Source organism: Carassius gibelio, chromosome B15, assembly GCF_023724105.1.
Source record: "Carassius gibelio isolate Cgi1373 ecotype wild population from Czech Republic chromosome B15, carGib1.2-hapl.c, whole genome shotgun sequence".
Lineage (NCBI taxonomy): Eukaryota > Metazoa > Chordata > Actinopteri > Cypriniformes > Cyprinidae > Carassius > Carassius gibelio.
In genome coordinates, this window is record NC_068410.1 from 17,034,572 (window position 1) to 17,152,074 (window position 117,503).

Here is a 117,503-nt window from a genome sequence, read left to right on the forward strand (position 1 = left end):
TAACGTTTCACAAGAACTAGTTTGAGACTAAATTGGAGGATATGCTGTTCTTTAGTCAGCTGTGGTTTGTTTCTTCTACAAAAGCTTTGTGTCGCTGGTCTTGTGGGCGGTTCCTGCGGGATTGGTAAACATTTGCGACTGCAGGCCATGAAACTTTGAGATGGCCAACAGTCAAAAAACAGAAACTGAGAGAAACAGACACCAGATCTTGTAGATATTGTTTTATTTCAAGTGATATTCGACAAGCAATCATCAAATCAACATATAAAAACATCTGCACCATTTCTTTTCAAGCTTATGCCATGGCGCTTTAAAATAAATACTTCTCAAGAGGAAATAATACAGACATAATATGACAAATCCAAACCAGACGAAAACAAAACGACTGAGCAAATGCCACAGAGGAGAAACATAAAAAGGGTCCATAAAACGTCAACGTACAGCCCAAAAAAAGTGTTGTAGAAAACATCTGAAGAACTTCGTAAAATACAGAATCTTTGCAAAAAAATGTCTTGTTTTTTCTTTTTCCAGGTTTTCTTAAAATCCTTGCAAAATATCAGCTGGTATCGTAGCGAGATTAAATGTGAAGAAGAATGTGCTTTTGCATTTTTTTTTATTAGTATTCACATATAATATATAATAAGTATCGACAAAGTCCTCTTCTGGTCTTTACAGAGCAATGGCAGCCATATTGCACAAGGCTCATCTTCCTCAGGCACATGGAAGAACTCTTTTCTCGTTCACATGCTGCTTTAACAGGCAACCATGGCTACCAGCGCCGCTCGAATACGACGCCCTCGCACTCGACGCGCTTTGGGACGCCCGAGTGCCCGCACCTTTCTATTCATCATCAGCCAGAGTAAGACAAAGAACAGAAAGAATCAACCGAGCATGTGAGTCCAGAGTTCACATTCGAAACCACCCTCCGTTTATGACACAAAATAGTTTGCTCACATTTATTTTTTTCACATATAAAAAAAATTTGGTTCCTTTCGCTCGTCCGTCTGTCAAAACGCAACAAGCCCTCACACGCTGGTTAAGAATTCAGGTTACAGTACAAAAAAAAAAAAAAAAACTGGTCCGCGTCATAGATCCTCACACACTGAATGTAAACAACCTCTCGCATGGCTTTCGATCCGAACCGGAGAGCGTGATCTTTATTTTCCATCGTACATTAACGGAAAAACTTAGCACCTCGGAGTCGGTCCTTATGCTGACTCATCAAATACTACAATGCACCGAACAAGTCTCGAACCGCTAGAGCGAGTTAAGCTACATTTAGTTCACAGCTGTTGTTGTTAGTTTACGTAAAACTAGTTTAACTGGAAAAAGTTCCATTGAGTTTCTTTTCAAGGACCGATGGCGGGCGAATGCGTGTACACAAAAGGGTAAAAAGAGGGTTAATGTGTGTAGTACGCTGAATGCCAGAGAGCTCCGAAGAACATTCTCAAAGTGCAAAGCTTACGAATAGCCTTTCGCAGTCCGCTTCCATCGTTTACTTGACATCTGTGAGAGAAATAACATAAATCGTGCTTTAAAAATAACATTTAAAAATTAATTGTTCTAGGCACTACTGAATGTCCAAAAGGCATTGCTGTAGATTGAGGAAGAGAGTGTTAGAAAGCAAATCCAAAAGTGATGACTTTGCGAAAACACTTCTACTTGGGTCCCAGTCGAATAACCAGACAGACGAGCTCGGCTCTCTCAGCTCTTTGAGTCTTTCGGCAGAGTTTCTGACAGGAAAAAGGGTCCACAAAGACGTACGTCAAGACAAATTGTCACTCGCACAGCCTCAGGCCATGATTTTTTGCGGGATCTCTATGGAAGCTTTGAGGAAGATGGAGTTGTCGCGGATGTAGTTCCTTTTCTTGATCTCCTCGTGTGAGATAAACTTGGGGTAGCCGAAGCCCAGCGTGCTCTCGTCAAGCGAGTTTCGGCTGCTGCACGGTTTCTGGAAGTTCTTCCAGTTGGGATCAGGGTTGAAGGTCTCCGTGATATGCTGAGGTTTTGACAGCGACGGGTCGCTCTGGTCCAAAATGGAGAAGGTGACCTTGTAGGAGAAGGGCCACTCCAGCAGGTTGTCGTACTCGCCGGGCAGCACGCGGATGTAGATGGACAGATGCGAGCCTTCGCCGCTGCCGTTGCCATTTAGGAAGGCGGACACCTGGAGCTTGTAGCCGTAGCGGTGCGTGTAGAAGGGCGGGCTGAAGAACTCGTGGTTGTTGCGCAGTTTGGCCTCCTGCAGCTTGCGCGAGTAGTCGGTCAGTTTCCAGATGAGAACGCCGTCATGACTCACCGACAGCTCCTCCATTTCACGTCTCAGCTCCATGATTTCCTGCCGCTGCCGTCCCACCAGACTACACATCATAGTCAGGTGGGACTTTGTGCTCTCTTCCAGGTGTCTTCCAACTGCCATCTTTGGGCACTAGAAACCAGAGCACAGAAGCACAGTGTGAACTCACTTGCCATTTTTTTTAATCTGTATGACGCTATAAGCATAACTATAAACCTTGATTTGCATTATAGACATCGTACTTTATTTGACACAAATCAATGTATCAATAATTCATTATAAAACGGATGGTTCTGGTCCTTGATTCTGATAGGTTGACCAGCGTTCGAAGCCATTGTTAATTACACTAGAAACATACGTAAAACTTTGTTTATTTCTGTGTGTTGCTTGGTCACCACTTTGTTGTAACAACAACTATTTCTAAGGAACTACATTATTTGATGGAAGAATAATGTTTTTATTTTTATCATTACACTTTATTTGTTCTGTTTTATTCCGTGAAACCTTACTACATATATGGAATAACCGTATATAAAAGCAATAAGCCCTGCTTTGTGTCGTGCCTAACAACTTAGCTGTTATAAATTAACTGTAAACCACGGCTTCTTGGGGCTTATTGCTTTAATGTATCAGTGTGATAATTTGAAAAGTATAAATGTAAATAAATATATATATATATATTTTTTTTAATGACAAATAAACTGACATTTAAAACTATTTTTAAATTCATGTTTAGGTAATTTACTGTTTTTAATGCATTTTTTTAATGCAACATTCTGTTTTTAAATAAACCATGTCTGTTTATTTGCCAGTTTGAAGAGTGAAAAATATATATTTAATTTAAAAAAGCGATTTATTAATTATATTAGTTACATTTAAATCTTTCACTTTATTAGTTAAAAAAGTACAAATGTAAATAAATTATTGGAAAGTTAATTATTTAAGTTTTTAAACACTGTAAATTTAACAACAGTTTTAAATATTGACTTATTTGTTCATTTAAAAGTGACACATTCATAGTTTTATAAATTCATAATTTCTTTAAAAAAACAAAACAAAAAAAACTCTTGTGTCTATATATTGCAAGTAAAAACAGAAGATCGGTAACATGTCATAAAGGTGGCAGTGGTGCCTGCAAAATGCATGAAACTTATTTCCACTCCACTCATCTCAAAAACTAGCAAATGAAATCTCATAGCAGACATCCCATCCTTAAAAAGAGTCTTATACTATAAACTTCAAATACATTTTTACTGACACAGACACAATGTTTCCAGGTGTGGAGGAAGGAAAACTGCATCAGGCAGCACAGGAATTCAGTCAAGTTAGAGCGCAGGACTCACTCTGTGTTTGCAGCCGGCATCCTTGAAGGGGCAAAGGACCAGTGCGCTGCCACAGCTCTCCTTCACGTGGTTGGCCAGATCCTCACGTGCGATGTTCGGGGTGCCGCACTGATTAGGACACTGCACGGGAAAGCGAGGGCAGTGGAACTGGTGGTTCTGAGGGATGAAAGGCAACAGTCAGCATTGACGTGAATCTGTAGGTTGAGCTGTGATTTCTGGAGCAATAACAGCTTGAGCACTGAGGCGTGAGAACTAAAATATGCATGGATTCATAAAATCATCATGAGATCATCTATAAGAGTCGCTGCGCTCGTGTTCGTGTTCCTGTAGCTGCTGGAGTGTGACACTAGCAACACCAAAGTCATGGGTTCAGTTCCCAGGAAACAAGCACTGATAAATATTTCTTTAGGCTTTGGATTAAAGCATATGTCAAATATTAGTCATAAAGTAAAAAAATTACGCATTAAAAAGCATGAATCCTGAATCCTCCTCCATAAGAGGAAATTAAACCAGTTTCTGTTTCAACCTACGGGTGCCTACGTTTACAACATGAAGCATACTCAAAAAGGTGGGCTACTTAATTAAGCCACCTCCTATGATCCCTCATTTCAGCCAAATTGTAAAGCCATTTAATGCATCCACAGAAATGCAATGTGCACATTATTACAAATTAATTAATAATAAACTAATTACAAAGCAAAATACACAGATTGTTGATTTGACACTAAAAAGCCCCAATGAATTTAGTTCAGTGTTGAGGCTGAATGATTTCGGGGAAAATATAGTTTTGGCAGTTGTGAAAATATGATTTAAAAAAAAGCAGATTTGCTGTACTTGTTTGTAAGGCTGCACAATTTTGACTAGAATTCTGTGATTATATATCAATATGACTAAAATAATAATAAAAAGTTAATTAATAAACTATTTTAATATTCCACTGAAAATATATATATATTTTAAGAAAATCTATCCAATTATAAGTTTTTTTTTTGTTTTTTTTTACAGTAAAACTATACTACAAATAACAATACTAATGTTTATGGCTCTCTTAATTTCAAATTGTAGACCATTGCACTTTTAATTGACTAAAAATCAATCAATAATAGTGGTTTATAAGCAATTCTTCTCATTATAAGTTTGCAAAGATGGTTGGCTCATGTTGCATTTCCCAATGCACATTATAAGTGACCCAAACTTACAGCAGATACAAAGAGTGTATGCGCCACAGAATTGACTGTGAACCAAGGTGCTCTGAAACACTGAAAACACCAGATCATGAGCTGCTTGAAACTCACTCAGAAACACGCTCCATGTTTGTATTTATTTAATAAAACTGCAACCTTCAGATCTAATAATGGCACATAGCATCATGGTTTAATTTCAATTAATCTCGCAGCACCTATCCAGTGTAATTTAGCTTATTTAGAAAAATATTAGTGTGCTATGCATTTAATGCTTAGTAGGCCACTGATCTGCTAACATCAGAATCCACTGAAATTAAGTCTAGTCTCTCTTCAGATTGGTCACTAATGAGGTTCCATGACATACGCTCTAAGCTTTGGAACAGGGAGTGTGTGCCTTCTCCAGGCAGCTGAATCTCACAGTGTTCTCAGGATGTATACCTCTATGTGTGTGAATGCAGGTGTTATAAAAAGAAGCAAGGCCAGCCCAAGCTGTGGTTGGCACCAAACCCAGAATCTACTATGAAAGCCAGGGTTTATGTAGTCACAGGCCCACTGCCATCCCACCCTGTGCAGCCTCAAAACCCCTTTAATTTACTACTGAGTGGTTACTGTTCCAAACACACCCGACGCAGGACAGGCGCATTAAAAAAACCAACAAACAAACACTATTTGCATCCATTTTTTTCTTGGCTACAGATGCAGGGCCACGGTTGAAGGCTGTCACAGTCGAAGTCAGAGAGAGCACTGGATGATTTGGGTGTAGAGGTGTGCTGAGCCGTGTCACTCACCTGGATGGTGTCGTAGACAAACTCTTTGCCGCAGTACTTGCAGGGCTGCGTGCGTTTGGGGCATTCCGTCATGGTGTGCTGGGATAACAGTTTCCTCATCATTCTTGCGCCACACTTGTTCTCGCAGTACACGCTCTCCTGCGGACAGATGCCCTGGTGGTTCTGAGGGACACGAAAGGAGATGGAGATGTCAGAAGAACAAAAGAAACTAGATTTGTATTTCCTGAAAATAAAATGACTGCATGCAAAGCAGGAAAAGAACATGTTTTAGGCATAACTGGGTTGGCAGCATCAGATCTGCTTTGATGCCGACACTCATCCAGATCTTTTTCTGTCTACTGAACCATGAGCCATCATCCTGACACAGACTTTACAGTGTAGAGGGGGCTAGAGATGGTAAAATATAGGTTCTTTATTGGCATCTATGCTTCCATGAAAACCTTAAATATTCATGGAGCCACTTCATTGTGCAAAAGGCTATTTATAGTGAAAAAAGTTCTTCACTCTATGAAATATGGTTCTTTTAAGAACCGTTTACTACTTGGCCTACTATGCGATTATCTATTAAATCTGTCAATTCTGACTGGCCAAAATCTGCAGACTGTTTTTGACTTGCCCAGACTGAAACTAGGGCAACAGTCATGTACTTTATTCTAGCTTTTACAAGAATGTTTGTGTAATATCATATCTGCCTTGCAAGCACTTTCATGAGGCAAAACACCACTTGTTAAAAAGCAGTAAATTGCAAATAAAGTGGTTCTCTAATCATAAACGGCAACAATTTAGTGCAATTTTGCAGCCTACCCACAGAATACAACAGGAATATTCCCATAAAACGCAATAAAAAGGCTTAATCGTCTCTTTTATACATTTTGAGGTTTCTATTAGTATTAGTTTGAATTGTAAAAATAGAAGTGCCATCATATTAGCAAACAACTGCAGTTCTTGTGCTACTCCAAGATCAAGCTGCCAGTTTGCTAATAACGACTTCACACATTTCAGAATTACAGCACGCTGATACACACAAGCCTCTTTCTTCATGTATCGATCCTTTTTACAGAGCCCAAACTGACAATAATCAAGTAAGAAGCTAGCACATCTGTGCTAATATGCTAATGCTGCAGAGATTAAGTTAACAGGTCCTCCCCTAAAAAAAAAGCCAGTTACTGTAAGATTTTTTTTTAAAGATTTTTTTTATTAATCTTCCAACAAACTTACAGATGTTAAGTTACATTTAGAATAATTAATAAAGAGTCAAGATGTGACAACCATTCCCATTTAGTCGCTTAGCATGTTAGCAACTGTTGTATTCAGGACACATAATAGCTTAAAATAATCACAAGTGGGGTATTATTACATTTATTTTATAGTGATAAAATATAATAGTATTTTATGTCGTAGAAAAACACGAGCTTGTGTTGAACACACCTCATTTCTTATTTCAATGCTAACTCTTTTCGAGGTATGAGGACTCATTCCTGCAATGCTCTATAATAACGGTCTTGTGCGTGATTTGAGCACAGTACCTCATAGGCCTCTCCTGTGAACTCGCTCCCGCAGAACTCGCACTTGACCTTGCGTTTGGGACAGTCGTGCTGCAGATGCTCGGGCAGGTCTCTGCGGGTCAGCTTGACGGAGCAGCGGTTGGGACAGGGGATCACATTGAAGGCGCAGGTTGAGAAGTGGCCCTGGGAAACAAAAGGTATGTTGTGTAGTTCATATTTACAGTGACATTTTTCCCATTTTAAGGCTAAATATATATAGTTCACCCAAAACAGCTGGTGGTACCCATTGACCTCCACAGTGTTTTTTGTCAAAGTCAATGGCTACAGTCAACTGTTTGGTGCTCAACAGAAGAAAGCGAGTGATTGAGGTTTGGAACGACATGAGGAAGAGTTAATGACAGATGTATCCCTTTAACGCAACTATAACACATTCAAACAAATCCCATGCAAGTTAGCAGAGAACACTGCTACAGCAACAGCTATGTAGGGAGACATCAGAAAAATGATAAAGCATCATTACCTGTAGCTGTTTCATCTGGCCGGTCCAGCGGCAGCCCTCTTCACTGTGAATACAGCGGATGGGCAGCGCCAGTATCTGCTGCTCCAGCTCAGGGTCAGGATAGATCTATAACACACCATTACACCAAGGACACATTAATCAGCGTCGTCTCCTCTCTTCAAACACACTCATATATTAACCACTCAAGGACAGGACAGAGGTCTGGATTTAAGCGTTCACTTATTAACTCAGACACATGTGGCTTCTCCCACACTAAAAGGGGATTGTCTGTTGATATAATTACAGCAAACGTCCCGTCATACATAAGGGTGGGTCCGAGTACTCGAATATTTGCAAATGACAGCAATGATTGACCAAAAAGACATTTTGATTGCGTAACTACTGAGTTTTTCATAACATTTCACACCAAAAATGTTCAAATGTTTACATCAAAATGTTTAATTGCATCATTTTTTTTGTGACATCTTGTGATTCTGACGGACAATTTGAGTCAATTCTGACACTTGACAACAATGTACAAAACGTAAAAATGTTTTTTAGACTTTGGGATAATCACACAGAAATTCTGCACAGAAGCCAAAATGCAGATTACTACTACTACTTCTAATAATGATACGTATATTGTATTGATGTAGATACATTTCCATCTGTACTTTAAACAGATTTTTATTTTGTGCCATTTTTCCTACAAGTATTGTTCAATCTGGATGGAAACTGATTTAGTCGCATATTCTTTTTTTTTTTTTTTTTTTTGCATACATTACAGTCACAACCAGTTTTTGTGATTTTGACGTACAATTTAAGCCAGTACAGACACTTTTTAATAATAAGGTTCAAAATATTAAAAAATAACTTTTTTTTGTGTGTGTTCTGATTTAAGGATATCAAAGGAATTCTGCATAGAAACTAAAATGCTAAATAATAATAATAATATTAATAGTATTTGCTTGAGGTAGATACTTTTTAATATTCAATACTGACACAGTGGGGGAAATTCACAAATAATGAATTATTTCAATTGCTTTAGTGCCTGATGCGGTCATTAAAAAAATGCTAATTATGTAATGACCCAAACACTCCCACAAAAATTTGGTTTCAAGTGCTAGACTGCAATTTTTCTCTAAAAACATGTCAATTCATGATACACAGCTGGTTCTAATGCTCTTTTCCATCAGTTGATCATAAGCCATAATCAATATAAATGTTTAATAAACATCTCTTTCAAATGAAATGTATACCTTAATCATCAATAATCAGAGTTATGTATATAGAAAGATGAGTATCTGATAAACGTCAACTGACCAAAAAGTTTCAAATGCATAAAATCGTAGTCAAATATTTTATATTTTCATTTATTTTATATCATTCCAAGAATAAGAAAACAATATGCTTAGTCATGAAAAAGAAAAAAGAAAGTAAAATGAATTATGAAAGACTGGGAAAAGAAAAATGCTTTGTCAGAAACACAAATACACTGCTGTATGATCAAATTCAATTGCACGGTGATGGATGACCTCAACTAGAGCCGTGTGAAATGAGTGTGTACACGTGCATCTGTGTGTGTACGTTAGATCCAGAGGCTATTGCATCTTCCCTTCATCCATAAAGTCGATGAAGGATGAGATGCTCCTCCATCCAATCAGCCCAAATCCTCTGCCTGCAGGATTTACATACACACACAGATCCACAGCGTTACGACAGCACTGCAGACGCGGCCGTTCGCCCCCCCATGCAGTCCCATATGGAGCTGTTCCCCTCACCCTCCCAACACTCCAATTCATTTTCATTGACAGACTTTCTGGCACACTAAGATCAACTCTCCCAACCGTGCTATCCTGCCGTACACAACGGCTCAGAATTTATGGAAGATATGTAGATAAAAAAATTTAAATAACGAATTATATAAAGAACTAAAAATACAACACCTCGTGTAAGCAGGTGAGCCTTCATTATAAAAATGCATGGTTGCTTGTTGGCGTCACTACTTGACTGAAATATCCAACTTTATCAAGTAGCAGATCAGTGATTCACTTCCACACAATTTGGAATATTGCATATAAATTCTGCATGGAATTATAATTTTTTTTTTTGTTGCATACACTAGTACACTCAAGTGGAAACTAAATATTTGTTTTAATACTGAGCTAATATGTTGAAGCATATTTTAGGTTATATTCATGGTGTCTTAAAATAGCACAGTTGAGTATGTTCTTAGAATGATCTTAAGAAGTACTAAAGAGTAAGTTTTGATATATTAAGTGCAAAATTAGTGCATGAAAATAGAGCACTTTAAAGTACATTATGTAAGTGTGCTTAACAAAAATAGTTATTCTGCAGGAAAGCAACTGCAATATTGTAATAATAAAATGTAACATTTTTATTATTTTCTATTAACTATATTTTGCATTAGTTATCTTAGAAGTTTGTTAGAGATATTATTCTCCTAAGAAGCATAAACTAAATTTTCATCTTAAATCTACTGCCATAAATTTCCTTAGCATTCAAATGTTTTTAAAATACGTCTCTTATACCCATCAAACCTGCATTTCTTTTATTAAAAATACAGTAAAACTGATATATTGTCACGTTATTACAATCTAAAATAACTGTTTTCTATTTTAATATATTTCACTTAAGTATTATATTTTTATATTATATTAGATTTTTGATGTATAAATTATTAATTAATTAATGTATAAATTATAATTATTTATATATTATATATATATTTTTTATATTATCCCTGTGATGGTAAAACTGAATTGTCAGCAGCATTACTCCAATCTTCAGTGTCACGTGATCCTTTAAAAAACATTCTAATATGCTGAATCATAAAAGTTTAATATATTTTTTTATTTAATTTTTATGTTGAAACTATGATGCATTTTTTTTCAGGAATCTTTGATAAATGGAAAGCTCAAAAGTACAGCATTTATATGAAATATAATCTTTTTTAACATTATAAATGTCTTCACTGTCACCTTTGATCAATTTAATGCATCCTTTCTGAATAAAAGTACTAATATATTTCAAAAATTAGAAATCGTACCGGCCCCCGAACGTTTGAACAATATAGTTTTGAAACATGAGACGTGGGGTGAACCCAACCTCAAACAGGCAAAGCCAGGTACTGAACAGCAGTCCTGCGGAGGTGGATGGGTAATCTATGGGCGGCTGTCAGCTCTTTAAAATGACTGTTTGTGCAATCAGGCCTCATGAGCATCAGACGCTCCTGCGGCACTCCAGGCTTTCCAGGATGAGGAGAATTATCCCGCCGACTTCATGCAAATCACAGCTTCAGCGGATTAGTGTGCTAAAGCTCTTTCCAACACAGAACAGGTTTAACTTTGTGCATGTGCTCTTACAGAAGCCTGTCGAACACACTGCAGGAGAAGATGACTCAGATGTTAGAAGAGTTTGAAAAAAGAACGGCTGTAATAGGGCTGAGATTTGGATTAATTGCACAATTATGTATGATTAAGTTGCATTGTATTACATGCAGAGAATTTTACGTCTTTACGAATTTTTCTCGTCTCACCAGTAAAAAATAAATAAAATTTTGAGTAGTTTTAAAATCACTGTTGTTAAACTGAAGGTATGCTCATAATCTGCAAAGCACTCGGAGGTTTCATAATCTCTTTCTCTAAAGCAGTGCAAGAGAAAAATGGCTCTTTAATGAACGCAGACACTTTCCCAGCTCAACCTGATTAATTAACTAAAGAGCAAGATGAAACATTAGCCAATACTTTAATTAAAGATTTGGTGAAATTCCTTCTTTAATGTGGTGTGGTGCAGATTAGCTGATCAACAGAGTATAACTGCCTTTCTTTCTTTTTTACCGTTCATTTCAGTTTCAGAAAACATTTTATGGACTTTATGGACATTTAGTTTTTTTCCTTTATTGACATTTAATTTCCCATTATGCATAATTTGCCATTTAAATTATTAAATTAATGTAAATGTAAATAAAATGTATAATAATGCTAAATGACTGTACATGATCTCTGGTTTAAATTTTGTTACATATATCTATACACACTTTTTCTATATTTTCAGATCTTCATTTTTCTGTTCATTTCATTTTCAGAAAACATTTTACGGATTTATGGAAACGTTAGATTTAACTTTTTGCCCATGCCATGTAAATGACTGCATTTATAGCAGTTTAAATAATATGAATAACAACGATTTCCAGCATAAACTAGGTTCAAATGAATACATTTGTCCAAACATCTCAGGACTGTGATTTATACATTTAGAAATATTCTGTTTAGTGATGCAGAAAGACCACACTGCCGCATTAAAGCAACATCAAAAATATTCGGTCATCTCTGTCTCTTCCTTCCTTCTTTTGGACATTCCCAGGGAAATGAGTGGCCTGTGGTAGTTCATTAGTCGGATTTCTCGGGTGGTTTGAGAAGCGTGGACGAGGGCCGAGCGCCCGGGGCCCGGGGCAGCCAGTGACTCACAAACACAGCCTGCTATTGTTGACATATTAGCATTTCGTTCATTCTCGCAGAGTCACTCAAGAAAAGTTGTACTTGGCCCCTGTAACTCCACTGTACACTAAAGGGATGTGAATGACTGTGGGAGATTGATCTGTAATCTGGTCTACAGCAGAATGGATGAGAGATTAGTGCTGAGTGTATTATTACCTTGGCGTAATCCAGTGGGAGCTGGTCCTCCGGGCATTTGAAGACCCCCTCACTGCAAGAAGAAAAAGGAAAGATGTATTTTCTTGTGTATTAACTTCAATGGGCAGCACACAACAAATCAGATTCAAATAACTGATTCAGTTCAGGGTTGTTATAAACAGCAGATTCAGCGTAAAAGCATCTGAAAATAAATTACAGGAGGAAACAAGATTTTTCCGAAGAAAGCATGAGTGGCGAGTTTCATCATCAAGGTCAAAAGTCTACTTTGAATACATGTGTGCGCATCTAAATCATCATTTTTTGTTTGTTTGTATATTGTATGTATATTTTTATCAAACATGGCATTTCCCATGTGTGACCCAGTCTTATCATAAAAAGTGTCATTGTTAACTAGTAATAAAACGATAAAAATAATTAGTGCTGTCAAACAATTAATCGCGATGAAACACATCCAAAATAAAAGTTTTAGTTTACATAATGTGTGTATACAGGGTATATTTATTATGTATATATAAATACACACACAAAAAAACATTTACATGTATTTACATTTGTGTGTATTTATATACACATTAAATTTACAAAGCGCATACACATATATTATGTAAACAAAAACCTTTATTTTGGATGCGATTAAGCACGATTAATCGTTTGACGGCACTAATAATATGTTTTTATTAATTTAAAGCTAAAAAAATACAATTTTAGATAAAAACTTTAATGGATATGAGAAATGTTGCCTTTCTGAAACTTTAAATAGAATAAAAAAGAAAAATAGTTCGAATAGAAATTAAAATAATAGAAAAATGTGAAAAAAATTAAAGTTTAAATAGAAATTCTAAATTCTAAATAACAATCCAATATTATGCAAAACTTATTCATTTTATTTAGTATTTGTTCTTGTGTGTGTATATATATATATATATATATATATATTAATTGATTTTAATGCGAAAATTAAAAACATGCTCATCCCAGAAGTGGTTTATTAGATATTATATGCATTAATTGCACCTTTTAGGTTATAGTATAATAAATAAAATCAATAGGACAAAAAGGTGCTATTCACGTCCGTGGCACAAATAGTGCAAGATGATTTACTCACTGAAGTCTAAAGCTCAGGATTAGCGGTTGGTTCAGATCAGCAGTAGGACTGACTCATGCCTTAGCCTGCACCACTAAGCACAGACTTTCTGTCTGACTGGAGGAGTGCCCTAATCTGGGCTCTTTGTCCCTTTTTTTACTTGGATGAAGGTTAATTATGCACCCTAGTTGTGAAATGCTTACAACAGCGCTGAAAGGATCCGAGAGAAAGACGCTGTGGTGGGACATAAAGAAGAAAAAAGGAGACATGAGATTTATCTGGCTGTGAGGCGACCAGCTGAGAGGGGCGTCGTGCCTCATTAGCAGGGCCCCTCTGGCAGCATGGGCCGTCCAGAACACTGATGTCACCATCAAATATTCACATGCTAAATAATGGAAGTGACCACAGATCGCACTGACGGCTGTAGGGGGAGGTGTGTGTGTGTCACTGTGTCCTACTGTACAGTGCTGTTATTTACATAAAACGATTTCAAAAGGACCATCTGTGGAAGCGTCCCAAGAGATGTGTTAATATGGCCCCTCTACCGCCTGTTACTGCCTACAGAGGCCATTAAACCGCACTTATGAATGTGACACTGCAGTGTGTGCCACATGCATACCAGTGCTATTTCAGAATTATTTATATACCTTACAAAACATTGTGTGTAGAATCAATTTTCACTCAGAAATTGCTAAATTTCACACAAAAAATAAATAAATAAATATGATCAAGATATGACAGGTAACACATTGGAGGAAGCTGAAAAACTGAAATAGCAAAATGCAAGCCCAAAACAAGACAAAATCTAAAAATCTATGTAATTCAAAGGAAAAACAATACATTTTGATATGTAAAAACCAAACTAGATATCCTGTGTAATTTTGCTTACCAACTACAAATGCATCTTGATTTAAAATGTACATATTTGGACTGGAAAAAAGAACATTATTTATATAAAAAAAAATAAAAATCAGTGTTCTAGTATTTATTAATATTTTGAATGAGCACTTATTTTAATACTGGTGAGGTGAGGTTTAAGCAATTTTATGTCCTTTGTCATTTTGTATTTTTGTGTTTTAATATTTATATTAAGCTTTATTTCATGTATATTTCAGTTTTAGTAATTTTAATAATAAACTAAAATATTAAATAATCATTTATTTCATTCTTTTAACTTTTGTTCTCCTCTAATATACAGATTTATTTTAATTAATGACTTTTGTTTGATACAATTGATTATAATGATTGTTTTTTAAAATGTAACACTGTCACATACAACAAAAACTTTTAATTAAAAGGAAAAGTGCATGGTGAGTTCAGTGTCTTCATATATACTGATAAAAAAAACATTTCACAGTATCACGAGACCTTGTGACAGGCAAAACAAGTCGATAATGAATTCTTCCCTGACTTTTAAACAAACAAGGCCACAATGTCTTCATTGATAATTTCGCTAATGTAAAGGGCATGACACATCACATGACGAGGACTGTCCCGAGCCTATTTGGGGGACAGATGGAAAGTGCTTTATTGCCTGAGGTGACCGCAGCCACATCCATTAAGGTCAGTGTGTCAGTAGGGCCACATTTAATATATCAGACTTCAATCAATTACCCATCAGATACGGGCTTACCAATGCAAATACATGCTGGACTATATTTCTAGACCATCAATGTGGTTCCAATGGGACTGTTCAGCTTTTCAGATGCGCTCTGATTTACAACAGAGAACCGCCTCTTGACTGATGAAACAAATATGAGAAAGAGAGGTGGGAAGGTACACTGGAAACTCCTTTCTTAGCATGCAAATATATGGCTTGTCAGACTAATTCCTTCTAGACAGCAAGAGAAAACGGGCAGCTATACATTCATCTGCTGAACGCCTCAAATTCGGACCGACTCTGAAGCACTGACTCATATGTTCAGAATCATTGCTACCGAATTAGCGTATTGTGTAAGAAGCACAACATCAGCACATGCATTTCATCCTGCTAAGGCAAGTATAAAGCAAACACTTCAAAACCCTTGATGCCTGCCCCCTTCTCTATGCTTTGAATGCCTCGCATTAGGGAACCTCTTACATTTTTTCTCTTAACTTTACAAGAGTGCTGATCTGACAGATTTGAGTTGAAGGGATAGATGAAAAATCTGTCATGTACTCAGCCTAGCATCACTTCAAACCATACATCGCTCAAACACAACATTTTAGTCATGCTTGCACATATTCCAAACACGAAGGGTAAGATTTTTAGTTAAAAAAAAAAAATCATCATTTTACATTTAAATACACTTCTTTTTATAATTATTATTAAAAAAAAGTTGATGGAAAACTAAGCCAAACGCTAACTTTTTGCTAACTCATAATAAGGTCTCTCAAAGTTAATGTGTTAAACTGGGATATTAATACAATATTTTTTTCGATATTTACCAATTTAATAATATTACCGGTTCATCCTGCTTTTTTAAAATAGCCTTAGATTTAAACACTAAGAAAGAAAAACAATTATAGCCTACAGACAGTTTAGTATTAAAACAACTATTACATATTTTAAAATATTCTTTAACAAAAAATATGCAGACTTTAAACTTATTTCATAATATTTTAATAGTTGTTTCAATGTGTCAACTACTAGGAGTAATTAATTTTGTAAGAAATAACTACTTTTATTCAGCATGAATTTATTAAATCAAAAGTGACAGTGAAATGTTACCAAAGATTTCAATTTCAAATAAATGCTTTAATTTTAATTGTTTGCTAATTAATTTATTTACTAAAAAATATAAATAATGCATCACAGATTCAAAAATATTAAGCAGCACAACGGTTTTCCACCTTGATAATAATAACGAAAAAATGCTTCTTGATCAGCAAAACAGTATATTAGAATGATTTCTGAAGGATCATGTGACTGGAGTAATGATGCTGAAAATTCAGCTTCACATCAGATAAATTAATGTTTTAAAATATAAAATATTTATTTGAAACAGTAATTACATTTTACAATTTAACTGTTTTTACGATCAAATAAATGCAGCCTTGGTAAGACTTCTTACAAATGCAACCTTCCAACAGTAGTGTATAATATAATATAATATAATATAATATAATATAATATAATATAATATAATATAATATAATATAATATAATATAATATAATATAATATAATATAATATAATATAATATAATATAATATAATATAATATAATATAATATAATATAATATAATATAATATAATATAATATAATATAATAATTAGTGATGTCAAACAATTAGTCATGATTAATCAGAACCGAAATAAAGGCTTTTGTTTACATATTATATCTGTATGTATTATGTATATTTATTATGTATATATAAATACAAATTCATGTATAGATTTAGGAAAAAAATATGTTTTTTATATTTTAAATATGTCTATTTATAAAAAAAAATTATATTTGAATATAAATATATGCATGTAAAATAAAATAAAATAAAATAAAATAAAATAAAATAAAATAAAATAAAATAAAATAAAATAAAATAAAATAAAATAATCCTTTTAAGGTACTTGACTGCTCCAAATCACACACAAGCAATGGGGCAGATAAGTGAAAGCTCACTTCCTCCAACACACAGGCCGGCGTGACAGATGCTCTGCTAGAAAGACGACAATCAAGACGAAGGCCCATGTGTTGTAACAGCAGGACAGACGAGAGTGTCTGTCCCCCCTCACCTAACACAGAACTACAGCTCTCTGTTCTCTCTTCAACATCATCTTCTACTTCCTCTGGGCTCATGGGGGTCAGATATGTAGTTTTAACGTAGCTGTTCACTTCTCATTGATGATTTCTTAATTGCCTTCAAAGCCCCTTAAAATGTTCTGCCCTGGCCCCAGGTCAGATTAGTGAGCTGTACGCTGGCACAGTGATATAGATGAGGACAGGCGTCACAACACTGCACTAACACCTTCATCTTTGACAGGCAGGCCACCCGGAAGGGGCCTATCGCTGAAGAGAAAGCTCAACAAAGGAAACCTCGGAAGGGCTGAGAGCAAATCTGAATGCCTTCTTTATGAAGCAATATCTCTCCCTTTCTGTCTCAGAGTTGTATGGAGGTGTACAGTCATCGATTCAACAGACATGAATAGTAAGTGCACTTGAAGGCAGTTAAACTAATATCTGCCCTTGAAAAGAGCACTATATGTTTATTTGGATACAGGGAACCAAAAGACTTGTTCATTTCACTTATAACCTCTCTTTGAACCCCAATTCCACCTCGCAGTAAAAAGTCAGTTGACTTTATTTCTCATATCATTTTGTTGTGATATCTCACAGATGGGATTGCATACTGTTTCTCACAATTGCAACTTTATCCCATGCAACTGTACATTTATTTATTTTATTTTATTTTTTTCATATGTGCTACTATTTATTGTAATTGCACATTTTTCACAATGTTTCTCACATTTGTGAATATCATAATTGCTATTTTTCAGAATAATCACTTAATAATTTTTTTTTTTTTTTTTTTTTTTACAAATTTCTCATCTATACCTCTGTGACTATTTCTTGAAATTGCAGCTTTATATCTCATCTTGAAACTTTATACCTCACAGATGCAAATGCTCACAATGTGACTTTATATATTACGGGTGCGATAGTATCTCACACAACTGCGACTTTTTTGACATTTGCATAATAATAATCATCACTTCATTACTTTTAAATGTGCTTTATATATCACAATTGACTCAAATTTCTCCAAACTGTGAATTTATTCTTACAATTTCACTTAATTTTTTTGTAAACAAGACTTTATTTTCTGTAACCGAGGCTTTATATCTCACAATCTGCTTGTAATTCCAGCTTTAATTCCAGTTTTTTTCCTCATAATTTCCATCGAATTTCTGACATGTAACTATTTCTTGTAATTATCACTTTAGATCTGACAATTTTATTTTTTTGTAATTTTGTCTTTATACCTCACAACTCTGACCATTTCTTTCAGCTGTGACTTTATAGCTCACAACTTACTTATTTCTTGTAACTGTGACTTTATACTTCACATATGTGAATATTTCTTGTAACTGTGACTTTATATCTAACAACTGTGACTTTATTTTGTGTAACTCTGACTTTATCTCACAACTGTGACTTTATTTCTTGTAACTGTGACTATACCTCAATAATGTTACTATTTCTTGTAACTGTGACTTTATATCTCACAAATGTGACTATTTCTTGTAACTGTGACTTTATAACCTCACAATTAATTGTTTCTCACATTGAAACTTTATTATTTTTTACTTAAATAGAATATATTTTGGGCCTAACAGTCAGCATCCATTCCTGCTCTCTTTTCTCATTTATATTCAGTTCACTCTTTACTTTTCATATTAACAAAGTAAGGGAAAACAGAAAAGCACATATTTTACTTTTCCGAACTGCAAGTGCAGTAAAGTTTCTGGCTTGACATTTAGGATGGACTATAGTGTATCATCTGACCCACCCACCTGACTGAAGATCACAGACCTCCGCAGGCGTGCTCAGGTCAGCACAACACTGGGACTGTTGTCAGATTGTGAGGGCTTGACCATAATAAATCTAGCATGTCTGTTCATTTAAAACACTGCAGGAGCTGAGCACTTAACACCAGCACTTAACTGTTACTCACTCACTGTTGCCCACCCTTTATTGCAGTGTCCTAGGCATGATTTACAATAGCCAAGTCAAATAATCTTGACCTTGATACAAAACATTGCAAATACGCTTTATTATACACTTGTAATGCAAATCCAGTGCATGGGCCGACTGTAAATGTATAATGACGCACTCAGAGGAAGTGTGTGGTGGTTTCTGGCATGACTTAAATCACAACGGTGGGCAATGACGACCTGTCAAAATGCTGTGCTGCTATGTGACACAAGCAGAATCACAGGTCACATGAACTCACACTTACGCAAAACCACTCAGTTTTTCTCCACACTTCTCTCATCACTCTCTCTCTCTGCTGACATTGATGAGACAAGCCACCTGTGATTCACACAGTCTTTATATTACTACCATATTCTATATTTATTTTATAATTATATTAATTTTCTTTTCCATGTTCCTGATATATTTGGCAACTGGCATCAATAAACAGTAAAGGCAGAAGATCTGTTGTAAAAGAGTAATGTGATAAAAGTACTCCAAATCTCCATATCCTGCCCCAACTGTTCTTTACTAGAAATGTTTGTTAGATATCTCTCAATATGTTGGGTTTGGACCTGTGCCTCTCAAGTTTATCAGCATGCTTTTAGCATGTCCATGCAACTAATGAACATTTAAAGGACCTCTAATACCCACGCAGTAATGGCCTAAGAGGGGTTTTCTACCTTGCTGATAGTAATGGAAACCACTGCCAACTGTGATACAGCCTGCCTTCAGTCACAATCCACACTTAAACCTATACTCACAAATTACTGGAATGAAAAGTATTCAGGTAGCAGGAGCTCAGTTAAATATGAACGCATGGCTCCATTTTAGGAAGCACCCAAGTGTAGCAAAATATATTAAGGCAACTCCAGTGGCATTCTGCCCTTGATTTCAACATCTGAACATAGCTGTAAGAGGTTTCAAGAACAAAAGCGAACTCAGGGAGTCTTTTTATGTAATTGGTTAGAGTGCAGATACATGAGGGAAGCAAAGGAAAATCAATTCCATCTCATTAAATGATCTGCACCGGGCCAAGCGGCTGCTGTTAGTCCTGATGGAGACGCCACGCGTTTATCATCTCATCCCAGCACAACCAACATGTCCAGTTCTACAAGATTCTGCACTATAGGTTACTAATCAAATATACGCAGATTTGTGGCATTCATAATGTCAAACTCGTGGTGTTCATGAAGTTTAAGTGTTATGTCATTAAAGCAAAAATACATCTATTAGAAATATTCACTCAAATTGTAATGCTGACCACGTAAATATTACGTTTAAGATATAAAATAGTATATAGTGTTCCTGTAGCTCAATTGGTAGAGCATTGCGTTATCAAGGTTGGGGGTTCGATTCCCCGGGAACACATGATAGGTAAAAATTGATAGCCTGAAAGCACTGTAAGTCGCTTTGGATAAAAGCGTCTGCTAAACGCATACATTTAATTTAATTTAATTTAATTTAATAAAAGATAGAATTAAAAAGATATAAAACATTTATATAATATAAAATGTTAATAATATAATACAATATAATTTTCATTCAAATTTTAGTACTGATAATGTTAAATATAATGTGATAAAAAAATTCTTTTTTTTTTAAATCAAATATTTCTTTTTCACTGAAATTATCTGTACTAAAAATCTAAAATCTAAAGAAAAAATGAAATGTGATAGTTTAATATAATACAATATACGTTTTCTAAATGTTGACAGTCGGAAATGCAGACAATTTAAAACAATTTGTTATTAAAAATATGAAAAATGTAATCCAATGTTTTAATATAATACAATATTTTCTTAAATGGCGACTGAAATTGTAGTTCTGAACATTTTAATAATATATATATTTTTTTAATAATCAGATTTTTCACAATATATTACATGAATAAGTTTAAATAACCATAATTAAAATTAAATAAAATAAACAATGGATACACTAGGATATTCTAGGATCCACTGTGTTATAGTACAGACTATAAATGTTTTCAACACCTCCTCAATGCTTTAATGAAAACACAAGACACATCTGACCCAGTGCTGTCCACTTGATCGGATCCCTGAGACAGACGGCTGCTAAAACCAGGTGTAAACAGAGCATTTCTCCATTAGACTTTGCACATATGTGTGAAGGAGACACCGGCCCGTGTTGAGAGGTGCCAAAAGCTGCAGTCAAGTGCAGATGTGAAACGGCCTCTGCTTTTGATGCTCACTCGAAATGTCATCTCTGTTTCTTCTGCTTTCTCCCACATGTTTTACTGTCACTTCCTTTGTTTGCATCCCTCTTTCTCCCTCCTACATAACCACGCATGCATATGCACACGCTGGCACACAATCATCAAAAATGGCATGAATGGCAAACAGAGTTCCTCCGACAGGCTGCTTTTGCTGTTTAATTACAGACGGCAAGTCTAATTTTAGCTTCCTCGGTAAAGGGCAGATGTTTGTAGAACGTTCCTCCAAGAGACGGCAAATGTTTTGAGGCGAAGCAGTGACGCCACAGACTCCTGAAGAACGCAAGCACATGACGCCTCAGATATGATGACAGTTTTATTAAAAGAGACACTGTCCATATGCACCAAAGCGCTTTGAAGTGCTTCGTGATCCCCCTTTTTAACGCTGTCAAAGGGCCTTGCGCTGCTAACTATCATGATCGTGTAAGATGGGCCACAAGGAAGGCTTTGACAGGGTCAGAGGAATCCGACTCTAAAAATAACAGAAGATATTAAAGAAGTGTCACACTAATCCCAGATACTGAGAGGACGGATAACCAGCACATCTGATGGATGACTCCGTTTTCTGGTAATCCGAAGATTTGAGACACTAGAAAACTGTGGTTCTCCTGAGGATAAAATGAGGGAGTCTTAAAGGAATAGTTCACCCACAAATGAAAATCTTTTTTTCTGTGGAACACAAAGGGTGATTTTTTTGAACAATGTTCTGGTCAAAATAATGACAGTATGAGGTTTTCAAGTTCTAAAAAAGAACCATAAAAGTGGTTCATATGACTCATGCACTATATTTATAGAGACAGTTCACGGAGTCAAAAATGATGTTGTGTGACTTACTTTCTTTGGGTACAATTCAATTCAATGGGGTCCAAAGCAACAAAGACATAACTGAATTTTATTGCACAAAAAAAAAAAAAAAAAAAACACTTCAAAAATCTCCTTTTACTGTGTGCTTCACAAAAGAAATAAAGAAATAAGAAGAAATTAATTCTTCTGAAAACCTATTTCTTTAGGCTAATATTTTTGAATAAATGCATATTTATTATTTTTATTTTATTATTTATTTTTTAGTTCGTTTTAATGTGCGTTATCATTTTTACTACTTTTTTGTAAGTATTGCTTCTTAAGTTTACTTACTTTATTTTACTTTTTTAATTTACTTTTATTTTAGCATTAGTTCAGCTGGAGTTTTTCTTTATTTCCAATTTTTATTCATTTTAGTGTTTCAACATATTTCAATTAGTGACCAAGGCAACATTTCTAGTTTTAGTATCATTTAAGTTTCTAATATTTATAGTAATGTTATAGTAATATAATTTATAGTATATTAATTATAGTAATTACAATGGTTTTAATAACTTTAATTTTAATTGTAATAAAACTCTTGGCTGACTCTTTTTTTGTGAATGAATCATTCTTTTGAGTCGTATTGAGTCGTTCTAAATGATTCATTCACATTTTGTAGTCTCTCCCTACTCATACATAGAAAAACAATGAAAGTTTATGACCGTGTGGAATTATAACTGTACAATAATTTTGCATACAAACGCACCAATTGGATAATAGAAAGCCCGCTTGTACAGTACATTACAGTACAGTTTGTTAGTGACAAATTTAACATGGCATCTATTCTGACTAAGGTCTGTAGGATTGAGGTAAAGTGGGAGTCCACACATTTTAAAGCCATCAAGCTTTCATTGTATTAGAAGGTGAAGCCTGATGAAGCCCTGAATGTGATAAATGCTGAAGTACAAAGCATTTAGTTCACAAAAAAAATGGCATTTAGGGCAGATTCTCACATCACATCTGTCACTTCCGAGGGGCTGATTAAAATTTAAAACTGACATAATGCAGGCGACGAAGACAAAGCCAGTCTGAATTGAAAAGCTTAACAGTTTGAAAGGATTGCGAGTTCAATGATGTGGAAATTAGCAGGGAAAGTATAAGCATAAAGGCTCGCAGGATTAGCCGTTTCTTGGCTTATCTTCCAGCCGCGAGCCCATCCTGCCCTTCTCAGTCGGTGGGAAGGCGAGATGTTAAAAAAGGTCTGGGTTTGGAGATGGCTATGGGGCGAGCTGGAAAAGAGTAAGCTCTCGCGGCTCATTCGGAGATGAATCCATAATTCATTCAAATGAGAAGATCTAAGAACAAGCTGATAATGTCTGTTGGATAATCTCGCAACGGCTTGATAAATTCAATCTTCTGAGGGTTTATTTTGGAGGAAAAGTAAGTTTGAGAGCCTTTGAGCAAGTTGGGAGCTCTGGATGTAAGATATGAAGCTTTTGGGCAGCTCTCAATGTTCTCCACTTTGTTGTCGGGTCCAAAAGATAAAGGAGCTAATGCAATTGGAGATATGATCTTATAAAGAGACACCAGCTAATATGAGAGTGGATGTTAAATGATCTGCATGTTTGTTCCCGATCGATTCCTTTTAGCCTACATAGATTTAGCGAAGCATTAAAATGGCCTGTGTAGCATAAGAAGTGAAATTCGACACAGTTTCCGTTATCTTGCGATCGCCTCTCACTCCTGGCTGGCATCTGTACTGAAAAACACAAAACAAACTGGACTTGGGGCGACAAAACATGCACCACAACCTCGCGCTTCGCTAGAGGCAAATTAGCAGTGTGCTAATCCTTAGCGCCGGTTGGGATGAGGATGGGTGGATTACCTTCCTCAATGTCATGCGCGGTTCTACCACGACAGCAGGTGGAACGGACAGATAATCCAGCCCAACAAATACTCATTGGGCAGAGATGTCTTTCATTAGTCTGGAGCTGACAAACACCTCAGAGTCCTTGTCAATATGACAAAATAGATTTGCATAATGGCCACTAAACTGTTTCCCTCACCACTATCTCAGACTATTGAGCTCCTACATTGAATTCCCTCTATAGTCTCTCTTTTTCTTGCATAATATAAAATTGTAAACAACTTTTACTTCACATACTTCTTTATATAAATATTTATTTATGGTCACACTTCAGTTTAAGGTCCAATTCTCGCTATTAACAAACCATTAACTACATCTTTTGCCTCAATAAACTTCTAATTTGTTGCTTATTAGTAAAGCCATTGAGGTTGATGTTAAGTTTGGGTATTGGGAAGGATTAGGAGCTAGGAGAAATCTACAGAAGTACAAGAATCTCTGCAACCCTCCACTGAACTGGGCTTTACGGCGGTGTGGCCAGACTCGATCTTATCCTCAGTGAAGAAGACGCATGAATACACACCAAAAGGACCCTCAGGACTCTGAGAAACAAGGTTCTCTGGTTTGATGAACCTCAAATCCAAGCATCATGTTTGAAGGAAACCTGCTCTGCTCATCCCAAGCAGAGTACCATCCCAAAAGTAAAGTGTGGCAGTAGCAGCTTCATGCTGTGGGGCTGTTTTTCAGCGGCAGGGACCGAGGAACACAGAGTAGAAGGAAAAAACTCAATGCACCAAAATATTGAGATATCTTCCACCCACTTCCGTTACTCAGTTTATTAGAAGAGGCAAAAAGAAAACGGATTACAATTTTAAATCTAAATGCCTCAGATTCTCTTCATGAATGAATTGACCCGGAGCTGAACATTTGCTATACATATTTTTTCACCATCTAACATCATCAGCTTTTCATAATGATGCATTTTTCTCATACACTGAATAATAATAATAATAATAAAACAGCTGCCTTGTCACGCAGTGAGTGAATGTTTTGTTAAAGCATCAACACAAGCGTTCCTCAGTGAGTCCAGCAGTATTGCGCCACACTAAAGATAACTTGAATGAACTCTAAATTCACTTCTTAAGCCAGACCTGAGCGTGACACAGCGGATCGACAGAGCTCTTCATTGTGCGTCTCTGCTCTGTGTGTGACTGTGTGTTGTGTAGGAGGCTTGATTCAGCTCGACTCCATAGGCGCTCCAGGGAAAAACTCAACCACACCCCAATAGCACAGTTCCACCGTCTAATTATACCATCTATTTCCTCATGCGCCCAGGAAGCGTCCAGAACGAGTGGGTGAGAGAATCCACCACCTGCTCTCAACGCTGCAGATACGGACAGCGGTGTGCCCCATTACACTTTATACTGTAGTTGAGTCAGCGCAGTAAAAGTAACTGTAGGTGAAACTCTTTGAGAAACTAAAAGATTTTACCCTCGTTATCAGCTGTCTGAGTCACCGCGTGCCGGTGGAAACCAACTACGCACCTTATAGGCGATGAGTCACCTCCAGCGTCCCAAAACAACACCTCTCCACCTTTCTCCAGTTCCTGACTTTTAAAAACTTTAAAACCAACATTAAACTCAATGACTCCCTATGTAGGAGGATTATGTAATTATAATGTGATTTCTCCACTTTCGGTTCATTGATTAGAAGGAGATAGTCAGAGCGGGCGGCTCATCAGCACCTCATCACTGATTCTGTGTGTGTGTGTGTGTGTGTGTGTGTGTGTGTGTGTGTGTGCGCTGCATGCCATTGGCCAGGCCCACAACTACAGTGGCCATGGTAACAGGGTGAAGGTGAGGCTCTTTATGCCGGAGAGAGAGGTGTGTGTATGTGTGTGTGTGTGAGGGAGCGGCGGCTCTGTTAGGGAGCTAGATGTGCACTCATGTAGCTGATAAGAACATGCTAGAACTCCTGTGCTCGCCATCAGCCCACAGCGCAGGTAGTGAACACTCACACCGAGCCAAACACACTCCTCACACACACTCTCTCTCTCTGTCTCATAGGCTCTGCCTCTGAGACACAGCATTGAATGATGAACGATGGAGTGTTCTTTTTGCATGTACCAAAATGTGTAACAGTCACTGATGTGACCCAAATGAGTTCAAACGGGAAGCTCTTTAACATCTCTCTCATCTCTAGCAGCAGGAACGATCCATGCGCCTGACCTTGAAGATCCGGCGTCCGGACATGGGAGCGTGAGTTTGTGTTGCACTGACACGTTTGAGAGTAAGCCAGGCGGGCTGGACGAGGGAAACGTGCCATGCTGGATCTGAAAGAGCGTCTTTGAGCTGCTACACAGAGCGGATCTGCGCAGGGTAAAGCAGGAAGGAAACCACCACAGTGCCTCTTTCACAAAAGGGAACCAATGGCTGTGACCTTCAATCCGGCCGGCCTCCGGAATCGACAGTCAATAACACCGAGTGAGTGTACTCTTTAACCGAAACGCTTAACCGCTCTGCCAACACCTGTTGCGCTCTATAAGAGAGCCTTTCACTGAGACAGGTGCCTTCCTCCTTCCTCGAGATCTGGCCACCCCAGCTGCTCCCCTCACCAGCGGATTCTTCAAATGCCTGCCTGTCAGCTTCACAACAGATAGCATTCTCACACCAGGGCTCTCTCAGCTGTCTGAGACCTCCAGCCCACTTCAGAGCCCATGCAAATGCATTGGCGTTTGATTTAAACCATGTTCCATGCTGGAAGAAGAGGAGATAAGGCATGATGGAGTCACGGCAAGGTGAAAAACACACAAGCCGCGTGTGCTGAACAGGATGGGATTGGGATTTAGAGGTTTACATTACCACAGCGATCAGCCGAGACAATCTAATTGCATCTAGATGCTCCAAATGACCTTCAGCCGCTTGTTACAGGAATGTTTCACAAAAGCATTTCAATTAATTTATTATATGGTGTAAAGTATCTATAATAAAATGAGCAATTTATCAGAAAAAAGGCTTTTGTGAACCTGAAACAAAGTGCAGAGAGAACAAGCAACACAACAAGACTGCTTAAAACGTGCACTTTTCTCTCACAAAAAAACCCAGCCTAATATAGTTTGCAGATCTTACCTGGGTTGAGCTGGTCTGGGCTGGTTTAAATCGAAAGCTCTCCCAAAAATGAAAGTTGCTTCAATGTTTCGACTGTTTTTGTCCACACAATGAAGTCAAACATCTAAAATCGAATATTTATACTACTCAAAAAGTGGTGTAGTTAACAATAACACTGGTCCCCAATCATTTTCATTGGAAAATTACCAATCAATCTAAGACAGCCTGGTCTAGTTTTCTTCTGGGAGACCAGGCAGAACCAGCAAACCAGTTTAGACTTAAAATGATTAAGTTGTTTTTTCAACATAGAGCGGTCCTCAGTACATAGTTATGAGGTTGCTAAGGTGTTCTGGATGCCTTTAGTGCATTTCTATGGTTTCTAGGGAGTTCTGGGTGGTTGCAAGTCAAAAGAATGCACTGCTGAGTGTCTACGATACTCTAGATATCTCAGACCTCTATCTCAATATCTCAATTTGAAGTATCAAAGCACATAGTGTGGGACTGTGTTTTGATACCTAGTGTTAGGGGTTTGTTCATTTCCCAAGAACGAGTAATACCAGTAGTGCGGTTTGCCTTAACAATAATCGCAGATTAATTATGGTTTGATTCCTGCCAGCAGATGCGTGTCTGACAGGTCTAGGTTAAAGCAACCTGGCCTCAGCATGCAATGTGCTTTACTCCATAACTGAAATAGTTCTCTGCGAACAGTTCTCTGCACTCAAGGGGAGTAAAGTTATGATTATATGATTTCTCTTTAAATACAAGCATGCCTGGGCAAGTCCCAGATCCCCACGAACTGTTTTTGTTCATGAACCCCACCGAGCATCCAAGGCCGTCAAGCACCACGGTTTTTCACAAAGGAATGTTGTCTATGCACTTGCAGACGATGGACATCTGAATAGGGCAGAAAATCCAGTCAGGAATGTTAAGAGCTCGTCCACTTTTGGTGTTGCCCTCATTGAATAAGTCCTTTAGGTGGTAATAACACCCTCTACGATGATAACTAACACAGAACACTTCAAACCAGAGAAGCGCTGATGCAAAACATTTCAATGAAACGCAAGCTTCATCATAACAGCCGCACCTTGCAGCTGTTCAGAACGGATGGAGTCCATAACGTCCCATTCACAGCTGGACCTTCCTAAACGCCCCCGCTCCACTCACTCAGCCAGTATCTGATCTCAGTTCTTCAGACTTTCTGCTGAGAAAACAACAAACTAAACTTCACAGGTCGGTTGATGTCAAATGTGTAGTCGTTCCAAAGGCATTCATGTAATGCCTGTTTTCTTCGTCTGCTGAATTGATTTGAATGTACTTGACAGGGCTAATTAGCTTTCCCGGTTGCTGTTGTTCTTGCTCAGTTGAAGTTGCAGAAACATATTTATGGATTAGGACAAAGAAGCACCCGAGGCGTTTTCATTTGTTGGACTGCAGACTAAAAGCTCAGCACTCATTGGGATTTCTGAAGCAGTAACTCGCCTGACACAGTTTATTTCAGGAAAACAAATCAATATTACGCTGTTGCTAACTTTCTCTCCACTTTGTATTGGCAAACTTACAACTATGTGATATAGTTCAGGTCTTCTCTGGGGCTAGGTAAAAGACATGATACGATTTAAATGTTCTATTTATTAAAAAATGCATTAAAACTACGATTCATAATTATTTAAACATACCTTTTATATAATGAAATGTATAATTATTTTTTTTTTTAATTTATGAATTAAAATTAATTTATGTGTTCTTAGGGGCAGTAAACGGTCAACTGTCCAACTGTACAACTGTCCTGATATTAAAATGAAGAAAAAAATATATACTCTCGATATTCATGTTAAAAACAAAGATTTGATTAAGTAGTCTGCCACAATCCTATACGTTCTTGAAAAATATTATAACAAAACTGCTTATTAATACTTGAAAAACTTGTATTAACCCAGTCAAAGTCATGAGGACCAACGTGCAAAGAAAAAAAAAGGAAAACAGAAAATATCATAGTTGTTAAAAAATATAGTTTTTCAATTAAAATGAATTATATTTGATGAGTTCTATAATATCACATAATTTGGACTTTGAATCTGAACATGAAAAGACATGGTTACATCTGTACAAATTAATGTGGTGTGACCCCCCCCCCCAAAAAAAAAAAAAATTATTACATTTATGGGGCAAAAAAACGAATTAAAGTTATGAACATGGTTTTCATTTCTGAATTAAAATGCATTTTTTTTGAGGGGCATCAAATAAAAACAGTCAGCATGATACAACGGTCCTATAAACAGTGTTTGCGTCCTGAGATCTATTATGTCATTGATGAGCCAGTGGCACCTGTGAGAGGATGTGGGGGTCTTTGATGAGGCTGGACAGGAAGTGAGAGAGGATGCCCAGTCACTATTCATCTGCCTGAATAGCATGAATCCTGAGGAGGGGCTGTCATACCCAGCCTGGCTTCCTCTCAACACTGGGCACCAATGCTTCCTCTAAATCTCCCTTTCCTCAGAGAACTACTCACTGTCTGTGACAGGCCAAAGGGGCTCCTCTCTGTTTCTCAATGGACAGAGGGCAATTCATTTGAGCTTTAATGTAAAAAAGATGTTGTTCGCACAGATGGCCCTGGCTGGAAAGAAGTCAATCTTTCTTTTCCCACTTTGCCTGTCAGCAGTTACCCCGTTCTACCCCGGTTAAACCCGTCCTTCCGTTGCAAGGCTTCAGAGTGCACATGTTGCAGACCATCAGCTCTCAAGAGAACGCAGGAGGAATTGACTTCAATACAAGAAACAGAAGACTCTATTCAGACATTTTTTTTAAAGGCATTGTGTTTGAGAAAAGAGCTTGTGCAAACTGAAGCTCAGTAGAGAAATGAAGGTTTTATGCTCCTTAGACCAGGATAGTCACCTTTTGTACTTCCTTTGGATAAAAGTAGCTTCTGAGTGGTGGCCTTTCTAATTTTAGATCGGTTCTTGTTATTTTTTTAAAATTAGTCATTCATGTGGATTAACAAGAGAAGCAAATATTAGTTGGAATTGGAAAATGTCATTTTGAGCTTAAAGAATCCTTTGTTTTAAAACCTAAGCCACTTTTGCGGTTGAAACGGGGCTCTAGTCAGCTGCCCATTTAGTCACCATATTTAGGCAGCATGTGGTGTTCCAAAAGTTAGGTAGAAAAATCATATTTTCTTTCAAGAAACATTCGCTGTGAGCAAATATGAAGAATTCACTTTCACATAGTATAGTTTGTGAGATAAAAAGTATTTCTGAATTCACATTACTCAAAAAAGTAAAAGTACTTTTTAACAGTCACGGTAAGTTTCAAACCAAATGTAGAAGGTAATAGACACTAGTAGACAGTATGCGATTTTGGACTCAGCTTTTGTTCTGGCCACATTCTAAAGTAACATCATGTTTATCTTTTGCAGAGAAGGCAATCCCAGAATGCACTGAGAAAAGTTCAGTGGAAAAAAAAAATTCATCCAAGATGGCAGATGGAAATTTCACTCTTTGCCATAAAAAGAGCAAAAAAAACAAGCAAATTTAATTAAAAACTCATTTACACTATTTCAATATTTGTATATATTTTTTATATTTCTATGCATATTAGAGTGTCACATTTGCTAGTGTAGCCACATGTATAGGATGTGCATAGCTCCAAACTAGTTGTAAACTTTATATTTTCAGATATTTATTTATTTTTAATTAAAATTAAAGTAATTTTAATGCGCTTTTGTCAGTTTGATTAGTTTCAGTTTTTATCTCTCTATGTATTTTTGTAGTAATTATTGTAGTACATCAAATTAAATTAAATTAAATTGAAAAATGTTGAGTAATTGTTTTTTCTTTGCGCACAAAAATTGTTCTAGTAGCTTTATAAAACTATGGTTAACCACTGATGTCACATGGAAAAATTCATTCAAATTAATTTGTGTTCCAAAGATGAACGGAAGAATAATGGGTTTGAAACGACACGAGGGCGAGTAATTAATGACAGAATTTAAAAAAATCCCATTAACTATTATAACCCTTGAAATCATTACTTGTACCATTTATACTACAAAATGGCAAGGAAGTGCATAAGTATGTGAACTGGGACGCACCTAATGTGCATTATGTGCAGAATATTTACACAAGAAGTCCAGACGCTAAGCAAACAAAGCTAAAGCTTGAATACAAAACAGTTACCGCTATCTCACAAAGCACCACATGAAAACATCTAAGAGTTTATTTGACTCGACTCGTCTAACTAGTCTAAACCATTGCTTAATGACATAAAGGGTGTCCTTGTATGTGCATTAAGAGATGTTAGCCCATATTATGAGAGCCTCTTTTGTGTGATGGCGGTGAACCAAATGCCCTCAGCTCAAGGTTCATCTATTCTGCATTAGCGTCACGGTCACATGACTCGAGCTGATTGCTGGAGTGATAAGGCCTGAGGTTCGGCCCCTCATGACCCTCCCGGCTCTGATTAGGCCTTCTAAGATAACCGCCTCACGCATTCCCCCTTCAGCGGAAACATGCTCCATTTACAACACAAATAAACCGACATGGGAGCAAAGTCCGTCGGTGTGCATGCATGGGACAAATCCAAGTAAATGGAGTTCGATTGAGATGATTCAGGGTTGAATCTGAAACTAACTTTTGCGAGGCACGTCTATAGGTGTGCGTGTAGCGTGAGACTCAACCTGAAGTAGCTGGAGGCCCTTTTCTAATAATGGTTTAAACGCAGCAGATGGTGATTCATAGTTGTGCAAGAGTATAACCCATGTAAATCCTCACAAATATGGCAATATTTCTCAATGAAAAGGCAGGTCTGAACTGATCGGAGGCTGAATGCAGTAACGGATGGAATAACTCAGAAAGTGTACTGTACACAACAATTAAGAAGCGAATGCACGCTTATCACGCAATGTCAACAAAGCACATGCTTATTTTAACATGCTGGCACGTGAGTTTTCGATTCTGATTGCCAAAACACACGTAAACCATGATCTGAACTTAAAACTAATTTAACAATAAATGCTTAATATAACATTTAGATCAGTGGTTCTCATCCTTTTTGGACTCCAATGCCCACCATTGATCACAACAATATTCAAAGGATGGGTAACATTTTCAGCTTTACTGGAAAATTTCAGTTTTTTTTTCAATAAATTTTTTCCTTTTAATCATACATTTATTTTTGATCAAATATTTCGATTTTGGAATAACTAGAAAAAGTTTTATTCTTATTTTATATATATATATAAAAAAAAATACCCCAGTATTTATAAAAAATACCAATGGTGTTTTAAAATTTTATTAATTTACGGGACCGTTCCAGGTCCTGAAATCACACTTTTACAAGTTTTTCAAAACCGTGTAAATCCTGGTTCTTCAAGGAATAAAACAACAGTTGAGGGGGTGAACTAAAATACAAAATATCTTGATATTCAGTCATTTCTGCTAATTTCAAAGCTTGTTTCATCTAGTTTTACGTAATCTTGAGGCCCTCTTGGAAGTTTGCTAAGGCCCCCTAGTGGGCCCCGGACCCCTGGTTTATTTTTTGCGCATCTAGTCTCTTTAAAATCCTTTTTTAAAAATACTTACTTGAATAACAGCAAAAAAAGGGAAAAGTTTAAAAAAAGCAATTTGCCAGTTGTGTGGGAAGCCTGGTTTATGTAAAACAAACACAGTAAACTCTAAATAGGCGTAGCTTTAACTAGTGTTAAAAAGTCACTCATTAGCTGGTGACAAAAGTTGGTAAAGAAAAAGTTACTTATAAAGAAAAGCAGATTGGCTTTCTTCCCAGTGACACACTAATGACCTGATGATTCATAAGCATTGTCTGCGTTCATTTAGTCTTCCACGGCACGTCTTTTATTTGTATCATCTCAAGCAATTTTGCAAATACAAAACTGAGCAAAGCTTCACGTTCTAGAATCTTTCTCCTATGTAGGCGTGAGAAGAAAGAGGTTTTCTGAGAATAGAACAAACATAAACACACACAGCCTTAGGCGAAATGCATCATGCCCTTCCTTTTTCCTCCCTCCATCCAAAAACGTACATGATAATTCAGTGTTTCTTTGAGAGCCTACAGTGGACATCGCATTCACAAACCCTGTGACCTTTTGTCTTTCAGCAGAGCATCAGCACAGGTTCTGTTTATATTCCACAACATGCAGACAGGAGAGAAACAAAACCTGTTTGGATATGTAGAAAAACTCGATACGATCTTTGCCCTATCTGTGACTCACATGGAGCCTTTGTTGCTGTTGTTCAGGGCTGAATTGATCATGCGTGTTAAAAAAAAAAAGAAATTCAGTTCACGCTCTTATGTTCCTTGCTGTGTCTGGATATCAGGGTTGGCATGATACAATAATCGGTCAATGTTCTAAATATAAATATAGAGATTTTCTATTAGCGTGCAGCATTTCAGATATGATCTGTTTGAACTAATGCCTGACAATGTCTACAGTAACATCCTATTCAACCGGCAACCCGCAGGCCAATTCTGACTCACGGAGGATGTCAGTTAACTTCCCTAAAAAGATATTCTTCCGTTCAAAAGTTTTTTTTTTGTTTTGTTTTTTTTTATATTTATATTCAGCAAGGACACATTAAATTGATCAAAAGTGACAGTAAAGACATTTAAAATGTTGCCAAAGATTTATATTTCAAAGAATGAAACATGGTAAAAATATTGAGCAGCACAACTGTTAATAATAATAAATGTTTCTTTGACAGAAAATCAGCATATTATAATGATTTCTAAAGAATCACATGACAGAGAAGACTGGAGTAATTCAGCTCTGCCCTCACAGAAATAAATTAAATTTTAAATCAAATTAAAATAGAAACTAGTTATTTTAAATTATATTAATATTTCGCTATAATACAATTTTTTACTGAATTTTTAATCAAATAGATGCAGCCTTGATGAGCAAAAGTGACTTAAAAACATTTTTAAATCTTACCAACTTCAGATTTTTGAACAGTAATGTATGTAGTACCGATACTGGAGTTTATTTTTCTATAAGTTATTTCCTTGATTTTTTTTATTTTTTATTTTTTTTATGCATGACTAATCCTCTAAGACTAAAACGTCACACCTGAACGTGCATCTCAGCTGTCAATCATTCAGTTTACAAGTTAACAGTGCCATCACATCATTCTCCAAGCACCTTCTTATCCAATAACCGGATGATATTTGCATAACATTATACACCTAGCACTGAAGTGCACACCTGTTTTATAGCCGTTCACTACAGCTGATTGGATTCACGGTTTCGGTTATAAACCAGTTTGTAAAGCAGTTTTGGTTGACATTGTAAATGTACTCATTTTGAATTTCCTGCTAGATGAAAATGAAAGCTAATACACTGATACATTATTCAAAACGCAGACAATAAACATTACACCGTACTGCAGAACTACTATCCAAAGAGTTTTTTGCTGGCCTGCATGCTTAAAGATTTTTTGTTCATTTGACTTGATATTCAATTTGAGCATCTCTGTTCTATGCATTGCCATGCCGTTTATACACGACCTAGCAAACGAATTACAAAGAAAACAAATTAGTGCTGAGCAAACGATCCGCCAGTCTTTCAGCACACTGATTCCAATAAAGGATTCGCTTCCTAATCCCACAGGAAGACCCCCTCTCAAAGAGCCTGAGCCTTGTAGTGCCTCAGGTCAAAATGACAGACAGGGCCAGAGCTGAGAGGCTCTACCGCCTGAACACACACACACACACGGGTCTGAAAATATTTTTTTTTATCCTGCATCTATGAAGGTAGACCACAACTGGATGCACTGAACCAAAATATTTACACTCTCCACAAGTACATTAGTAACCTGTGGCCTTACTAGCTATTGATTTGACCCATAAATATTATTGGTATAAATAAATCTATTTAGGTTAAATCAGTTATCTTTCGATTCGAACAAAACCTAATAATATATATAGCCATTTTAGGCTACTATTCGTTTCAGTGTGCTTGCTGTTAATGACACTAGATGGTACAACAGAAACTGCTCTCATATAACTACTGCTAAGAGTATGTTTTTAGATATTATGATTTCATTTAACTGTCTACCCACCTCTCCTTTCTTTTTTCTAATGTTGCATTTCCTTCGCGTACACATGTAGCTTCTTTCAGTGCTTGTCTCCTGACGCTAAACTTCATTTGCAATATATTTGCATACAAGCATCTCTGCTATCCTATTGGCTGCCAGATGAACTCAAGGCCCATGAGCAGATATTAAATATCAATGTAGCGCAGATGACTGACTGTCTTGTGTTGAAACGATAACTGAAGAAACATTTTATCATTGGAACGCACTTCAGTGTTTTAAACCACCGCTTTAAATGCTGGTTATGTGTATCCTATGTTGTTGTTGTTGTTGTTGTTGTTGTTGTTGTTGTTGCCACGCTTCGTTCCTCCTGCAAAGAACACACAGTATGTGTTTGTCAAATGTGCTTCCTTACCTGAGAAATTCCTGCAGACATGTATCGCAGAATCGGTGTCCACATGTGGAAACTTGGACGGGTTCCCTCATTGCTTTGCTACACAGAGGACACTGAAAGCGTCTCTTGGGCTTCTCCAGGAACTTGTAGTCAAACCCCGGCATTGCTGCTGTTTACAGTGAGCGTCTATAGGACCTGGCGTTTGTTGTCCTCCGCTTGCAAAGGCGCGGTGACAGAGTCCTTCACGAAAGCTGATATTCACTTGCCAACGATACACAAGCTCCGTCGGTATTGTTCCGTCTCAGCTTTTCTCTTTCGAGCAACACGGCTCGATCCAGCATCAGGGTGACAGCTTAAACCCAGCGATGTGTCGGTGGCACGAGGCTGTCAATGCAGCGCTGGTGCTCGCAGATGAACCGAGATGAAGAGAAACGCGACGAGAGCCGTTCACAGCAGCTGTCGAGAATAACACTGACAGCCTGGAGACAAAGCTCGGATCCCATCTGTTTAGGTATATAAAGCCCCACCCACTATGCATGAGGGAGGAGCCTAATTTAAATCTCTCTCAGCCCAGCAGAAATCAGACGGGGAAGCTTATTTACAGTTGTGTACAGTAATGCTATCTGTGCGCATTATAATGTAACCAAGTAAGGGGATTATTTAAACGCTTTTCTGTAAATCATTTTCAGGATTTCTTTTGAGGTTCTCCTCACACCTGAATCTTGGTCTTAGAAACTTTTTAACAAAACGTTTTTGTGGTAGCCTGTGCTTGCGATATGAACACCTTGCATAGAATAAAAATAAATAAAAAAGAGCTGAAATGGTTGGCTGGTTTTAGTTGGTCTTCCAGCCTGGACATAGCTTTTTTTTTTATCTGGTCATACTGGTCTTAGTTGGCCAGGCTAGGAGACCAGCTTAAACCAGCTTAAACCATCCATCCAGCTAGTTTTAAATGTTTTCCCTGACTGACCAGCAAAAAACTGACCAAATACCCTCTTATTTATATGTGTTTATAATATAATTCTAATTCATTAGAATTTTTGTGCTTGATTCAAGATTGTACGAAAACGTAGGCTATAGTGTTTGCATTTTTATTTTTGAGCTGTTGGAAATAGCAGTTAATCTGTTATTTTATTGATATTTTGTGACTTTTTCTCATTTAGGGCCATGAACCTGCATGCAAAGTGAGGACACTGATGTGTTTTGAAGTGCACACAAATAATTTTGTGACGATTTTAATGTTTGGGGTCAATTTGACCCACATTTTTTTTTTGTACAGACCCAAATTAAATATATTTATTGGGTATATGTTGTTATATTGGTGTTTTGCTGCGCTTGAAAGGGGAAAAAATACGCTTTTTCTAACTATTTTCAGTGCTGAAAAAGACTTTCTCGGACTCAGATGGTAAAAGTGAGCTATCATTTCTATTTTCAATGTAGGCTATGAAATACTATTTAACTCATCTTTTTCTTCCAGAAATGTTGTGACTTTTTCTCATTTAGGTGCCATGAACACGTTGTGTTCCAAATTTGAAGTTGATATAAAAAATTAAATAAACTTGTCATGAACTAATCTTTTACTGTTCCCACATATGTCACAAAAACAGTGATACAGTTTTTGTTATGAATTGTTTGCACTGTGTGACAAATACTGATATTAAAATGTTTCTGTTCATACCTGATTCCTCCTTGTTTTTAATAATGTGATACTTAGGGAATTGCATTGAAGGCAATTAGGGTCAATTTGACCAGCTCCATTAAAATCTTACCCAGAAATCAAACATAATACAAAATGTACTATGAAAAAATATATGAACAATAATAATTTAAATATACATTTAGAATGCAAACTAATTAACTGTTTAAAAAGTGCATATTTATTTTAAAAAATTACAAAGGCAATAACTGGACTCCTGGTAATGAAAGGTTGCAGAAAGTTATTTGTAAGGCAAACGACTCCCTCTATCGGTGAGAAGCTGACGCGATACTGTACGTGCAAGAGCAGACATTACGTCAACAACAACAGCACAAAAGATGGAATTAGAGTTAAATAGCTTATTAGAGTTAGCATATTTCATAGCTCGGCTTCAATTAAACATATGAAACTCTCGTCAACGTTACATGTTTTGTGCATGGAAAAGCGCGCGCTGCATTAGTGACACGTTGTGAGCATCACGTATTGCAAAAGAATTACATCATAGCATGATGGACGCATGAGCTAGATCTGTGCATCATGCCAGGATAAAACACGAGTATGCTTTTTGATTTGCAATAACATTAATATTTATTGTGATTGTTCTTCTGGCTATAAAATACTACACTGTTTAAGGTCTTTGTTAATTTTGTCTAATTTAATGTATAAGCGCTGAGTAATTAAATTAACAACATGTATCTAGGATTAGTTGCACATAATTATGCATAATTTACTGTTATAACAACAGTAAATGTGTGACAATGAGAGTGAACTAAGTATAATTAATAATTCTTAGTGATTATAATTACATTAACAATTCAACTATTATTTATATTAGCAGTAGTGGTGATATAAAATGACATTTACATGTAGTGATTTAGCAGATGCTTTTATCCAAAGCAACTTACAAATGAGGACAATGGAAGCAATCAAAACAACAAAAGAGCAATGATACCCAAGTGCTATAACAAGACTCAGTTAGCTTCACACAGCACTTGTAGCAAGGATTTTCTTTTATATTATATAATAAAAACAAATCAAAACCAAAAAAACCCCCCAGATATAATTCAATTCAAGAATAGAAAAAGAATAGAGCCTGATAGTGTTAGATGCCTTCTTCTTTTGCTTTTTGTTAAATAATATATATATATATATATATATATATATATATATATATATATATATATATATATAAATGGTAGCAATATGGTGAATATATTTTCTAGACAATGAATACATATTAAATACTAAAGCTTTTTGAAATCATTTATTTTTGTCCACAAGTAAGAATGTTTACATAGGACCTGTCATAATGTTGAGGAAAACATTATGATACATACACTTTGGAAATTATGTTTCAGCTTTAAGTTATGTGGAAACATAAGCAGCATTTATTATGTTCTTTAAAAAAAGTTTTTTTTTACTTTTTCTTCCAGACAGTCTGACCTCACTAAGGCATTATTTACAATGCTACATATTTTATTATTATTATGAATAATAATAAGGACATAATTAAGTAAGATTTTTTTGCACAATAAAAAGTAATATGTAATACTGCAAACACAGAATTTGAACAATTCTGTTGGCATAAGTTAATAGGCATATATATTTGGTCAAAAAAAGCTTTACTAATCTGGAAATCATATTACATTATAAATGCATAAACTGCATGATTTCAAATCTCAGTGAACACACACCATCATGTCATGGACAGGAGCGGAGCGGCTCTTCTGCTGCGTGTGTGCAGTATTTTGGCGGTGATGTCACTTCGGAACAGCCTCTTCAAAAAACGCTGAGGAGAGAAATGATAAGCCAGAATATAGTCACTGGGTTTTTATCAGACTGACAGCAACCTTTGTAATGCCAAATCAACAACAGATCATTACAATAAATACATTAGATTCCAGTCTAGATTCAAGATCTGTCAACATCTGTAAAAGAGACGATAGCTGCACATTACGTTTCACAGCCAACAGTGTGTTTCCATGGCAACAAGCCACTGACGTGACAGTGTAAGGGTGGCTCTCATCGAGCTGCACTGCCTTTGGTTTCCCAGAATCCTCCTCTTTCCGTCCAAGCCGACCACGTGCCCCTTTACCCCAGGTGTACACTTCCCCCTCTGAGAATCAAAGAGCAGAACATTTACTCACAGTTCTGAACATCATTAGGTTGGATAACATCTTTGTTTCTTTGCATGTCAGATCCTGTGAGAATCATGAATGAACAAAGACAATATGAAAGAATAAAGGTCTTTAGAGTCTTCTTAGTCTCTAGGACACAGTCGGGGTTACATGACCTTTAGCCACGTCACATTAATTAGCCTACCTGCCCCCACTAAAGCACATTCTGTGACTGAAGCAGTTAATGGCATGATGGCAGCCTTGTCTGAACTGCAGTGCCATTCAAGTGCTGTTGTTTGTTATAGTTTGGTTAAAACATAGTATTTTATCTTATAGTTTTATAAAAAACATTAAATATTTTTGTATTGTGACAGAATTTTCCTCTAAATTTTCATAAACATACAAATATATTTGTGTATATATATATATTTTTTTTTTTTTTGCATTAAACAACATTATTTTCCTCTAGTTGCCATTAACATAAACAAAACAATTGAGGATTTTTCAAGGTAATTGCTTTTTTATGTAATCTTATCAAGTAAGCTAAAACAAGAACATAATAAATTCTCAATTTTCCTATTTCGCCTCTAAATCATTTATGTATTTATTTAGTTAGTGCTGGGTCATAGCTGGGGTTTGCAGGGCCCCGGTGCAGGTTGTACAAGTGGGCCCTGTTTGAATTTGTTTAATTTGTATGTTCGTTCTATTTAATTATTTGTGCTATTTACACAATGTTTAAGCTTGTTAAAGTTCTAGGTGTCCTAGTACAGAAACCGAATAATAAAATGTAAAATAGCACTGCATAGTCTTCAGTGTAAAAAAAAAAAAAACATACAGTCAAACCAAAATGTTTTCAGATACAGTACCTTCAACATTTCTCACATTATCACAGTTTATTTGCTAGTTTAGAAAATGGTAATATAATAGAACAAGATCTCAGAGTTAAACTGTCAGAACAAATTCATCTTGATAATGTCAGATAATTTGATAAAAAGGTGTGTAATGGATTACAATCAAACAAAACTTCATATAACTGTCAGTATGCCAATATTTTACACAACTATCAATTCTTTGTTGAGCAATGTTTAATTTTGTTCAGTCTGTGGTTAATTAGCAATTAAAGAAAAAAACAAATAAGCAAAACATGGTCAGGTCAAAAATTTTGAATCATTTTTGGTCCCAAATTGTTTTGAACAATTTCACTGGTAGTCCACAGTGTGAAGAATTTTTGGGTATAATATTTCACAGTTCATTTTATTTTGCTGTACTCACTTACATTAATTAACTATAGTGTCCTGAACCCACTAATAAAAAAATGTCAAAATATTATATCTGGTGTCTGAATAATTTTCAGTTTTGCTGTGGATTAACTCTTGTTAAAATAATTCATTCAAGAGCAGTAAGTGATATCTTTCATTTTCTTGGATTAACATTACAATTAAAATGAGGTGAGATGCATCCATTATAATAATACAGATCAGATTTCTTTCTCCACTGTTTACTTTCAATTAAGACATAACCGACAGTTTTTTCGAAAATACTTTCCAAGACAGGTATTTTGACATCGTTTTGCATGTATTTGTTGGTACAAAAGCAAGAAGGGGCAAATTCAGTGTTCAATGGCTTTGAAACGCGTCTCTCTGCATGTGCCCTGTGCGAACAGAACACTGTGCGCCGGTTCTGAATTGTGCTTTTTTTCAAAAAAAATTCTGTTTGCATGTTTAAACTGCGATTTGTGTTTGTTTGTTCAAGTGCAGCAGGATGCCAAGGAGAGCTCGGGTTTGGTGTTGCTGTCCATGAGACGCGGCTCTCTGTGTGCGCACCAAGCACGGCGCGCGATTACTCAGTCTTGTGTTTGAATGCTTTAAACTCTTTTGAATGTTTAAAACGGCAAGGCTTAAAACATGTGAAAATTATAAGTATTCATGACGACGCACTGCAGTGTCCCATCAACTGTCTTGAGCGTTTTTTAGGCTGGCCTCAGTCAGTCGGTTGAGATCATTGAGTCTTGAAGAATGACAAGTAGAGGTTAAAAAAACTTTGTAATTTGTAGATTTGATTTTAAAGTTTTCTTTTTTTGCTATTTGTTTTTGCTATAATAAGATAAAACACTATATTACAATAATTACAATCAACACTGAAAAAATCTGGATCATCAGAAATGCATTACAATAATGATATACTTTACTGACTGTCATTAAACATTTTTTACACTGCTAAAAACAGACTTCATTTTCATTTCTTTTGATTTCGGGGTGAAATGTGACCTGTTTTGTGAGATTCACTTGTTTACCTGCTCCGATAGCCAGAGTGAACGCATCACCACACGCGGCCATGGTGATCCCCTGCAGGCCTGACACTTGATAGGGCACTCGACTGCTTCGGCGGGAACTGCAGCCTAGCTGCCCATGCTGGTTACTGCCGAAGGTGAAACACTGACCTTTCTCTGCATTTAGGACACATATTCATAGTCTGTGAGTCGGTCCTCAGACTGAACTGTAAACAGTGTAAATGAAGTTCTCTGACCTGTGACTGCAACAGAGTGTGCTGTGCCGATGTCTATATACACAATCTTCTCAACACTGAGAGGAGCCGACTGGACGGGATGGAACGTGTGGACCTCCTCCACCTGACAGTGAGACGGGGGCTCCTCTGTGCCAGAGACCTTATCCAAACCCAGCTTGTTAAACCTGCATTTAAGATGGTTATTTATTCATTCAAATATTACTTTAGCAGCCCTATGTGAAAAAGAAGTGCCCTTAGCACTTTTAATTCTGTCATTAATTACTCACCCTCAAGTTGTTCCAAGCCCATATGACTTTCATTCACCTTCAGAACACAAATTAAGATATTTTGGATGAAATCCGAGAGCTTTCTGACCCTGCACCCTCTGTCCCAGCAAGGGAACTACCACAGTCAAAGTGCAGAAAGGTAGTAAGGACATCGTTACAATAGTCCATGTGACATCAGTGCTTTAACCGTAATGTTAGGAAGCTACAAGATACTTCTTTTTGTGTGCTAAGAAAAAAAATAACTTAATTCAACTATTTTTTCTCTTCCGCGTCAGTCAGAATCACAGCAAAAACAAAGGTCTTACAAGTTTGAAATGACTTTAGTAATTAATGACAGAATTTTCATTTTTGGGTGAACTATTCTTTAAAGTACTTTTTCTTTTTAAACTGCACTTTGTAATAATGTAAAAAAAAAAAAAAAAATATGGTACATTTTTAAATTTAAATTTGTAATTATTGATTTAATCATTTTTGCTGTGATTTAAAGAACACTTCCTTTAATGGGTTGAATAATATCTTAATTATAATTGTATTACATTTAAAGGTAATATATATTTTATTAAATTGCAGAGTCATTACAAATTTATATACATGACATAAAAGTTTCAATAGAAATTAGAAGTAATTAGGAAATTACATATAAAGATGTACTTAAGTCCTACTTAAATGGGTAAAAAAGCTAAATTTTATTGCAATTAAGCATCTGAAAACATTACCTTCAGTTTGCATTTAAAGGAATAGTTCATTAATTCTTTCTGTCCACTGAACACAAAAGAAGAATGATGATGTATGATTGAAGAATGTGAGTAACCAAACAGTTTCTGGTCCCCACTGACTTTCATTGTATTTTTCTATACTATGCAAGTCGATGGGGACCAGCAACTGTTTGTTTCCCAACATTCTTCAGAATATCTTCTTTGATGTTCTACATAAGAAAGAAACTCACACAGGTTCGGAACAACACGAGGTTGAGTAAAAGCTGACATAATTTTCATTCTTATTACATTTATATATTTATTTCTGTAATAAATACTATTTTGTATGGTAAAGTGTATTTTTTTTTCTTTTACAACCACATATGGTAAGTCTGTAAGAAAAAAAGATATTTCGCACTCAGACGGTAGGATGGTGTGACTGACAGGATGTGACAGTTATTCAAAATATGGACATTGTGTTGGTCATTTCCTGTGATGAAATGTCTTCAGCATTCACGGTCCTTTCAAATGCTAGAGCAGGAATGAGGAGTGTGAACTCCCTAAACTGGTTTAGCAATCTGAAAAACTGCCTAAACAGCTAAGAAAGAAATTCATTGAGAAAGTTTTAAATTTTGGGATTCATTATTGTTTATAATTGTGATTAGATTTGTGGCGGGTTCATTAACCAGTGAATCTGTGACAGTCAACCACATGCTCTCTGAAATTTTGGTAAATTGTGCTGCCTTGTCGAGAAGTCATGTTGGAATAAGCATATTTATGAGATTAGTGCACATGATGTCATCATTACAAATCTGGGTTTTCTGTTTTTCCGAGCAGTTCATAATGAACTAGAGGACATTTTGAGTACCTGTTGTTCCCACAGGCCAGAATCTGGTGCTGTGTGCTGATGATCATGGAGCAGTCGATCCCACACAGCACACGCTGGGCTTCAAAATCAGCCGGCAAACTCACCTGCTGTGGGCAGTTGTGGCAGTCGTGAGATGCCAATCCCAGCCGGCCTGTCGGACAGAGAGATAACAGAGAGTGAGTGTGATAGAGAGAGAGAAAGTGAGGGAGAGGAGGACGACGAGGCACAAAATGCCAGGTCTGCCTGAAGGCGCTGCTACTGTCTACAAGAGTACAAAGAGAAACCCGAAGAAACACAGTGTTCGAGTGACAAGTGATGTTGCTCATTTACCGTTGTCTCCTCGCCCCCAGGAGAAAACCTCTCGCTCATTGGTCACTGCCAGGACGTGGGATGCTCCACAAGACACTTGAACCAGCTCATAACCCAGCAGAGCCTCCACTATCTTGGGCTGAATGCAAAGACAGGAACATGAAGAAGTTGAACCATGAATACACACAAAAAAAATAGATTTGTACACATTGTAAAGAAAATGAGCGGTGAGTGGTGTTTGACTGTACAAAAAAATACTTAATTTTTATTATATTTATTTTGACTTAATAAATATACCTCTAGTATAGTTCTAACATAAAAAATTTAATATGCATTTAAATTTAATTCTAAATATCTATTTATTTACTTTTATGCTTTTTACACATGTAAGTTCATAGTTCATCTTTCTTTACAAATAAAATGTGAAAAAAATAGCTGTAAATGATACAATTAACCATACAGAAAGCTGCAAAACGCAATAAATGAATGGGTAAGTTTGTTGGAAAATTATGAACACATGGCAAAATATGAACAAAATCTTACATCACGGTATAATTATTTTTGCTTTACATAATTGCTATGTGGTATCAAAATTCTATATCACAAAAAATTACAACTAGCTTAAATAAATAATATTTAAAAAAATCAAGCTCACTGTTGACAAGTAAAGAGTCAGTGATTAAATTAGAATAAATTACTAACTACAAGCAATAGGACAAAATATCTACAGAAGACCATATAAATGCTACAAACATTGCAGAAGTAATTTATAAAAAAGTTTCAAAAGTGATTTAGTCCAGAGCAGAGAGAGGTTTTCTCTCTTTTGTTGTTTGATTAACATGAATGTCAGACAGCAGGGATATTAGACTGCTGTCACTTTAAGAGCTGCCTGGATCCCATATACACTTACATGTGTTTTCTCTCTCAGCTGTTTGCTTTCACTTAAGACCTAAATGACTGTGTTTACGAGGGTACTTGCAAAGACAGGCATCTTCACAAATTCAAGTGAGTGTATTTAACTGTTCAAAGGCTATAAAGCAGCAAAAATAACTCTGTTCAATACTGCCGCTCCAGTGCATACAGCAAAATGAGTTTTCTTTCACTGCTGATTATGTTTCAACAGCTTAAAATCACTTGTTTTTCAAACCGCAATGCAAACGAGAATTTTTTGTGACCACGTAGCACCGCAACGTCAAGTGACCATGTAACCGCAATAAAGCCAAATCTCTACCAAGTGGCAAATTTCAAATTTCCTTTATTTTATATTTTCAGTTTACATTTTTTTTTTGTAAATATTTTTAGCTTTTGTAATTTACGTTTTCCTTAAATATAGCTTTAATTTGATTTGATTTAAGTTTTAACAATTGCAGTACCTCAACGTAAACTTAATTTATTCCATTTATTTGGCAAAGCAACATTTGTAATTTTGTTTTCATCTAATATTCATACATTTTTCCTGCTTTCCTTTTTTTCCCCTTTGTTTTAGTGAACAATACCAACGTCACAGTGATCCCAGGCCAGCAGGTCATCTTTATTGTTGAGCCCTGGTGTCAAAGCTTGAGATTAGTTTGTTTAAATCCTTAGCCTGCTTAACAAGAATAAAAAATACACCATCGTAAAACAATAGATCTCTCTATATAAGATCATCTAAAAAAACCTACCTGTGTCACATCGTTGAAGTTCCCATGTCCAAGACAACCATTGCTTCCACTTCCAAACGTCATGATTATACCTCTGTCTGGAAAAAAGAAAGCAAATTGAGCAGATTATGGTTTCTGTAGCTGATAGGCAAAGACTTAAACAACAACTGTTTCTCTGTCAGTGCGAACCGCTGGACGAGAAAAGCAAATGAGCCGGAAGTGAGGACCTTTAATCCTCTGTATCTGCTGGTGACTAATGATTCCCCGCAGGGGCGAATGCTAACAGCATATCTTTTACTTTAGAGCAGACAAATGTACACCGCTGTGCTACAGTGTCAGAGGACGAGAGATTAGCCTTTGCAGTGTGAACAAATGGTGCTTAATGAGCTCCGTAGGAAGGATAGTAAAAGGTGTGATTACATCTTCCTTTCAATCCTTTTTAAACTTTATCCCAAATGTTTAAATTACTCATGGACGGGTCCACTTTGCAGCTTCAAGCTAAGAATTGCCTAATTAGACAGGAAGAGAGCATCTGATGGACATGTCAACTTTGTTTTGGTTTTGTGGCATTAGGGATGAAAAATCGCACGCCTCGACAATATGCTGAGACCTGCATGGAATATTCTGGATCGTAAGAAGCATACCTGTTAGACAGGTGGTGAAGAGATCACCACATGAGACCGATTTGATCGTGACTCCAGACTGGCCCTCCAGGAAGCGGGAGATAAACTGGGCCTGCATCTGCTCAACGGCGCCAGGCAGAGTAGGCTCACCGGATCCAACCGAGGGGGCCTGGCATAAAGTCAAATCGAAATAAACACTGAAAACTGAAAAGAAAAAAATCAGTGAAATTCAGTTAGGATGAAGAAAAATGATCATCACACCTCCCATGTGATTAGCTTCCCAGATTTGGTGACGCCCATCTTCTGTGTGCGGCCCAGGGACACTTGAATAACCTCTGTGTTTAACATGGGCAGACGCAGAGGAGTGGAGATGCCACTGCCCCAGGTGTACACGGACGATAACGGCAATGGGTGCATCATCTTTGTCGAAGTAAGACTGGACAGCCCTCCTAATGGAACAAACCACACAAGAAAAGCTTCATACAGACATGGTGCTTTTAAAACGTATAAATAGTAAATTAAAGACTGCATAAGAAAATAACATCTCACCTCTGGTTCTGGTACCGGTCACACGCCCACCAGGTCTTCCATGAGGGCCTGTTTGTACAGAAGAAAGTGGCTTTTCTATTCTAAAAAAGAGAACAATTTCATAAAAACAAGGAAGACCAGCTAAATACATATATTGTTTAGCATAACAGATACATATATAAAAAGAGTATCTATTTTCACTGCTAAACAAAATGTATTCACTATACATAACACGACCAAAAACAATACAGGTAAATGCAGTACAAAACAAAAACATTGTCAGCAAACAAAATGCGTAACAGTCTAAAAACAGTTCTATATAATAAAATAAAATACACAAATCTGAAAACAGTTCTATAAAATAAGGTAGAAAAATAAAACATTTAGTTAAATTAATGGGCAAACAAAATGCATTTGCAATAATTAAAACAAGTTCCAAAAATAGTACTATTAAATGCAGTGAAAACAAACAAAAGAGAAAAAAGAACAGAAAAAATACAAAAGTCTGAAAACAGTGGTAATAAGTCGCTAAACAAAATGCATTTACAGTACTTAACACACATTCCAAACAGAACAATTAAATGCATTAGAAACGTCAAATTAAAATTAAATAAGACAAAATAGTCGTGCCTCCGCATTCTGACGTTGCCTATGTCGGTGTAGAGATTGAGCAATGGCCTGATGCAGATGGGATGAGCCATTATCTCATTGAGCTGGGGTCTTTTGGAGGGGTCCAGATTCAGCATGTTGAGAATGAGTTGTCTCAGTTCTGGACTGTAACGGTCGGAAATGGGGGCAAATGTGCCACTCATGATCTTCAGCACCAAAGCTGGCAGGTTCTGATAACAGAAAAGCAGCTTTGCTCGTCATTCAAAATTCATTTAGGAAAAAGAAAATCGTTTAAGATAAAGACAATAAAAAAAAATCATCTTACTGCTGCCTCAAAAGCTCTTTTGAGACTAGCAAGCTCATAAAGCACACAGCCCAGGGCCCAGATATCACTCTTCTGGTTGTATGGCTTTCCTTCACACAGTTCTGGAGAGATATAACAAGGTGTCCCCACAACCTGTCATGAAAAAGAGAATCTGAACTGTAACGAAACCACATGCTGTCAAATTCAAAGAATTGCTGCGGTGCTTACAGTATAAGCTTTGCTCTTGCTGACAAGAATTTTCGAGATTCCGAAGTCTCCTATTTTTACTATCGTCTGGTGCTTGTCTAGGAGTATGTTCTGGGTTTTGAGGTCCCGATGTAGGATGAGTTTATTGTGCACATGATAAAGGGCCAATAAGATCTGAACAAAGAAGTGTAATATGGTATCTTCATCTAACAGGGAATTGCAGCGCTTCTGTATGTAATCAGCCAGGGTCCCACCTACAATAATCATATAAAAAATAGCATTAAAGAACATTGCTCCAAATCATAATCCAAAGTGCTTACAAATTAGTCAAAATCAGCAAAGATTAAGTTCTGTACAACCACTGCGACCACCTTTAAATAATACAGAATTATATTAGCATCACAATAATAAATAGTATGAATTTTGTTCCTGATTAAACTGTAGGAACACATTAAGTGACCATCGAAAATGAGTGAAGAAAGTCTATGCCTGGAGCGTATTCCATTGCGATCATTAGCGCCTTGTCCTCAAGGAAGTTTTCATAATACTCAATTATGTTGGGGTGGCTGAGTAACTTGAGGACTTGGCATTCATTCTGGGCCGCGAGGCGTTCATCACGCGTCATCTGCTCAACTGGGATCTCCTTCAAGATCACCTGCGAGCCATCAGTGCGTCTGCGACAAAGGTGCACTATCCTGTGACAGATACAGAAATCAGGATACAAGTGGATTTGTTTCACACCATTTTAAGAGTTTCAAGTTTAACAGCTGAATTCAAAGTTTTACACATTCAGTTGTTCACGGTCTATTTTATCATACTTTTAAAATGAACACTTTTTTGTGGTAACAGCCTAATATACTTTAAAATAATTATCTTAAACTGAATACAGTTTCCAGACATTATAATTGCATGTTAATTGCAAATGAATGAAAATGTATTTTTAGTTTTAAATTGACAGTAAACGTAATTAAATAAACTTTAAAGTGCTTTTTGACCTTAATTACATCTTTATATGTAATTTCACAATTATTTCTATTACCTTGGGAAAATGTTAAAACCTCCTGCTGAATATACTTATAAGTAGGCTACGTGCATAACATCTCGGTTAACAGAAATAAAGTCATTATGTCATAATAAAATTACTATTGAAACATTCATGTCATAAATGTAAAAAAAAAAATTGTAGTTACACTTTTGTAAAAAAGTTGCATTTTAAATGAGTTAACTTTAAGTGAAATATTAGCTACTGAATAAAACATAAGTTATATTATAATTATTATAATTATTATTAAGTACTTCACATGTGCTTTAGTGTAAGTCAACACATCAAAATAAGTGTATTTCTTTAAATCACGACAAAATATTATTAAAACATAAAGATTTTAATTTTAATTTAAAGTCAAGCTTTTAATTTGACGTTATTATTCCTTAAAGTGTACTCTCCTGACTCTTAAAGTGTTTTAAGCTTGAAACTTAGAATTTTACTCTCTCTGTTTGCTACCGGACTTTCCAGTCAAGGTTCCAAATTACGACAGCAATTCCAATGAGAACGCTGTAAACATTGCTGTTTTGACAGGCAAATTGTAAAAGCATATGGCGAGCTATTCATTGCTCAACAGTTCTTTTCCCTTTGAAAGGAGAAGTGTCGTAATCTTTTTCGAACTTCTAATGCAACTGTAACTCGTTGAATAGTGTGATACTGGCTCTGTAACATCTACACTGATGGAATGCGGAAACGCGAGAAGTGATGCTCCGTGTGTTCCGTTAGCTCGCGCTCTGATTCTGAGGAGCGTTGCAGATTTGAAGTTCTTCACGGAGTTTCTCAAGTTAAAGTTTTATCGAGTTCAAACGCTTCAAAAGTTGTTTTGTAAAGCAGCTAGCTCAAACAAACAAGTACACGTCACTAAAACAATTTCGCGAACTAAATAATGCGTTTCAGTGTATTTACCCGAACGCTCCTCTCCCGACCACTTTTATCTTCTCGTACTTCTCCATGTTTGCTGGATTCTAAACGCGCCCCGTCACTAGGCAACACTTCCTTTACCCCTACAGAGTTCTAGAGGGGACAAAATACAGCAAGCATGAAGCACTGATTCTGAGAGACCCCATCATCATTTTGGCAAGGGTTATGCTAATTAAGGATGTGAACACATGAGGGGATCAAATATAGTAATTTATGACTGAACTACTGAAAGTTAAGTGTTTTTTTTTTTACAGCTGATAAAGTAGGCATTGACAGAGAGTCTTAATAGTGAAGTTTGTTGCCCATTTGCTGAATGGGCTAGTCTGAATGCTGTCCCTCAGAACTCGAGGTAAATAATCTTCAGGACAGTTCCTGTCAGTGAATGTTTCCTCAGTGTTAATAGGTTACACAATTAATAGGTTTCATTTTATGCTTTGTAAGCCTATCTAGACGGGATCTTTAAAGTGGGTTGAATCACAGATTCTTTTCAAAACCATAATACAGGTAGAACCAGTAACTGTGAGCAGTGGACTAAAGTTTAGACTGCCTCTCCACCACCTGACTGTTATGGTGTCAACTTCATTTTCAGGAAAAAGATTGGTCAGTGGTGATTTGATGGCCTACAACTGAGACAAAATATTTAAAGTATGCTTTTGGTGACCCAATGACTTTTTGTCCTGATTAGACCTTAGCTAGATTTTAAATTGACTAGTTTAAAATTTAATTTAAACTAGTTTAAATTTCAGAGACACATAAAGAACTCTTGTTTGTGAAATGTTTCTTGTTTCTTTTTCAGAATCTTTTAATTAATAATAATTTCATATAATATTTTGTTTGACAATTCCATTGGATGAAACAATGGGTTACATTTTAAAGTGATAGTATTTTTTATTTTATTTGAAGAAATAATTGACGGCAAAATTTAACTTCTTTTAACATCTTTGACTGAGTGAAAATGAGATATTTATAGCAAAAGTCCAGAAAGTAGCAAAATTCAAACTCCTTTAAAAAAAAATATTTTTTGACACATTTCACAGCTGTTCACGCTGACAACGTTCAGTGTTATTTTAGCTGTTATAGTTTTTGTTTGTATTTTTTATTATTTCCTTACTTTCTGTTTTCATTTTAGTTAAAAATGTTAGTGTTTTTGTCTTTTTTATTTCTTTTTTTATTATTTGTCTAGTTTTTTATTATTTAATTGCAAGTAATGAATTTTTTATGGTATTAGTTAGCTCGTCAGTTTTTAGTTAGTCGCAATATATATTTTTAAACAATCCAAAAGCACGTCATAAAGTTACTGTAATAGTATCAGAACAGTAGAAAAGTAGCAGTAGTAGAACAGTAACAGTAATATGACTAGTAATATGCTAAAGTAGCACCAGATATTAATAGCTATGTTAAAAAGAATTAGCAGCGCCTGTGAGAATTAAGTTTCGACAGTGCCCTTTCGGTTCATATTGTTCTCTTTCATTACATACAGTTCCAGTGAGTGTGAACACTAAACATTCCCGATCGGTGACTGTCACATTCTAAGAAAAGAAACATTTCAAACATGGATTACACTGTAGTTTATAGGATAAACCAAATATGCATCCAAGCAGGTTCTATAAAACTAAAAGCAGTGTTTCAGAGCAGTGCATACAGTCATAAAATAGGTTACAGCCTAAGGTTCTTTTGTTTATAAAGTACATAATTTTGCTGTATTATATGACTCATATTTTCAAAAAGTATCCATGTCATACAAATAACTCAAGCTGAGCACCACTGACCAGAATGATTGCATGGAGGGGAACTACAAAATACATTGATATGAAGCAGCCTTATATTTATGCTGTCATGCAAATTACTGGTTAGTTTGTCTGAGAATTTCTGTAGTATCAGCCCTGAGCAGTTTCTCAGTTCTCACGCTTCAGTGAGATTCAAACAGACTTACAAAGTTCAGAGACAGACTGTGGTTAATCTGAATGAATTAGACTGAATTAACACCATCATTCTGAATCAAATGTAATATCTTTAATAAACCTTTCAACTAGAGAGTATCCATCATACTAACAATTGTTAATAACATAAAGTATAAATCTGAATAAATGTGCATGTTGTAATGTAGCATATTAATTCATAAAAATGAAAGTGGCAATAACTTAACAGAACAAGACTGTGGTTTAACAGAATAAGTTGTTTAAAAGGTGAAAAGTTCACAAAATAACCTTTTCAAATTGGCTGAAGCCTGACACATTAAAGTGCATTTTTATGTGCTGTACGTCTTGACATTTAAATTTTAAATTATTATTTAAATATCTCAGCTGAGGCTGCCAAAATATTAGAACCTGCAAATGTTGCGATACTGAATAATGAAATAGTTGCATATTAACAATACAACATAATGTAAAATAATAGTCATTGTTTTGAAGACATAATGATCCATTACATTAAAAGAGGAATTACTTATGAACCTTTATGTTAACCGAATATGACCTGAATGTCCTATTTTTTGCAGAGTCATCATGATTAATATTGCAACATATACTCCTACAAGAAATTTCATGACACAGAGATATCAAATTTCATGTGACCTTAAGAAGGAACTAAGAGGTTACTGAAAATATTTCAAACATATTTTTCAATAGCTGAGCAGGTATTGTAGACTTGTATTTCCTCCAGTTACGAAGCACTGATTACTCAACATCCTTCATTCAGCTCAAGCTAACCTTGAGATTTGTTAAAAGACTAAGGTTTGGAACACCTACGCATAAAGACTGCTCTATACACCAAGACAAAAAGAATCAAAGAATTACATAGGAGAGATTTAACCTTCACTGATTGTCCATTTGATTGTTCAGATGTGTGTACAATAAAGAGAAAGAAAGGACAATCTGATGTTAATTCACCACAAAATTATTTGGTCTGTTACAGCTTAAAGAGCTCATACCATGACGAGTCATCATAGGATATATATATCGGAATATGTTTTTTTTTTTCCTTTCTTTTTTTTTCCTGTGGGTGTGTGTTGCCCTCTTGTGGCTGTTGGGGGAGAATATATAAAATCAATAAAATTCAGTTTTTACCACGACACAAGATTACAGAATGATATTAGGTTACACAATAACAAATGGTTTTGTTAATCTTTTAGAATGTGTGAAAGGTTTTTGCATTTCACTTAAACGAATTGGACTGTTCTTGAAGGTGCACTTAATTAAGTTAGGCTACTAATTGCACATGTTGAAATAAAATGGATTGAAAGTGTATGTTGCCCGTGGGAAATCTCGTTCAATGTTAACCTAATAATAAAAGCTGCGACTCTGGTGGGACTCGAACCCACAACCTTTGAATTGCCACATTCTTTACGCTAGAAGTCCAATGCGCTATCCATTGCGCCACAGAGCCCATGCAACGAATACATGCCAGGAACGTTTGGAGCCTAAAATAAAAAACCGGCTCAATAGTTTCTACACAAATAAAGCCCGGTTAAAATGCGGAGGTACTGTCACTTCTGTGTCTCCTGTCAAAAAACGAGCCTAGAAAGCAGACCACAGTGAGACGGAACACTGCAGCCCAAGAAGAACTTTATGTCTTTCGAAACGGATTGTAACACTCGGCTATCGCTTCTCGGTAGTTGTTCATTCTTAGAAAAGCACACGTTACTTAAGGCACCGCTGGGATTCGAACCCAGGATCTCCTGTTTACTAGACAGGCGCTTTAACCATCTAAGCCACGGCGCCAAGCTGCACCATCGACAGCGGGAGAAACATAAAGAGCTTGAGAACACACTTGTGAGAGTTTGAACATGGACATTGCGAAAGAGAATGACAATAAAATCGCATCCCTCGATTGCTCTTTCCCCTTTTACCTTCTTTTTAATCAAATGGGCTGCATACTGCCTCTATTCTGCATTAAATCTATTGTATAAATGTATAATATAGGCTATAATTAAATATGTAACATAAATTATATAACATTCATAAAATAATATAGAAATATATTCTATAAATGATTTCTATATTCTAAAAATTAAATCTATTGTTGCTCCATCTTAGTGTTTTCGAAACAGACTGTTCTTGTCTTCTCCTCAACTATTCTACTCTTCTTTACACTTCACACTGACAAAGAATCTCTACTGCTAACAACGAATACAATGAGTGAGCAAGAACACACAACAAATGTCTTCTGCCAGTACTACTTTTTAAACATTAACATTGACCATTACTAGCAGGCTACAAGCAAACAAACACTTATTACAAAAAGGTACATAAACCCAGGGAGGAGGATGAATGGATGGAATGGAGTCAGTTTTGCAGTGGTACCATACATTCAATGTGCTTTCTCTTCCACATTGACATAGACATAGTTCATGGATTGGTTCAGATCATACTTCTGCACAAAGTGGTGAAACATGATGACTTCCACTCCTGGAAGTGGAGGAACCTCTGTCTCTGGCTCATTCTGCACTGGAGGAAACTGGGTGGAGGACAGCTTCTCACTGCTTGGTTCATTCACGAAAGGTGTGCAGATCCAGTAAGTTTTACAATTAAGGACAATATCTACATAAACTTGTGGAGAAGATGCAACAGAGATTCACAAAAAGACAATGCAAAAGATTTACAGAGATTTGACATATCAAATGTGCAACAACACATCAGCATTGGCACTTAAAAAAAAAAAAAAAAAAAAAAAAAAAAACATTGTTATGGGCCCATTAGAGGTTTAAAATATAGATTAGCATATACCATAAGAACATGAATTTTTATAATTTATTGAATAAAAGTATAATAAAAAAATAATTGAAATAGTCCTACAATAAGGTAATATAAACAACTCTTATGTAGACTTTCAAACTAGGGTGATGCTGACTTCCAGACTGGCCAACAGAAATGTCAAAATGAAGCACTTCATTTACCTGATTATAAACCTCCTTGTCAGACTTGTTCATGCGATGAGGAAAACTCCTGACAATTTATTCTAATTTCTTATGTGACTGTGATACATGCCTGATCTAGAGTGTTGTGTAAAAGCTCACTATTAACATGTGTAAAGTACTTGAATAAATGTAACTAATTACTGTACTTGAGTATCTTGAGTATAAGATATTAGCATCTTTTACTCTCTACTTCGCTACATTTTTGAAAGAGTATCTGTATTGTTTACTACACTACATTTGTTAAGAGAGTTGCAGTTACACATTACTTTTTGCATGCCACCTAGCTTTTCTGTAGCAGTTTATTTTTTGATACAAAAAATGTGATACTGCCAACTACTGGGCACTGAAAGTACTATATCTTGTGCATGTTGCCCTTACCCAAACTTGTCAACAAGGCTACTTTTTATGAATGTGAGTTTCTTAGCCAGTAGTTGTGAATCAAAGGTGTTTTATAAATGAGATGAGGACATGACTGATTTCAATGTAATGGTTGTCTTTTTGCCCGTCATTCTGTTCTTTGATCCCTGTTGTTTTTGGCTTGTTGTTTGTTCTAGCTTTCCCATGAAATGTCTGCACACAGATCCTTGCCTCTGCCTGTTTCCTCAGCTTCTCCACAACGTTAAAGTTTTTGACTGGCATGCCTCTTTGACTTGTGCATCTTTGAGCCTATATTTAGTACAAGTAAAATACTTAAGTACTGTTAAAATCAGATACTCTAATAATTTTACTCAAGTTTTTTTGGAATTGATGACTTGTAACGTGTAGTGTAGTAATTTTCACTGTGACATTCACTGTACTTTTACTCAAGTATGGTTTTCAGGCACTCTTTACACCTCTGACTATTATGCAAACTAAACTGTCTGAGAAGAAACAACGCACTTTACTGCACAGCCTTCTTTTTTGAGCACTTTTTTTCATATCCCACATCCATAAGTCTTTCCACCCCCCCCCCCACACTAACATACGATGAAATTATTTAACTTTATTTTTATTATATGATGTTTTTACATGCCCTTATTGTATAGTTGTATCTTATATTTGATCTAGATTTTTAGGCTCTAGTGTTACCTGTATGCACCGAGGGTCTGAGAGTAATGCAAACTCGATTATCTGTATGTATGTACTGTACATGTGGAAGAATTGACAATAAAGCAGACTTGACTTGACTTTTCAATTATTCCATCCCTCAGTAAGCGATTAATTTCCTTGGAAACCTCCTCCCATACACTCAGTGGTAATCTGCGTAGTTTGTGCTGCTGGTTTAATCTCCCATGATGTGACATTTTAAAGCTTTAATCAAGTCCTTGCCCAACACTGGCAATCCCATTTAGACCACATAGAAATTGGTAGGTTGCAACTCCATCAAGTGACACAGAAAACAGTGAAACAGCCTAATGTTGGTAAGTGTTTATGTGAATAAGTGACTAGCTTCACTTGAGGGTCCATGAGTTCACAATTTGCTAAATGTTTAATGAACAGTGTCTCAGGCAGGATGAACACACTTGATTCTGTATCAACAATCAGTTTAACTGGTATGAATTGAAGAAGTTCCTTGTGGTGCATACGATTCTAATTGCTGGGGTGTTGTTGGTTGGTGGTTAAGTAATGCCCAAAGTAGCAAACAAGACAAAAGCCATGTGCTCACACAAAACAAAAACACAAGCACATGGTCAGCAAAACAATAACAAGCCATGTGCTCACACAAAACAACACATGGTAATATCAAAGACATGAAGATAAGTCTTGCTTTAATCTGGGCTGTTATTTGTTGAGAGTATTTTAATATTGTATTCATCACTATTTGCTCTCAGTTCTGTGCTATCTTCCTCCCTGCAAAATAATTCAACTGAAAGGCATTTACTGAGCTCTCATGATTGCAGATCAACATGAATCATCAGACTGTCAAACCAAGTCGCCTTTATTTATATAATGTTTTATACAATACAAATTGTGAAAAAAAACAACTTAACAGTGTTAAACAGGAACAATGTGTTGATAATGCAAGAGGACAATACAGAACAGTTTTCCAGATAAAGACAGTTCATTGTTGAATTCGGTGATGTAATCGTCCAGCTCTGTTCAGTTTAAATAGTGTCTGTGAAATCAAGTCAACAATACTGCCAGAAGTTTCCCTAACTAAGCAGGACAAATGCAGCAGTGGCAAGGAATTCTCCTCAGGCCAGAATTTGCATTGTGAGAGGCTGAAAAACTCACCAGGTCTTCTCAAATTCACAAATGAACTGAAGAATAAACAGAGTAGGAGCAGCAGCAAACACTGCAAGCTCTAAAATAATCACAATCACTACAGGAAAGATGTGTGGACAGATGAAAGACACAATCAAGAGGGGGAAAAACAGACTCTTTGAAACTGGGAATGAAATGAAAGGTTTGAAACGATGAACAATGTAAAGATGTGTGTGGTTCCTCAGCATAATGAACTGAACTGACTAACTGAAGTCAGTAGAGCCCCTTTCACACTGCGATTCCGGCAAATACATGGGTAAAGTGTTCCGGCAATTGTTCCCGGGTCGCTAGATTTTGCACTTTCACACTGCCAGTGATTACCCGGGATATGCTTTCACACACAACCCGTAAAGATCCTGTAACGACATGTGACATCAGTGCGTGACGTGTAATGTACGAGTCGAAAACATTAGGCACGTTATACTTTCACTCAAGCTAGTAAACGATCTCAGCTTCAGCGCAGAAAGTGAGGAACCAACTGATCTCTGCTTCATTACAGTTTGCACATTTTTTTGTTTGGCTTTTGTTCACACAGCGCTCGTCCCGGGATTGAACCCGGCAATGTTACTAGGTGCCCGACTCAGGTTCAATGCCGGAATCAATCCCGGGACGTGTTTGCTTTCACACAGAAGGTGACCCGGCAATATTCCACCAATTTGCCGGGTCCAACGTGCAGTGTGAAAGGGGCGTAGGACTGCTGTGATCATTTCAGTTAGTTCAGTTCAAACATATTTGAACATACAGCATAAACCCAACATAATCATCAACATATCATACTTGAGCTTCAGATCACAGAAATGATGAATGAACTTCCACTGCTTCATGAGTCCATAATCTATTACTATGTTATTTCAATCTCAAGGTGTCAGGAGAAACATTTACTGTCCGAATAGGGCTTTTGAGTTGATCAGAATCTCAGTGATACATGCATTAGAAGACAGTTGAACATAATATGGAACTCATTAGAAAACACAATGATATCATTTATATCTTGAATGATATGCAAGAATAAACCTTTTTGACATTGTCCTTTGGGGAGGAACTCCATCTTTGAGTCGATCTGAATCTCACTGCTGAATCTGCTGGTTTTGAAGATGGAGAAACTTTAGATAACGTCTCTTCATGTTGTTTTTAATGACATTTATCTATATATTTTATTGCTTGATGCATGATTGTGTCTCATGTGGTGAGGATGCAGCATCAGATCTGAAAGTGCTTGATCTGAAGATGATCTACTTACTGTGATTGTTTTTTGTATGACTGTGTAGAGCAGATGAATTATTGAAACACTTCCCACATCCAGTGCAGTTATACGGTTTCTCTCCAGTGTGGATCCTCTCATGTTTTTTCACGGTTCCTGACTGACTGAATCTCTTGTCACAGTATGAACACTTGTATGGTTTTTCTACAGTGTGAATCCTCTGGTGCTGTTTTAAATGTTCAGCTGAAGTAAAAGTCCTCCCACACTCAAAGCACACATGGTCTCTCGCACCAGTATGTATTTTCTGATGTTTTTTTGCATTTTCTAAACATGAAAAACTCTTTCCACACAAATGACATGAATATGGCTTCTCCTTTGTATGAACTCTCAGATGTTTCTTCAGGTCTGAAGCTCTCAAAAACATTTTGCCGCACTGATCACATGTGTACAGTTTCTCTCTAGTGTGAATGTTCGTATGTTCCTTAAGGTGTGATGATTGTGTGAAACTCTTCCCGCACTGATCACAATTGTACGGTTTCTCTTCAGTATGAACTCTCATATGCCCTGTAAGGTGTCCTTTTCGTGTGAAACTCTTCCCGCACTGATCACATGTATACAGTTTCTCTCCAGAGTGGATCCTCATATGCCCTGTAAGATGTCCTTTTAGTTTGAAACTCTTCCCACATTGATCACAAGTGAATGGTTTCTCTCCAGTGTGGATCCTCATATGCTCTGTAAGGTGTCCTTTTAGTTTGAAACTCTTTCCGCACTGATCACACGTGTATGGTTTCTCTCCAGTGTGGATCCTCTCGTGTGTTTTCAGGTCTCCTGAGCGACTGAATCTCTTGTCACAGTGTGAACACTTGTACAGTTTCTCTCCAGTGTGGATGTTCATGTGCATCTTAAGGCTTGATGGTTGAGTGAAACTATTCCCACATTGATCACATGTGAACGGTTTCTCTCCAGTATGAACTCTCATGTGAACATCAAATTTAGATTTGCTTGAGAAACTCTTTTCACACTGAGCGCAGGTGAAAGATTTCTTGGCTCTGGTTTCCTTAAAATCTTTCTGTTTGGTTTGAGAGCAACTTAAATATTTTTCTCCATTTTCTGTATGATTTTTCTCCTCAACTACACTAAATACTTCATTCACCTCGTTTTCTTCAATCAACTCTGAAATAAAAGAAAAAATGGTTGATTTTCAGTTACCCTTATGTAAAGTAGACCATTTCTGTAACAATTTTTGGTCATTTTGATAATTTTTTTGTAAATTATGTCCCTAATATTCTCCGTGAATGAGGTAAATTGATCTTTCAATTATTATTAATGTTATTATTATTATTAAAACATTATTGGCACAAATCCAACATTTCTGTAGGGAGAACTATTAAATATGTGTGATCAACTACACAATTATGTTATTGAAAATTTTTACATAATGTTATTGAAAAAAGTATTATATTACAACAAATCTTAATCTGCTTGAAGCTTTACGACCTTCAGCCTCATTAATGAAGAATAAACACCAACCTGCTTGTTCTTTAGGATCTTCATTGTGTTTCATTCTGCAGGGTTTGCAGGAGGAGCTTCACTGAACATGAATTTCTGTGTGGCAGAAGCAGATTTGCTTCGTAATAAAATAATAATAATAATAATAATAATTTATAGATTTAGACAATTATGCGAGTGAAGCAGATGTCCTATGAGCCACACAAATATAAAATGTTAGCTCTTTGTAGATGATTAAATTGCTAAATTAAAATTAACCGCGTCAGCACCGCACTCCCATATCTGTTAATTCACACAATCTATGCATTTCTGCTTTCTATTGTTAACATGAATACCATTATTATTATTTTTTGGGCCCAGTATTAAAATTTAAGCAGATATCTGTCTAGAAATATGGAACCGAATACGATGTAAATTCTTCCAAAATATAAATAACAGTAAGAATGAAAAATTCAAGCATAAACATTAATGACACCCATCTCTCGACTAACAATTAGAGTCAAATAACTACAATAAAGCACATCTAAATATAGTTTGATTTTATAACAACTAAGTTACAGTGTATAGCTGTCTTCATATTTCTGTATAGATTTAAAATAATCACACGTGACTCATTATACAGACTAATTATATTAAGTATTTAGCAGGAGATGGTTTCAATTTTAACAATGTAAAGGTTATAACCATTTTTTTATCTGCTTATGATAAATCTCAAAAGAGGAATAACGTTACGAAAAATTGCAGCTGATAAAACTTGATATCGTTTCGCATTCATTCGCTTCACAGATCAAGAGACGTTCAATAACAGCACGAAATCACGACAGTCCAGCTATCTATAAACAAGTCTTAATTTAACGTTTTCCTCAGGTGTTTAAGTCGGAAAACACACAAACACTGCTGTACTCTAGAAACGCCCTCGTATGTGTTGCATAAACAGACAGTGTAAAGTGTATTTTACAATTAAATATACTGACATCTGCTCACCCCTGCTCTGAAGACTCGACGCTGAGGGAGCGCGCGCTGCCGATGACGTCATCGCTGCGAGGCTGGATCACCAGCAGATCATCAAAAAGCGCCATATTATATTTAGAACGTCAAAACATTTCTAAGAAACACGGTTAAGAAGAACAAGGGTTACTGAATAATATTTTAATTAATTTAGATATGTTTTAAAACGATTAGATTAAAGTTGTAACTTATACAGAGGGAGCATGAGCATGAATATCTTTGTCATTGTACAAGAAGCCTACAATAAGATCAGTTTCTGAACTGATGGTAAAACAAAAGACATTATTAACGGTTTTTACATTTATTTTAAAAAGTTGAAGCTCGCGATTATGGAAAGAGGCGTTACATTTCCGAGTCATATGGCCAATCAGAGCAGACTGTACAATACTGTACAGTATTTGAAAAATAATGTGTTTTTTGGACATTAAAGCATGTCAACATATTCTGTTACACCAAATACACAAAATAATGATCTTTTAAAAAGCATCATATGACCCCTTTAATAGCTACAGAAATGTAGAAATGTGTATTAGCACATATATGTAGATTACCTGTTAGATTTACCCAAAATGAATAATATTTTTTTGTTTAACCTCTAAACACACCTCAGAGCCAGCGGCGAATGTCAGAAAGACTAGCCGAGTCGAGACTGCTCTCATCGGTAAACATGAGCACTGAGCTTCCTCTGATCACGTGGAGCTGATCGGCTCAGAAATTGGCAAAACACATTTTTAAATAGGCGCTGTCTCTATAAATAAACTGCAGATTTGAGCTTCAAACAACTACATTCTTGCCTGAAATCCTTTTTTTTAAACTACATTTGATGACACAATAGCAATAATATTTTGAAAATGATCTTAATAAATGGTTGTTGAAATCACAATGTTGCGTGAAGTCAACCATTCAGCATGCTCAGTGCCCAAGTCCTGCCCTTGAAAGTCCCAGACCTTTGGAAAAGTGTTCCTGAGGGTCACTTCCTTAGGCCACAGCTGTCCACAGGGAGTTGACCTGTGTCGAGACAGTACTCTGCGGGCAACGAGTTCGGACTTGCCTCTGGTATAAAACTCTCTCACTAAGTCCCAGTATGGGCCTATTGTAAAAACAGATTGAAATGTGTCTCTACATGGATTTGGATGGACTTGGCTCTCTGCCTTAAGGAGGTAGGAGAACACTGTGCTCTCTCTGTTTGTGGAGATTGTTAGCAGTAGTAACTCCCGTTTCATCTTAGCCTAACCCTGCATTTTTTCCAAAAGTATTTAAGCCCCAGTTACAATTCAGATACTGGAGGCGGTTCAGTGCTAACCATTTCCTCACATGCAGAATAGGAGCAGTTACTTAACCTGTGTTCAGTGAGGGCATTGCATACTCTGTAATTGTACTCAGTCTTTGAGGAAAGCTTTTTTTCTAGTACAGTAAGGCTAGGCAGGGTTTGCCACAGCATTTGTCTCATTGGATAGTTAATGTTATTTATTATACCTATGTTGAAAGGGGGTTTCGTTTCATATGGGAATAACAGCCCACTCCCATGATGAGCCACAAGCTGTGTCCCAAAGTTGAGTGTGCATACTTCGGAAGCCACGGATTTCGAAGGCCAGGCCTTGAAGGGCCCTCTGAAGTGTGTGAAAGATGCTCTGCCTTCGCAGGATTTCCTAATTGCAACACCAGAGATTCCTGATTAGCGCTCTGGTGCATAGCAACAGTGCTAGAGAAGAGCTGACAAGAGGAACATCCTGCCAGGATAGTTGGAGCCAGTATTGCTCATTTTTTTGTGTTTAATGTTATAATTGAGGGAGATGCTGTCATATCTCAGGCTTAGCCAGTACTGAGGCCAGGTAAGTTAAACTGGTTTGCCGTGTCCTTTGTTGGATTACAACATTAAATGCAGGAATTGGCTTGGAGCTTAATTGAATAATGTAATGATACATATGAAAAACTACAAAATACAGATACATGTAGTCATTCAAATGCAGACTGATATCTTTTAAAGGTGAGATTTTATATAGATTATTTTCTTGAACATGGTGATCATGTAAAAAAAAGGCATAGTACAGCTCAATGTTCAGCAGCAGCTGTCACAGCTAAACAGTGCTCTCTTTGACCGGCCCGAGTCCTTCAGATGCAGCCTTTGATATAGTTAGCAAAATGTATTAATATTCTGACAAACTGTTGATATAAATGTATGTAATTTGCCTTTAAGTGTAATATTAATAATTATTTATATATTTCAATTAAAATTCTTTTGAAAAATCACATACACATGTAAAATTAAAAGCAGTATCGGTATCGTTAAAATAAAAAATAAAAAAGTATCTGTTTATTATTACATGAATTTTTTTTTTTTATTATTTATTATTTCATTTTTTATTATTAAATATGTTTAGCAGCAGCTGCAAAAACAGTTTCATGTCCATGAAAAATGTTTGTGGCCGGTCACCATTATCACCAGCCATTGGCAGATGTGGCTAAAAAGTTTTAGTTTCAGGTCCTGCATGCATGTGTGTGTGTGTGTGTGCATGTATGTTTGTGTGTGTGCTCTTGTTTTTGTGACATATCAGGACACAACTCTGTATAATGACATGGGCATGACACAGGTATTAAAAGGAGAGGGTGACTTATGAGGACATAACCCATGTCCCCATTTTTTCAAAACACTTATAAATCATACAGAATGAGTTTTTTTGAGAAAGTAAAAATGCACAAAGTTTTCTGTGAGGGTTAGGGTTAGTGGTAGGGTTGGAGTAGGGCCATAGAATATACAGTTTCTACTGTATAAAAACCATTACGCCTATGGGATGTCCCCACTTTTCACAAAAACAAACGTGTGTGTGTGTGTATTCTTTTTATTATTCTATGTCCTGTCTTGTCACTATCATTCTGATGCACTGTGGAGCTTCTGTCACTAAAACAAATTAATTGTGTGTGTAAACATTCCTTAAAACTAATTCTGATTCTGATATTATATATATACATTCCTTTGAGTCTTTCACATTGCTCTAGAGGAATTTTGGCCCACTCTTCTTGGCAGAATAGTTTTAATTCAGCCACATCGGAGGGTTTTTGAGCATGAATGTTTAAGGTCATGCCACAGCATCTGAGTTAAATCCAGACTTTGACATGGCCACTCCAAAACCTGGTGTGCGTCAGAAATAGGCTATCTGAGCCTATCTTTAGCGAAGCGGTGCCATTTCTGCTGTTTGCTCGGTAAAAACCAGGCGGCAAGGAAGGCGACCGGAAGTTGAAGTCGGCTGCGTGCTGCCATCTTGTAGCAGAACTTCACTTGCATTAGCATTCCCATTGACTCCCATTCATTTTGGCGTCACTTTGACAGCGAATAACTTTACATCTGAGGCGTTTAAAGACTCCGTTTGTCCATTATTTATTTCTAAAGATACACGACAATGTATAAAGGTCTCCATTGCCTTCTATGTTACATTATGGCCACGTAGAAACAGTTTTTGTCAAAAATAGGCTAACAATTGCATCATAACCACGCAACTCTCTGTCGCATTACCGTACAGGCAGGAGGAGAAGCTCGCAGGCAATTAACTTAATATGGCGTACTGGCGTTACATTCTAAAATACTACAAAATAATTAATCAGAATACTTACTCCTGCTCACTCACGCCAAAGAACTCCCCGCTCAAGCTCGCCGTCTCTGCAAGATTAACGATGGCAGTTTGCACCCACAGCTACTAGAACATTTATATCTGTCAGACAGGTTGCTGACGTCATCAAGCTTCGTTTGAGTCTGCGCATCAGAAACGGAAGTGCTAAAAATAGCTAAAATGGGCTTCAATTGTCACTGTGTCCATTTATTTTACTGTCTATGTTAAAAACTACAATACTACTGTTCTCAGCGGCGTGCGTTGGTGTTTTTTTTTTTCTTCTCCTAATGAAGATGATGCAAAATTCCCACAATTGTATTATTATTGTTGTTGTTATACATTTTTATGTATCGGCTGCCGGCGTTCTTGCAGGGAGGCTGCACATAGCAGTCATTAGACTAAATTATTGTAAATAATTTAATTCACGAAATGTACCATATGCATTGCATGAATTTAATACCATTTGTCATTACTTTAACTAAAGGTTAAAGTCCCCAAGTCTATTTTTACTTCTTATGGGGGGTCCCGGATTCCCCCAGCCCCCCTTTAATCTCCAGAACTGCTTTAAACGTATTATATCTTCTGTAAACGCTCATCACGCTGGGGGCTGTAGGGGGCGTTTACTATCCCTCTTTCCTGGTTTTGGTCGGGAGAGACGTGGGATTGGAACGGAGACGGATCCATCTGTATGCAGTTCACAGCGCTTCCGTCTCGGAGTATCCTGCCGTTTCCTTCCTTCAGAAACTTGGACACTCTACTCGATGGATGAATGCTAAAAGCGCCTCATACCCCCTCCTCTTTTTTTTTTTGCTTTTCCTTTATATTCTCCTTTCCTTAAAGGCGTTTCAAACGTCTTTGTCTTAGGAAACTAGCGCTTTCCATTTACAGAAACAACATCTTGAGGTAAGAAGCACGCGTTTGTTTGTAGCAACAGCTGTAGAGTTACAGTGTTACGAAGCACGGACTGAGATCGACCAGAAAGGATGGACTGTCGTTTGTACTCAAAATGTGCTTGTACTAGTGTTTATGTACTAGTAATAAAACTACTATACTTAATACCTATTGTTAATGTAATCTTGCACGTGTATAAGACGTACACATTGCACCAAAAGTAGATAAAAAGACGTACCGCAAAAAGGTTTAGCCACAAATTAGGGGTTTTTCTTTGTTCTCTGATTTACTTTGGGATTAACAGATAAAGATTAGTGAGTCATCACCCATGCTGCTCTAATGACCAAGTGGGCAACTATTTAAACTAACCCGTTCCTACATGTTCAAGACCGTTGCATTAACACAAAGATAGGCCATTATTTTATTCCTCCAAGTCTAGCTAGAGCCTCATCCTGACCAGACATTACTCATATTCCTTCCTGGTGTGCCATGTTACAAAATGCCAAGCTGTGATTCATAACTTTGTGTTTTTCCTGTAGAAGCATCATCATGAGCGTACTGCCCCCTGTACGGAAAGACCGCATTATCAGCCAGTTTCCTAAGGTACATGCTTTACACACAATGCACTCAATGTAGCTATTGTTTGTTCTGAAACCCATCCAGACCAAACCATCTGAAATCCATTTCCTCAGCCGAGTGTTAATATTCACTCCTGTTGTAGTGCTTCAACAAAGGTGCTGCTTTGAACACAGACGATGAATTCCACAGCAAGGTGAAGACGGCCTGTCAGCAGCAGAGGACAGGAACTGTGGGGTGAGCGAGATGTTCGCTTCTGAGGAATCGGTGGTTTCGGGAGAGTTTCAGAACTGCTTGGATGGATTGTCCAGCATTGATTTATCCAGTGCCTTTTCTTGTTTTCGTCCAGTAGGTTTAAGATCTCCAAGGTCATTGTAGTGGGTGATCTGGCGGTGGGGAAAACCTGTTTGATTAATAGGTGAGCAAATCTGTTAACGTTTAATAGCTGTATCAAAGAATTCAGCTTGCTTTTTAGTGATTGTTTGGGTTAATACAGCACGTTATTCTGTTGAACTTTTCTATGTTTTAGATTTTGTAAAGATGTCTTTGACAAAAATTACAAGGCCACCATTGGTGTGGACTTTGAAATGGAGAGGTTTGAAGTTCTTGGGGTCCCTTTCAGTTTACAGCTGTAAGTGAATTCTGTGACAGTCCAGCTATCCATAAACCAGTCATTTCTATAGTTATTTCAAATAGGTTTTTGTTTTAACTGTTCAGGTGGGACACTGCAGGACAGGAGAGATTTAAATGCATTGCCTCGACATACTACAGAGGAGCTCAAGGTATACGACTCACCTGAAAATAATATTAAATAATGCAAATAAATATAATACTAAATACTAGTTGTGTCTAACGATAGTCAATATACAATAATGTAGAACCTCTGGTAATAGTAATAAAAGTATAATTATCGTGTAATTAGATCATTAAATTTAATGTCTTTTCATTATTATTAAAAAAATATTATTTTTTAAAAGTAATTTATTTATTTATTTTAATATGAGGAATTCATATTCTTTTCCCATTCCTGTTTTACAGCCGTGATCATTGTGTTCGATTTGACTGATGTGGCTTCACTGGAGCATACAAGGTAAATGACATCATCGCAGTAATTGCGTGAAATACACGGCGTGCTTCACACATTGAAATGTATCGTCTTCTAAAGGCAATGGCTGGAGGACGCGATGAAAGAGAATGATCCTACCAGTGTATTACTCTTCTTAGTAGGCACAAAGAAAGATCTGAGTGTGAGTGACCATTGTAATTATTTTCAATTGACATTATACTTAAAATCATGGCCAAGCATAATCCAGTACAATCTCCTTCCGTATACTTCCTACCACTGTGTCTTTCCTCCAGTCTCCTGCACAGTATACACTAATTGAGCAGGATGCCATTAAACTGGCCGATCAGATGAAAGCAGAGTACTGGGCTGTGTCCGCCTTGTCTGGTGAGTTGCTGACTAGCGAGACTGATATGTTAAATGGGGTTTGTAGCAGTTTTGTGTAGTGTATTACAAAGTCACTTAAAGTATTTTGTAAACCCTAGATAGAAGTTGCTTCTGTTTATGTTGTTTAAGGACTGTTTTTGTCACTGTAGGGGAGAATGTGACAGAGTTTTTCTTCAGAGTGGCATCTTTAACATTTGAGGCCAATGTCCTGGCAGAACTGGAGAAAAGTGGATCCAGACGTATTGGGGAAGTTGTTCGTAAGTACATTAACGATCACCCAAAAATGGAAGAAAAGACATTTACGGACAGTTTTGGAGAAATGTAGCATTACATCACTTGCTCACCAATGGATCCTCTGCAGTGAATGGGTGCCGTCAGAATGAGTGTGCAAACAGCTGATAAAAACATCACAGTAATCCACATGTAAACTGCATGACTCCAGTCAATCAATTAAATGTCTTGTAAAGGAAAAGCTGTGTCTGTAAGAAACAAATCCATCAAGGCATTTTAACTTGAAAATGTCAATCCATAATCTACAACAGTGCTTCCTCTTGTGAAAATGTTCATCAGACAGTTTTTCATGTAAATAGTGCTTGTTCTGTGCACATTTCTTAACTTTATATATATATATATATATATATATATATATATATATATATATATATATATATATATATATATATATATATATATATATATATATATGGAGGATTATATATGGATTATTGTGAGGTTTTTCTTAGGTGTTTGTACTCTCATTCTGACGGCACCCATTCACTTTCAAAGGATCCATATCAGTGAGTAACTAATGTAATGCTAAATTTCTCCAAATCTGTTCCAATGAAAAAAACTAACTCATCTACGTCTCGGATGGCCTGGGGGTGATTATATTTTCAGCCAGATTTCATTTTTTTAAGTGAACTATTCCTTCAACAAAATTATTTAATCCACTGGAATTGTATTGCATCATGAAAAGAAGCTAAATATATTATTTCACCTGTCTGAGTGACCTGAATTCATTAATAGAGAAAAGTCATTCAGAAGGTATTACATATAAAAGATCATGAAGCAGTGATTTTCTGTAGAATAAGATGCACTGGTGAACAGTATGTATATGATAATGTTATCTTTGAATTTGAATGATTTTTTTTTTCTGCCACACAGAAATCAACAGCAACCCAAATAGCCTGTATGCAACTTCCAAGAAGAAACAGCCCAACTGTTGTCAGTAAAGACTGGCCATGTAAAAATGCCATCATTTGCACCAACATATAATGGTACCAAAGCAAAACATACACACAAATATACATATATACATAGGGAGAATCTACTAGATAAGAAACTGACTGTACAGAGAGCAGCGTGGTTTGTTATTCATAACGTGTAACTGAATATCTGCTGGATGAAAGAAAACATTCCTTCGTTGGAAAACTTGAGGTTTGCATTTTTGTGGTAAAGCCTTACTCTGTTTTCCCAAGACTTCTATGCACAATTTATGCTCAGTCATTATCAGTGATTATTACACTGTTGATTAAACATACATTTTATTTCACATTTTGCTTAGTTTACATTCAGAAGGGATTTTAAAAGGTACACAGGAGGATCATGCATGAGTTGCACAAAAAGCAATAAACAGCGATAAATATATTTTTCTATATCAAAAGTCCTGTTTATTAAAAGGGTAGTTTTCCTTGAAGTTATATCCATTTTTTAATTAGGTTCAAATTCTTGCTGTAAAGATTTTAAAAGTTTTAGGGCTTATATACTTTTTTTTATGTGATTGCCATTTTTATTCCAAATAAAATTGTTTTTCCTGAACTGAGCCATATATTTAATTCTTTTAAAACACCTCACAATAAATAAAATGGGTATTGATTTGATATATCATAGCAATACTGTTGTTTTGATTAATTACTGATTTTAATACTGTTACTATTTTGATTAAATCTTTCATTTATATGAAATTCATAATTGTTTATTTTATGACCCTGGAACACCAAACCAGTCTTAAGTCGCTGGGGTATATTTGTAGCAATAGCCAAAAATACATAGTGTGGGTCAAATTATTGATTTTTCTTTTATACCAAAATTCTGAATATTTAGTAAAGCTCATTTTCCATGAAGATATTTTGTAAATTTCCTACCATGAACATGTTCATTCAAAACTTCATTTTGATTAGTGATATGCATTGCTAAGGACTTCATATGGACAACTTTCAAAGGCGATTTTCTCAATATTTAATTTTTTTTTTTGCACCCTCAGATTCCAGATTTTCAAATAGTTGTATCTCGGTCAAACACTGTCCTATCCTAACAACCCCTACATCAACGAAAAGCTTACTTATTCAGCTTTATTTCAGATGATGTATAAATCTCAATTTCGAAAAATTGACACTTAAGAATGGTTTTGTGGTCTAGGGTCACATTTGAGCATTTTCAAGTTAGTAATATGATAGTGACCTCTATTGGTATTTTAGTGTAACAACAACAAAAACAGACATGTTTATGACCAATATGACAAATAATTTTTTAAAACATGACGAATGTACTGAATCAAATTCATTCAAGCTTATAGAGATCAGTCCTCACAAGATTCATACCTCTTCACATATAATAATACATGTCACAAACTGCAGCTGATTCAAGGGCCGACTGACTTATTATTTTTTTCTCCATGATTTCTTAATATTTAGCCACTAAAGTTCTTAAAAGACTCCAAGTACTGACTGTCAATCTGAGATTGCAGCTCATTTGGAATGCAGTGGGAATATTTATAGTTTTCCTTTAGCCACTTTCCTCCCTCACTGTTTTCAATGGCCACAGCGGCAATGCCTACAAAGAATAAAGAAATAATAGAACTCATTTTACCATCTTAATCAAGTCTACTGATAAGTGATTAGTGAGTAAGAGCTATTACACCCTCTCACAGAAAGAAGCTGTCCAAATCCCTTGTTTTGTATCTTGTAGCAACAAGTATAACAAGAATGTCAATAAACTCACCAGTCATATTTCGGTTACATTATTTATTTTAATAGCTCCCTAAAGGGAGAATCGACATCAAAGAAAGGTTTCGGGTGGAGAGGGGCAGTGGATAAGTTCAAAATCTCTCATAACATTTCTTCGCTTTATTTTATTAGCTGTCTTATGCTTACCTACGACAGTAGCTCCTTGATTCTCCAGCAGTTTGATAGCTGCTCTCATAGTTCCTCCAGTCTCGATCCACTGGTCAACTATAAGAACCCGCAGACCTGAAGTACATCATAACAAACCTATAATATCCCATTTTGTGTTACTAAGAAGTAGATGTGTAATTAGAAACATCTGAATACACATGGCTCAGCAGTCATTAAGCAATACACTGGGATTATGTAGTAAAACAGGACATATGAGCTGATTGAAAATGTATAAATCACTTAATAACTCAACATTTATTTGATTAAGGTGTCTTTTAACTTGCAACTTGGCCTTTTCTATTTCAGTATAGCCCACATTATCAACCATTATAGTGACAAAATAGGAGTTTACATACATCAGTACCTGGCTTTAACACATCAACACGCACTTCCATCAGTTTCTCTCGTCCAGAGTAGTCGCTGTAGTCCTGAGTTTGAGTTTGAACACATAAGTGTCCTGCTTTTCGAATGGCCAAAAATCCTTTTCCTAAAGTTATGGCCGCAGCTGACCCTGAAATAATTACAGGAGAAAGTACAAATAAAATCTTTTTTTCACATGGAATAGAAAATTACATTTAAGTTCATACATTTCATTAAGTCAGGTTTTAGAGATAGTCCTAAGTTGATATCCCACTCTATATTTAGCCTGTTTGCAGAGGTGTTATATATACACCAACATGTGCACTGAGCTAAAAATACTCTTGATTTCAGACTGTCTTGCTCCACACCAGCTACAAAAGAGAAAGTTTTATACCGAGGATGAAGCCCATGGCATCTATTCCAGCTACCAGGTCAATGGTCTCATTCTGGAATGGTTTGAGAAGATCTTTTACGCAATCTGACAGTGCCTGGATCAGTCAAGAGTGACAGAAAACAGTGAGCAGAGACTATAAACTAGAAAACCCATGGCAGTCAATCACATTCTAACTTGTCTTTATTATCCAGACATCAAGTTATTTAAAAACGTACTGGGTCAAGTTTGACGTGCAACAAGAGCGAATGTTTACCTGTGGATTGCAATAGAGTCTTGATGGATCAAGCCATGCAAACTTTGGACCCTTTGTGTTTGGTGCCATAAGAGACAAGTACCAGCCCTCTTCTCTCATTTGGGGAACTGCTAAAACATCCATTCTGGAGAGACCGTTAGACTTGTGAAAACTCCCCCGGTAACGGCGTGTATTTGGTGTCGAGTTCAAGTATCTAGTGGGCGTTTTCATGTCTCTCCCAGAGTCATCGCTTAACCATTAGCCACAAACCAGAGCTCTGGAGACGGTGTTTACTCCGTTAGGTTACTGTGTCTCTGATTTTAAACACACGTTTGGTGTTTTTCTCCCCTTATAAACGTTTAAAGGGATATCCTAATGCGAACAAAACTGTAAATGTTTGATAACGCACAGCAACGCACTTAGGCGCCTCTCTTATATTTATATGGACTGAGCCTAGTTCCAGGGATGACAAAACGGTTCTAAAAAGATTTACTCGATTTTAAAAACGTATATGTTCGATTGTCTGCACCACTGGCCAGGTTGGCGATAGCCAGTCAAATCAAAGAAGGGTTGAGCTGTCTAGTGTTCTACGAGATGCTTTTTAGACTAGGCAGTAAAGATTCAAGAAAGAAAGAATGTTGGGCCAAGATATGGTTTAATAAAAGCTCAGAAACGTTACCTTATATATCTATCCGCACTTGGCGTGTCCTGAACCGGAGTGCCACATGAAGAAAAAATAATATCCCTCCGCGATATCATCCAAGTGACAGCTGTCACTCAGTTTTTTTACCCAGTGATCAAGCACAGGGGAAAAGTAGAAATATGAGAAATTCAGAAAGAGTGAGGATTGCCTATAAAACGTGTACAGGTTTAAGAATTATCCTATTTCTTAACAAAAAATACGGCGTTTTTATTTCAGAACAAAGACGTGAAATCAGTCATGAAATTTGTAGCAGTGAAGAAAAGTAGCCTACTGTCCAATTGTGTGGGATAAGTGGCTTGTAATCACAGCGAGCTAATTACAAAACTGTAACTTTCAAATACACACATCACAGAAAACGTTCTGCTATTTTTGATTTTCTAAACACTTCTATATGATTTATAAGTTGTTCTCTTAAAAAAAATAAATAAATAAAAAAGTCCCCATGATGTCAACATTTACTGGTATTAGCTAGCCATATGCATGGGGAAATTTGGTCCACATAATGTAGGCTAGAGGGAATTTTAGTGAATACCAGGTACATCACACAGACGCACACAAACCTACATTTGTTTAAGTGAGGCCAAAATAAGGTAACTTCATTGCATTTCCCAAACATTTTTAATTTACCTGTGATAAAGAAAACCAAGAGAATTTAAACAGGCTTTGAGATATTCTTACAGAAATCACGTAGGCCTATATTGGAATACTGAATTTGACTTAGAAAGATCACTGTGATGTTTTATCTGTAGCCTACCGTAAAAATGCATTTCGGTAAAATAGCTATAACAATAGGCCTTTAGCGTCATCAATACAAATCAGGTTAAGAAAGCTTAAGATGGAAGCAGATATTTTATAACTGCTGAATGAACGGCAGTAACTAGGCTATAACATGGAAAATATATAAAGAAACCCATACAAAAAAAAAAAAAAAAAAAGGATTCTTGTGCAAAGTGCCAAACCTCCACAAAACCTCCACAAAAGATCGAAATTATGATGTTATGGACCATTTTATTATTGAACCTTTTTAGCCTACGTTTTATTTTCTGCAGAGATTTCTCATTGTGACATCTTGATTGAGCAGCTAATTTTTTTTTCATTGTTTAATATAATACTGTTCCTTTTTTGACCTATATCCGAAAATCATGTAAAATTTAGGTTAATGGATTCCTCTGTACATCAGATATGAGCAGTCATGCAACGTTTTATGTTTGTATACCTCAGGCTTCAGATTTATACTCCAAGAACTGATGTGCTATTGTAGATCACAAACATTGTAAAGAAAATGCACTGTTTCTAAATTACAGTGTGCTGGTATGAAGTAACAGTTCGTCAAGTATGTGAATCACGCAGAGATTAATATCCTGGCAAAAGTTTTTAATGAGTAGCTTATTAAATTAATACTACATCGGATTGATTTTCCAACAATGTCGCACGTTGCCTCTGGTGATTTTACATCATTTGTTTCCTCCCCCACCAATCCGATTTCTGTGCCAAAGCCCACTGTTGGACTCAATAGGAGCTCTTTGAAAGCCGACCATAAATATTTTGCTTTTGGACTTGCACATACTCAATTCCTGATTTATTTGGTGATTTTGTTAGTTCGTTGTTTGTACCCTTCTCAGCAATGTCGTTAGATAGTAATAAATAGAAATTAATTAAAATAAATTGGCTCTGGGATGAACGGTTTTTATCATATGATATTTTTCTTAGAAATAGCTACTATGGAAAGCTACATATTGAATAGCTTGAAAGCAATAGCCACGAAAAATTGCAAATTTATTTACATATGGACAAGGACAAACGTGCGTTCTCTTCTTAAATGACTCTTTTTCACTCTACTGGCGCCTGCGTCTGTTAAAGTCCCAAAGTTAAGACCTTGTAACCATAGGAAAAGACACTGATGTTCAGTAACTGCACGAGTCTTCATTGGTCTGCATTGAAAAACAGAAAAGCCCACTGTTCCAAATTAGGTCACTACCCATTCCTTTTGTGAAATTAGAATGCCCAATCTCGTTGGGTCGGAAGAATCACCCCATCTCTTGTTACTATGGAAAGCGCCAAAGGAACCTCCTCCTTGCTGCGTCACCAAAGTAAATCTCGAGGTGTGGGGAGAGATGGGGTTACTTGCGGTCAAAACACACATATCCATTACGCCCTACATTCATTATTACAAATTCCGGTACGCGTGCACACAACAACCCCGGCTTGATTAAAAGAACATACATTTAAAATAACCTAGTTAAGAAAAACAAGCTATACTGTTAAAAATAAAGGTGCTTCAAATGGTTCTTTACAGCGATGCCATTTTGGTTCCACAAAGAACCATTCAGTCAAAGGTTATATATATATATATATATATATATATATATATATATATATATATATATATATATATATATATATATATATATATATAGGCCTATATAATCTGAAGAACCTTCTTTTCTTTCGGCACAAAGAACCTTTTGTGAAACAGAAGAGGTTCTTCAGATGTTAAAGGTTCTTTATAAAACCACTTAGACAAAAAGGTTCGTCAATGGCATCGTGAAGCTCCTTTATTTTAAGAGTGTACAGTCCTGTTGTATTTGTAGACATGGTTGTTTTTACTCTGAGTATAGTCCATCAATGACTTTCAGGGGCTCGAAAGTCATTTATTTAAATATATATTCTGTAGTTCTGATACAACGCCCTTAGTGCAATAAGCTTAACTCAAATAGGTTTTAATCAAAATACAAACTTTTGTGATATATTTGTGATGTGTAAATACATAACAAACTAATAAATAATTACTAATTCTGATGCAAAGCTATATCAAACAGATAATTATTTCGATCGTTTCCCTAGAAATCAATCTCGTTGTGGTTAATTAAACGATGTTTGAAAACAAAGTATTTGACTTCTATCTACAAAGAATAGCCAAGGCTATCTCCAAGCTTTCGTTTAGAACGTCTTTGTAGAATACATACCCAAATTTGCCTTAAATTGCCTACCTGTAGCCTAATTCTGTTTTATGTTTTAATGCCATGGTTTCTATAGTCTTAAAATGTAATAAAAAAAGACTAATAATAACAATAATACAAAATGTGGTTTCGACAAAGCATTTATTTAGGCCACTTTTAAAAAGAAATGAAACAAGAATACCCTTTTGCCTTGCAAAATTTTCCCTCTCGCAAATCAGAAATACGAATTTGCCTTTTGCAAATACATAAGGTGCAACCGACCATTGGAAATCACTGCACATTGTTCGCTTGCCACAGGGACGCCAGGAGGAGGAAACAGATGCACATTAGGGTATTCAAGTTCATTGGAGGATGAAAGGGTTAATTAAATGACAGACCCCTCCCATTATTGACCGGCAATATATTAATACCCACGGCAGCCGGTGAAATAATCCGGTACTCGTCGGACAGGAGTGGTGCGGTGCTGTCTGAGACTCCGTGGTGCTGAAACTGCCGCCCGCCGCGATGTGGTCCGTGTTTTTCGTGTTTCTGTCTTATTTAGACAGGAACTTTGTTAAAGGCGAGTTCTTAAACCAAGCTTTAGATGCAGAAAAAGAGAGCAAAGAGCTCTTTTACATGCTCAACAACACCCTTTGCGCCAAAAGTTCGGTTGTGGGAGAGTATCATCTCCATCAGGTCACCGATGGGGCTGAAGAGGTTCGCTCTGTGCACGACTCTGAGGGCCGTCTGGTCGACTGCTCTGTGAGCCAAAACCAAATGCAAGTTAAATCCTTCATGCACGTGTGCAGACTGGGGCTGAGGAACCAAATGAGCTCGGATTTGAAGATGAGTTTGACTGGGGTGTCCGAGGCGAAGGCTAACTGTGGCAAGCTGAAATCGAAAGGCGACAGGAATGTGATCAGGACAACAAAACAAGCAAAAGAGCCGAACTCGGATGCTGCGAACAATAAAAAGACGCGAACCAAGCGAGGCTTCACGTATCCCGGGACACTTTGGTGTGGTGCAGGAAACATCGCAGATCATTACGATCACTTAGGTGAGTTGACTTTAATTCACTGACTTCAGTAGACTATTATTTTTTTTCATTTTCATACTGTAGCAGGTGTTTAGGCATTCTGTGCATGTGGTTTCTTTTTCACCCTCAGGCGAATTCGAAGAAACTGACAGATGTTGCCGCGTTCACGATCACTGCCCATATGTCATCCATGCGTTCTCCTCCAATTATGGATACACCAACTTCAAATGGCACTCCCTCAGCCACTGCGACTGCGACAACGCGTAAGTTTGATCTGGTCCAGATTTGACAGATGATAGATGACAACAGCCTGACATGCAATACTTCATTTAAAGCTACTTTAAACACTTCAAAAAATCCTACTGTTGTCTATATGCACAACTTTCTATTAATTGTGTTTTTTAATTTTATTCTATTCATCTGAATGACTAAAATGATGGAAAAATGACGGAAAAATCTGAAAAATATCTTTATATTTGTTAGCTACCTACTAAACATTAACGTGCTTCACTTGAGGTTACAACAATCAACACCAATTAATTTTTACTGAAAATTATTTTTCATAGAACCGTCATAAGGATAACCAAATGTAAGGCTTAGATCAGGCAGAAATGTTTGCAGCAGGTTAACAATTTTTACAGTGTATGTATGTTTTCAAAAAAAATTTGAGACCTGCAATCAAATGTAAATGCTGACATTTTGAAATCATCTCTAAATTTATTTAAGCTAATTTATATCCTTACATCTGCATCTTACAGCTTGAAGGAATGCCTGAGACTTGTCAATGACACTTCATCCCGAGTGGTTGGACAAGCCTTCTTTAATGTGATCGAAGTTCCTTGCTTCGAGTTTTCATTTGAAGAGCAGTGTGTTGAGCGTCACTGGTATGGGGTGTAAGTATCAAATTCTATGTAATACAAATTCCTTTCTTATATTCTAGCGCACAATCTACAGTAGCCAAATTAATAGCCCAATTAATGCAGTTTTTACTCTTCTCTCCATCATGAAGGTGTAAAAAGTATGACAGAGTTCCTGTGGCAGTGATTAAAGAATCAATCCCTTATGACTTTGGAGGCATTGATGTCATTGATGTATTGACTATCGCTCCTCCAAAGAAGAAACAATCAGACGAAGAAAAGCAGAACACAACATCCTCTGAAAGCACCACGCAGTCATCATTCTCAAAGACCGCTGCCCCTGAGGAGCCCTCGCTCACAAACGTGGTGACGGCAGCAGAGGATTTCATTAAAGTGCTCGCCACAGTCTCCACGTCTCAAAGCTCGTCTGCAGACGCAGGCAAAGGAGAAACTCAGACGTCAGAGAAGAAGAGGAAGAAAAATTCCAGCAAGAAGAAAAAAGAGAACAAGAAGAAAAGAGGAAAGGGTAAAGGCAGGAAGAAGAATAAAAAACTTAGCGCTGTGTTGAAGGTCGACGAAGGGACGACCGGAGCGCCGTCGACCGGTCAGACAGAGGAGGTCATGGGTAAGAACAACTTTGCAGAGGAAGCAGCAAAGATGAATCGGTTTAGAATAAAAGAAAACAATTTCATGAACAGTGAGCTAGACTCCGAAGGAAATAAGATGATGAGAGACGATCCTCAGAGGACAGTGAATGATAATCAGGATGTTGTTACCATTACCACCTCAATAAAGACCAAAGATAAAGAACCAGAGATTCTAGAGCACAGACAAGCAAACGACACAGAGTTAGTCTCCACCTCGCCTGCAGCTCACATTACCCCAGCTGTCCGCGATAAGACCAGAGCTAAGCTGAGACAAAGAACCAGAAAGAAAAATCAAAGAAAAAACAACCCTCCCACGGAAGCCAAGGAAGAAACTCTCTCGACTAGTCCGTCTGAAGGTGTCAGCTTCGTAACGTCAAAACCTGAGCATCCAGCAGGCGCCGTAAGAAACGAGATGTTGCTAAGTACAATGCACTTGGAAGAAAACGGACCTGTGGTTACTACAGCACAAAATTCACCCATTGTTAGAACCAAAAGGCCAAGTTCAAGGCAGAGAGAAGGAAGAAAGAGAATGAGGAAAATCATTCCCTCCTCTACAGAAGAACCTCCTCGTGATATCAGCTCTCAGGATCCACTATTGTTCACAGGTTCTGCAACTGTGAGGCCAACCGATGTACTAGAGCGACTGGGATTGGACCGACTTGAAAACCCAACGGAAAGTTTGAAGGACACCAATGGTAGGAAGAACAAAGGAAGGCGTGTAATCAAAATCTGCTATGAAGCCTTTTTGCCTGATGTTGCAGACACCACACCCCTCCCGAGTCTGATCGAAAAGGACACTGAGTTTCAGTTGAAGGATCCGGAGAGGAACACAGCACCAATGTTTCCTCTCCTACAGACTAACACTGCATCCACGGCAACCCGCAGACCTAGGACCACGAAAAAGAAGAGAAGCAGGGAGCGAGGACATCGAGAAAAGCGTGGAAAAGTTAAGAAAGAATGAAACTCAAGAAGCTCCGCATGGTGCGACCAAACTTTTTTTTTATTATCTTCTAGGCTGCCATACGATATTGTTTTAATAAGCAGCATGTTTTTACCTACTCTGTTTTTATAACTCTGTTGATGGTAGACTGATAGATCGGATCAGTTTTATAAAGCATGTGTTTCTCAACATGATTGCTGAATAAAGTATATAAGAGCACTGGTGGTCCTTCCATTAGAATGCTTTGAGAAAACATTTCTTTTCTTCACAGTATGGTTTTTGTTTTTAATAAACAAAAAGTTGTGTTCCTCCAGGTAACCTGATTATTAACAGCTACCCCCCCCCCAGCCATGTATCTGCAGTGCACTGAGTCCGTTTAAGATAGTCTTTGTTCTTGCACAGACTTTGGCCTTTTTAGGCCTTTGCCAGTGGACTTAAGCAGAACAGGTCACATTCTTCTCAAAGGATAATCTGCTTTAGGTACCTCACCCTCCATCTGACATTAAATGAGTATTGTAACACTGGATTCAAATCTCCTATCAGCTGACCCTCACATGCTCTTGTTAGAAAGCAAGACCTTAGTTTGCAGAATCGCAAGTCTGAAGTTCTGATTCAAGCCACAGTGCAACAACAATGCATATGAATTAGGAATTACTTAAAGTAGAGGTTTGGACATATATTAACCAGTGTGTGCATTATGGGGTTTGGGGGATCTGACCTCTGACTATTAAAGTTGGGGCCACTGAATATATATTTCGACGGTTTTCAAACACGTACACTTGGAATATACACTACTCAAGGGAGCCCAATGTGGGATTTCCTTTATTCAAATGAGGGACCGCCCAAATTTATTCACATTGTGGCCTGAGCCGAACATCACACCATTTTGCATCACACCAACTTCCTCCTCGGCGACCCCGCCGTACTCAGCAGTTTCAGAACGAGTGTGTGAAAACAATGTGGAGTCTTATACCAGCTCCGTGGTTCCCAGACACGGAATAATAATCCAACATTCAGAGGGCGTAGACGTTATGAAATGATATACATTCCAAAAACAGTACAATAGTTTCATTTACAAAGCATGAAAGAAAATCCACGATTGGTTCCGCAGCGTTTCGTGCTGTTATGGTCATGGAAATGGGGTTAAGAGGGCGGGACCGTGTTCCCATGAGAACAAGAGGCTTTTGCTGAGTAACTGCACGTTCGGTCCGCATGCCTAGAAGAGACGTGACAGGTCATCTAAGACCACAGAGGAACTCCAATGAATGTCAAGTGGGTAAAAAGTATGATAAGTGGCTAAATAACTCATCTATGTTTTGTCATTTTTAAGCAGGCATTTTTAATGGCAAAACAATGCTTCCCTCACAGCATTAACAGGGCTGAACATTTCTGGTTGCTAGGCATTTTTCCTTGAGATGCCAATCATGCATGAGGAGGAAACATTGGGCCATAAGCAGCCATAGATTCTGAACTGAAAGCAAGTGCAAAAATCAGTTGAATGATTGTCATTTACACTATAAACACACAGAAAAGTACTACTTGTTTTTTAATACCTTTCAAAACTATACTATGGTTTTGGAGGAAAACGAGGCATCTAGACTCTTTTACTAACTTCAACCATGCTTGACAAGATAATTTATTAAGGTACTGTTTTCCAATCTTGGCATGATAACGCTTTCAGTAGTTTACTTTTCAGTTTTCAATAGACGTCATATTTGGTTTCAGAGAGAACCAGAAAACCAGAAGAGCTATTTGGTAATAAATTCCTCCCACACCCACAATTTAGGAATAAAAATACAAATTATCAAAAATTCAAAATCATTATCCTAGATATGGATATACTGGCAATTCAAAAATATCAGTTTAAATGCACATGACTTTCCTCTATCAATGAAACAGCTAAATATTTGAAGAATATCCTTGCTGTTCTTATAATTAAAGTGAATAACGATTGAAACACTGCACTATAGTTCAAGTCTTCAGAAGAAAATTGAGTGTTAAGTAAGTCAATAACTTACTTATTAATTAAGTTTGATCAAAGCCATTGATGCAATGTAAACCATTAATGCGGAGCTGCAAATTCAGAGCTGAAATCAGCACTGATTCTTTGTAAATGTTTAGCAATATGTCAGTAATACCACATTTTGCAACGATGATTTTTAAAAAAATATTTAATTAAAACAGCCTTTAAAATAAATCAAAATTTTTGCCAGTCTTGTAACTTTTACAATACATATAGTATAGTAAATTTACTTTATTTCTAAACATACTAGTAAATTGAGCAATAATTATTTTATAGATTTATTTAGTTTTGTACTTCAAATTCTTTCACAGTGTGTCAAGATGTTTGATCCCATTTATCTTGAGCCCGTTACATCGACTGATCCACTGGCGTGATCTCAATGTCACCAATCTACACAAAAGCAAGGAAAAACTATTATATTACACAATTCAGCCATTAAATCAAGATATTACCTAAAACATCCAATGCAGACATTTTCAACTGCTTCTCAAATTTATTTTCGATTAAATTGAATTGACAGCAGTTTAAACGACAAAGAACAGCAATTATTCTAATTCCTGACAAATTCTTATCTCCAAAATATCTGATTCATCTCATAATCTGAACATTGATTAAGCGACAGCAAACATTAACAGGACAAACAGTTTCTCCAGTGATGGATGATGCTTACTTGAACATGAGGAGGAGCACTCAGGACATACACCACTGCGTTTGCGATGTCAACTGCTTGTAGGCACTGTAAATATGATATTTAAACACATCAATGATGACCTTCAACATATAAGGAATCAGAGTTTGTCTATACCTTTTCACTTTTATAAGTAGCAGCAGCCTTTTCTGGGTTTTCGCTAAAGAGTCGGTAGGCAAATTCTGTCTTCACTATGCCAGGACAAATACACTGTTAAAGAAACAGCACACTTAATACCAACAAGTCTTGCAATAGGACATGCAGTAATCATATTACATAAATAAAGTGTTGAACAGAAGCACATCTTGACCCTCCTGCTCTTACTGTGGCACGTATGTTGGTTTTGGCTTCTCGTAACTCTTGCCTCAAACCTTCTGTGAGAGCCGTCACTGCGTATTTGCTGGCGGTGTAGAAGTGTGCATCAGCACTGTTGATGACCCGGTGTCCACAAATACTAAAAAAATGATTTTAAGACACCGAATGCTTTTGTGTCTAAACATAGACAGGAAAATGAGTACATAGAACAAGGGTGCAAAAAAAATCACTGGTACCTGTTGATATTAATGATATGACCATCATCAATTTTTCTTTCTTTCATGGACTGGTAAGCCTCACGGGTGCACACGGACAGGGCAATGACATTTACCTGCAAAATAGGAACATATGGCAATGACTAGTATGACTCATTTTGCATGTTAGATGAGGAAAACTGCTTATCTGAGGTACATACATCCATAATAGTCCTCCAGCCACTGGTTTTGCCGCTCAACAGAGGCTCTGGGAGAGCCAAACCAGCATTATTAATGCACACGTCAATGCCCTGATGTTGAACTTTGATCCAGGAGAACATGGATAACACGTCATCCTCTACAGACAGATCACATTTATATGGGATCAGAGTGCCACTGAATCCACTACTGACACAATCTGCTGCCGATTTCTGTGAAAGGAAAGAGTACTTTGAGATTCACATTTCACAAAGCTCAAAAACCATTGGCAGAGGGATCCAAACTTATCATTGCTACTGCTCTTGATTTGTATCAAAACGATTTCATCTTTGCTACAGAGTGATAGACGCTTCATTCACAGCTTCAAGATATACATAATTTACATTTATTTCATTTAGCAGACGTTTCCATCTAAAACACTTGCTATAATCAATATGATGACCTGAAGATCTCAAAAACGAACTTACTTAATGGAATGTACCCTTTAGTTTTTAGAGAAACCATACAGGTGTAATGTAACATGAGAGTGATAGACTATTATTCAGTTGCACTGAATCAGTAAGGCTGTAGACGACCTCTGTATAATCATAGAGGCATAAATTACCCCTATTTTTTATTTTTTTCAGCAGAATGTGCCGATTTATTCCTCATAGCTGTATACTTACCTGAATTTGCTCCACATTTCTGGCACAGCCGACCACCTTCATGCCATGCTGGACAAGAGACTTCGCGATCGCTGCTCCGATTCCCACTGAAGCTCCAGTGACCAGAGCAACCCTGCCTTTCCAGCGATCCATGTTACAAGTTCACAGAACTCTTACAGAAATCTGCTGCCAGTGATCTTCCCTGCAATCATCTATGTCAACGAACACTCCCTGACAAACTGGCCAATAGCAACGCACTTCCTATTATACAAACTATGCTCATCAGAGCACAATGAGTTTTTATTCGCATTTAATCCAACGAACCCGTATCATTTGCAAGAGTTTAATTTTGTATCATTACGAAAAAATTATACTAATAAAGTAACAGCAAAACATCCATTCTCCACTTTCCCTCTGGCATTACTTAAGTCTTTAAAGGGATAGTTCACCTAAAAATAAAAAAATCCTGTAATCATTTACTAACCATCTACTTGTTTCAAACCTGTATGAGTTTCTTTCTTGTGCTGAACACTAAAGAATGTTGGTAAACAAACAACATATATATATAGGGTTAGGTGAGCCACCAGACATTAATAGTTTCTCCAGCGATGGATGATGTTTACTTGCACATGAGGAGGAGCACTCAAGACATGCACCACTGCAGGCACTGTAAATATAATTTTACATTTAAAAAAGGTAAACAATGACCTACAAAATGCTCTGTAGACAAGAAACAGTATTTGTCTATACCAGTGGCTTCCAACCTTTTTCAACTCACGGCCCACACAACCAAACACATATGTTTGCGTGACCCACTGCAAATTTATTTTTACTGACTCCACTATTGTTGGGCTAATAACTTATTACTCAGAAGCTAGATTGTTAACTACCTTTACTGCATGAACTGGCAATGAACAGAAAATGACTTGGGCTGGCACCGCTCTGCAAAACAGGAAAACCAGATCAAGGCAGAGCTCGGCAGCGGGTAGACAGTCAGCGGAGCAAGCACTCAAGAGGAAGCACGTTGACGTCAATTTATGTTGACCCTATTGCCATTTATGCATGTTTGAATTTGTTGTTCTGCAGCATATGCAGCAAAAATATCTAAGATAAATTGGTGGTTTATTCTTAAGCCAATCAACGAGCTTGAATAGTGGAAGCATAGTTTCAGTTTAATATTAATTTGTTTTGTTATTTAATTATATATGTATGATGTCTAAGTCATAACATAATATCAAATATATATATATATATATATATATATATATATATATATATATATAAATATATTTGAAATTATGTTATTATGTTTTGACTTAGACATTTTAACATATATTAACAATATTATTATTTCTTTAAACCTTTATGCTTTTATAGGTATGTAGTAGCAGCTTTTTCTGGGATTTGACTAAAAACTCCGTCTCCACTAAGATCTAGACTATAATAAAACAGAATTCCTAGTCCCAACAAGTGTTTAGACATGATTTATTTCAAATAATCATATTACTTCTCTATCCTTATGCTCTTACAGATATGTGGGTTTTGGGCTCTCGTAGCTCTTGCCGGAGACCTTCTGATCCGTCACTGCATATTTGGTATAGGTGTAGAGGTGCAAATCAGCACTGTGGAGTCCTCCAGCCACTGGTTTTGCTGCTCAACAGAGGCTCTGGGAGAACCAAACCAGCATTATTAATGCACACGCCAATGCCCTAATGTTGAACTTTGATCCGTCCTCTACAGACAGATCAGAATGCCATGGAATCCACCACTGACACAAGGGAAAGAACACTTTGAGATTTGCATTTCATGAAGAGTACAAAGCTCAAAAAAAATAAAAAAAATAAAATGGGCAGCATGACAGCAAGTAATGGCGGACCAAGCAAAACTTGTGAAACGGACACTGCCTCATCTGTATAATTAAGTTAATTATTATACCAATATTTAGAACTTTGTCCTTATGAACACACTGTTCCCTGTGACATGAAGAAAGATGAAATTGTACGGCATTTCAAACATTAAGATTGCATTATTAATATGTGATCAAACGGAGATTTCAAAAGTGATGACATTCAGCCAAGTATGGTGACTCATACTCAGAAATCATGCTCTGCATTTAACCCATCCAAAGAACACACACACAAACCGTGAACACACACACTGAGCAGTGGGCAGCTATTTATGCTGCAGTGCCCAGGGAGCAGTTGGGGGTTTGGTGCCTTGATCAATCGTGCCTCAGTCGTGGTAATGCCAGCCCAAGACTTGAACCCACAACCCTAGGGTTAGGAGTCAAACTCTGTAACCACTAGGTCACGACTTCCATTGTGAAATGGACACAGCAATGTGTATGTAAATGTAAACGATGACAGCAATATCCCTTATTAGATTAGATTAGATTAGATTCAACTTTATTGTCACTGCACATGTAGGTACAAGGCAACGAAATGCAGTTAGCATCTAACCAGAAGTGCAATAAGCAGTAAGTACAGAATAAAGGTCTATAATATGTACAATAACTATACAGGTAAGTATTATGGACATAATTTACAGATATTAAATACTATAAGCACGATATACAGATAGGTGTACTATGAACATACTATACAGATGGGCTATGTAAAAGTGTATGTACACTATAGGCAGAACTATTAACATAATTTACAGTATTGCAATGGACAGTAAAGTGCATAGAAAATATTTCAGTGTGCAAATGGATTATACAGTGTTCCTGGATGAACAGGCAGTAGTGCAAGTAATAACAAATTACTTTTTGCTTGTTGTGAGTAAATAAATAAATCCGAGTGTTGAAGAGGGGGAGGAGTCTATGTGTGGTGTGGGGGGTGTTGAGGGGTGTCAGAGGGCAGAGTTCAGCAAGGAGACAGCTTTAGGGAAAAAGCTGTTCCTGAATCTTGTGGTCCTTGTCCGGAGGCTCCTGAAACGCCTTCCGGAGGGGAGGAGGTTAAACAGTTCGTGGTCAGGGTGAGAGGAGTCCTTGAGAATGCTGCGAGCTCGACGTAGACAGCGTTTCCTCTGGATGTCCTCAAGAGCAGGAAGTGGTGTCCCTGTGATGCGCTGGGCAGTTTTCACCACCCTCTGCAGTGCCTTGCGGTCAGCCACTGAGCAGCTCCCATACCAGACTGTGATGCAACTGGTCAGGATGCTCTCAATCGCACACCGGTAAAAGTTCACCAGGATGGATGAAGACAGCTGGTTCTTCTTCAGTGCCCTGAGGAAGAAAAGGCGCTGGTGAGCCTTCTTGACCAGGCTGGAGGTGTTTGTGGCCCAGGACAGTTCCTCCGAGATGGTGGTTCCCAGGAACTTGAAGCTGGAGACACGTTCAACAGCCAGCCCGTTAATGTGGATGGGGTCATGAGCGCTTCCATTCTTCTTCCTGAAGTCCACAATGAGCTCCTTGGTCTTATTGGTGTTAAGGAGCAGCAGGCACGTGCACAGGTAGGGCTCAACCTGTGCAGAGCACATGCCCTTTTTGCCCTTACACTCCGAAGTGCCCTTTTTTTGGTGGTGTTTTTTTTATTTTTTTATCACTGCTATTGGTCACCCTTTACGTCTGTCTTTCTGTTTAACCAAATGAAAGTTCTTAAAACAAGCTTGTGTAAATCTAATTCGATCCTCAAGCTGTCAGTAAGCTGATAACTCCGCCCCCTCTATATTCATTGAATCAACTGAAGTTCCACAGCAGCCGCACAGTAGACAACAGCTGAGCTGAACAAAGTTTTGCGAAGGGTAAATAAATATCTTGTTGTTTGAAGAAGTACTAATAAACACTGTCTATAAAGGCTCATATTTTATTTATTTGATGTCTGACTGACTCACTGAGACATGTGGGACGTCGCCTGAGAGAGAGGGCTAGCATTTGCCATCTAGTCATAGCCAATACATAGCCAACACTTAAATAGCCTGTGCAGATAGTAGCATTTCATCTTTTATAAAATGCTAATTTGGCCAAATGCATTTTACCACAGGAAAAACTGAGCGCTCCGTCTATATAGCTAAAAAAACTAGTTTGTAACCTAGATGAAAATGTAATGTGATGCCCGCAGCGGCAGGCGCCGTCGCCGTTTCAATGACGGACAAAAAAAAAATCACATTTGCACACATTCGCTGGTCAAAAACGATATATTGATAAGTAATACAACAACATATAATTTGTTTTTACCATCGGAAAATCATAACAGGTGCGCCCCCCGCTGTTTCGTACTGAAACTTACACAGCGACGAGCGATCCTCGTCACCTAGATAACATATTTCTAAGAAATTTCTTCTTTGATTTATGATTGCTGATACACTTAATTTATTAACATTTAGGCTAATCATGTTATGGTATACTCTCTGTATACTCTCTTTATAAAATGTTGTAAAACATGGTTTTACTACAGTAATGTAGTAGTAACTAAAAAAAAAAAAATTACAGAAGATCACTGAAATCTTTATATTTTATCATACAGAATGTAATTCGAGATTCATTCCAAGGCTTCATTTATTTGATCCAAAATACAGCAAAATCAGTAATATTGTGTAATATTTTTAAAATTTTAAATAACTGTTTTCTATTTGAATATTTTAAAATGTGATTTTATTTTTGTGATCAAAGCTGAATTTTCAGCATCATTACTCCAGTTCAGTACTCTTCAGTGTCACGTGATCCTTCAGAAATGCTTTTCACTGCAACTGTACTTTTCACACTATTTTTATTTATTTTTTCATTGTTGGCTTATTTTAGGGAAAGTTTAGTGAATAAGAGACCTTCAAGAGACCAACATCCCTGGTCCACCACAGTATCAAATTTTTGCCAGATACATGGCTCACAGAAGGTTGCTGTTGTATTAGGTTTAAAGAAGCCCTTAAAACCCTGTTTATCTATATTATCTAATATTATTATTATGGTTGTTATTAATCGTGAATAAATCTAAAGCTTTTGAGACTATTATTTTGTGTTATTGAATTTGTCATGAAGATGTGACCATTTCTTCCTTTTATGCAGGCTTACTAAATAATCTTGATATAAAAAGGGGGGGGGGGGGGTGCCCTTTTTCAGTTTCAGCACATGCCCCTCAAAAGGTCTGTGCACGGCCCTGAGGAGCAGGTTATTGTCTCCTATGTCCTTCCAAACCTTATTCCTTGACACATGAAAGCTGCAGTCCATATATTTCGTAGTTCCTTGTGTGGATTTGGGGTGAATGTGTAGCTGTCAGTCACCTCACCTGTGTGGATAGCCTATTCACTATACTTAGTAATCACAGATTCTAGCCAACGTCTTGGAACGTCTTTCTCCATATATTGTCATCTGAACAAGTAACAAGTCAGCCACGCTTTGTTCTGACCAGCTGAGGAAAAAAGCATCACCATAAATCACGCTATCAATGGTGATTTAATCTAAGAGAAATAATTAGCTCATATCTCATCAAACCCTGCAAATGATTATTATTGTTATACTTTATTCTCAAATGATTAATGTTAACAACATCAGCATTGCATGACTATGAGTACAATGTGTATTAGCATGTAGATTTCAGTTTCTGTACAGTCTAATCTCTGATTATCACATCATTTGAATTTCAAATTAAGAAATTATTTTAACCTAAAAAGCATACTATGCTACCATCGAACTGGATGTCTTTAAAATACACATCTTGTGAAAACCCAGGCTACCTGTAATCAGAAGCACATTTATAACTGGATTATAATAAAATTAAATTTAATACAAGTGTTTCATATAGGACCAATCTTTCTTGACTACAATCCGCCATTCATATTTTTTTTCCATTTAATTATTCCAGCTGCTGTGGGAATATGCTATTATTAAACGATCTGCCACCTGCAGGATCCTCACATGGCCTAGTAGCCGGGACAACTTGCATGTACTTTTAACATAAATATCAATATTCAATGCAGAATATGTAAATTATGTAATTTTGCCTGAAACCTTGATGCTAACTGTATTCAGTTTCTATGCATTCAAATATTTAGAGGATATTTGGTGGGCTTCACTGCAAAAGAAGAAAAACATTCATACATCACATCACATCACAGTTTCAAATTCATTTATTTGGTGTCTGTAACATAGGCCTACCTTAAATCCTCAGCCATGTTTCATTTTTGCTTCTCCTTGACTTGAAAAATTGCTGTTTGATAGTTTCATCACAAACACCACAAGAAGATAAGCACAGCATAATTTCCTACTTTTATTACTTAATATCTCATTTAAAACATTCAGTTGAAAACTGCTGGCACCCACTGAAGAGAAACCAATAAAGCAGTATCAAATTTCCTTAACATTCCACAAAATATTTATTTTATCTGTAAATGTTCATTCATTATGATGCCAAGCAAAATAAACTACTCTAATTCTGCCTCAATACTGAATGCAAAGTACCATTGGTGTTTTATTATTTTTTCTTTACATCATATACTATAATAGTCATTATAGTAATTATAAAAGTGTAAAAAACTTTATGATCAGACGTATGTGGGTTTTATCTGGCAGTGTAGAAGTGTGGATCAGCAGTGTTGATGGCTCGGTGTCCACTCATGATAAAACACACAAATATATGAAATGTTTTGTTAGGAATTTGGAAACAGGCAAAAAATATTAATAAATAAAACAAAATTCTAATAAAAGATTCCTGTACCTGTTAATGTTAATGATGTGACCATCATCAATATTTCTTTCTTTTATGGACTGGTGAGCCTCACGAGTGCACACTGACAGGCCAATGACATTCACCTTAACAAAAAGTAAATCTCTTTATTACATAAATTGGTTTAGTCCGAGCAGTGACTCAAGATTCACTTCTTTCAAAACCAACGAGTGAACTGTGAATAAGAAATTATGGAGCATTGGAGTAAACATAGTAAAGTTAATGTTATTTTTCCACACATTTATCAGTACACATACTGAAATGTGGATATATATGCAATTGGCAAAAAAAAAAGAAAAAAAAAAGAAAATAAAAAACGATTAATTTTTTTCGAGGCGCTAGTCAAAACATGCATAAAACAGCTTTTTCCAAGCCATTGCAAATTATTTTTTATAAGTATTATAATTCAAATAACAAATCATCAAATACCATTAAATAAGAGTGTTCTTCATATGCGGGGTTTGTTTTCTTTTATGGATGGGTCGTCTAAAACCGCTAGGGGGCGATCTCATCCATGGGTTCACAGATCTCTGGCACAGATCGCCCCCCAACGGCAAATCACTGAACTTTTGAAACATTTCAGAGCACTCCTTACTGAAATCATGTGATTTTGACAGTTTGATCCGCGCTCCGAACCATTGGTTCGAAGCAAATGATTTCCAAAAGTGTCGAAGCTTCACACAGTGATTCAAAAAAGAGTCGATGGTCGATGGGAGTGTTAGTGTCCGTCATAGTTTTTCAGCCACTGGTTTTGCCGCTCAACAAACCAGCAATGTTAATGCACACGTCAATGACCTGATGTTGAACTTTGATCCAGGAGAACATGGATAACACATCATTCTCTACAGAGAGATCACATTTATATGGGATGAGGGCCGCTGAATCCAATACTAACACATCCAGAAGACCGTTTCTGCAAGATAGAACACATGATTCTTCAGCCGGCGCATAAACATTCACTTCTCGTGATGCAAAAGCGTAAATGTTAACGGTGCATTACCTCAATTTTATTCCACATTTCTGGCACAGCCGTCCACCTTCAAGCCATCCTGGACAAGAGACTTTGCGATTGCTGCTCCGATTCCCACTGAAGCTCCAGTGACAAGATCAACCCTGCCTTTCCAGCGATCCATGAAAGATCAAGTGTTGGACAGCTGACTGTGTGATCGCATTGATCAGGGGTTGCCAGGTTCAGCAAAACTTTCCAATCTAAAGCTGTTTTAAAGTGATCATATTATATGATTTCAAGTTTTCCTTTCTCTTGGGGTATTACAAGCTGTTCGTGAATGGATAAGATCCTTAGTTGCAAAGACTAAAGTCTAAAACCCAAAGAGATAGGCTATTCTTTATAAAAGTTAAGACTTGTCCAGCCCCAGTAAAATTCCTTGATTAAGCACCCCCAGATTTGCATAACACCGCCCAAATGTTCACGCAAAGAAGGCGTAAGTTTGATTCTGGCTGTTGTATTGTTGCTTCCGCCACCATGTTGCGGAGACGCTGTGTGTTTCGTTGAGAAAGCAAAAATTTGTTTGGTCTTGTAAAAGAGGACACAACTAGAAATCAGTGGTTAAGTTTTATTTACAACACTGTTCCGGAACAGTTCTGAACTTCTATCCAAATATTGAGATGTGTGGAACGCATTTTACAGATGACTGTTTCCTGAACCTGGGAGAGTAGCTGCCAGCTGTTCGCACAGTCTGTAAGTACGTTTTCATATTTAAAGAATTTGCCACTGATGATTCAAACGTGAGTTTTGAGCAGTGTAGAGTAGTAGGCTACTTGTTATAGGTCGTTTCTCCGATCACAGATGTAGACATGGTTTTATGTTTACGCGGCGCGGTGCAATGCAATGCGTAAAAAGACAGTCTAAGTCATTATAATTATGTACCCACTGGATGCTACAAATGCCTGGTTTGTAATGGGTTTTATTGTTTTTGTCTGGCCGTACCGGGACACACACCACAGTATGTTAAGGGGTGTAACATTTCTGTCACACACTTGAGGTAATTAGCCAAAAACAACGCACTGGATAGCTGGCCAATCAGAGCACACCTCACTTTTCAGAACGATGAGCTTTGTAAAAATCGATGCATTTCAGAAGGAGGGGCATAGAGGAGAAACAATAATGTACAATATGTGGAAAAGAAGGGTTTTTTTTAACTTTAAACTGCATTAACACATTTAATACACCAAATATACAAAATAGTGTTATTTTTAGCAACGTCATATGACCCCTTTAAAACAAGTTCACTCGTAAACACACCCTCGTACAGTAAACATACAGCATTGTTATTTGTTTTGTTTTGTTTCTGTTTTTATTTTGTATTTTATTTAAGCTAGGCTTAATTGACTATAAGCCTATTCTATATATTCTGTTAAGCCTATTTATTTTACTTAGTAGGCTACTTAATTTGTACTCTCTTTTCAATATAAAAATGCTGATATCTGACAGCCTATTTAATAGTATGTAATGCAAAGTGATACAGGTGTGTATGCTTATGAATGAATAAGTGAATGGTTATGCTTTTTGTCTTTATGATGATGTCTCCCTCTCAAAATAAAGTTTTTATTCTTTGAATTTAATATTCTTATAGTTCCTATTTCCCTCTCTCCATCTCAGTTCTCCTTTCGGTTGCCAGATATTTTAAAACCAATGAGAAATCGCCCAACTTGTTATGTCTATAAATAGCCTGTCTTCTGAGAATTTGGCGAATGAGAACACACTTCCTTCTTATCCCATAAGGCTGTAACATGCAATAAATAGTAAAAAGTGTTCAGCCTGTAAAATTTTGCAGGGTTAGTTATTCATTATACACTGAAACAAACAATCAGTGTATGACCATGTGTTTGTTTCTTGGTCAAATTTATTTTTATTGTTTTATAATTTGGATTGAACATTTACAAATGCAGAAAAACAAGAATACAGTAATTTGAATTATTAAAATCACCAAGACCAGTTCCTAAAGTATTGTCTTATAATATCACACGTGCAGCCATGTTCCTCTATGTCCTCCACATGCTATATAATTTTATACAATGTCATTTTGTGCTCGTTAATTTATACTTTCCACAAATCAACCATTCTACATTCTTGTAACAGGGAATATTGCACAGTAACGGTTGCACGCAAAATTTGGGACAGAGTTTAACAGTTCAATCAGTAATTTTTATAGAATTAATATTCATCAGGTACAAAACCTCAGACTTTGGATGTGGAGAGGGTGCATATGTTTGACAACCTGCCTTTCACACAAGACATTTTGCATTTTGAAGCCATACGTGGCTAAATGATTATAAAGTTTGATTTGCCATGAATTATTGATGAATGATAAATAACTTGCTTCGTAACTATAAATTAGACAGTGAGAACATAGAAGGATGTCAAAACAGAGCTGACCAATAAAGCAGTGCTAACACAAAAAACATAACTTCTAGAATAAAACACTTGACGTCCAGACCGCAGCTGAATGGGCCGGTATGTGTTCACCATGGCGGTCCCGTCAGAAAACATCAGGTTTGAAAATGCAGAAAGCTGCGAGACAAAGATAAAATGGTTTTCTTTTATTCTTGCGATGTGTTAAAGTGCCACTTGTTTATACACAAAACATATTACCTGTTCCTTGCTGAGGGGTATCGCCTTCTCAAATATTGTCCAGACCACAGCTTCAGAGCAGCCTGGTGTGGTGAGGGACCCCTGGTAGCGGAAGTACCTCTCCAATTCATTATGGGGAAGAATGAGCATGTCTAATGATACATCTGTCAGTGTTGCATTGGTGCCTAAAAAAGATTTTTTACAAGCTGTCATGAAGTTCCCCTTCTTTGTTCTAAGTATAGCCTGTCTGAATAATAAGACATTCTTAAAAACAGGTTCCTCCCATATGAAAGATATTGCCACTTTGAGTGACCACTGCTGTATATCAAACATAAAGCAATAAATTAACATATTTATTGAACCTTAAAGGTACATGAAATAACCTCACCAGGATGTGTAATATTTTTCAGAGAATTTATGATGCCGTCATATTTTTTATTGGCAGTTTGTGACTCCTGTAAGATAAGACGCATGTGATAAAACGCTGTTTTATTATTTGCAGGTAACAAACATTTAGGTAATGTGGTTTTACCTCGTAAAAAAATCCGAGAACAGCAACTCCAGAGGGGTCAACAATGGCCTCATCCACAGAGTTGTACTTTTCTTTTATATGTACGATGTGAAGCTGTTAAAGATACAAAATGCATTCTTAGTTTCTTATCGATTCACAGATAAGTGTAAGACTAAAACCTGTCCATCCACCATATTTTGCGATGTGGAAAAAAGCTATTTGCTGTGTGAACTTCTAACAAGTAAGAATCGCTAAGTGCAGTAACCGTGTTTATGAATATGTTAATAAGTTCAAATAGCATGTTAACAAATAGCTCTTTGCAGTATCAAGCAGCAGAACGGATTATTTTTGTATATGGCTAAAATGACGGATGAAAATGTAAGCACTGCACACTCGATTTACAAAAGGACATGGCTGCTCTTACATTAAAAATAAAAGGTAAGATCTAAATAGCCTGTTACCTCCATAGGATATTTCTCTCCATCTATAGTATGTTCTGATCCAGGTCCACCGTTCTTGCCCCAGTGCAGGTGAAGCTGCTGAGCTTTGTAACTGCTTTCTAATTTGGCTCCACTAATTGCTGCTGTGTCTGGCAGGTTAACTTGCACTACAGATAATAAAAAAAATATGGCGGAAATGGTTTATGAAGTGAAATCGATATAGTTGCTAATAATGGGTAAATGATATTCACCATTTAATTGTAGGCTATACTTAAGAGTAACTTACCTGTGTGTCCGTTGTTTTTAATGAGAGTAGTGATTGTTTCTTGGTAGCCTGTAAACTGCACTGGGGTTAGATGACTGTCAAAGACAGTTTTGTTTGTTACTATGTTAATGGGAGACTGTTTTGTATTTCCACACTCCGCGGCTACTGATGCCCAGTCATCCGGTCCTGTAAAAAAGTCATGCTGTGTTAATATAAATCATTATTGTTCAGATGTTAGGACTGTTTAATGTCTTTCAAAGAAGTCTCTTTTGCTCATCAAGGATGCATTTTTTAAAATCAAAAGTAGAGTAGACACAGAAATTCTGTGTGATCTATTCAAATGTAAAATATATATATATTTTATTTGAATATATTTTAAAATGGCATTTATTTCAGTGACAGCAAAGCTGAATTTTCATCATCATTCCTCCAGGCTTCAGTGTCACATGATCCTTCAGAATTAATTCTACACACTGATTTGCTGCTCAAGAAACTTTGCTTATTATCAGTGTTGACAACAGTTGTGCTGATTATTTCTTTATTATTACTCAAAGACTCCACTGTCAGTTCTAAGCAATTGAATGCATCCTTTTTGAATAGAAGAAAAAATATATATAACTCAAACTTTTTGAGAAAATAAATAAATAAATACTGTATTTTCTCTAATAATTTAATATAAAACACTGAACAAGGCACATGCTCACCTATGCATGAGTGATTGCTGCAAGATACTTGAGACTGATAGCACCAATCTGAAAGGAAACCAAGATGACTTATTAAAAACTAATTTATATGTAGTGTAATACATTGAGAATGAAATCGAATCACGTTTAATTGATTGCACTTACGTGTACATGAAAACAGACAATGAACAATGTGTGTTTTATATAGTTAGGTCAGTCAGTTAAGAAGATTTTTAACTGGTCATCTAAAACCTATAAAGATGTTTAATTCCATGTTTTAAATCTACTTATCCACAAATGTAATATTTTATGCGTTAATGTTGTGTTAACTTCAGTCTTATAAATCAAAAATCAACAACTCTCATTATAAGATTCTCAAATATCTTGATGCACTTCGTAAAGCTTTCATTCGTGCAGTTCTTCCACCATTTACAATACTAAAATGAACATTTTAAATTATATTTTGATGGACTACCTAGATTCAGCAGCATCAGGTTTAACAGTAAACCTGTTTTTATGATAAGTAAAGATGACATTTACTCAATTTAACACACTTACCTGCACTTGAAGCAAACCTGCATAAAATAGCAAGTAGAGAAAACCAGAGCACATTCATCCTTAGTATTTGGATTGAAATAAATTCACCTGAATGATCAATCCTTCTTAGGAACACGGGAGTGTATTTTATGAAAGGATACTTTGGAGGTGCATTTTATAATCGCACAATGACCCTCCCTGTCATGTTTTACTGCACAAAACCCTGTGACCATAAAACCCATTTCTATTAGAATGTATCATATATTCGTCTTACTTATGAGTAATTTAGTGTGTCCAATCTGCTCTAATCTAGTCATGATTACAAAGAACTTCTCCACCCATAACAAACTTTCACTTATCAGTTATTATCAGTTATCACTAACTAATAAATAGGCTAAAGTGGTCTCCACCTTAGAGCTAAATGAAGTGACTGACAACATAATAAAAAACATCACATGGATATACAGCATAATGCAACATTTAAATATACCTGAGTATAAAAAGTAGGCTATCCCAGATTGCTAATTACAGACTGTGATTTGAAATAGTCTTGTCATCTAGTGGTGACTCTGAGACTGCATATTCGGTGTCATAAAACATTTCTACTCTACTTAAAATCCTGACTTGGCCGAATGTATTTTTATTTTTATCATTTTGTAGTCCTCCTCATACTGTAGGCTTTTTTATAATGGTTTGACCGTAGGTAGATTCCATCTTCTCGCACGCCACAATAAGTTGATTATATACAAAACCTGCTGCACGCTATTGGTCAAACTACTTTTTAGTCACTACCATCACCAAGCATGAAAAAGTAAGGAAAACAAAGCCAAAACCGGACTTTTCAGCCAATTTAGAAATCCCGGCCAAGTCATGTACGTGTGAATGAGGATATATTGCGACCCGATTAAAAATACAGCAACAAACTGTGATTAGCTAGTAGCTAGTGATGTAAAAGTTTCCTGTTCAAACATAGCTTATGGGAACTTGAATGACAATTTATTGGTTAATGTTGATTGAATTTTTTAAGTGTCTGAAATCTTTGACTGAATCATCATAAATTAAAAAAAAGTGTTTTTAACGACTCTAAAATGCAGCAACAGTGAAGGCATTTAGCTTAACTTACAAACTAAAGGCAAAGATGTTAATTGAATTAACCCTAATCTAAACCTGTCTGGATAATACCCATCTTTTCATGCACTTAGTTAAAAGACGCTATCTATACCAAGGTATTTATATCAGGACATAATCTTGTTTTGTACAGAAATAGGTGTAGAAAGCATGTTCAGCCCTCTTGCTTGAACAGTGAGAATAGACTTTATAGGACACAGTTGTTAGCACAGAAACAGCTGTAAAACACTATAAAGTTCATGGTGGAGTTGATAACGGATCCATTGGTCTCAGTGGATTGCATAATGAGTGATTTGTGTGTCTGATAAAAGGGACGCAAACAGTGTCCTCTAGATTTGACCTTTAGATGCAACCTTCAGCTTTCATAAGCTCTGACGTTAGTGTATCACACACACACGCTGGATAAGCAAAGCTGCCGCAAATGTTTTGAAATAAAGTGCTTTACTACTTTTTTTTTCAGCTCAGGAAGTTTTATGTCTCAGGTATTGCTTTTTATTACAACTGATAAATCTTCAAATTACAACTCATTTCTTTTTGATACATGAAGGTCACATATAAAATATGAACTGGCTTAAACGTGTAATCATGCCACTCTCACTGAGGTGCCCAAACTTTGTATTATGAAGGGCCAACAATTAAAGCGTTGCATTATATCCAAATATATTAAAATGTATTTTTTAAATCATTCCGGTATATTCTGTAAAGAACAATGCAAAAATAAAACAAAAAGTGATAAAACGCAAAAAGAAATTGGAAATGAAGATGGCTTTGCCACCCCTATTTTTATGGTATAATATTGCATGGAGAGCCAAATCAAAGGTCATCTTGTGCCAGTTTGGCCTGCGGGTCCTAGTTAAGGCATCTCTGTGCTATCATTTTCTTTTACTATGTTTGCATACCTGTTATGTGGAGATTTTATTGTTTTACCCTGGGTACAGACATGGATGTTCAATCATAAAATATTATATAATTTAATAGTTCTAATAATTTAATTATCTGAATTACAAATTTTCCTCAATAAACTCCTAATTTGCTACTCATTATTAGTTAGCAAGGTAGATGTTAAGTTTAGGTATTGGGCAGGATAAGGAATATAGAACATGTTTATGCAGAATATGTGCTTTATAAGTACTAATAAACAGCCAATATGTTAATATAGGCATGCTATAAGCAACTAGTTAATAGTAAGAACTGGTCCCTATACTAAAGTTTTACTGTGAACTACCAGCCATGAAATTAGCAAGCAGGAAAAAGTCCACAAATGTTTGAAAATGTTTTTTATAACAGTCGTTGAGAACACTATTGAACATAATACATTACATGAGTTGAGCTGGACATTATCATGACTGAATTAAACTAAACTAAACTAAACTAAAATAAAGACAGAATTCTCCTGTGGTTCCCGTATTGGACATTATTATCAGACGAATTAAATAAACTAGTAAAAATGTAACAAAGAAATTACAAAATAATAAAAGGATGTTTACTTCCTTAACTTCACCAGAGCTAAAACTGCCAGCATTTGAATAATCACCCAGTTACATATATCATGGGGATGTCTGTAAATCATGTTTGACTTGTTTTTTACAACACTAGGTACATTGTACATCACAGAGAAGTCTGCACATCCCCCACTTCCTTCTGTGCGTGTCAAACGAGAGTTTGAGGTTTGGGTTGTCTAGACAACAAGTCCATCTCGTGTGCATCATGTTCAGAATAAGAGAGCGGCCTCCTGTTCATCAAACTACCGCGTCCTCAGGGGAGACTGGGACTTAAGTGTTTAATTCAAGCATCGGAGGAAAGTACATTGTATTCGCTAATCTCATTTCAGGTTATGCATATAATATTTCAAAAGATCTGTAATCGTTTTACTTATCAGCATCTTAATGTACAATTAGCAAGCCATCATTTCGAATTACACTTGAATGACATTTATGTGACACACAATACCACACCTTCATATTGGACTCAGATGATATGTGATCTGCTGACGAAACAGTGTGGTTTTGCACAACACAGCATCCACCCCTCCCCTCCCCCTCAGGAAAGAGCTCTGCAAAGTGCCACAAACGACACTGTGCTTCAAATATTCATGTTAATATGAAGCGATTCGTAAACACACACACAAAACAAGTGTAACATCTCCCAGCGATGATATTTTCTCCCTGACCAGCACCGCTGTTTTTAAAATGATGGGATATCTAGTTTTATAGCCACACCGTCAGACTATGTGGAAGCCTGATGCAATCCGATCACATGTTTACTAGACTTCCTCTTTATTTCTTTGTGTGATTTTGATGTATGCTAAAGACCAAGGGCTTTTTCTCTCATTTCTGATCTGTCTTTTATCGGTTAAAATGCCCTTAAAAGGAATTGATTCGAGTCCGTCTTCGAACGAAACTCGCTGTAGTCCAATAGGCGTGCATTTTGGGCTTCTTTAAGACAGCGACTGCAGGGCCTCTTCCTGTGGTTTGCACCATGTGGCCTAAAAAGTGTTAAAAGGCGACAACTTCTTTCTCTTTTCGCTGTTGTTTCCGGGATCAAGCAGGCAGAGAACTGGTAAGTCACCGCTCTTCTGTTTAATCTAAAATACTGGATAAATGTGACTATTTTCAATTACTGGATTTGTCAACTTGGTTAAATGGTAAACTACTTGAAGTAAGTGAATGTAATTAGGTGAATTTGCTAGAACTTACTAATTGAAATTAAGTGTAAAAAAGTGAATACAGTCAATTTATTTCAATTAAAACATCAACCCCCTTTTTTCTTTTACTAGATCAAGCTTTAATAGCGAATTCCAATAGTTCACATTCAATGCATTTCACATACATTTTTTTATACAAAGCAGCAAAAGTGGAGGCATTATACATTTTTTTTTCTTTTTTTTATATAATTTAGTTAATTATACATGTAATATAAAAAATTTTAAAACAGCGCTAGCAGAAAATCATGATTCTAAACTTCCTCATGAAGTTTAGTGCAGTGACTCACTATGAACAATTAAAGCTGATGCAGCCGAACATCCAACCATAATAAAACATGACCCGACTTCTTTAATCACAACATATCAATCTAATTTTCATTTTAGGTTTAACAAAGTGCTGTAAAGTGAACATTCGGAGCACATGGAGGTAAGAGGAAGCGTGCAAAGAAAGGATTGGAGCATGAAGAGAAGAGAAGAGGCGGGAACATCAGTGCAGTCACTCATAAAGTAGACAGCACTACTAAACGTCTCTACACAGTGTAGTGTTTCCTACTTTATGGATGAGTGTACTGTATGCGGCGAGGGATGATCTTATGGAGAACCAAATGATGCTGAATCAGAATGTCTTGTTTATTAAATATTAATAAAGATGGTGTTTCAATACTGATTGTAATGTGATGATGTTTTTGAATGCATTCGTCTTTAACTGTGCATCTTTGAATTCATGAAACAGTTATAAAATGAAGAAATGAACTGCGTATGTGTGTGTAAATCATATCATTCTGTTGTTAAATTAACCCCAGTGCAGTTGCTGCATACAGGAAGGACGTTACAAAAATAGCTCAAATCATATAAAGACATTATATTGAACAATATAAAACAATATAAAACAATGATTCTTAAATTACCATTATCATTCTTTTAAATCTGCTACCAAAAGCTCTTGTATAAATCATAAATTAATTTCCTTTTATGCATTTAATTGATGCTTAGCATAGTGCATATGTAGTAGAAAGGTCAAATGCATTTAGTGCCATGATGCGTCATGAACATTACAGGAAATGTACACGTTTTATGGTTAAAAAAAACAACAACAAAAAAACAGCAAAGCTGCTGTTGAATTCAGTAAAGTGGGTTCTATTCACAATCTGAGGTCACTCTCCTGTTCCTGATTTCTGATTGCTCAGTTCCTTTAGTCCCAAGGCAGGGGTTGCAAAAAGTTTGATGGCACAAGACCTCGGTAACCATGGAGATCTCCCTGGATCAATATAAAACAGTCATTCTTTAACTTACGACTTTTAATAAAACGCATGCGTGCTAGACAGAGTCATAATACTTACATAATAAAATCCATCACTGTCCATTTCTCCAAAAACATATATAATGTCTCCTGCACGAAAGGGAAGCTCATCCTAAAGAAGAAAACAACCAAAACACCCAGATTTTAAATTCTGTTGGATATTTTACAATTCATTTATTGTAAAAGTGTTTTTGAAGTGTTGACTAGTTATCAATAAATCACATACAATACTTAGCTAAGATGTGTGAATGAATAAGTAAATGAATAAATAGATAGATAGATAGATAGATAGATAGATAGATAGAAAGATAGATAGATAGATAGATAGATAGATAGATAGATAGATAGATAGATAGATAGATAGATAGATAGATAGATAGATCAGATAAGTCGTATTTAATGGGTTGTTTGATAGCGCAAAATGGACCTTAAAATAAAGTGTGACCATACTTGTATAATATATTATTTAATATAATAAATTATTTATAAAATGTTAATATATATTGTGTGTATTATATTATAACTGGATTTTTCGCATTTTGTACGTATTTATTGGAAAAAGCAATAACCTCAATATCCATGTTTGGAGAACTTTCCCATGGGTCATAATCGAAAACGGCCACCATCCTGTGGACCTTCACACCATCCGGCACACTAGACGTTTCGCTGGGTGCTAAAATTAAAAGTACAAAATAGTCACGACTCAATCCCTAAATCCAAACAAGTGTACTTTAAAAAATATATATATTATTAAATGTATGGCTAGTTTAATCACACAAACAGAAGGCTATATAAATGTAAATGCTTGCCTATGGAAGGCGTCTCCTCTGGTAAAAACCCCTGCTGAAACAGACGAAGTTTGAGCTCTCCGTCTTCCACAGGAATCTCAGAAACCATGTTGCTCGGCACAAAACCGAAGCGACCACCCGTCTCTCCGCTATAGAAGCCGTCAGCATCTTTATCTCCGTATACCTACAAAAGAGCAGATCACAGCATGAGCTAAGTAGGAGAGAAATTATCTAAAGATCATGCGTTTCATTTAGCAGGTTCACGTAAGAAGCAAAAGTTAAATTTGACTTATTATGACATCCTGAAGAATTGTTAATTAATATACGAGAAGAGCCCAAAAAATAAATATCTTTACTTTAATGATCTGTCCTTGTTCAAAAGGCAGTTCCTCCTCCATTGTTTCAGGGTTTGGTGACATCATCGCAGGGTTGTATGAGAACAGAGCCACGAAGAGACGCACATTCGGTTCAAACATTTCTCTCTCAGATTCCCACTTCTCTATATCGTCTGGTGTAGCAACCCTAAGACCGTCTGGATACAGATAGACATCCAGCCCAATCATTCCAGCCTTCTTCCTCTATGCCTTCGACTGTCCAACTGATGTCCCCTCAGTAGGCAGACAGGTGGTTAGCAAACACCCATATGCTCACTATAGTTTGAGCATTAAGGCCGTTAGCCAGGCTAATCGCCCTCAGAATAATCCTCTTGGAGGAAATGAACCAGTTTTACCTGAGACATCCCCAACTGAAAACCTGACACGGCAAATGGTTATCAAGTCAGTTTTTTAAGACAGTATACAAAACTCTTTAGTGAAAGAACAGATTTCATATCATGGTGTGATAGGGACTTGAAGCATTGAGGAACTGGAATAACACTCTGCCAGTGGATTTGGACCAGTCCTGCTGTGCACAGTCCTGCCGATTAGCTGAGCCATCCGTTCTGAACTGTGTCAAGTAGAGCTAGCTCTTAAACACATTAGAGTCACGGAAGTAACCCTGCAAGTCCCTTTCAACTTTTCAGGACAGTCCTTCACAGTCAACAAGGTTTGCATGGGTCAACCTAAGGAAACCAAAAAAACATTGTGGAGATATTGTATAAATGTCATGTTATGGGAGAGAACTTGACTAACTGTTCTACTGTTGACTGGTAAGGTAAAAAAGCCTATTCTATTCTATTCTATTCTATTCTATTCTATTCTATTCAAATCTGGAATTTTTGGTGTATTTACCATATTTTACACAATTGCAAAAACATTTCACAATATTACTGTTTTCACAGTATTTAGTAAGACTTCCAGACTTGGTGAGCATAAGACTCTTTTGGCGGCAGTGGCTCAGTGGTTCATGTAGGTTGTCTACAAACCGGAAGGTTGGTGGTTCAATCACCGGCTCCACCTGACCAAGTGTCGAGGTGTCCTTGAGCAAGACACCTAACCCCAGCTGCTCCTGACGAGCTGGATGGTGCCTTGAATGGCTGACACCGCAGTCAGTGTCTGAATGGGTGAATGTGAGGCAACTTGTAAAGCGCTTTGGATGGCCATGGGGTCTGTTGAAAGCACTATATAAATGCAGTTCATTTACCATTTAAAAACATAAACATGTTTTTTAAACTACTCCAAACATTTTTAGGACTGTTTCCAAAAGGAAGTGTATATGGTAGTTTCAAATGTTTGCCAGTTTTACTTTTATCTATGACGCTTCTTAAATAGTTCTAGAGAACAATGAAAAAAAAACATATAAGGGATACAAATTGCTAGTTTTGTAAAATGACTCATATGAAGATCCTAGTTGCTTGTCTGCTCCATCAGTCTGATATCTATAACCTTTCTAAGTATAGAAAAAAACATTAGACACATTATCCTAAATGTTACAGTAATTGTGTCATCTCCAGAATCCTCCTATCCATACAGGAGGGGTGCTAGATATGGTAATGGGGTGACTCATTCTCCCATATTGCATTTGAGCTTATAAGAACTCTGATGTGCCATCAACATCACTGCTGATATGTGGCCTCTTGACTCCCATATAAGGACTGTTACATCATAAGTGAGGCACCCATATGGCAAGCCATTTTAACATTTATTTTTAGAACATGTCCTGCTCTACGTTACTAATTATTAGTATCTACTGATAGTTTTACTAGTAATTTTACTGTAAGTTATTAAATATTACTAGGATTAGACAAAATTATATTTTTATGTGTCATTCATAAAAGTATATATATTAGGGCCGGGACTCGATTAAAAAAATTAATCTAATTAATTAGAGGCTTTGTAATTAATTAATCGAAATTAACCGCATTTTAATCGCATATAAATATTTGACCTGAGAACAGTGAGAAGTAATTTATTTTCACATGGATTTATAGTATACCATTGAATAATGACTGAATACATAAGCTTAAACAACAAAATATTGTTTATTTTTGTTCAGCCAAGTCTAGCAGACCAGTGCAATTTTTGCCATGAAGTGTAGCAATAGCATATTTTGAAACAATTTAGAAATAGTACATTTCAGAAATTCAGGAAGCTTATAGGTGCTGGAACCTTCTGTAAAGTGTTTTTTTTAAGTAAAACACAATACTGTCAATTACATTCAGAACATTGGAAACACTGACTATTAGAAAACATCTCTCTGTTGCTTCAGAGGCCATAACATACTAAGTCCAACTCTGAACAACCTTGGCCAAAACAATAAAGAGTTCAACATAAACTGTTGCACCAACAAAATAATACATAGTTCAACATAAAATGTAAAGTCCACACTAGCTGCTATATGTTTTGCGTTTAGGTTATACTTGAGGCTGGATGTGCTCATAGACAGTAAAAGAAATGATGTGCTGCTGCGGTGATATGCGAACGCTAGTTGGTGCTCCAGTATAATCGGTCCCGCCGGAACGTTTCCAGTGAGAAACGTTCCGCGGTGCAAAAATAAGTTATTAAAAATGCGGGAATTTTTTTTTCTGTAATTAATTAATCTTAGTTAACGCGTTATTTTTTGTGTAATTAATTATTCTCAATTAACGCGTTAAAGTCCCGGCCCTAATATATATATATATATATATATATATATATATATATATATTTATCAATAGTTACTTTAAACATTTAGAGAAAAGTAAAGACATGAAAAATGATAAGACATTTACAATAAACATCTCCCACTCCAACTTAACCCTTTCGAGTCGATTAACGCATATATGCGTTTTGAGTCATTTTCTCCTGGATAACCCCGAAAAGAACTTAAATTACAATCTCAGTTTTAATCGTACAGATATGAGCAATACATCGATCGAATCTGTAAAGGGTGTAGTTTTTTTTTTTTTTTGTATACAGACATATTAACAAAAAACCTTTGTGCATTTATAAAATAAAGATAACAAACAAGGTGTGCTGTCTGCAGCCTTCGTCTCCGCTGATCGTCATGTACAAACACATCATTAAAATGAACAGTAACTCAGTGAATACTCAACGAAGAGACATGAGAGAGATATCTATAGAAAGCCTGACATGTCTACATTTAAACTAAATAAGTGCTGCCGAAAACAAATATTCTGAGATAAAGTAATCCATATGAAAACAACGCAATGTCTGTTTTTCATGTCTCCCTTCATTATATCTAATGTGACCACGCCCCCGCGCTTAACGTGCTATTCAGATTCAAACTGAAGCACGCAGCTTGAATACACCCACACAGAAGAAAAAGCAGCAAGACTGTTCTTCAAGATTTTATTTTATTTTACTCTTTGCTTCGGGATGAGATGAATAAGACATAATTCACCCCAAAAAGATGTGATGTGGTTGAGGATTTGAGAAATGGATTTCCTCAGAAAAAAAAGAATGAAGCACTTTATTCAGCAGAGATCATAAACATGAGTAAGTCTCTTTTTATTTATTTATATACTTGTACTAGTTTTCACATAACATGTAAACATTTTACTAGTTAGACTTTTTCCAAATACTTTTTCCAAACTATAATTCCTGACTAAATGTATAATCAAGTGAAACATTATGAAGTTTCAATAACAATATACAATACTATACCATTCAAAAGCTTGATGTAAATAATATAAATGTAACAAATAGAGATAACTCTAACAAATGTAAAAACAATGCAGTTCTTTCAATTTATTTCCCCTAAAATGGTAATATTCTCAGTTCTTTTTACACATTAATAATGATGAAAATAATAATGATGATAATAGTGAATGGGTTTTTTTTGGTAGAAAATAAGATTGTTAAAAGGATTTCTGAAGGATTGTGTGACTGGAGTAAGGATGGCAAAAAATTTGTTTGAAAGTAAGCTTTGATTGTTCCTAATAAACTGTTTAACTGCTCCTCTTAGTGGATATTAAATTATGTTGTGGGATAATTAAATATATTCTTAATAAACTACAAACATAAAATTATATACTTTTATTTTGTTCTCACATTCTTTCTTGTAACACCTCCCTCTCAGTGTCACAGCTGACTGAGAGGCTCATTATGCAGCTCATTATGCAGGCCTTTGTCTTCTAGGGTGTAAATCACAATGATATTCATGATAGTTGACGCCTACTCACATATGACTTTTACCAACAAAAAGTGTTTTAGAAAATTTAAATCAATATATTGTTTTCTGTGAGTGAGTGAACAAGATGATTTTCACATACTTTAAAAAGAAAAATTCTAGGCTACAAGCTCCAGTTCTCAACAGTCCCGGGAACCAATGTTATGTATGTGTTCATGGCCTTATTCAAGTGATTTAACATTTTTAGTTTTTCACTAACCATGCATAACATTTTTTTCTCAAAAATACAATCATGTACATGCATGCATTTCACATATTATTATAGCCCAGTTTGTGCTGATTACAGTGATATTAGACTTTACCCATTTAGATATTTATAAGAAACTGAAAAAAGCACAAATATCAGGGCATGACAAAACTTCTCCAGGCCCCAAAAATACCCTTAGACTCCAGAGGGTTAAAGACTCGACACAACAAGGTGGACTCAGGCCCAATACAATTATCAATCTTATACTCTATGTACGTTTTTTTATGTAACGTTTGATTATCATTTTTAATAACTATTAAAAATGATACTTCTTAGAGCTTTTCTAGATTTAACAGTTTTTTTTATAGTAAGATTTAAAATGTAAACTGATTCGCATTATGTAATACTGTAAATATATATTGTAGTGTCTATAAAAAAAATACTATAACTATAAAACAAGAAAAAAAAAGTATAAATACTAATTACAATTTCAAGTAACAAATAATTAACAAACTTACTAAAGGAAATGTATACTTACCATAGGGTTTCATTTTGTAGTCCAGGATTGCAAAACAAACCAAAAAAGCAGAACTACATTTTAATATTAGAAACAGTACTAATGGTCTTAGTTAGATGCAAGATATTAAATTAAATTAATTAAATGCATTTTGCAGATGGTTTTATCCAAAGCGACTTACAGTGCATTCAGGCTAACATTTTTACCTAACATGTGTTCCCTGGGAATCAAACCCACAACCTTGCGCTGCTAACACAATGCTCTACCACTTAAGCCACCTGAACCCTATATAAGATATATTAGCCAATGCATTTTTAAGCTATGATTCACCCACAATTATAAAAACAAAACATTAGACAACTAAACAAAACATGTTCACCACCTACCCCTTACAAAAAATAACCATGGTTTTATTATAGTAAAACTGTAGTAACCCATGGTTTTTTGGCGTATTGACTGCCATTTGTAAAACCACAGATTTACTACAAATACCATGGTTAAACTATGGTTAATATAGCAAAACCATGGTTAATTTGTGGTTACCATGGTTTAACTACAGTAACCATGGTTTTTTGGTTTTATCTGTAGTAAAACCATGGTTAATTTTCGTAAGGGACTTGCATAATGTAACGTATACAATCTTTAATTGAAAAGTATCATTAGTTCCAAAGGCCAATTACCCATTTTGATCTAGGCTGCCATAACATAAGAGTCTATCCGGACTATAAACATTTATCCCAATACTTTCATTACAATTTAAATATTGCAACAGAAATGTAGCCTGCTGTGTAGACGTTTTGTGCATTAAACCTGCATACATATGAGCCTATAGCCTATGTATTTTTGTATCCCATGTCATATTTGTACCAGACCTCAGGCCCAGGCAGCTCATTCAGCGAACCATGGAGAATTTTGCATATAATTATGTATAGTTTACTGTTATTACGACAGTAAGTAAAAATAAAGTAAATAATAAAGTGTGACCTTTAAAAGTGATAGTAAAGTACCAGTAAACAGGCCTAAGTTTTAAGGAATAAATGTTGTAACAGCTTGCCATAGCACCCACGTTTAGAGCCCTGACGTAGCCCTCCAGCGCGTGAGGAGGGGTGAGGGTGGCCCGTCGGCACGAGCGCAGACAGCAAGGAACAGCTGCAGAGAAGCTCTCGTTCATTGAATTACACCGCATAGCTCATACAATATAACTGTTTTCCGCCCAAAAAACAAATAATATCGTCCAAACCATAACCATCCAACATGGTTGACCGCGAGCAGCTGGTTCAAAAAGCCAGGCTGGCTGAGCAGGCAGAGAGATATGATGATATGGCAGCAGCCATGAAATCGGTAAGTCATTCTTTTAATTTACTCTTGGGGTTTCATTTGTTTGATGGTTTAGTTTGACCAACGATCGTTAAATAACCTATCTATCTATCTATCTATCTATCTATCTATCTATCTATCTATCTATCTATCTATCTATCTATCTATCTATCTATCTATCTGTATTTAAGAAAATACATAATTTAAAGAGGTAATATAATTTGTGTATAATACATACTATATGCTCGTAGGGTATCATAAGTTGATCATAAGTTGAGTTACAGTAAAATATGGCATGTGACGGGAGCCTTTAATATAGTGCCATATAATCATTTTTGGGGTGATGATCAATGATAAATCAGTGCTTTATTAATGAGAGTGCAGTGGATCGGGTGTAGACTGTCTGGATCTTGGGCGGTGCCTCCTATCTTACCAGAGCCCACAGTCAAATGAATGAGACAACACATGACAAATGTATAAAGATGTTTCAAACATAGCTTTCAGCATTCAGAATAAAAGAAAAGAAAAGAAAAAGAAAATCTATATTTTGCACATCATTGTTTTTAAATTGTTGCTTTGCGTAATATTCTGCATATTCATGCTCATAACACAGTGTACAGTATTTGATTTTACACTAGAAACAGGTGTTTGGTCATTGCTGTTCATCAACCAAGCATTGTATTGTCATAAATGCATTAGATATTCATCTTCCATCATCAGCATATATAAATTCCAATTTTTTTTTCACGCATCCTCACAATTTAGTTTATGCCTTCCCATATTCATTTTCCACATATAGGGAGTTATTAAGATATTTCCTCTAAACCAACGTTAGAGGCAGCAGCATTCCTTCCAGAATCTTCCATCCTTGTCATATTGCAGTAAGGTCCATGATTCAGATTGGATATTCCTTCTTGTTTCAAACCCACTGATTTATATATTATTAAAGGCAGTGTATCTCAGTGTAACGCAGTGTTAATTCATAGTGAATATTATTTCTGTGAATACTTTAACAGTATTTGAGAGGATGAACATACAGGGCACCATAATGAATTCATTCAAGGCCTTAGGGCTTCTCGAGGGGGTGAGTAGGGGAACATCTGCATCTCTAACGCTTCTTCACCATCAGCATCCTGACTATATTCTCATCCAAGCGAAGGCATTTAGGAGACTAGTTTTATACAGGATTCTGGAGATTGAGGAGGACCCCTCTGTTTCTGCTTTGTCAAGGGTTGACATCATGTTTTTTTTCTGGAGGGGTGTCGTCTAGCATCTCTTGATTGAATGGTCCTTTCCCGCGGTAAAAAGTTTCTGACTTAATAAAAAATGACACTTAGATGTGCCTCAATCCTCTTTATTCTTAAATGGCCGATAAATGATTTTCATATTGAAACAGTCATAAAGTAACTGGGTGCAAAATCTGTTAATTTACAATCTATTCTAGACCAGATGTGTTGGCACTCATTAGCAGTGTTTTACAATAAAGTCTTGATTTAATACCAAAATGTGCAATATTATATTAAGTGCATTGACTGAAAAATAGTGTAGTGACAGACAAGATCCACCCGATCAATTTTGCTGAACTGGTTGGATTATTTTACCGCCATATTACCTTGGTCTAAATCCCAAATGGCTGTTAAAAGGGAAGGTTCCCATCCTTCCAATGATTGTTGTGTATGCCAGACAGGCAGTTTTAGCTTCATGGATCAGTGGGGGAGATTTAAAAGCAGTTTGACTCTAAAGTTACTTCAGTCCTTTAGATAAAAGCCCATTTAGCCACAGACCTGATGGGAAAGTGCCCACAGGCCTCCATTATCTTGATGCGTCCGGCCAAAGAGACAAGCAGCAATAGGCCAAACTTCACATTGGATTGAGATTCTCTAGTTCTATAAATTTGTGAAAGGCTTCCTTCCATGTAAATATTTGCATGTGATTGCAACATGGCTACCTAGGTAACAAGGTAACCCATCACCCTCCACAAATATCTGTTACTATCTGTGAAAGGCATTCCAAATTAATATCGCAAAGAACCCTTGTACCCGGACATAAATAGCAATAAGTTTGTTTAAATAAAACCCTTTCATATCGTCCTTCCTCTGTTTCGTCATGAGTCCTGTCTTCCTGTCTGAGCCAGTGTTCCTGTTTCCTACTCTGATCTTTATTGATCTGTCTTTGAATTTAGTTTTCTTTGTATTCTAAGGACTTTGAAAGAATAATTTTAGCTTTTGTGGCTGGTAGCTAAAATCAAACACCTTGATCTGAAGCACATCCCATTTGAAAAGTGTTACGCTTACAAAAATAAAGGTCCTTATTGGCTTTGATGGATCCACGAAGATCCTTTAACATCCATGAAACCTCTACATTCCAAAAAAGGTTCTCTATATTGGAAAATGTTCACCACACAAAGACTCTAAAAAGGAACCACTTTTTGAGGAACCCAGAATGCGCCATCACTGCGAAAACACCCTTTTGAAACCTTTTTTTTCAAGAGAATACAGAAAACAATTTAACCCATGATATTATGTAATCGCACCACAAAGAGGTTCTGACATTTTGACTAGAAGAAGATCTGTAGTTTTGAGTGATTTATGACTAAATCAATACGGAATCAGACTCTTTTTACATACGTAGTATAGCCGTCCCAGTTTGGCAAGAGAAAAGGTCAGCGAGAAGGCCACTGTAACACATGAACTGCCGCACAGCGATCATGTTAACTTACACTGCAGCTGCCCTGGAGGGTATGTGGGAACATTTCACCTCCCGCCCCTGCCCCCTATCCTCTCCCTGCCCCCACTCTCAGCTGAAGTGATTTCACCTCTAGTGTATTGTGTAGCACTAGCGCTCTGTCATCTCACTAGATAGAGTTGGACTACTGTACAAAATGAGACGATTGCCATGGAAACTGCACTTGGCATATAGCTCGAGCTCATGGCTGCACAATGCATTCAGCCAACTGATGAAGCTCTCTGTGGATATTACCATTACGCAACTGAAAAATTAACTGTTGCACGTTCACTTTATCACTAAATGAGTTGCGTAACAAGGTTGTTATCACCTTGCTGGATGATGTACGTCTCTTTCCTCAAACAGCGTTCTATTTCCTTCCTTTTTGTAGGTAACCGAGCTGAACGAGGCCTTGTCCAACGAAGAGAGGAACCTCCTGTCCGTCGCCTATAAGAACGTCGTAGGCGCTCGGCGCTCATCCTGGAGGGTCATCTCCAGCATCGAGCAGAAGACGTCCGCTGATGGCAACGAGAAGAAGATCGAGATGGTGAGGGCCTACCGCGAGAAGATTGAGAAGGAGCTGGAGGCCGTGTGCCAAGACGTGCTCAACCTGCTGGATAACTTCCTGATCAAGAACTGCAGTGACACCCAGCACGAGAGCAAGGTCTTCTACCTGAAGATGAAGGGAGACTATTACCGTTACTTGGCCGAGGTGGCCACGGGCGAGAAGCGCTCCACCGTGGTGGAATCCTCCGAGAAGGCCTACAACGAGGCTCACGAGATCAGCAAAGAGCACATGCAGCCCACTCACCCCATCCGGCTGGGATTGGCCCTCAACTACTCGGTCTTCTACTACGAGATCCAGAACGCTCCGGAGCAGGCCTGTCATCTCGCCAAGACGGCCTTCGACGACGCCATCGCCGAGCTCGACACCCTCAATGAGGACTCCTACAAAGACTCAACCCTCATCATGCAGCTCCTCCGAGACAACTTAACACTGTGGACGAGTGACCAGCAGGATGATGAGGGTGGGGAGGGCAACAATTAAAAGTAGACAAGTTCTCGATCTAGAAACATAAAAATGGCTGGTGGACTTTGGCAGCAGCTTTTGCCATGGTTTCCTCTGCAGCAGCAGTTCTTTATTTTTCCACGAGTTAAAAGAAAAAAATATCAAGGGTCGTAAAGGGGGGGCTAAAGTCCTAGTTTGAATATATACAGAAATATATATATAGTTGAATGGGCCTCCCTCTTCTTGGTTCTCTTTGACATTTGCCAAAACCACTGAAATGTCAGTCAATCAGCCGGAAACGGTCGTTGTTGGTTGGGAATGGCAGCCTCACACTGGCATATGGACTGATGTATTTCAAAGGGATGCTGCTTATTTATGTTTTGGGTAGTAGAAAAGCATTTAAAAAAAGAGGGTAAGGTGGCGTTCGAAGAGTATAAATAGTATTAAATGGTTCCAGTATTAGTCACGAGTTGATCTGTTTGAATCACCCTGTATGCGCTCAATTAACTGAACTGGAAAATCGATTTAAATAGCTATTAGATGGAAGTGTGTTGAATAAGATTGTGTTCTTTTGAATGCACCAAAAGAGGGAAAGTTTAGTCATTGTCATATATTCATCACAGGCTGATACTACTGGAACCATTGACTTTTTTGAAGGACAGGTTGGGGAAAAGGCAGAGACTGATCTGGTTAAAAAAAGAAAAAAAAAATAGAAAACAGGAAAATATTGCAGCTTCAAAGTTTGTGGTTTACTTCTGTGTTTAACTTATTTTTGCACTTGCCAAGTATACTGTTTTGTCAGTGTAAGATAATTACAACAATACTATCAATGATTCAATATTGTGCATGCTGGTGATGTATTTATACAATAGCTTGACTTTATTAACTTATATCTTGGATGTTATGTATTCCTATAATTGAAAAGTAAACTGGCTTCATATTGTTTGTTTATAATTGATCAGTTTTCGTTTCGATTCGCTATTCGAAAATTGTGATTGTTGACAATAAATCGATCTGTTATGGGCATTACCGTTGTGACATGGAATGTTTTTTCTTTAGCTAGGCTGACTTTTGAAAAAGAATACTGATCACTGATGTACCAGTGTGTTTCTTGGTAAATTGTAACCATGTCATTGTTAAGCAATATTTTGCTCTTCAAACAATATATGAGTGCTCTTCTTGTCATATTATGCACATTGAACGTGTGGTTTAAACAACAGTGACGTTACCGAATCAGTGTTTCCATGACCGATTCAGAACATGGACCTTAAATTGTCTTTGGCAGTATTTCTAAATTAATTTCTTTGCATTTTCCTTTTTTTTATTTTACTTTTAGCTGTATCCTGAGTGACAATATCTTGAATGTGAATAACTATGTAGCAGTTGCACAAGAGCCGAAATAATTATAACAATAAAAAGACAAGAAAAAAAGAACTCAAGTAGTCGTAGATCCATCATGTCAATCAATGCTGGTCGTGTGTATTGTTTTTCCATTATTGATTCATCTAAAAAAAAAAAGAAACCAAACAATTACATAAAATACTGGATTACAGCACAAACTTTGCAATGTGTGCTCAAATCCAAGTCCTGTTGTTCTTATCAACCAATCTACAGTTAAGTATCATTATATGTTTTACAGCACAAGATGCCAACAGCTTCAAACACTTTGGTGAATCCATAACTGAATTTAAGAAAACCAAATGGTTCTTTTCTGCATTGCACCTACTCTCCATGATTAGTGCTCAGCACTGCATTGCAGAGCTCACCTCTCCACAATATAATAATGTGCTTCACATACGAATGTGCCTAGATAAGGACCATATTATTGGCTTTAGTTACAGCATGCCTGCATTTAAATTCCTTTGATGTTTGATGAGGGCAGAAACTGCAAAGAAATGGCTGACTTTTTTTTCATCTGAAGGTCACATGACAAACCTGCAAGCCTGTAGACATTTCCAATTGAATTCATTATCAGCATGACTAACTATTTGAATAATTATCTCACTGATGCTAAACTAGGATCTCTTCTGCTGTCTGAAACTGCACGAGCACCGTCTGAAATCACGCTTCATTCTAGTACCCTTTGCGTTTGTCTCGATCTCTTTTTCATATTATGAAGGTAAACCAAACTTACACACGGAATTGTGAGCTCTTTTTGGCATTCTGCTGCAGCCTCCTACAGCAACCCACACCTAGTAGAGCAAGAGATGAATTTTCTCTGCTCAGAATGGTCCACAATAACAGCCAATCGCAGGCACAGGGAGCTGTCACATCCACCAATCCAGTGCATGTTGCTAGGGCTGGAGAGAGAGAAAAAAACATCCCCTTTCCCATTGGCACTGTTCAGACATCTAGAACAACCTGCAAAGAGATAAACATCAGAGACACCATTAAAATTCAAGGGAAACCTGTCTCCCCTCGTTCACACTGAGACTCCATTTTCTGCTGCATTATGATCGGATGTAAGATAGAAAGATCTGAATATGTTTTCTTTGGTTAAACTGTTCAGATAAGGCTCCTCAGCTGAATATGTGTCAGCGCAAATATATGTGCTGCATTATTTCTTTCTGTTCTATTGAGGCTTGTTTAATTGATTTCATACTTGATTGTCTGATAAACATGGCTATACATATAATTTCTGCCCCTGAAGGGTGTTCACATTTAAAGTTTAATCTGGAGGGGGAAAAAAAGGAGAAAATTCATTAACACATTGTACCATCTGTATAAAGCCGAATGCCTAGGATTTGTGATGTGCCTTGGTCTAAGATCCCATCTGCTTAAAAATTATGCAGAGATATGTGTCATTAAAAACCAGACTAATGAATTGTGCCCCTTTTGGTTACAGATGAACAAGTAAACCTATAGACATATTTAGACTGATAATTCACAATATATAGCTAGTTTTAGGATGGGGTCTGATGATTAATATGTATGCGGCAGCTAACAACTAACTTATTAAAAACAGTATGATGTTGTAAATTAATTGAAGCTAATGTTCAATCGCCATATCACCGATCCCTTAAAGATACTATGTTAACGCAAAAAGGCATTACAGACAATATGACCTTCTGTAAAATTGCTTTGAAATTATGTGCATTGTGGAAAGCACTATACAAATAAATCTGACTTTTTCACATCAATTTCACTCTAGGCCACAATTAGCATTTGAATATTTCACACTTACAATTAGATAATGATCTTAATTTGATATACACTGTAGATGCAGCAAATATGATCAGATATGAGAGATTACAGTAACAGTAACCTCATGCTTTCATTTTAGGAAATTAATTTAAATAAAAAAGGGGTCTTTTAGGTTTACTTATACATTTAGCTATTTTTGTAACAGCTTTTCCATTGAAATAAGTGCAACAAGTCTATAAAGAGCACTCACCAATGGTTTTGTTCTTTCCATCCACGGTTTTCACAAACTGCCTGTCTGATGAAAATATACCAACCTGGAATGACTGCAATTCTAATTCTGTATAGAAATATGACACTGGTGATTTGAACTTTATATTTTCTGAATGTGGAATCACGTAGTTTTTTCCCTGTTTTTTCCCACAGTAAACAGTACAACTATTTCCCCTACAAAGCAGTGTTTAGAATTACAGCAATACATAAAAATAGTTTGTTAAGAAATACCAGCGATATCAAGCCACACAACTAAAGTAACTGGAAGTGGAAGACACTGGAAACCACACACATTCAAGTTACAAATCACGCCCGCAGCCGCTCATAAGGTAATATAATTTGCTCTATGGGCTTTTAAATGGTCTTACAGTGTGAACAGTGATTAACATTGTTGAGTACAGGTGTATTAACCTTATGTTAAGTGTTCGTTAAATTATTTGCTGTTTGAAAGTACATGGTACACACCCAGGGGAATAACAGCAGGCAAACACATGGATGCTTAGCATATGTTGAGTGAGTAATTTGAACATTGATCATGTGAACATGTGAGTCAATGGAGTGAGAACAGGAAAAAAAAAGTGAAACATTTAGATTAAAACATATTTATTGTGCGTGTCTTTTTTTGCAAAACATTTAATTGCTGCTATATACCATGAACAAAAATCAGCTGGCTACATAAAAACTGGACTCAACTAAAAGCAGTTTATGTGCAAAATAGAGCTGCACTATACATTTTGTTTTTTTTATATATAAATTTCGGTTGTTCTTTAACAATTCTGAAGAAAACAACTAACCAAATCTAATGGAATTTATGAATGGAATGATTCAATGACTCACTCAAGATTTACTTGTTTACTGGATGGATCAGTGTTTTTGAATGAATCTTTTGAATGAATGTGTGGCAAGTGGGGCGGGGCCGAGAGGCGTGGGAACGAGGAGTGAGGCCAGGTGTAGTGATTGGAGATGAGCTACACCTGCGCCCCACCGCCGGTCTTGAGTCCCACGTAGGAGATGGAAGGATATAAAACTGGAGTGACGACCGTGAAGGACGAGAGAGGACCAGGCCTGGGACATTATTTTATGTTTTGGCTTTTATTTATGCGCACCAGTCGGCCGTGAGGGGCTGGTGCGCCGTTTTGTATTTATTTTTGAATTATTAAAGTATTTTGATTGTGCGCCGGTTCCCGCCTCCTTCTTCCCGATGTATATGGAGTTTTATTATCGTTACAGAATGATTCAAGGACAAATAGATTTTTAACAGCTCCCTTTTGCCACCTAAAAAAAAAGATGCACACAAAGGAATTGATTGGTTGAATTGAAATGTTAATTGTACTACAACTATCTGATTCTGGAACTGGAATTGATTTTCAGTTCCAAAATATACTCTTATAAGAGTTATTTGATGCATTAAAAAATATGCAGTAATACAAATAACAGGAATTTGAGAGAGAAACTTGTGTGTAGGTTTTTGACACATTTTGTGAGATTTACCCTAGAGAACAAAGGCAAAATAAAAGCTGCTCCCAAAAAAAAAAAAAATCTGGAATTGAACACACTGGGATTATCTGTTCTTTGCTTTTCTATGATAATTTTTAATGTTTGCCAGGTTTTTGCAGAACACTTTGGAGAGACACCACAAAGTGGGAGTCTAAATATGAATCAAATTAATATGCTCGCATCTTGTGTCCTGAATTACCCATGAGGCTGGAGCGCTGATATAAAAAGCCACATTGTAAAATCCAGTGGCCCATTTTCCTCCTTATCCACCCCGATCCCAAACCTTACAGCTGCCGGCAGCTTCCCAGCAACGCATATACCAACCAGTCATGGCCAAAAAAAACCAAACACACATCTCTAGTGATGAGACAAAGTGATGTATTCATTTAAGTTAATTTAATTTCATTTTCTCTTCAGTGTTGTGGACTGACAATGTACAGATAATAAAGATAAGAACAATGTCCTTGTATTTAAGGACTAAACTGTTATACTGTTAAAAAGATAAAAAGATAAAGGATAAACATCCTGGAATGTCCTGCAATGCCAATAAATGTGACTCACATCAACTATACATCAAGGTTTGTTTAGACCCCTTGAAACTGCATAGCAAAGCACAGTAGTTCACAACCATTCACATTTTCGTCAGAAGTGAACGTCAGAAAATGTACTTATTTAGATCAAATGAATGTTCTTTGACAGATCAAAATACAATTACGCTTGATAAAATTAAACTCTGTAATACATCCTGAAAGTGTGTTTGTAATGAAATAAAGATTATCGATCCTTTGTGGACTGTCATCATATTAACTTTAAAGAGAAACAGCAGTGACGTTCACTATGTTGACATTTCTGTCTGGGCCATAATGGAGGTCTTATCCTGACATACTATCTCCCTTAGACGGTTATTTTTAAAAAGAGTGCCATACAGAGTCCCTAGGGTTTGTGTTCCTAATCAGAGAACAGCCTCACAGAGGCACTAAAGTACATCCACCGTGATTAATAATAGTGCACACTAAAGGAGCCCGGGACCTGTACTCAGAATGCAATTTGTTCTTAATATTCTTAATTTTATATA

At 36.6% G+C, this 117,503-nt stretch overlaps 10 protein-coding genes, 2 long non-coding RNA genes and 2 other non-coding genes across 18 annotated transcripts; 4 read left to right on the plus strand and 10 right to left on the minus strand.

The window, feature by feature from the left end:
* Positions 1–208: 208 nt before the first annotated feature.
* On the minus strand, positions 209–35,988 carry traf4a (tnf receptor-associated factor 4a). The gene is made up of 7 exons (XM_052576681.1): positions 35,498–35,988; positions 12,289–12,340; positions 7,634–7,738; positions 7,135–7,296; positions 5,609–5,770; positions 3,637–3,792; positions 209–2,425 (listed from the first exon to the last, which is right to left on the minus strand). Exons 1-7 carry the CDS (start codon positions 35,638–35,640, stop codon positions 1,793–1,795), a joined length of 1,413 nt encoding a protein of 470 aa, XP_052432641.1. The 5' UTR covers positions 35,641–35,988; the 3' UTR covers positions 209–1,792.
* A 2,447-nt stretch (positions 35,989–38,435) lies between these two features.
* On the minus strand, positions 38,436–49,929 carry nek8 (NIMA-related kinase 8). Its single transcript, XM_052575444.1, has 15 exons — positions 49,813–49,929; positions 48,354–48,559; positions 47,886–48,118; positions 47,679–47,810; positions 47,375–47,583; positions 46,766–46,845; positions 46,478–46,665; positions 46,238–46,385; positions 45,615–45,691; positions 43,975–44,092; positions 43,645–43,795; positions 41,816–41,979; positions 41,583–41,735; positions 39,130–39,288; positions 38,436–38,961 (listed from the first exon to the last, which is right to left on the minus strand). The coding sequence occupies exons 1-15, from the start codon at positions 49,857–49,859 to the stop codon at positions 38,933–38,935; spliced, it is 2,094 nt and encodes a 697-aa protein (XP_052431404.1). The 5' UTR covers positions 49,860–49,929; the 3' UTR covers positions 38,436–38,932.
* Positions 49,930–53,121: 3,192 nt separating this feature from the next.
* On the minus strand, positions 53,122–53,211 carry trnar-ucu (transfer RNA arginine (anticodon UCU)). The gene is given in 2 exon segments: positions 53,122–53,157; positions 53,175–53,211. It is a non-coding gene; the product is annotated as a tRNA-Arg (tRNA).
* A 261-nt stretch (positions 53,212–53,472) lies between these two features.
* Positions 53,473–53,546, minus strand: trnat-agu (transfer RNA threonine (anticodon AGU)). The gene has a single exon. It is a non-coding gene; the product is annotated as a tRNA-Thr (tRNA).
* A 3,093-nt stretch (positions 53,547–56,639) lies between these two features.
* Positions 56,640–60,739, minus strand: LOC127972178 (gastrula zinc finger protein XlCGF8.2DB-like). 3 transcript variants are annotated; one of them, XM_052575511.1, is made up of 4 exons: positions 60,681–60,739; positions 59,718–59,792; positions 58,227–59,360; positions 56,640–58,068 (listed from the first exon to the last, which is right to left on the minus strand). In XM_052575511.1, the coding sequence occupies exons 2-4, from the start codon at positions 59,749–59,751 to the stop codon at positions 57,971–57,973; spliced, it is 1,266 nt and encodes a 421-aa protein (XP_052431471.1). In that variant the 5' UTR covers positions 59,752–59,792; positions 60,681–60,739; the 3' UTR covers positions 56,640–57,970. The 3 variants fall into 3 exon arrangements, with proteins under 3 accessions (XP_052431471.1, XP_052431470.1, XP_052431472.1); XM_052575510.1 differs by having other exon boundaries at positions 60,671–60,735; XM_052575512.1 differs by having other exon boundaries at positions 56,640–59,360; positions 59,718–60,721.
* A 4,140-nt stretch (positions 60,740–64,879) lies between these two features.
* Positions 64,880–69,044, plus strand: rab34a (RAB34, member RAS oncogene family a). 2 transcript variants are annotated; one of them, XM_052577334.1, is made up of 11 exons: positions 64,880–65,212; positions 65,740–65,803; positions 65,922–66,013; positions 66,126–66,194; positions 66,306–66,407; positions 66,494–66,558; positions 66,815–66,866; positions 66,942–67,023; positions 67,136–67,226; positions 67,376–67,483; positions 68,391–69,044. In XM_052577334.1, exons 2-11 carry the CDS (start codon positions 65,750–65,752, stop codon positions 68,456–68,458), a joined length of 783 nt encoding a protein of 260 aa, XP_052433294.1. In that variant the 5' UTR covers positions 64,880–65,212; positions 65,740–65,749; the 3' UTR covers positions 68,459–69,044. The 2 variants fall into 2 exon arrangements, with proteins under 2 accessions (XP_052433294.1, XP_052433295.1); XM_052577335.1 differs by having other exon boundaries at positions 64,887–65,212; positions 66,129–66,194.
* Positions 68,733–72,406, minus strand: zgc:174895 (uncharacterized protein LOC100126024 homolog). The gene is made up of 5 exons (XM_052577336.1): positions 71,407–72,406; positions 71,154–71,247; positions 70,764–70,910; positions 70,379–70,474; positions 68,733–70,058 (listed from the first exon to the last, which is right to left on the minus strand). The coding sequence occupies exons 1-5, from the start codon at positions 71,614–71,616 to the stop codon at positions 69,916–69,918; spliced, it is 690 nt and encodes a 229-aa protein (XP_052433296.1). The 5' UTR covers positions 71,617–72,406; the 3' UTR covers positions 68,733–69,915.
* Positions 72,407–74,646: 2,240 nt separating this feature from the next.
* On the plus strand, positions 74,647–78,762 carry proca1 (protein interacting with cyclin A1). The gene is made up of 4 exons (XM_052575548.1): positions 74,647–76,084; positions 76,194–76,326; positions 76,822–76,956; positions 77,073–78,762. The coding sequence occupies exons 1-4, from the start codon at positions 75,553–75,555 to the stop codon at positions 78,526–78,528; spliced, it is 2,256 nt and encodes a 751-aa protein (XP_052431508.1). The 5' UTR covers positions 74,647–75,552; the 3' UTR covers positions 78,529–78,762.
* Positions 78,763–80,660: 1,898 nt separating this feature from the next.
* Positions 80,661–82,818, minus strand: dhrs11b.2 (dehydrogenase/reductase 11b, tandem duplicate 2). Of its 2 annotated transcripts, none has more exons than XM_052575528.1 (7): positions 82,612–82,818; positions 81,949–82,158; positions 81,770–81,864; positions 81,543–81,645; positions 81,336–81,428; positions 81,201–81,266; positions 80,661–80,920 (listed from the first exon to the last, which is right to left on the minus strand). In XM_052575528.1, the coding sequence occupies exons 1-7, from the start codon at positions 82,741–82,743 to the stop codon at positions 80,879–80,881; spliced, it is 741 nt and encodes a 246-aa protein (XP_052431488.1). In that variant the 5' UTR covers positions 82,744–82,818; the 3' UTR covers positions 80,661–80,878. The 2 variants fall into 2 exon arrangements, with proteins under 2 accessions (XP_052431488.1, XP_052431487.1); XM_052575527.1 differs by having other exon boundaries at positions 81,543–81,672; positions 82,612–82,813.
* A 5,814-nt stretch (positions 82,819–88,632) lies between these two features.
* Positions 88,633–90,542, minus strand: LOC127972203 (uncharacterized). Its single transcript, XR_008157034.1, has 2 exons — positions 90,247–90,542; positions 88,633–90,159 (listed from the first exon to the last, which is right to left on the minus strand). It is a non-coding gene; the product is annotated as an uncharacterized LOC127972203 (long non-coding RNA).
* A 1,879-nt stretch (positions 90,543–92,421) lies between these two features.
* On the minus strand, positions 92,422–95,459 carry ca4b (carbonic anhydrase IV b). The gene is made up of 8 exons (XM_052576351.1): positions 95,296–95,459; positions 94,759–94,806; positions 94,076–94,240; positions 93,811–93,956; positions 93,371–93,463; positions 93,227–93,293; positions 92,860–93,023; positions 92,422–92,778 (listed from the first exon to the last, which is right to left on the minus strand). Exons 1-8 carry the CDS (start codon positions 95,351–95,353, stop codon positions 92,602–92,604), a joined length of 918 nt encoding a protein of 305 aa, XP_052432311.1. The 5' UTR covers positions 95,354–95,459; the 3' UTR covers positions 92,422–92,601.
* Positions 95,460–98,825: 3,366 nt separating this feature from the next.
* LOC127972256 (uncharacterized) lies at positions 98,826–99,864 on the plus strand. Its single transcript, XR_008157060.1, has 2 exons — positions 98,826–98,961; positions 99,491–99,864. It is a non-coding gene; the product is annotated as an uncharacterized LOC127972256 (long non-coding RNA).
* Positions 98,977–102,660, minus strand: si:ch211-105f12.2 (RIMS-binding protein 2-like). The gene is made up of 5 exons (XM_052575617.1): positions 101,551–102,660; positions 101,216–101,378; positions 100,976–101,079; positions 100,447–100,518; positions 98,977–100,364 (listed from the first exon to the last, which is right to left on the minus strand). Exons 1-5 carry the CDS (start codon positions 101,755–101,757, stop codon positions 100,299–100,301), a joined length of 612 nt encoding a protein of 203 aa, XP_052431577.1. The 5' UTR covers positions 101,758–102,660; the 3' UTR covers positions 98,977–100,298.
* A 4,902-nt stretch (positions 102,661–107,562) lies between these two features.
* Positions 107,563–112,543, plus strand: ywhag2 (3-monooxygenase/tryptophan 5-monooxygenase activation protein, gamma polypeptide 2). The gene is made up of 2 exons (XM_052576066.1): positions 107,563–107,808; positions 110,900–112,543. Exons 1-2 carry the CDS (start codon positions 107,722–107,724, stop codon positions 111,554–111,556), a joined length of 744 nt encoding a protein of 247 aa, XP_052432026.1. The 5' UTR covers positions 107,563–107,721; the 3' UTR covers positions 111,557–112,543.
* Positions 112,544–117,503: the final 4,960 nt, after the last annotated feature.

Excerpts from the sequence above, each read along its gene's own strand:
- traf4a (XM_052576681.1), bottom strand. The coding sequence starts at position 35,640 with ATGCCGGGGTTTGACTACAAGTTCCTGGAGAAGCCCAAGAGACGCTTT. Across the intron at positions 7,739-12,288 it reads TCCCACTGGATTACGCCAAG|ATCTATCCTGACCCTGAGCT; the intron begins GTAATAATACAC and ends GGTGTGTTATAG. Across the intron at positions 2,426-3,636 it reads ATGCCGGCTGCAAACACAGA|TGCCCAAAGATGGCAGTTGG; the intron begins GTGAGTCCTGCG and ends TCTGGTTTCTAG.
- nek8 (XM_052575444.1), bottom strand. The coding sequence starts at position 49,859 with ATGGAGAAGTACGAGAAGATAAAAGTGGTCGGGAGAGGAGCGTTCGG. Across the intron at positions 46,386-46,477 it reads GGAAGCTAATCACATGGGAG|GCCCCCTCGGTTGGATCCGG; the intron begins GTGTGATGATCA and ends ACTTTATGCCAG. Across the intron at positions 43,796-43,974 it reads CTGGGGGCGAGGAGACAACG|GCCGGCTGGGATTGGCATCT; the intron begins GTAAATGAGCAA and ends TCTGTCCGACAG.
- LOC127972178 (XM_052575511.1), bottom strand. The coding sequence starts at position 59,751 with ATGAAACACAATGAAGATCCTAAAGAACAAGCAG. Across the intron at positions 59,361-59,717 it reads AGATCCTAAAGAACAAGCAG|AGTTGATTGAAGAAAACGAG; the intron begins GTTGGTGTTTAT and ends CTTTTATTTCAG. Across the intron at positions 58,069-58,226 it reads TCATACAAAAAACAATCACA|CAGATTCAGCAGTGAGATTC; the intron begins GTAAGTAGATCA and ends CTTCAAAACCAG.
- rab34a (XM_052577334.1), top strand. The coding sequence starts at position 65,750 with ATGAGCGTACTGCCCCCTGTACGGAAAGACCGCATTATCAGCCAGTTT. Across the intron at positions 65,804-65,921 it reads TTATCAGCCAGTTTCCTAAG|TGCTTCAACAAAGGTGCTGC; the intron begins GTACATGCTTTA and ends CTCCTGTTGTAG. Across the intron at positions 67,024-67,135 it reads GCACAAAGAAAGATCTGAGT|TCTCCTGCACAGTATACACT; the intron begins GTGAGTGACCAT and ends TCTTTCCTCCAG.
- zgc:174895 (XM_052577336.1), bottom strand. The coding sequence starts at position 71,616 with ATGAAAACGCCCACTAGATACTTGAACTCGACACCAAATACACGCCGT. Across the intron at positions 71,248-71,406 it reads GACTCTATTGCAATCCACAG|GCACTGTCAGATTGCGTAAA; the intron begins GTAAACATTCGC and ends TGACTGATCCAG. Across the intron at positions 70,059-70,378 it reads TCAAGGAGCTACTGTCGTAG|GCATTGCCGCTGTGGCCATT; the intron begins GTAAGCATAAGA and ends TATTCTTTGTAG.
- proca1 (XM_052575548.1), top strand. The coding sequence starts at position 75,553 with ATGTGGTCCGTGTTTTTCGTGTTTCTGTCTTATTTAGACAGGAACTTT. Across the intron at positions 76,085-76,193 it reads AGATCATTACGATCACTTAG|GCGAATTCGAAGAAACTGAC; the intron begins GTGAGTTGACTT and ends TTTCACCCTCAG. Across the intron at positions 76,327-76,821 it reads CACTGCGACTGCGACAACGC|CTTGAAGGAATGCCTGAGAC; the intron begins GTAAGTTTGATC and ends TGCATCTTACAG.
- dhrs11b.2 (XM_052575527.1), bottom strand. The coding sequence starts at position 82,743 with ATGGATCGCTGGAAAGGCAGGGTTGCTCTGGTCACTGGAGCTTCAGTG. Across the intron at positions 81,673-81,769 it reads CATATCATTAATATCAACAG|TATTTGTGGACACCGGGTCA; the intron begins GTACCAGTGATT and ends TCATTTTTTTAG. Across the intron at positions 80,921-81,200 it reads GTGCTCCTCCTCATGTTCAA|ATTGGTGACATTGAGATCAC; the intron begins GTAAGCATCATC and ends GCTTTTGTGTAG.
- ca4b (XM_052576351.1), bottom strand. The coding sequence starts at position 95,353 with ATGAATGTGCTCTGGTTTTCTCTACTTGCTATTTTATGCAGGTTTGCT. Across the intron at positions 93,024-93,226 it reads GAAAAATATTACACATCCTG|GCACCAATGCAACACTGACA; the intron begins GTGAGGTTATTT and ends AATCTTTTTTAG. Across the intron at positions 92,779-92,859 it reads TACCCCTCAGCAAGGAACAG|CTTTCTGCATTTTCAAACCT; the intron begins GTAATATGTTTT and ends TTTGTCTCGCAG.
- si:ch211-105f12.2 (XM_052575617.1), bottom strand. The coding sequence starts at position 101,757 with ATGATTGGGCTGGATGTCTATCTGTATCCAGACGGTCTTAGGGTTGCT. Across the intron at positions 101,379-101,550 it reads AACAAGGACAGATCATTAAA|GTATACGGAGATAAAGATGC; the intron begins GTAAAGATATTT and ends GCTCTTTTGTAG. Across the intron at positions 101,080-101,215 it reads AGAGGAGACGCCTTCCATAG|CACCCAGCGAAACGTCTAGT; the intron begins GCAAGCATTTAC and ends TTTTAATTTTAG.
- ywhag2 (XM_052576066.1), top strand. The coding sequence starts at position 107,722 with ATGGTTGACCGCGAGCAGCTGGTTCAAAAAGCCAGGCTGGCTGAGCAG. Across the intron at positions 107,809-110,899 it reads TGGCAGCAGCCATGAAATCG|GTAACCGAGCTGAACGAGGC; the intron begins GTAAGTCATTCT and ends TCCTTTTTGTAG.